We start from the raw sequence: 144179 nt of genomic DNA, 5'->3' as shown, positions 1-144179 counted from the left end.
TTTCAAAAATGTATACTCATGGTCTCTTTTAAAACACTTTTCAAATGTAATTGTATATTTTAGACTCAATTCCTGTCTCAGACTTTTCTGTGTGATGTTACAGCTTTAAGTACCTTGTAGCTATCCCTTCAGGGCCATGTGCATGGCTGACTTGCAGCAGTCTGATATCTTTAAGAGACTGCAGGCATGCTCTTTCTACTGTACAACTCTGCACTGAACTCCTGTGACCTGGTACAGAAGATACACTCTCTTGGTGATCTACTGCTGAAGCTGCAGGTAGGCCTTTTCTGGAAAAACAAGGGATTATTTCCACAACTTCAACTGCCATTTGCCCTAAGGAATGGGCAAACTAAAAGGATGAGACAGGTTTTTTTCTTCCTTTTTTTTTTTCCCCCAACAGCAGGTCTGATTCATCTCTTCTCCAAAGCACATTAAACACAATCTAATTTATAAAGGGTGGGCCAAATGTATTCAGGGCATAATACTTCTGAATGTTACACTAGGAGTTAATCTGACCCATAATTTTCCAGCTTGGTAAATTTTCCCATCTTGCAACAGTGATGCCAGTTAAATGACTCACTGTGATGAGATAATGTAGTGACTTAATTACCATTGTGAACAATGAAGTTACCGTGCCATTTGTGCACCTTAAAATGGCTCTCAAGCCAGTAAAGGTAATTCCTGGCTTTACTATGTACCCAGCAGCTTATTAGAGGGAATAATAGACTGATACCTCTCTTTCTTTGTGAGTAGGGTTCAGAGCTTCTGCAATATTTTTTCATGGCACCATATATTTTCAAACCTTGCCTCTGAACTCATTAGCTTTTTCCCATGCAAGCAGCTCCCTGTGAAAAGGGAGCTAAGGTATGTTTGCAAACTCCAGGCAGCAACACAGATCTGTAATGCAGTCTGCACAATCATTGTGGCATGCAAAGAAAATCATTCGTGCAAAGGAAGCTTTGACGTCTCTGAGATGTGTTTTGTCTCGTAGACAACATTAGCTTGAGTAGAAATCACTCTGTTTCTATGTGCTGACAGTGCAGTTGACATATACAGGTGATCCCAGTATAGGTTTTGTCTATCTATTCCAAGTATAAACAGCAACGAGTATTCAGCACCCCAGGCTTTTAGCCCAGGCAAGGTAAAGCCTCTCCTCAAGTTGCCCTGCTCAAGATGATACCCAAAGTCAGACTACCTCTAAGCACAGAAGAGACAAAGCAAGCTCTTCTAATCCTTGTAGAAAGATACAATGTGCTGTTGTTGTCCCTTCCTCACAGAAAATTACCATCAGTTGGGCAACAATCATTCCTGGCCGCATGTGACTATTGATAAAAAATTGAGCTCTTGGTCACATCACTGTATTTACCCTATTTGCCATTTGTTTTTGTTGGCGTTGTCACTTTCATGGAGCACAGTCAGTAACCTTCCAGCTCTTCACCTTCACCATGGCCTCACCAAGTCTAGAGGCCAACACCTGACCTCAGTACAAAGCACAACTGGTGCCTCTCACAGGACTGAAAGCGCTTCCTCTGCAGACTCCAGCCAGCCTGGGATCAGAAGGATGACTTAAATACATAACTTCAAATATAGTCAAAGTTTCAGTAGGCTACTTGGTTGGTTTCCACACCCCACATGCCAAATACATCCTCTAAATTACTTCCTTATTTGTCATTTATGTACTTTTGAATTTTAATGAATAGTTCTCTCGTTCTTTGCCAAACTCCTATATTCATAGAAAGCTGGCATTTCACAAATATCAAAGAGTGCTGCTAAGTGAACCAACCTCAGAGAAACTCAGGAATCATAATTCAAATTCTTGTTAAAACAAGAAAACAGCTAAATGACATTTATCTGTTAAAATACAAATAATATTTCTGCTTATTCCTTCAGTGTTCCTGCACATCCTGAAGTGTCTGGGCTGGAATTTTGTTATGATGCTTTGAGCTCAGGCTTCAAAATCTGCAGCAGTATGAATCAGATTGGGGTTTCAGTTTTCTGCTGTTCTTTTTAATAGGAAGGCTCATAAAGAAATTGACCCCTCTCTTTTTTGGCAGGCATTTGACAGTAGATCATCCTTCTTTTAGTAACCCACATCACTGTCTCCACAGTAATACTGCAGTATTTCCACAGTAACACTGCAGAGTAAGGACATTAGTATATTGATAACTACAACAATGTGAAATATTTGTTTCATATTCATCTAGTTTTATTCTATTTATTTATTTATTTAGAAGGAAGGGGGTTTTTTTTCTGATAAGCAATCTCCGACTTAAGGAACAACTATACTTTTGTTTAGGGAAGATGAAAGACCTCCTCAGAGATCAAGGAAAAGAAAGAGGGAAAGAAACAAAGCTGAAATCAACGCAGGTGATTTTTTTCACAGAGCCTTCCAAAGAAAAGAAAAGATAGGTATGAGACACAGATCACTATATTCTCCTGCAGTACAGAGAAAAATATTTTAGAATCAAAGAGCATTCGTCTATCTTCTGTGATAAGAGATGTCTGCTTTGTTTAGATGGTCTCCACTAAAACAGAGAGCGCGACAACTTCTCAGGTACAAAATTGTCTTATTATGTGGGCTTTAAAATAATATGAATGAAGAAGCTTTTACTTAATGCAAAGAATCAAGTGTGTGCTTTTAACACACAAAGACAGAAGTAGAGGATCTAAAATCGAAGATGAATAGTAAGAGTACTAAAGTCATAAAGTGGCTTTATGTGAATGGAAATTCTGTATGGGAAACAAGCAAGAAGAACTAGAAGTATCACTAAATAATGGAAAATATGAGTGCAAGTGAAACCTTGTAAAATGATTCTCATAACCAGAATATCAGTACGGACAGGTTCAATTTATATAGAAGAGAGGCAACGGGAAGAGACAGATGAGGGGTGGTTTTGTATGTGAAAAACATCTCCAATGCCAGCAGATGACAATATGAAAATGGAGAATAGGGTAGTGAAGTTCTTGGACAAAGACAAAAGGAATGAAAATCAAAGGGGAATCTACAGGAGGTAAACGCTATAGATCACCGAGACTGGAGAAAAGGAAGAATAATAATTCTTGGACCAACTCTCAAGATACTTGTAACCACAGGATACCCTCCCCACTGGAGAGTATAATTTCCCAGATATTTACTGTGCAGCTAGAGCGAGATACAGGTTACATCAAAGAGATTTTTAAATTGTGTGGGAGACAGCTTCATAACCCTGACAGGAGAGATTCCAACCGGTGGAAAAGTCAACCTGGAAGTAATTCTTCCTCAGAGGCTTGAAATTATCATGTAGAAGCGACCAGTAAAGAAAGTTAGAATGAGTTAACTACCATTTTCTTGCCCTGAGAGGAAGAGATTCATTGCAAAGTATATATTTTAAGAAGCCATATTCTGGGCAGAAATGTTAGTTTAAATCCAATTCTCCTGCCTTCAAATCAGTGACAAAGCAGCCATTGATTTTGTTCTTTGATGCTGGCTTCATCTTCATCTTGACTTCATCTTGAAGTCAATTCACATTGAGATGAGAATTTGCAGCACACCAGCAATTCTGCACAAAGGGGAAGGATTATGAGAAGTTACAGAGACACTGTCTGAGACACCAAACCCGGGTGCTGAATGCTACTGACTAGTCAAGAGAGAGACATCTCCCGGGGTGTTCCAACCCACCTAAGATCTGATTGCCCTCTGGATACAAGTAGGCTTCTATGTGAAACCCCTTAGGCACCTAGAGTTAGGAAGAATTAATCCCCTGTTCAATCCTCATACGGATGCTGTTATGCTCCCACTAAGAATATTTTTATGTGAAGCAGCTTACTCTGACGGTATCCATATGGAGAGTGGATAGGAAATAGTTTCAGTGTTGCATACTGTACCCTACTTTTCCTATCTAAAGAAGACTGACGGATATATTAAAATTCATCTGTGAGAAAGAAAGCTGTGAAATCTCAAAGTACATAGGAAGCAATTGTTTTTAGGGTCTACATGTAATTCTGAACCATTCTCATAGAATGGTGGTCTGGGGTATGTTTTTTCCACTTTTGCTTATGAAGCTAGAAATAAAGCTCTCAGGTAGGAGGGCTGAGGCAGGACATTAGCTTCTCTCATTGAGATCTTTCCATCTCTTTTTCTGAGACAGATTGCTTCCCTGTCTTCTTACCAGTAGATTCAGGTATATATTTTTCCCCCATTTGAATTAATCTTGACTCAATAAGCTTGAACAATTGCACTGTACCTCCTATTCCAGAGATTATTTTGATACCATATGTAGTATTATTCATATTTTGCTGTTTCTACTAGGTATATCTTACCTGGGATTCCATTTGCCTTTTTTACAGCCACATCATTGCCAATGGCTCAGGCACATCTCTATGTATTAGTTTGCAATGGCTGAGATGCAGGCATTTATCTTCTGTCTGAACATGTTGCCTTTCCTCTAGCAGAAGTTCTTGTTAGTGTTTCCTAAGGACAGTACTTTGCACTTTGTACTACTAAATTTAAACCAATTTCCAGTACTAATATTCTCCAGATCATTTGTATTTCTCCTTCTCCCAGCTTTTGGAAGCATAGAGCTAGTTACACAGTGATGATGGAAACTCTCATGGTTTCTTGTAGCATGAAATCTGGGGCTAGCAGCAAAGCCCAGAACACAGAGAAAAATCTTCAGACTGTGTAAATCAGCAAAGCTCCTTTGATTCAGTTTTCACAAGGATGTGGCTCTAAATCTCTAGCATGTGTTCAAAAAATGTAGTCCAGTTAATGTGGAAGAAAATCCAAGTGCTATTGTTCTTTTGAAGATTGAAGATTATTATTCATGAAATGCACTGGGACAAGAGAAATCTCATAAAGAAAAAGCAAACTGAGAAAAAACAAATATGTTACATTTAAAATTAACTTGAAGATTTTTATCTCAGTATGGAAAATAATTTTTCTACCATAGATTTGAGATGTTAATAAGTTTTGCCATATGCAGACTAACTTGAAAAGAATACAAATGTCATAATCTGGATTAAAATCATTCCTAGTCTATTTGAGATATACATCTCGTAATCAAGAATATCCAGGTCCCCCTTTCACAGGTACTGCTATATTCCCCAGGGGTTTTCCATGCTGAAGTTAACTTATGCAGGTAGAAAATTTAGACGGAGTGAGACTTGGAGCACTAACATGCAGTGCGGGAATTTATATACCTGAAAAAAATAGATGAACTCATTTTAAAACTGATTTTGCTAGATGCACGCTGTCTCTTAAGGGCTGTCTGTTGCCTCTCCTGGGTTCTCAGAGCTCCCTGTGAGTTCAGAGTTGCAGCTCTTTACTGGATAATCACCAAGGCAGCTTGTGATAAGTATCACGCACAGTGATGGAAGCAGTTCAGAGTTTGTGAAGGTAAGGTAAATAGGCTTCCATTAATTGGAAAGAGCACTCTTTAATTACTTTTCTAGCCTGGACTAGCCTATTCTAATATATATCATAATTCAAAATACAGTATACTAACTAATGTCTACAGAATTTTCATTACAAAGGGTGAAGAGAGAACTTTTTTGAAACCAAAGGCAGTTATGCCATTGATTTTAACAAGGTCAAGAACTCAGCAGATAGATAATGTTCCTGACTAGCACTCTGTGCTTGTGTGAGCAAGAGCAAGTCAATTCTTCAGACTCCTGTGGTCAGGTAGCAATCTGCTCAGCCTGTGTCCCATGATGGATGTTTGAGGAAGTAGCAGAAGTAGAGCTCCAGGCTGGGCCTAGTCTCCAGTTTACCTGCCAAGCTTCCCTTAATCAGTTCTAAAGATCCATGAAGCAGAGTTTATTTCTGAAACATATGATTTAACAACAACCACTGGACTTCAATGAATATGTCTAATTCTTTTTGTAAGTCAATTTGCTTTTCATTTCCACTATGTCCTGTTCTCCATTTTGATTATGTGCTGCACAAGAAGAAGGAAGACTTTGTTGTTTTAAACCCAATAATTTCACTGAATTGTGAAAAACAGATATAAATCTTTCCCTAATGACATTCTCTGTCATATTAATTATATACCCTCAGAAGTTCCTTTCCAAGCCAAAAGTCCAACTCTTTCCAGTCCACAGTGCATGGAAGGCATTCCTGCATCTGGTAAAACACATCACATTTCTCCATAATGCTTTCAGGTTACCTTTGCCTCTTTTGAGATAGGATAACCATAATTGCATTCAGTATTTAAGATACAGATATGTCATGAACATGCATAAGAACATAATGATGCTTTTTATTTTTCCCATTGTTCTTTACTTCATCATACCTAATCTTCCTTTTGCCTTTCTTGAGATGAACCTTCTGAACAACTCTGAAATGATTTAAACTTCTCTGGGCTGCTTTACCATCCTGTCCATAGATATATGCAGACATGCACAGACAAGGATTTTAGGGAGGATTCCTCCCTCTGTATAACTATTTTGAAGTTACTGTCACTGAATTTCATTTGCCATTTAAAAACACAACCCTTCTGGATCATGAGCTACTTCAATCAAAACTAAATGAATTCTAGTCAAAAGTCAGTTTTGGTAGATAACACTCTTAATAATTTTTTTAATAATTGATCCTATTGTATCCAACTCAAAGCCAAATTATTCAGGAGTCTGACTAGTCTGGGCAGTCTCACTGGAGTTGCCATTGTAAATGGGAAGCAATATTGATGGCACAATAGATCACACTAATGCAATCTTATAGGAGCAGACAGCATACAAGAAGACACAGTTGATGCTCCATGTGGCAATTACAGAATTTAGCTGTAGCACTTCGGTTGAATACTTGTAGCATCTCCTAATTAAATGATTCCACTTCACAGGACTGCCATATAGTCCTCTGATTGAGTAAATAAAGGACTATACAAACTTCCATTATCTTAGCAAAGTTTTTTTCCTTTTCTTCTTTTCCTTTTGGTCTTAGATGATCCCTTTGCTTCCATACCTATCATAAGGTAAGGTATATAAGAATGGAAAACAATTCCAAAGAATAAATAAAATGTTATGGAACTCAGCATCCCTGGGGCACAAATGTTTTCAAAAAAACAACCCCAGAGATCCTTAGTTTATTATATGCTAAATTTCTCCTTATTTTCCTTAAAGAAAGCTTCTGTTCTTTCCCAAAAATTAAGTTATTCTATATAAATAATATCTAGGATAACTGCAGAGAGTATTCTCCCATTGCTGAGCCAAGGAGGGAATCATTTAGTAAGTAACGGCAGGAGCCTGATGCCATCCCTCTACTGCACAGGCTATCAGCCAAAGAGCACCACACAGCTGCAGTTTTACAGAAGGAATTTTGGAGTTCTGTAACATTACTAAAAAAACCCCTTGTTTTCCACTTGTATTCTCATGACAGTAAAAGCTTTTCAGACCATTTATTATATTTATAAATAAATATTCTAAATTAACTTTTTTTTTTACAAATACAGATATAATCATATACATATGAATTATATGCTTGTGCTTTTGTAGATAAGAATAAGGATATAGGTATTCTATAGGACCTATATAAACTGTAGGGAAATTATCTATTGTAATGTCAGAGATTAAAGGAGTTGTGCCTGTGATCTCCTGTTACTTAATATTTCATATGAAACACACCAGATATACAGCTAGTGAAAAAGTACGAAGGGATCATAGTTCTTAACTTGTTTGGAAACTATCAACATATTTGACATCCCATCACTCTTAGGTTGTTACTTTATCCTGAAAAAAGGGTGAGCCAAATTCACCTCTTCTAGAACATCCCTGGATTGGATGATGAGTTAATTGACATAGCTTTTCGTATTCTTACACATCACACAAGGCTCATAGCTTACTGGCAATTTTATTTTAAAACAAGCCTCAAGTTGAATTTAGGATGCATCAATAATTGCAACTTTTAGTACATAGCCTGGAACTGGCTTTTACAAATTTTCAAATTTACCTCGTAAATCTGGAGAAGCCCACAATTAGGTTCTCATCCTCTGTTTAGAGATGAGAAATGACACGTAGTTTACAAAATGTTTCCCCAGAAGGAGAGCACTAAACATCTGAGTAATGCATGAGATTTACAAACTAAAGCCTACCAAAGTTGTTTTCCAGGAGTAGCAATGATTAACACAACCCATCAGAGCTTTATTTATTAGCTGGGCTCTCTGTGCCAACTCCAATCACAGGGCTGGAGGCATGAGCATGTGTGCACTCACACACACATGTGCACATGCACACGCAGTGCACTTGTTGTTGCAACATGCTATTAAGGTATTTCCTTCCTTTCATTTAGAAAGCATTACAGAGGATTAAGCAGCTCTCCCTTTCTTCCCAGCACACTGTGATTCTCCAAACTCGGAATTCACATAATTCTGAAATTCAAACTGGAGGAGGTTTTCCTCATTCTCCGCAGATCAAAGGCAAACAGGAAAAAAACAAAATTATGCCTCATATACAATGCAAGGGCCTCTTCATTTCTAAGTTATGCAGATGACCCCTCCGCAAAAATAACAATCTCTAGGAACTTGGAAGAAGAAGCTGTAGTCCCAGTTGCTTTGACCTAAATAAAGTGTCTGTGTAATTATCTTCAACAGGGCTTGCCAAAACATCATTTTATACTGTTCAAATGCATATTCTAAGAGGGGATGGAAATTTGAGGGACAGGATGGCAAGCAAAGTACATTTTATTTCTCTGAACAATTAGAAAGATTATAATAATACAGCAAATACTGTGCATCCTGCCACTATGTGCCATCTTCCATCCCAAAGGATCTCAAAGGGACTTGTCACTAATTCCATTTTTCTCGTTCCAAAAAATAACATGTCAACCTTTAACTATTTTGTTCCATGCAGTACAATACATACTTAAATTTCCTACTACCTTTTTCATTCTCGTGAGACCGCCAATGTGCACTTGTTCTGGGTTTTTTTCCAATGTCTTAGGATTCCATACAGTCTTGATAAACAGGCACCTTTGCTCAAATACAAGCCAAATTTTGCTCATAAATCATACCCTACTTCTGCATTGCAGGCATTTTGCAAACCTTTTACTCAAATATTGGGAATGATTGGGCAATCCTAGTTATGCAATAAGAAAACTGATAAAATCTTATTTTGAAAGGATTTGCATGGAAACAAAATCTCGGTTCAGTCAGTGAAAACAGAAGAAATGAGAAGTGAGAATTTTCTTTGTTTGATGAATAATTCTAAAAAAAATGAACTTTTGAATGAAATGTCCTTAAACAAACAATCCAGCAAAACTACTTAAAATTGATAATTCATTACACTGGAAAACATTATTTACAGGATGATGTAAGAGTTCAATAGCATAACATCTTTTTCATGATAGAAGTACAGATTGATTTGTGAGATACACACCCCAACAGCTGCCTGAAACAGAGGATATGTCAAAAAATAGGAGAAATTTATTCACCATTTGAAAATGTTCTGCAGATTTTTAATAAAAACTGAAGTTCAATTTCCTCAAAATTTAGAAAAATGGGGAAAAGGAATAAACAACTGAGGCTTTTTCCTCATTATTTTAAGCTGACATTTCCTTAACCTGACAAGTCAAATTCAAGAGTCTTAAAGACTTGACTGTTTGTAACTTTGAGGGATTTTTATAGACAGAAAATTATTCCCTGAGTTGGAGTCTGGCCAGGGCACTGCAGAGAGCAGCATCTTGAGAAAAAGTGATCTGGTCAAAACAAGGGATATGCTCATGCTAAACTGTTTATATAAAACCCTCCTCCTGGCACCAAGACAAACTGTCAGACACTACCACAGTGACCATCCCAAACAAAGCAATAAAGCATTTCATCACGAATGTTATCCCACACTGTGCAATTTCAGACAATAGACACTAGTTTGTTAGCAATGAGTTTGAGCAATTTACCAGGAAATGTGAAAGCTGGTCAAGTAGAGAAAGGAAAATTTTCCAGCCTATTACAGAAAAGTTCAACAAGAAACAAAACAGAGGATCTCTCATACACATAATCTTGCTAGGTTGATATCTAGATGTTTGCCAACAGTCCTTGTGTTGTTAGAGCTTTATTAGAGCCAACAGTGAAAGGATAGGTAAGAAAAAAAATTGAGACTTCCAGAGTCCAAAACATACAACAGGTGATGAACTAGCAACATTTTAAAACTACCATCAGGAGACCCTGTTGGGATCAAATGCAACCTCATGAGATACAATATATTTGTGAGGAAGATATGTGTGTTGAACAGATAAAGCTTCAATCACATAACACAGCAGTGGCTGGATATATTATTCACAAATATCACAGATACACACTTATTACAAACTCAGGACATTAACTTGAAGGTGGCACTGAGACTCAATCAGCAGGATGTGGAAAGGAACATTGCAGAAAAACACCCAGTAAACATCAGAACAGACTTTCAAAACACCCTGCTAACAGAAGAACCAAGTACAAGCCAGTCTCTTATCATCACAAGAATAGATTGTGTTGGCACCAACATCAAGATGCCTGCAAGGTAAATACAAGTCTTTGTACAATACTGGCATGAAAAAGTAACTCTCTTAAACCCAGAAGAAAACACGTTAATTCTCCAACCAAATTGGAAGCTCACAAAAACTATCAAACAGAGAACTTGGTGTGAAACGGTATTAAGTTATATAATTGAGAAGAATTATAAGTTCTACTAACCACATTTAATGTTGTTATTTTAAGCACAGCAAAAATCACATTAGGAAAGGTAGCTTCCCAAGAAGGGATACTGTGTTTTGATAGGCTGCTTATGTGATACATTTATGTCAAATATCTTTAAAAACTCTTCTTTCAAGAAGTGCCTTATGGGAGAGGACACTATATGTATAGGAAGGACTAAAACCTGAACTATGAACCACTTCGCCTCTCTCTCTTTTAGTGCTTGAACATCCAACACCAAGGACATCACTTCATGTAGTTCACCTTTTTAGCTTACTGGATAACCCTTAACACATCCTTTCAGGGAAGTATAGCTTCTCAGTGCTGTCTCTTCTCCTTTCTTCCCATGAGTGCAGTAAAGATGAAGCTACTAATGTCCTTCAAATGAAGTGACAACAACTGTAAAGAGAAGACATTGTCTAGGGTTCTGAAGAGACATGTTACTTGTCACCTTCTCTGTTACCTGTTAGTGCTGTGCTGACTTACTGCTTTTTTTCTCTTTAAAGTGGATTTCACATTTGTCTCTAGCAGCTCCTTTGGCTTCTGTGGGCCTTTGTTTTGTTGTTTATTGGGTTTTTATTTGCAGGAACAATGCATGTTGGTTTTCCCCGTGTTTTGTATACTGCGACCCAAAATTTAACACTTCATTTCTTATTTTCTACAACAGAAATTTCCAATATTTTGAATAACTTTTCCATTGAGACCAACCTCTGCTGAGCATAGGAACAGTCACATAGCAGTCTATATGCTATAGTGTGCGTAGAAATGAATGATCTACCAGTGTCCTAAGCCAACCACACTCCACTAAACCACATTTAACAAAGTATTAAATGTGACATAATAAGTCCAGCTGATAATGAACTCAAATATGCTGATGTCAAGAAGGCAGATGACTATCCCACTGTTTATGATGTTCCATTTTTTGCAGCTCAGCAGGGTTATGTCCTCCTACTTGTCAAATGAGTGTTCAGCTTACACTCTGTTTCAAGGCACCCACCTACGAGAGGAAGCCAAGCCAATGGATCCATTTTGTATATCTAAAGTCACTAAATATTTGCAGTAAGTGAAAACACACATTCAGATTACAGTTTTCCCCTGCTAAGACTCATGTTTAAATAATTTTCATCCTCCTTTTTAACTATGTGCCTTAGAGCCTGCTTTCCAGATTGAATCTGTACTCTAGACAGACTGGATCCGTGCTAGAAGACCACGTCCTGTTTCAGCAAGTATCTGGTAAGAGATGTCACCCAGAAAGCTGACTGTCTTCTGCAGGGCAGGATGAAATACAAGAGAACAAATGTGAGGGGCTGAGGACTCCAGTACAAGCAAACACAGTGAGTAGATTTGGATATGCATGGCATGCCTGCAGAGCAGCAGGTTGCCACAGGTGAGAAGAGCCTCTGATTCTCAGGCCCAGTCATCAAGGACAGCTTGAAATGGGAGGGCAACTAGAGACAGTTCAGCCTTTTGAGGCCAGAATTTGCCCCATCTCAGCTCAAATCCAGAAAGACAAGTATGGAAGTTGCTGCAAATGTCCTGAATTGTTGGCCTGTCTTTTTAGGAAAATATAAGTCATGTGAGAGGAATCCAGCTGAGGAAGTGAAGGAGGCAGACTGACAGACAGACCCTGTGCTAGCCAGTAACCTCATCAGGCCTTCCCATTACACATCTCCCCACTGAGACAACATTCAGAGGGACAAAGAAATCCATTAATTGTTTTCCCGACTAAGTCACACACATCTCTTTCAGGGTGTACATCTCCTGTACACCCTGAAAAATCACTTTTTATGATTCTATGATCAGAACTTGTAAAAAGCATCACATTCAACAATCTCTACAATACAACAATAACTGAAGACTGAATACAATATATCTGATGGTTATGGGCAGCAAATTCCAAAACCCCTTTATCATTTCAGTTCTCCCTGTGTGATTTGCATGAGACTATTATTAAAAGGTGACTGTTAGTTGTCCAAGGGTTAGTTTCCAGAAGGATTGTCTTCAAGGCTCCACTTACAAAAAGCAAGATTTTTTTTTCCCACTGTAAACTCCTCCTGATTTTTGGAGGTATTGGAATTGTTTATTATTAAACCTTCTGTGTGAAAATTATCTCCCACAGGCAAGCAGTCACAGTGGGTACCAACAATATGCACCCACAGACTTCCAGTTACTCAATGTGGGAGCAGAACTGAAGAATTTCTTCCTGCGGTCACAATTATTTTTCTCCTCTGCCTATCTATAGCTTTCTCTGTAAGAAAAGTGTTATTTGCTGTCATAGCTTCAGTCTCACTATGTAAGTTAAAAACATGTCCTGTCTCCATTACATGATTACAGGCAGACTTTCAACTCTGATAGTCTATGAGCTAAAGTTGAGGAACGTGAGCCAGCCTGTTACAAAACAGTTTTCCTGGAAAATAGCCACCGGACCAGCAGTCAAACTAGGACATTCTACATACAAGGAAGAATAAAATATTAAAAAAAAAAAAAAAGCACAGCAGTGGAACACATGATTTTAATAAAGTCAGGAATGCCATGAAATGTCCAGAAGAAAACATGTCTCTGCTAACTACTAAATTTGATGATCCATGAACATTCACTGCAAGAGTAACATGGCACCGAAACACTCACCCCAGCATCTACACTTTCCATTAAAATCTTCTGCAGAAATTCAGGTGTCTTTCTGTCCTATTGAAACTTGGATACTTTCTCATCTGAGTATGTGAAGACATCACAATATGTGATGTGTCTCACATCCATCACATGTTCTTTGTTCTCTCATCATCTCCCCATGGAGGAAGAGTGTGTGGTGCCAGGCCTCTTGTTTTCCTAGGGTTTGTTGGGTTTTTTTCTGTTTTTGTCTGCACATGTTTTTGCAAACTGGATAAAGCAAGGTCACAAAGCATGTCTCACACTTGGAGTGGAAGACTGTAAGGCTTGTGATACTCCTTAGCTTCTTAGACTTTTGTTTCAATTAATGGAGAGTTTCCCTAGGGTTGTGTTTCCCTCACAGATAAGATTTATCCAAATGGAAGAGTGTTCTCTTGAGCCAGAAAAGCAAAATTATCGGTGTCCACCACCAGAATGCCATTTATGTAGCTTTCTAGAAACTTCAGTGAATAAGTCCCATGTGTCCCCTAGAGAATTCAAGTGAGGGGTTGTGGCTTGGGCCCACTTCTGATCAGAAATGGTTAAGCCTAATGATTCTCACACTACGAACCCCAACAATAAGAGAAAATATAGGTATTGAAACAACCTCTGCAACAACCTTTCACTCTATTTAAGTTCAGGAGAGAGCTTTGGTGATGAAAACTGAACTCCTTTGTGTTCGTAGGCTGGAGATTCAGAGCTAGGAGCCTGCTCGTCTCCCAGATGTCCAGGCTCTTGTGCCAGTTTCCTCATGCCAACATAAGCACAAATCACACCAACACTAATCACAGACTCACATACAAATAAGAATGAACTTAAAGACTTACAAACCATAATGTTATGCAAAATTCAGGAGAAGCACTCGCAAGATGTGACAACACCACATAGCCATGATTGCTGGCATATATCATGAGAGGAAGGAGGATGTTTAGTCAGTTTGTCTAGGATGTAGTGAGAGCTGTTGGCAGCCAGAAAGGACAGTTTTGGGCAGTCAGGGAAACCACAGGTGGATTAAACATTCTGGAGAGTCTGGGTATCTCAGTTGCAGGAGATTGAGCAGCTGAGAGGATAAGGGGTCTGTGAGCACTCTCATCATGGTTGGGAAGTGCTTCTCTGAGACTGTCTCCAGGTGACCCTGTGAATTTTGATGGCAAAGCAAAGCCAAGCCATTCTGACATGCAGAACTGACAGTGCAGAAACCAAGGCACACAGGAGGGCATTGCTGCCTGTTTGGGTTTGGCATTTTAGTGATTCTGTTGCAAATTGCCCAGAGGAACTGCTGTATCCAGTGGCTGAAGTTCACAGTGTGCAACTGAAAACCCAAGTCAAAGAAAAGAGAGAGTGTATGTGTGTGTAATTACATGTGTTAGCTATCCTGAAGATTCAAAACAAAATTAATTTTTCTAGAAGCAAGAAAGGTTACATTTAAGACAATAAATACAATGTCATGCCACCAAGAAAAAAAACAGAGAATTGCAGGTTTAGCATATGCATAACAAGGTTTTTATTGTTGTCAAAGGGGAAGTTCTTTCAAGAAATGTAAAGTATCCTGATTTAGCTTGAGTATAAGCATCCCCTTAGAAAAAAGGAAAAAAATCTACAGAAGAATATTTTGTACAGATCTTTTGTTCTAGATATGAGCAAAACAGGAATAATTTCACTAAGATATGACTACTATGTTCCCCAAATAGGGCTCAGTGTAGCATCAGCTCTAAGTCGACCTTCATCCATGAAAGCATTCCTTTCATAATTTTGTTTCGTTAATACAGGAGTGAGCATTTTACTGTGCATTGAAAGAATCACTTCAAGGCAGAATATTCCTGTTGTGCTTCTAAACATCCACAGATGTGTTTGGACAGGGCAATAAGGGTTAATTGTAACTTTACCAGTTATATATTGCAAACAAAGCACTGACAATAAAACATGAGACAAAAAATCAATATGGTTACAGACAAATTAATTATCAATGGTATATGGAGTTAAAAATAATGGAATGAGATCATCCACTTAGTTATTTTCAATGGTCTGCCTCTCTGTAATCCTCTTTTGAGTTTAGAAAATTCACCATAGGTCTGCAAAACCAGAATAATTGCCTATTCAATCAAGCTTTCTTCTCCTGCTTCTGGAGTGTAAACTCAAACACACTTCCCCAGCCCACTTGCAGCCCTTTGCCTCAGATCATACCAGTTCCTGCCTGGCTTGGACCTCTTGGTGTTCTCATGCCTTATTATCCCAAATGAAATGAGTACTTCCGATTTCCAAATCTTTCCCCCTTTTCCCACTTTCTGCTCAGGTGCCCAGTACTGAAACCTCCCTAATCTTCTGCTGACTCTCACCTCCCACAAGGCTCTGCTCTTTCTCACTGTCTTCCTATTTCTTCCCTGGCTTGGATTTCACTTCCAGGCATTCCTTGTTCTCTCCTCACTTCTTTTGGTCCATCTCCAGTTTTGCATCACCCAGTCTTCCTGAACCCTTTCTCCAAACCTGTTTGAAGGGCTTCCATAACTCTATCCCACCTACAGCTCCCATAATCTCTTCTGCTTCATGCCTTTAGGTCAGGTTTCCAACTTGAATGATACAGTTACAGACTATCCCTTTCCCAAGACGAAAGCAAATGTCTTTGGGCCAAATCCGGATCTGATATGCATCAGCTTGGCTCCCCTGATTGCAGGGGAAGGCTACAGGCTCCGAGCAGCTGAGCAGCTCACAGGCAGCTTTGCCCAAGGGGATGACTACAGCACATCACACTGAGAGCTGAGTTCTCATTACCCCAGTAATGGCTACAGCTAGTTCTGCCTAAAGGCCAAAGACAGGAGCTAGTATATTGTGTTTTTACAGTTGTGGGTCGTTCACAGTTCTGTCAGATACATAATAATCACAACAGACTTTGTTTGGCTGTTTTCAAAAACTTAGAATTGCTTGAGGGAAAGGGGTGAAAAGCAACAAAAGGACTTAATTAAAGTGTATTCACTGAGGTCACCAAGTTATGACACATATATTTGGTTAAAAAATTACATTTTTGTTCATTGTCACAAAAACTGGCAATTCCGATTTACAAGGCCAGTCTCCATCTGCTGACTCCACTGTTCAGTCTGGAGTCTCCCTTAGTGCCAGTATGTGACAGCAGTGGCCTCCCATAACCAACATTTTACGTAGGACAAAATGTGATTTTCCAGGTCCTCCTCCCTCCTGGATTACCAAACTTTAATTAACAGGACTCAGAGGTCAGTAACTCAGACTTTCCGCAGTAAAAGATCCTTTCATCAACAAATTATGGCTCTGATCGCGCCTCAGGCACAGCCTTGGGACAGCAGTGGGTGATGATGGCGAGTCAGCCCAGGAGCAGCCCTGGGAGGCTGAGCTGCTCAGAGACGGCCCAGCAGCATATAGTCCCCGCTCCTGCCCCTTCCTCAGGGCAGAAAGCTCTCTCTGCCACGAGCACCTTCCAGCAGCTGCCTCCAGCCCTCCCCGTGACAGCCCAGCCGTCCCTCCGAGCGACCGGCCCAGCAGCCGTGGGAGCGGGAGCAGCTGAGGAGCTCCACCCGCACACCTGGGCACAACATCCGCACTCCTCTGCACGGACACACAGATCTGCCCCAACAGGTTTCTCTCCCCACCTGCAAAATGACTGAAATGTTCTACAGATGATAGGTCTCTGAGCAAGATGAATTAATCAAGAGCCAGGGCCAAACCCTCAGCTGTGGAGATTTAGAGCCACGTTGATTTTATGCAATATGGAGATTTGCTCCTTTCCCCCTTGTGCTACCCCCTTATATTTCCCTGCAAACAAAAGCTGTTGTCTAGAAGAAGTAAATTTTGACTAGAGATTATTCTATTGCTTTGGCCACCCTTCTTTCTTACTCTCCTTTTTACACATTTTAACCTGATAGCTTTTAAATAAAAAAATCAGTGCTTACATAACTTCCAATGTGCCATCCTGACTAATGAAAGCCAGCAAATCTCAAAGTAAAATCCGCCTGAACAATGGTGCTACAAATAAAGAAAGAAGATACTTAGCAGAAAGTTGCCAAGAGAGGCTGTGAGATGCCAGATAAAAGCCAGGGTTGTATCTGAGGAAACAAGGCAACTGCAAGAGATAAGAAGGTAGATATAGAGATTTAAGCTCAAGAAATAAAGGAGTTTTTTGTAAATCAGAACAATGATATAAAGACAAAGATGAGAGAGAAAACCAGGAAGAACAATATGGAATTTATCAAGACAACACTGAACAAACAAAACAAAACTTGAAAGTATGGTAGTAGAAAGAAAGCACAAGAGAGGGAAGTAACATTTTATTGCAGTGCTGGGAAAAAAGACAGAACTCTGTTAAGTGACAGGGCACAAATCATTAAAAGAACTGAAGTATTCTACAGAGACTTGGAGTCTGCGTTTAGAGCAACTAGTCAAGAAAAGAGTTTTTGCCTTCAAAAAGCACCTCTGAATTCACAAATGAATGAAATGCGTGGCCTGACCAAAGCATACAGTAGGTCAAGGCACTGGCAGACAGTTGCCTTTGATAATCCATGCAACAGCCTGTCAGACAGCAGTGTGCCCTTTCTGATGTCTTTTTGGTGTCCTGTATAAGAAAGAGCTGCTGGTTCCCCTTGCTGGAGATATTTGTCTCTCTCACAAAGAATACCAGGGCAGTTGGCACAACTGATCATCTGAGCAGAGCTGCTGAGATCTGACTGGACATAGAGAATTTTTTTTAAGTAATAATATGGGCCACAGACATAGAGATATTCTGAATGAACAAATACAGCATCATGGCTACAAACATACAGCATGGCCCTGACTAGGAAGGCCATTGAAGATTGTTTCAGAAAATTTTAGCAAGCTGCCATGAAGTGCATACACCAGCCTATAACACCAGCCTTACAGATCTGACTATCAGCCCCCAAGTATAGCCTTGGCAGCAGTGTGTGGGATCAGAACAAAGGTCTGCAATTTTCTCCAGCAATGCCCAAATACAGGAGCATATGAAGCATCTAAGATCAAGGTGATGCATAAAACATTTCTCTAAATAATCTTCCAGTCTCCAGCCTTTTGTGACTCAGCAACTTCCTAGGCCAAAGATGGTTTCTGTGTATTCAGGAATCCTCAGAAGGTTTCCTTTCTGCAAGCTTGCAAAACCTTCCTTTTATGGCATGTAAACCTTCATAAAGATGTATCAAGGAGTGCTCCAGCTTACCTGTATACAGAGTGAAAAATTTCTTCTGACCCTCCCCAGCCAGTAGCATCCCTATCAAACAACATGATTTTACAAACCTCAGATATCTCTTTCATGGTCTCAAGCAATCTTTTCCTAATTGTTCTTTTTCCACATCTTGGATCTTCCCTGTGGACCTTCTCTGAACAAGAACCATGTTGAACCTCTTGAAAAAGTAAGCACCCTCAATGGTCTTTGTACCTGCTCTATGGATCCCTGGAAGGCAGTTTCCTATCAGCATTAGTGTGTGTGTGGAGGGGGGGAGGGTGTTAATGAAGAGGGAAGCAGAATAGAAAACATAATTTCTTTCAGAAAAAGAAGACAGGAAATTTGAGAGTACATTGAAATTAACTTACTTGGGCCTGACATATATGTAGGCATGCACTGCAGGTGCAACAGAGCATTTCTGTAATAGAAGTGTCCTGTACAAACAGAAGAGCTCTCCTTAACTCTTTTGAAGCTAGGTGACCCTGAAGCGACCCAGCAGAAGGTGCCAGATCTTCGACCAACCCATCTTGCCTACTGTCTTATCACACTGGTTCAGGTTGCCACTGCACCAAAAGTCAAAACCCCTTAGCAGATAGCAGGAAGATATGCCTTCCTCTGTGCTACCCGGGCAGCTTCATTCCCCCTTACTCTATCTTGGAGAAGGTGATTTCTCACTGCCCTTATCTCAACCTCCATTAAACAATCTTTAACTCCACAGTGCCCCTTAATTTTAGTAAGATCAATCACAGATTAAGACACTCTTCAGTGCAGGAGTGACCCTACCCTCCAATTTTGCCTTTAAGAATCAAAGCTTGGGAAGTATTTCACAGCTGATACCTGTTACCTTCCCCTCCCAGATATTTAAGGGGCCAATCTATTTGTTTATAGTATTCATTTATCTTAGCTTAAGCAGTCAAGTGCTGTCCTGCCTAGGGAGAACCCCAACAGGGGCAAAGCGCTAAAGGACAAACCCTTACCAAGAAAAACAAGAGAAAACCAAGACAAAACACTTGCAAATCCTTAAATCTTCTTCCTACAACCCTCTGCCACCAACTCCACAGTAATGGATAACGTTGGGGCTCCAATTAGGCAATCTGCAGAGGGTAAACTCCTGAGTTAGATCTTGGAGCTTCTGCAATTTTTTTACCACCTACAGATCTGGCCTGGGATCTGCTGTTTTCCTGCGACAAAGGCGAGAAAGAGTATGTCTTATGCATCCTGTTAGCATTCGAGCAGACATCGTGTTTAATATTAGAAGCCGGTATGCATGTGGTTGCTTAGGAATGAGAAACATCCCTTTGCTATGCCCTCCGATATGCACAGGGTTGCTGTGGGATGTTTTTGTGCATTCTACTTGAGCAGTTACCAGGGTCTAGAGTCCACGGGAACATGACATTGTAATCTTGGTCATGTTTTATTTATGGGGAGTAGCGCAGCAGATAGGGTGTGTTAACAAACAAAGATGATTGCTTCAGGGGCACTCTCTCGTCCTGAGGTAATTAAGACAAAGTAGTTTCACTGGTTGGGGGATTCATGCTGCAGACAACCTTTCCCTTGCTAAAATGATCTGCAGCAACCAGGCCAAAAAGGCTAAATCAGAAGCAACGTGGGTAGTGTTTTATCTTTGGTTAAAGGTGCATCATTAAACAGCACTGACATAAATTATACTTCTTAAAAATCCATATAACATTAAAAGCTACTGAGAAGAAAATGTCAGACTCGGAGATGTGCAGATTTTCAGCTAGAGAAATATCCAAAGAATTACTGCTGCAGCCCAGCGTCTCTTTCACATCTTGAACTGAAAACAGTGACTGTCACCAAGGCCACCCTAACCACAAACCCTGAGAGATGCTGGACTGACAAAACATGTAAACTCAGAGTCAGGCTCAGCTGTCAAAGAATCTCAGCATCACAAGGGAAATCTATTCCACCATCAAAGGTCACAACTCAGAGACTTATGGCTGCTCACATTTGTTGGCTATTTGCAAACTGTACGGCTGTGATCACAGCCCTGCAGTACTTGCTTCACAGGAACTGACAGAAACACACACATAGCACAGCACAGGTTTCATCAGGAATGTACAAAAAGATCCTCCTCTTTGTCCATCACTTCTTCTCCCTTACTTTGTCTCTAGTTGCGTCCTTTCCACTGCAACATGTCCAGTAAGAAGACTCTTCCCATCTCCTTCTCACTCTCCATAGCAGGTCAGTTTCTCCAGATCATGGGCGGGTGTGTTGTCTGATTGAGGTCAGGCTGATCCCATGAGGTCTAATGCAGTCATGCTGTGCTCATACTAAAGGTGGAGGATAGCCCTGCCCCTTGAAGCTTTTAGCTGGCCTTTTCAAACTAATGGGATATTTTTCACTGATTTAAACAAGCTGTGGGTGAAGCTTCTATGGGAAAACCTGATTTCTTACACCTTCAGATGTCACTTGCCATAACAACATTTCTACCAAATGGCGCATGTTCATTTAGGACTAAGGAATAAGATCAAAACACACCAGAGCTGGACTCGGGAGATCTCCACAAAACTTCTGGTTATTTCACAGCATTTTTTGTATGACTTTCAACAAATAAGTTAATCTTTCCGTACTTCAGATCCCAATTCATAAAGCTATTATAATAACATTTTTTTCTTTTACTCTTTGTAGGTGCTGCTCAAAGATACTGAGTCTTTCACAAAGGCAGGGGTATCAAGCCCCAGTGCTGCTTTTCTGAGACAGTTATAAGCATATGGGACATTTCAGAGGTATCAACAATAAAGTATTTCATTTTCAGGATTCCCCATCTTTCACTAATAGGCTACATTTCCTGTGTAGAATGCTTAGAGCAGTGCTGCTGTCTTCTGTCACCATTAACCCAGAAGAGTGGCCTGCTCAAAGCAGAGACAATTTGAAAGAAAAGAATAAATACCCTTAATGAAACCTGACAGGTACCTTTCACACCTTCCCAGGGAAAGACATTAATTGCCCCCTTTGCTTTTAACTGTCCTACGTTGATATTCTAAAATAGATCAATATAGTACAAAACCAGTATCTTGATTGCTTGAACTGTATGTTTAATTAGGCTAATTTGCATTTTTCTCTGAGTTAAATTAAGGGCTAAATTCTGGTCTGGTGGAAGAAGGAGGAACTCTTTCAAAGGTTATGTTGTACTAGCTTACACCAGATCTGAATCTGGTCCACAGGTCTCTACTGCAACTTGATGAAGACTAGGTGAAGGCAAGGTTGCCATTGAACTGTCTTGTTTAGTAACATTAAAAAAAGAAAAGCTATCTTTCCTCTTTTAAAGTGACATTCGAGGGAGCCATGACCACTGATTTGTAAGGAAAGGAAAGGTTTGCCAATTAAAGGATCTGAGAGTTGCATAAGGTGAAATTCCTTGTGAAGGTGCTGTGTATTTGTTTCTTCTTCCAGATACCATCATATGAATCATGTGAATCATATGAAACCACAGAGTGGGAGAGCATCTTTATGACATTAATTTCCCTACTTGAGAAGAGTTATCTTCCTCCTTCTCTTTGGTTCCTTCTTCTCATATTTGGATAAACAATCCAAATAAGTTCACTATTTTCCCAACAAACCTACACAATAGTCTTCTGATCATTTCCTTTGCTCCCTTTAGGACAACCCTCCAACTGGCCTAAATTCTTCTTGATTTGTAAGAACTCAACCCACAGATGAATGTCCAAAGTCCTCACCAGTGCTAGCCAGAGTGGACAGAGTACATCACGCCATTTACAGGATATTCTCATTGATATATCCTATGGCAGTATCTACCTTTTTTTGCAACACCATATTGCTGTCTCACTGTCACTTATGATCCTTCATACTCCTTTTTTTCCTGGCCAGCAGCTGTTTAGTAAATTGGTCAGATATTAAGATCAATTTGAAAACCACCATCAACCTTCAACACAGTGTTGGTCTTTCACAGCCTGGTTTGGTGTGCGAATATAATAAACATTGTCTTTAGTCCATCACCTTAGATTTTAATGAAGCACTGAACAGAACTTCTCCCAGTACTGACCCCTCAAAACCCGCTTTGTTTTGAGTGACTCATCCAAGATGGCTTTCTTCCCCTCAAGCTGTATATCTGTTTCTCTTCCTGAGCAGAAAAGGTTCCTTGAAGGGAAAATTGGGAGCATCTAGTAATACAAGTAAACCGAGATATGTTGTTTGGCTGGTAGAAACAGAGGCAAACCAAACAACACTTTACTTGTAGGCATGCAGGTTGTTCCTTGTCCTTTGTGCTCAGAGGATTTAATTCATTTTTGTTTAAACTGCTATTTCACTTAAGCAGCTATCATGTGGGAGAAATGCAGAAGGAGATCACCAGACCTCTGGGCCAGGGGTGCTCCACAGAAACCAAGAAACTTCCCTTGAGGCACAATTACCTGTACAAATTACTTCACATTAATAGTTTAGGGAGAAGTCGATGTCCAGTCTTACTGGGACAGAGGAAGAATGACTGAAACCTCATCTGTGAGAAAACAGGATGGTGAAGATAAATGTACTGGTTTTACATTGAGGAATCATTCATCACCAGGGTTAAAGTGGTAATATGAAATCACTTTTGAATAACAGCTAACAAAGAAGCAGTCTCCGAGTATGGAAAATCATGTGAACTCTGTGGCCAGAGTTTTTGCATATCAAGACAAGTTCATACTTCTGGGAAAAACTGCTTGAAAAATTACATCAGATTGCAATGACAAAGAAGTTACTTAATTCCGCTGGTTAGTCATTCACATACATCACAGAAGTTCCTACCGACACAGTATACTTACTTTACCAAGAGTCACTGTTTTCTGCTACTCTTTGTAAGGATTGACTTATTGGGAAGTCACACTCAGTATCACAAAGCAATCAAGTAATTTGGTACAAAACATCTCTTGCTTTAAAAAGTCTGAGGAACATCCTAGTCTTCATGAAAAATATATCAGATATTAAAACCATTTACCTAGCTGGGGTGGATAGCACAAATTGGAAAATAACTCTCAGTTGATGTTACTTTCACACAATGGAACAACGCTGATTTACATCAGGATATATCCCACTTTAGTTTGCTCCTCACAACATAGAATTAGATAATTCATTTCTCTAACTAGCTACTTAAAAAAAAAAAAAAAGAAAAGAAAAAAAATCTGCTTTCAGATCCACATCTGGGAAGATTGTTGAAGTCCTTTCTTTTTCTTCAATTAGCTTGATCTGTCAGCAAAGAACTGGTTAATCTACCTAACTTTACACTAAAGCGGACAAGGAGCACCCATGAGAGCTACCCTGCAACTCTTTTACAGAAAGGATAAACTATAGCAGAGCAGTAAACTGCAAATACTTCACTTATCAAACTTCAAAATTAGCACATACATATTAACACTTTCTTCAGTGAACATTTTTCATGCAGAGACATGATTTTTTGACTAAAAATACGTTTTCCTCAACAACAAAGTTCACGTTGTTGGTTGTTTGCAGTTTAGGCATTTTAAATAGCCATGATTTCATACTACTACTTCAAGAGTCTTTGCAATAAGCCAAATTGCAGATGTAAATTTGAACCTTCTGCAAGTAGAGAGTTATCCAGCAGGTTGTCATTCCAAGAGTTTCATAGGACTCCTGGAACCCTAATGAGCCATATTGATCTGAAGATGTTTCTGGAGCCTTTCATATCTAGTGAAATGGCTAAAACACTGCCCTGGCCATGTGTTGCTGACCCTGAAATTATGTTATCTGTTAGGTACAATGATGGGTTTCTTCACCTGACATATGGGGAGTTAGAAGTTATGTTTCCCTTTAGTAAACATGAGATTAAGTCACAAACTGAAACAGAATGAGTCTGGCATTACAAGTTCTCTATGTTCAAAAATGTTCAGACATTAAAAGCAATAATTTAAGCCATTGGAATATGGAACAAGAATTTTTCTTCTAAAATAACTTTGGACCACTGACTTATTTTCAGTAGTCATTTGGAAAGGCAAAGCTTGTTAAAAATCAGTGGCTCTTAGAACTCAAGTTATCTCTAAAATGCGATTTAAAGTCTGATTTCACTTAGGTATTTTGAAATGTCTAACAGTCTTGATGCATCAGTGATCCTCCAACACATTCCTTCCATTTGAACATTATTACCATGTGAAACATGATTTTCTCCCTTGTTTTTGTCTCTTAACATCTCCTTACCTCTCCTCTTCTAATTCTGTAATTGTGTCATTTTATTCTGTCAGTCATTTGTGGGTATTTTGCTGGAATAGAGTTTTGCTCAGTGAAGCTGCATTATGTTACATCATTGCTAAGAATTCAAAGTATTCTGTGATAAGTGCCTGGTTTCTGACTAGATTGCTGCAGCCCACATCCTGCATAGAAACTACTATTGCTATCAATCTCTATTTTCTTTGGGTTTGCTGCTGATTCACACTGGAAATATATCATATGAAGACTCTACTCTTTTGGCCTTCTTCCTCATTCCAGAAATTCTTCTCATCATCACATCCTAGAGAGTTAAAGGAGGAGTGCTTGTCCTGTGTTCATTGTTCTGTGTTTCCATGTCTACTTGGCTTTTCTAAGTTATCTTAGTGTCACTTCTGTCTACATCTCACACCAGTGGGAAGACCCATGCACCATGATGAGTGAAGCCCCCACACAGGTAGTGATATCCATGTCTACATACAAACTAATAAATATAATGAGGAAAAGAATTATCAACATACCTGCTAGTAGTACTTTGGTACTGTGGAAATTTCACATGTAACAGATTAGCTTGGCTAGTCACTGAACTTTGCTTTATGATCTATTGGTTTCTACTGAAAAACAGCGTTTTAGAGATTTTAGTAGTGTCTAGTAGAATGTTATATAGACATTGCCCACATGCAATGGGTACTTCAATTGTTATTTTTAGAGGTGAAGTAAGGAGTCTTCATTTATCATGGTAATACCCATTTTAAATCAGCTTTGCTAAAGTAACTGGCAGTCTTAAGGATATAGTGCTGTGGACTAAAATGAGCTCAATTACACTTGTCTGTTAATTAGGAGAAATTCAAATTTCTAGCTTTGTACAGGTACACTTATATCCAAGTTACACACACAGAGATGTATACACAGTTTTTGCACACACACACACATATCTAACTTGTTAGTCATTGGGCATCTATTATTTATGCTTCAAACATTATTGAAAAGTGATGTGTATTTTTTTGCATTACTGTAACTCCTAGTCAGTTTATAGGAATCATTGAAACATCATTGTTTTCTTTCACATTCTTGTTAGCGTTTATGTTCTCTGATGATACCTGTGACTTCCACCATAATCAGCGCTGCCACTTGCCAACTCTATACAAAAACATGTAAGCATACTTCCATTGCACAGGAACTTTATTACAGCTATCCTGACAGAATAAGAAATAATTAAAAAGATACACATAAAAGGAAACCTGCAACTATTTTTGTGTGCAGAAAAAGTTATCTGTAAATCAATACCTTGTCTGCATAATGCAATGGTCTCCTAATTAGTACCAGAAATAGATGAATCTGAACAACTTTTGGAACTAGCCTCACCCTCAAACTGTGGTCCAACTAAGCCCTAAGTGTATGCTCGCTCTCAATAAATTTAGTACAATATTGTCATATCCTGTGATTGAAGCCATGGGAAAACAGACAGTGACAAACCTGGGTGAAGAATCTCTCCTTACCAGCCAATTTTTTTTTTCAATGGGTAGATGTAAAATTATATTTGATCCTGTTCTATATAATATCCTGTTTAGGAAGCGTACTGAAAGAAATAGTCTTGCACTGGTGGTGTATTGGAGTGAATAGGTCTTTTCCGTCTCTAACACGTGATCCCAGAGAATGGTCTGTCATTTGTCAGACAGTGAAATCCGTGTTGTCATTGAGTAGCTAAAGGTCAGTGTTTAGCTGAGCTAGGAGAATAATTCAGAGCAAATCAACTATTAGGCAAATGTTGCTTCTTTTTTGCTTACAAGTTGTCTGCAAATAGATCACAATTTTCTCAAATATATTCATTATTCAGAATTATTTCCTGAATGATTTTGGTGTATAATTATTGGTCTGTTCACAAGCCTTTCATTTTGAGTGCTCAGTTTTCAAGCCGTTTTAATTGGATGTATAGATCACATGGTATCTTTCTGTCCTTTGGTAGGGTAAATGTAACTCTTGATCTCCACATTTTGGTGGAAAAATCTCAATAGTGTTTTTTCAGTTCAATAGCCAATCCTATTCTGTTATACATTATTATAATTTATGTAAGTTTTATGTATGTAAAGCCACTAAGTCAGATTCAAGTCCATGGAATGCTTATGTAAATCAGTAGTAAATGTATTGAATCCAAAGAAGCAATGTAGTGTACAATCAGTGTGAAGAATAAGGACCTTGAGAAATCAAATCACCTTTAAAATAGTTTTTCATTATAACAATTATAACGCTGAGTTAAAGTGTCTCTCCTTTCATACTAAAGTTTGATTTTCACTGTTTTCACTTGGATTTCACAAAGTTTTTTCTAAGGCCTTTTGCTTTACTAATTATAATGGAGTTCTTGGATTACATAAGCATGTGTGAAACAGGAGTATCCAACCCAAGGATGCTGCAAAGAGACTCATTTGGATTTAGTTGTTTGCAGCTTTATTTGTGTGATTTCTCACATTTTCTCTGAAAAAAGGGCCTAATTCTACTTTTTCAGTCATGCCAACATGTGTGAGTAATCAGAGCTCTGACAGACAAGCTCTAACAGATCCAATAGTGATGAGTGAAGGCATTACAACTTCCAGGAGGTCCACGCTTCTCCTTGCCGGGCAGATATCACCTCCCCTAGCAGAGGCAATAGGCAGAGAGTCTGCCTCTTGTATCTCCAAGCCCTTCCGGCCACAAGCCACAATGCACAGTAGAGGCTGCTGCTGCTAAACCTTCAAACACCACATCAACATCTGCAAGGCCTGCAGCGCCTTTACAGCTGACAAAATGACACGGTGGTATAAGCTCAGCTAGAGTGAAGTCATGTTTATGGGGTGTCAAAAACACCCCATTCAAATGCGAACTGTACAAAATTTAGAAGTAAAATGTAACAGCCTTTACAGCTCACTGCAGAAGGCATCCAAAACGAACATGGCATTTGGGAAATTATAGCGTGAACTATTGCCCAATATAATTGTCAGCGTCGGGTTCTGATTTCATTTTCACTGGTTTTTCATGAGTGCAACTTTTCAAAGCCTGTAACTTTTATATCACTCTGAAGCCTTGATCCAGCAAAGCACTTACACACATACCTAAATTTAGATTGTAGATTCAGGGAGCCTGAGATCAGGAAGAGACCATCTGTAGGAGCTCTTCTGTAGCACAAAACACTTAGCTTCCCCTCCTGACTTCTGAGTTGAGCCAAATACTTTAAAGTCCAGGAGCAGTTCCTTTGAAATGAATTTCAATTACCCGCCTGCTTTGAATCACAAGCCTGTTACATGGCTTGTTGGACCAGGGCCTCCAGGAAATCAGAATCTGGTCTCTGACACTACAAATCTTTCCTATGCTGTCCAATAATAGTTTGAATAACAATTCTCTTATTTAAAATTTCCATGCATTAGCTAACAGGTTGGCTTGATAAAGAACATCAGGATAGTGAACTGTCTGTAGCTGTCAGCTGTTATCCTCAAACTGTGCAAAATTATCCTCAAATTGTGCAAAATTCTGCCTTTCACTGTGCATGCCTTTGTGCCTAGCTGAGGAGGACGAGGAGCACGTTTAGCTGTAGTCAAATTTTGGTGCTTCCTGCATAATACAGTTTGTGGCCCAAATTGAGGTCCTGATTGAATTGGTAAGTGTTCTCCCTCTTTGCATAGGCATCCAAGAAGCAGAACACATTAACAAACTTAAGTGCATAGACCATAGAGTTAAGTTTGTGTGGAGGGATAGAAAAGAAACACAAGAGCAAAGCAGGTCTCACCGCTTTTAGAAAACTGAGCTAATGGCCCCAAACATAACACAATTTCATATGAGAAATGTGACTCCTTCAAGCATTATTCTACCATTTTGTCTCAAGACCCCTATTCAGGAAATACCTTATATCATATTTAAGTCAAAGGGATGTAATCAGGACCTGAGCATCTACTTAGCATCATGCAGGTTCTCACATGTCCTCCCCAAACAAGAATTCTCTCCTGGTTGACTCCCATGAGAACTGACAGAAAATACAGCATAAGCTCTATAATCTGTACTGAAGCTTCAACTCCTCACTCCTTTCTTTTTTCCCCTTCCCATCCCTCAATTTCAAAGAACCAGGAAAGACAAGATTTGGAGATCAAGTCAAATGTCCAATTTATTTTTATAACTTGAAACTGGAACAAACGTTGTTTTGAACGAGCGTACAAATGAAATGGTAGACACATGCTGAACTCAACATTGTGACAATAAGGGGAAAAAAAAGAGGCCAAAAATCTTGTACAGAGAATAAAAGGAACAATAAATATTTCACTAAGCCATATTGAAATGACCTCCAGCCATCTCAACATTTTATCCATAATAAAAAAAAAAGTGCTCTCGTTTTTTAAACAGAGCACAAATACCAAGCAATAATAAATAGTTCCAAACTTGTAGTAAAAGACAAAACCTCCAAGTAAACAACAAAAGCTCATACAATAAGTAATAGAAAAAGGTAATAAAAATATTTTGCCTTGCCGGTACAAATGCAAACAACTTAAATCAACGTTACTTTGCTTTGCAGTTCTAAAATACAAAGAGCACCATAAAAATGAGTTTGCTTGTGATAAACAAAACCTTGGACTGTCTCTTACATAGGACTGGGATGAAATGCTGATTTTTTGACCCTTTCCTTAAAAATTGGTATTTTTCTTTCTAAAACCAGGTTCCCGGACCTGCCCTGCTGCCAAGGGAGTTGACCCGAATTTTGCTCTGGACTACAAAGGCAGCAGGACTAGAAACAATGAAAGTAATAAATTCAACCTCAAAAAAGTAATGAAAAACTACCTTAAGTGTGAAAAGAACTGTGGCAGCATTCTAGCTATGTCCATGTTATATTGTGCTTATGGCCTAGTAAACTACAGCTCTTCTAAACTAGAAGATAAGGAGGGCCATTTCAGTATCACTACAGTCTGCAGAAACACAACCCTTGTGCTTTTGGGTGACTTACTGTTAGTTTCAGTGATCTAAGTCACAAAATTAGACAACTGCTGGTGTTTGCTATTCTGGATCATTAAAAACAACAGGGAGACTGGAGCTCCTAAGCAACTTACACTAAAACGAAAGTTGAAATTATTTCTTAAATTAATGAACTGTGGATTGAAAATGTGCAGGTAACTTCTGATCTTCATTGCATTGGTACAAGTCCAAGAGATTCTTCTGAGTTCGGTGATATGACTCTGGATTTATGTGAAACTCCAGAGATCTGAATTTTCACCAAAAAGTGAAAATGTGCCTTTAAGGGACCACATTCCAACGTCCATTATGCTGGAGTAATTCAGGACTAAGAGTTATGAATAATTCCTGATTTATATCAGTTTAATTGAGATCCAGAATTTCTCCAGAAGTCTTAAGGGTACATCATTCAAGTCTGGAAGGCATACATCTATCTGTTAGGTAGCTGGACCAAATTTTCCCTGTCACACCCATGCCTCTCCAATTGCTCCAGTGTTTCTGCACTAATGAAAGCAGCAGAAGAATTTGGCATGGCAATATTTTTTTTTTCTTTTTGTTTTAAGTTTTACCACTGTTTCCTGTGAGAGCACTGAGCATTTTCCCCTTCTCCCCTTCGCTGAAGCATTAGTGCCTCTTCTTCCACCTCTCTTTCCCCTCGACCCGAAAGGGAAAGAGTGTGAGAGACAGAGAGAAAAAGGACTGCAAAGAAGAGAGAAATCAAAAGGTACAGGATTTCATCCCAATCCCTCAAACATTCAGAAATTTATGGAATGTACAATTAGAAGTGAACAGCAGCAAAGCAGCTAATAACATGGACTGGCAAGACCTGTACACGGAGTCGGTCCTGTTCTGACAGGGAAGAGGAGGGCTGTACCTGGACTAATTTTTCTTCAACCCGATTACAGCTGTACCAACAGCAGACCATTTTATGTCAAAGTGGATGCAACAGCTCTCACTTTTTGCTATAAAAAGACTTTCTTCCAGAGGGTGGTGGCAGGGTGTGAGGAGCAGTGAGTGGGGGTTGGCCAGGAGAGGGAAGATGGATTGGACATCTTCTTGTTTGGAAGGAGGGGAAGAAATCTCCTCTCTCTCTCTCTCTCTCTCTCAAATCTGCAGGGAAGCTGTGGGATGTCACCCCAGACACCTTTCCGGGAACGGAATTTCATTTCACACAAACAGGAAATAACCATCCAGCCTGGTTCAACCATACCTGGTAAAACCTTGATGCAAGGGGTCCAGGCAGCTTTGAAGTTATTTAGAGCCCTGTAGGAACAGCACTTTTTGTAGGCCATTTCTGACAAAAAAAATATATATACAACTAAAATTATTTGTGAACAACAACAACAAAAAAATTTAAAATAAAAAAGCACTTAATTATTTTGTTTTGTTTCTTTTACTGAAAGGTCGTCTAACAACCCCCTTTTTTCCTGTACAATAAGGACTTCACATACAAATTTTTTTTTATTTTTGCAATATTTTATCCTGCCAAATTAAAAAAATATATTATGGCAGCCTGTTTGTTTGTTTTTATTTTTATTTCCAAATTCACTAACAAAAAGGTACATTAAATCCCTTTAAAAGGACAAGCGTACAGTTAAAAAATTACAAGCTTCAGTAAAAATACAGCAAGTGCCTACATCATATGAATCAACCAATATCAATATCCATTCCAGAAGGGGAAGGAAAGGGGGCAAAGGGGAGAAAAAAAGAGAAAAATAGGTACAGGTCAGAAACGTGATTTTTTTTTTTTTCTGCAAAGCAATAACAATATTAAGCACTTTTTTCTACATACTTTTTCTACGTGGTGTAGCAATCACCTTTTAATCCCCGAATACAAGATTCTATACATTTTTTGAAATAAAAATTCAACACCCAAGGCAGAAAAAAATTTACTAAAACTCAAGACTTTACAGTTACAGTGACAAGAACAAATTTATAGACCCACCATTTAAATTTTACTGCAACATTTTCAAGGAAAAAAGAAAATTTTTTTTTTCTTTCTCGTTTTGTAAAATGCCCAGGCATTCTCCATTATTACAAATACTGGTCCACTTTTACAGTAATCAAGAAATTTTAATATATATAATATATACTAAAACCCCGTCACCAAAAGAAAACAATATACACATGGCCATTATGGCATTTTTTTTTAATAACCTATTAAGCAAACTTTGAAAAAAAAAAAGATTGCTCAAACACACATACACACAATTTCTTTTTTACCCTTGTATGTATTCAATACTGTAAACGTATTTTAAGACAGAGTGCACTAAATTTAACTTTTAAAAAAAAATTAGCCGTTGTTCCTGAATTGTTTTTTTTCATTCAATGATAGCAACTTGAAATTTGTGTCATTTGAGTTTTAATTCAGCAGTAAATCATTTCCATTCCATTTCCTAAGCAGCGTTGTCCTGAAAAAAAAAAAAAGCTGAGAATAATTCAGCTAATGTATGTCCGAAGTTGTGCTGGGTATACATCTTCATTTGATTGGGTCTTATGGCATTTTCATGTCCACTATCTTCAACCAGTAATTTTTTTAAGTAAATGTGGCTCTTTTTTTTTTTTTCTAAAGAATGTACTTTTCTTGTTTTACTTTTTTTTTTTAAAAGTCTTTCCATTTCACAAAAACATTTTGCATTTGTCTCAAGAGACTCAAATAGGAAGATCAGTTTTCAAGGCACTCACGTCAAATTGAATGGCAGTAGAAAAACTGTCCAATAAATTATTTTATTTATTTTTCTTTATAGTGCCAGTATTGTGAATGCCATGCTTAGCAACACTGACACTTAATCTCAGCTGTTCCCTTACAGTTTAACCCACCTTTGGGCCAAGTAGAATATGATGTAATTTCTTGTTGAGAAGCCATTTTTCTCTTAACCACAAACAAAAGCTTTAAAGTGCGGGTCAACATAATTAAAATCTCTAACCATAATTGTCTACTGTTTGCTAATATTAGTTCTAAAAGGCTTTAAAATATTTGGAATTTAAAAGTAGAACAGGTGCATTTTCCTTTGCTTTACTTTTTGTCTGCTGTAATGCTTTTTTCTGAATACAATTCCATTCTGTTCCTAATTAAGTCAAGGGAAAAAACTCTTACCGACTTCAGTAGGAGCAGAATCTTGCCGAGACAGGTAAATCAACCAGGATTTATTTTTCTCTTCCTTATAATAACATCACTGTACATCATATAATATTCCTACTCATAAACGAAATGCCTATGAGTTGAGGCTTTTCATTGAGAAAATCACACTTTCCCATCTTCTAACATTAAACCACAGCAAATACAGACTGAAGTAGATGTCCTGAATTCAAATTTTATGATTTTGTGGTTTAAAAAGGGAAAAAAAAATGAAGAAAAAAGATGGCATTTGGCTCCTCTGAGATTTGAAAATAATATTACAATGCTCAAGATGTTCATTTATTGTCTCTAGGAAGAGTCACAGGAGGGGAAGAGGGAGGGAAAAACACCGCAAAAAGTGACAAACTGGCACCCTTATGTTGCCATAGCTTTTAACAACAAGAAGAAACTATCAGATAGTAATGTACAATTAAGAATGTTTCTGGGTTTTGAATATAGCTGCCTTCTGCACCTTTGTCTTTTTTGCTGTCATAGCTTTAGTGCTGCAATCCATCTAGAAAAGGCCTCTATCATCAGCGACATTGTCAGTGCTATGTATTTGATCCAATTTTGAAAGAAAGTGCTAATTTTAAAGATTGTTATCCGCTGTACAGTTTTGTTTTCCCTAATCTTCAAGGTTATTTAAGAAGAGGAAAGAAAAATTTAAAAAAAGAAAGAAAGAAAAAAGAAAGAAAAAAAGATTTCAGTTCTCATGCTGGCTTCTTCACAAGAAATTACACACACTTAGCTTAAATTTCAACAAAGCAGCGGCCCAAAAATTATAATTTTAAAAGATATGTTTCTCCCCTACAATGCAAGTAATCTCAGGCTACGACTGGGTAAAATTAAAAAGGGATACCCAACAAAATTTTAAAAGAAATTTAAACAGAAAGAATAAAAAAAAGTACCTGCACATGCCAAAAAATTACAAAAACCCAATAAATACAGAAATTATTGCACAGTTAAAAGGCTCCACAATTTTTACTGCCTTAATCAACCCTCAGGTTTAATAGAACTTTGTAGACACAGGTTATATTTAAGTGCCAAAGTCTGGCACCTACCATAGTTATGCTAAGTTATGTTTACGGAGGCAAGTTAGGTCATCTTTTCTCAGTTGGCAATAGTTAAACTGTACAAATAAAATGTTACCTAGACCCCTGAAATTTAACCTAGTGGAGGTGGGGGTGGGGAGGGGCAGGAGGGAGGGGGGGGCCTTAGCTTCTTTCTGCCTGCTCAATTTTGACGTCATTTGTCAGCAAATGTTCTCCATGCCACTTTTTCATGTGTTTCTCCAGGGTGCTGTAAACACTGAAGGGCATCTGGCAAATGTCGCAGCGGTAGACCTCCTTCCCTATCTGGCCATGCGTTTTCATATGGCGCGTCAGCTTACTGCTCTGGGCACATGCATAGTTGCAGAGCTCGCATTTGTAAGGCCGCTCTCCAGTGTGGCTCCGACGGTGTACCGTCAAATTGCTGCAGTTCTTAAAGACCTTGCCACAGTACTCACATGTATCACTCCTGCGCCCTTCCTTCGAACTGGGTCGCCCGGGGCCGGGTCCGCTGATGTGGGGGGTGCTGCCTCCGCTCGCCGTGCCGCTGCGCCCTGAGAGCCCCCCGTCCAGCATGTCCCCCGGCGGAGTGGAGAAACGCAGGCTCCCATTCTCCGACGAGTGCTCGGAAGAGGTCGCGAAGGGGGATTGTCGGGAGTCTGTGAATCCGAGGAACGGATCCTTCATGAAGTGCCGCGATGCTGCATACCCTACCAGCCACTGGGAGTAAACGTTTTCGGAAGGTATTATCGTTGCTGGTGGCAAGTCCAAATCTTTCTCTACCTTTATTCTTTTAGAAGAATTGTTTAAACTAGGGCTCGTGATAGGTGTTGGCTTACGGGGGAACAAGTTTGGGAAGGGTTCACCCGGGCCAAAGTTTCTTCCATTGACCGCACCTTCCTCAGTGCGGTCCAGCTCTCCTACCACTGAGTCTTCATCGCCTGGATCTCTCTGACAGAGATCTCGAGGACACAGGTCTCGCTGATCAGAGGACCTTTTCATGAAGCTACTCCTCTTCTGTTTTTCAGCTAACATGTCGTTATATTGCTGAATGGCACCTAGACTTACATTCTCGATGACTTTTCCCAGGACGAGGGATTTCTCGTCCGGCAGCGATTTGGAGCCGTTTTCTCGGTTACGACTCAGCTCTGAGTCCATACTGAAGCTTGACTCTGGCCGGCTCTCATTTTCAAGTTCCTCTTCCTCCTCCTCCTCCTCTTCCTCTTCTTCATTGTCATGGCCCAGAGAAGGATCACTCTCGTTCCTGAAATCTGCCTCACTGGATTTCAGTCCCTCTCCAGTGAGCTCACTTGTGCCTGGCTCAGGGGAACTAGTGGTGGACAGTCCATCATCTGACCTGCCTGTCATGGAGCCAGCTTTATGCATATGTGTTTTCATGTGGCGTTTTAGCTTGCTGGCCTGGGAGCAAGCATGGTCACAGAGCTGACACTTGTAGGGCTTTTCTCCTGTGTGACTGCGCCGGTGCACAATAAGGTTACTCTGGAACTTGAATGTTTTCCCACAAAATTCACAGGACTTGCTCTTGGCCTGAGGTTGGGGAGGCGTAGTGCTGCTGGGGGGCATGGGGGGCAGTGGCGGGGTGCTCAAAAAAGGTGATTTAGGACTTGGCTGGAAAGGATTCAGCAGGCGATGCATAGGGTTGGTGCGACTGGGTGAGACTGGCGGAGGGGTGGAACTGTTTCCTGCCAGCTCTCGAAGCCTTCTGGAGAAATCCATCGCTGGGGACTCAATTGCCATGGGGTTTAAACGCATAACTCTGTCAAAGGCACTGGGATGCTGGGCAACTAACCCCATTTCTTCGGCACTAAGGCGATGTGGATCCAGATGATGACGAGGCGGTGGGCTGAACAGCGGAGGTGTGTTTGGGAGCCGACCCTCACCAAAGCCAGGGTGTTCACGCAAGATGGGTCCTGTCATCCGCAAAAGATTAAAAGGGTTGTTGTCTCCAAGAAAATTCATCAGCGGGGACTGTGCAACAGTCTCCGGTCCCAGAGGAGGAGGGATGGTGATGCGTGGAGTAAGGGAACTGTTTGAAGGGCTTGTTTCCAGGTAGATGCGGAATCCATGTGTGTTCTGGGCATGCTGAAGCAAGAACCAAGCGCTATTAAAAGGCTGCTTGCATGTTGTGCAAATATAGCTTGAAGGCTCATCTTTACCTATAAAAGAAAAGGCAGAAAGAACACTTAAAAAATAATACAGAGGAGAACATTTAAATACAGTTGGCATGCACTTTATTTTGGTAACACATTTCCTTCTTGGCATTTCTGAAAGAAGGATTTAATTGCAACGTATTGACTGATATAAATTGTTGAACAGCACATTTACTCACCACACTTATTCACTTAACATGTATGACAAATATCACACGTACTCATTTCTGCTATATACATTTACATCCTCTAACTTGCAAATAAAACCTCCCTTCATGACGTGTAAGGATCCAAATCCTTTCATGTGTTTATTCCACAAAAAGGAATTTGTTTCAAGGGATTTATGACTACGTACGAAAACCAAGGAAAATGTAGCGTGGTAGGTTTTACAAGGCACCTGCAAGGAGCTTCAGTGTCATTTTCATTCTTTCATTTTATATACTTCATGCAGCAGTCCCCTGAGATCTTGCTGAATTTAATTTATACATGCTTCAGTCATGCCAGCACTTCCATTTTTAAAATACTATGTAGGTATTTAGCCACACAAGTCCTATTCAAGTCAACAGGAGCTTGGAAAACATACCCTTGTATAAACCACTTTGACATTCTTTTTGCCAAAACACCAAGAAGCCACTCAAATGAAACATCCGGTAATCAAAGCTGACAGCACAGTTGCAATTAACAGTAACAAATGTCGGGCCGTGCTTGAACTGGGTCCCAAAAATTTCTGAGCCTGAGCCTGCCCTCCAATGTAGAAATGCTCACCAGAGCCAAAAACATTGTTCTGTTTGCTTTTCTAGCCTCTTTGAACGGCTGCATAAAGGTGGAAAGCATTCCTTTAACCTTGATTCAGCTTTACATAAAGGACAGGTGTGGACAAGTCTGTACCACAGTCATAATTTTGCTAGCTAGAAAATTCCAGTCCTGGGCACAATATAAACTGTGTCCTATCTTCAAAAAGCACTTTTCTCCCACTCCCCTCCCTTCTTCAATGTCTCTGCAAGACTCTGATAAATTCATAAATATGTGTCAGCTTGAAATTCACGGTCCAGGATTTGTTTTGTTGTTTGTTATTAAATGAGGGGAAGGTTTCCTGAAAAAACAACTGCACATTTTGGAAAACCTAAAATTAATTTCTTGCTTGTTTGTTTGTTTGTTTATGAAAGCACATATTTTGGCTAGTGATGGCCCCACTGCACCTAAAGGCACTAAACTTCCTGAGAGTTCAGTACCTGAACCAAGCTTCCTGCCTGATCCATGATAGTGCAAGGACCCAAGCAATGCCTGATCCAGCCGCTCCACAGGAGCTCAGATCCAAAGCTGAACTATACAGACCCTTTTCTAGACAGGGAGGTTGCCATTCACAAAAGCCTGTTGCATGAGCTTTAAAATGAAAGAGTTTATAAGGTGAGCAGAACTGCATTATCGAAACTACCTTGTAAAGGGGAATGACTCATAGCAGACAAAGAAAAAAAATTAAACTCGGGCACATCAGGAGAAGTGGGATTGCTGCTGACTGAATTCCCCTCTTCTGGCTGTTGCAGGAACGGCTGCTGCTAACAAAACCTACAAAACCTTAGACAAGGAGGCTAGAAGATTATCTGCCTACCTATCAGTCTGTCAGTTTATCTAATCTTATCACCCAATATACATCCATAACAGCATAAAGGAAAAAGTATGTATCAGATTGAGACTTATTTACAAAGGTAGGTGATAAATGTGATACAACTCCTCACGCTTCTGTTGATTCAGTAGGGCTACTGCTGTGGACAGCAGCTTCAAATCTCGATTTCAGGGAAGCCACCTCTTCACAGCCAAGAAAAAATGTATATAATACGGCGGGCATTTGTGCCTGGCTGACATGGCCCCTGTGCCCCAGCCCCGCATGCTGTGTCTGTACGAGACAGATGCAGTTGCTTTGATTAATCTCTAACAATCGCTGTTCGAAAAAAACACAAGTTTGAGAACTGCACTCAGCTTGGAAAAAGTGCCCATAACTGCTATTGACATTAATGAAAGCCACATACAAACATGGAAAGGAACTGATACATTATCCCTTAAAAATCTACTCAGCACTGAGGCAGTTAGGAAGTTTTATGTCAGCTTTGCAGCCAAAGGAACAGTAAATGCTCCCATTATTACTTCAAATATTTAAATTTCTGTTTCTTACAGAAATATGATGAAAATGTCTAGACCTTTAACTTTTCTTGCACAGCAACATGTGTAGTATAAAAAGTGACAGAAATCACTGAAGCAGACTAAAGTATATAACATACTCTGTCAAAAGCTTTCTTAAACAATATGTTTTACCTCAGCTCACCCTGGAATAGATTTTAATAAAGCCCCTTCCAAAGTGTGATCTAATAGCAAATGAAGTGCAGCATCTTACAAGGTCATATATCTTCAAATTAAAGAGTGCTCTGCACCCTTCACCTTCACTTTATCCACTCTAATTAATCGATTTATTACCCACAGCTGTTTGATTATTTCATTTTTAAAGTCACAGCATGCATTCTTTTTTGTTGTAGGGCTTTTTTTCTTTAAAAAAATAAAGTGTGTGAGTGTCTGTGTGTGTGCATGCATTCTCTTTGCTTAGCTCAAGAACTGACAGGAGGAAGAAAGCAGCTGTGTATTAGACGACAACAACAACAGCAACACATTTACTTGAGCAAAGGCACATACGTAAGAAGAAAAATTCCTGAGCAGGCTGAGGATCAAGGCCAATCTAAAACTGAAATGGCTGATTAAAAAAATTACCCTCAAAATGGCAGCTGGCTGGATGCTTGCTATTACATGTTACATGGAATTAAGATGTTTTAGTTTGTTTTGTTCTCCAAAATTTCACCTCCATGAAATTCAAGAGAGGAAAGTAAATCCCCTCCTTTTTAGTTTTCTTTCAAACAGCAAATTAGTGCTATTAGTGATCTAAGATTTACAAGCTAGCAATCATAAGTCTTCTCTTCCTTTCTGTTGTTTAGCTTTTATGCTTCTTAAGACTCCTCTTCAGGAGACCCCAACACAACAACAAAATTGACTGCAGGCTATCTGGCTACCAATCTCTGACTGCTTCATGAGTGTTTGTGTGTACATGCCTGCCTATATAGATACATTTTATTTTTTTAAAACTTTCACAACCCTCAAAGACTGTCCCCAGACTCCCTGTTTAAAAATAAATAAATAAATAAATGAAATGTTAATTTCCTTACTATCACTTCATGGTTTTCTTGCCTAAAAGTTGCCCTGAGCAGCATAGATGCTCACTTTTAAGAACAGAACAATGTCAAAAATCTTTGAAGATCCACTCCAAACATTTTTATATTCAAAAACTTGTTAAATATTTTAAACATACCCAGAAAGAGACACATATTGCTCAAGAATGATCCTTATATTTAATAATGCAGTGCACCTATACTATAAAACTCTTTGTTATAAGGCTACTTTTGATATATGATTATCTTAATCCCTTGCCACCTGCACTGAAGTCTATCTAAATACCTTCTTTATGACAACTAGCTATATAGTCTTTGCCATATGCAGTCTTTATCACTTTAGCATGTGCTTGACTTTGAGCATGTGAGTAATCAACATCAGTGAAACTTAAGCATAGGTTGAAGTGCTCTGTTGGATAGTGATGAAATTATTCATGTGCTTAGAGTTAAACACAAGCCAAGACTTCATTATTACTGTTCGATGAATTGCACGTGGTTTCAATGCTACAGTCTGTAACTAGGCACGAATTTCAGGGCTGATAGTTCAAGTATAATATAATTCTTTATCTTTACAGTAGTTGGTAGATATGGTGTATCTACCACACAGACATGAGACATCCAGGTCACAACTCCTGAACAATTGATTGTAGTTTCACAGTTGCAGTAAAGCCAAACAAACACTGCCACATTCAGACAATGACAGAGAGGTTTGTAGGTCTGAATCCTACTGAGACACAGGTGTATAGATTAAGAAATACTGTTTCGAAGGTTAGGAAGGATTGTGAAATTGAAGAATGAGAGGACTAGGATAAATCTTAATGTTTGGCTTGTCCAGTTCCTGACCCAAGGGATCATAGAATCATAGAATGGTATGACTTGGAAGAAACCTTAAAGATCATCTTGTTCCAACTCCCCTGCCATGGGCAGGGACACCTTCTACTAGACCAGGTTGCTCAAAGCCCCATCCAGCCTTATCTAGAACACTTCCAGAGATAGGGCATTCACAACTCCTCTGGGTAAGTTGTTTCAGTGCCTCATTACCCTCACAGTAAAGAATTTTTTCCTAATATCTAACCTATACTTACCCTCTTTCAGTTTGAACCCATTCCCTCCTAACCTGTCACTACAGCTCCATTTCTATGCATCTGTTCATATCTATGGAAGATGCTCCACTATCCCACTTCAAAGGTCATCAAATGGAGATTCTACAGCCTTTCCAAAGTCTACCTCATTCCTTCTCTCCTTTACAATCATGAAGGTTCCCCAAGTGCCTAATCTTTCTTCCTGCAATTTAAGATCATAATATATTGTCCTACCTAGATGCACACGCAAAACATAGGAAACAATTTAGTCGGCTCCTCACATACAGACATCATCCAACCCAGGGATTTGCAGTAGAACTACTTCATGTCTTTTAGCATCTCCTTCTCCCATTTTGATTTGGAAATGTTGAGTGAGAGAGAATTCACTTTGTTTTGGAGTAGTCGGTGGCCATGGTTGGCTATTTTCAGTATTAAAAAACCCCTTCTCTTCTTTCCAATTGAAATTGCCGAGTTCAACTCTCAACCATTAGATCACATTATATTTTTATCTGGGAGATTAAAAATCTCTCTAGTGTCTTCTCCCAAAGCAGGTAATTATAAACTATGAACTTATTGAACACTCTTGCCTTTTCTGCATATTATGACAAAAGATGGTCTTTTCCAGAAATATTAAAATGTGTTCCCCTCCATTACTGCATGACAGATTATGTTCCATTCAAAATGTCAAAGCAATAATGAGCTTTTTTTCTCTTTCATGAATAGCACAAAACAAAGCTAAATTCAGACACTGCCTCCCAGATTCTGCCCTTAGAGTGGGCAGTGAGAAAAGACAGGTCAGTTTGCCCCCCCAGAACAAGAGTAGCCTGTGTCTGCGGGCATCCACCCTACTGCACCAGGCAGCCTGAATCCCTGACTTATCTGTCCTCTGCAGTTTGACTTGTATCATTTAGTGATACGCAGATCTTCCTCACCCAGTTGGTACATGACTTTCTATATACCGTGAATGCTGAGCGTCTTTGCCCTGGAGATAAAAATTTCCCTCAAAATATCCTCAGTTATTCTGGATACCATCAAACAATAATCAGTGTGAGATAAGAACTGTTGAGAATTCATTATTTTCTGCTGAGCTACAGTGACATCCAGTGCCTTATGAATCCTCCCCTCAGCATGACTGAATAATTCCATTAGCTGTAACAGAGAATGAACTCCCCCTCTTTTTAATCACCCACCCATAACCCCTGCCAGGACTGTGGTGAGGACCTGCAGTCAGGTCCATATAACCACAGCTGTTCTTTACCTCTAGCAACACTTTCCAGATAATATTTCTGGTTCCCTTTTACAAAGTTACAACAGTAGCAATAAAAACGTTAAGGAATTTTAATGTTGGTTTACTGCGCCTTTAGAAGTTCAGAAAAAGTAGAAACTTGCAAGCTTTAAAGAAAGGACACCTTTTATTGTAGCACTCAGGAACAGACATGTATCAGGTTCCTACAATCTTTCAGCCAATGTTATTCTCTTCTCCACCACTTGATTTTTAATGAATATTTAAATAATTGCTCCTTGTTATTATGATGGTTACTCTAATAATACCAATAAAGGTAGCATGGATGCTCCATAAAAAACACACCTTTAATTGAATTATTATTAAATTAAAATGCCATAATTGAGAACACGAGTTTACAAGTCTTCTTATAAGACCAGCTGACATTAAAGAGAAGGGCATTAAATACTGGAAAGATTTAGTGTTGCATAGTGAAAAAAATATATTGTTATATGTAGTTTGACAGATCACCCAGACAAGGCCCAAATGTTTCACAGGTGTCTGCAGTGTGGATCTGCTGTGTGAACTATATCAGTTCATACTCGATGCAAAAATATCTCAAATACAGGTATTTCTGCTGAAGAGGTTTTATAAGCCATATTATCACTTTAAATTATCCAAGTTAGCAAGAACATTTACTTGCATATGCTTATAATAGAATAAACATGTGCTGGACACACGCAATATCGAGAGTTTTACCCTTCCTGAACTCCCTGGCCTGTTTGGAAGTGCTGCTACCTCCATTTCAGAAGGACTGACAGTATAAATAAAAAAGACAGAAGTGTGAAGTAGGGTCCAAGTCTGGATGTGGATCACCACTGCCAGTCCAATAACAGTCACTAGTTTTAAACATCAAACCCAAAGGAACCATATCTCTTTACACCTCTCTTCACCTTAATTTTGTTTTGATGGCAACAAGCACTGAAGATGAAAAATAAGCACAGCTCCTCTATCCATCCCCAGAGCTAATGCAGTGCATCCATCCCCACACTGCCTCATATAAAGAAAGGGCTCAAGAGAGTCTTGCAGCACATCCTGCTAAGGGTGATGGGGACTATCACCAACAGTTCATAAAGTTAGTATCAACTAGTAGCTAAAGTTGGTGTTTTATGACTTAACAAGTTGCCTGCAGTCTCACAACCTATGCATCTCCAATTCTACACTCAGATAAACAGCTGTTGTCTCTTGTAAAGCTCAGCCAACCTGAAGTGCATCTCAGTCAAGAAGAGATGGAGATTTAGATGAAAGAATCCAACATGAGGGGTCACACAGTCTGTCATCATCTGGAAATGGGGAATCTCAGGATGAGGTCAGTGAATGAAAGAATGTGACAAGGAAACAAAAATTAAATATTTTTAAGAGGTGGATGGAAAAATAAGGGTGTCTGAAGGAAGAACTAACTGAGAGACGTTACTTCTCAGTAACAGAATCCTGTTTCCTCCCATACAAGATCCTGTTCTCTTTTTCTACCTTGCCTCTTGATAGCCTATCTCCTCTAGTGTCATCATCAAATCACGACTTCATGCAATATTCTTCTCCCACACACTGCCTGTATGTTTTACAGCTTTTCCCATCCTTTTTCTACCTTGACTAGTGAGACTGCAAGCTCTCTACAGAGATTATACAAGAAGCTTTATGCCAAGAGAACCTACACACCAAAGACCCTCTCATTCCCAACACCGATTTTGATTAGCAATGCAAACGTTCTTGAGAGCATTTTCTACCTGTTGGAAAATATCTACAGTAACACTCATTGGCACCAATATTAAAATATATTAGTATTACACTACTATTAGCAATATACTACTAATTCTTTCTGTGCTAAAGCCAACTGTCAAACTCCAGTTTTGGTGGATTAAGTGCTGCCCCATTTTTTGGGAGACTATTTTATTTTCTGAAACCATTTCAGCAGTGTTCCTTTTCTACTAGGCAGAACTGCAAATCATCTGTTTATCATTCTTGTAATAATAAATATCTGTTTTGTTGAATGAACTATTTTATTAAATGAGTGGAAAACCAAACATTAATTACCGATCACATAGCTGAGAAGTTAGACTGCCATGTTGTCTGTCAATAGCCAATCCTTCCAGAATTCCAAGAATAAAGAGCATAAATCCTTGAAAGTCTTAGAGATATTAACCTGATAAACCTCGCCAAACTCTGATTTGAATTACTCTGCTATGAATTCAAAGTAGCTGTGACAGTCACAAACGCAGAATTTTTCCAGATAAACCATACCAGGTTGTCACTAACAAGGACCTTAACTAGACTTACATGAATATAGCAAGTTGTGACTTGTTCTTTTTTCATTAAACTTTCCCCAGAAGCATATTATATGTCCTCTCTGGCATTTACAGTTACAAAAAAGAAGGAGGCTGCAGGCAGACTACAGCCATGCATAACACAAACAGATGCTTCCTGCTTCTTAATGGACACAGGCGACCTTTGGCTGAAGATGCAGTTCGTGTTCAATGGTCCCATTTTCTGTGAGACTTAATCATACCTCAGATCTGTACTGCCAGATTCACATAAATGAGCCAAATGCACAGCTCAGTTTAATTTCTAGTGCATTACAAAATGGCAATATTATATTTTTAGGTATAAAATGTCAATAGGCATTTTTGGCAACTTCGTTCTGGATGTCCAATTTCTTGTTCCTTAAAAGAGCTTCTGGCTTCCTGGAAGTTCAGACTACAGAAGTATAAGAAATGCTTTTACTTAGTGCAAAAAAGGAAAGGAAAATACATAGCAAAAGTTGGAACTCACGACACAGGGATTTTGACCTAGAAGCACTATTTCAATGGAAGATAAAAACCATGTTTGTCATCTCTGAACACCTTCTCCTAATTGGTGTTAAATCTAAAATACAAAGGCAATTTATAAAGCAGAGAAAGGGAGAAGTGTGAAAAGTGAGGAGCAAACAGGAAAATCAATATTAAAAGATCAATAGTGAATGAGTTAACTTTTAAATCAGCCCTTTGTGATACAACAGTTTCAACTGACTCCACCTTTAGCATCTAAACAGCTTTGTGTCTTTTAGACAGTTTCTCTGAACCTAAGGCATCAGCTAGCAGACAGAAATTATGCTTTACAAACCTGGTGTATAAAATAGTGAAAACTATCAAAGAAAATGGGAAATGCAATACAGGGGGGGCCACATACCCACTCGTGAGATTAAAAGACCATAGGACTACCCACGGTTGGTGGTTTAATATATAGGATCACATTTACAGCACTCATGAAAAACTGTTGTACTGCTAAAGGACACTTCTAGGCCTTTTCTTAGCATTAGGGATTCAAATGTATTTGAAATAATGTCAGTCTTTTCTACAACATATGAAATATGCCAGCAGCTTTCCTTTAAATCGGTTTCCTGTAACCAGCTTTGTTTGAAAACTGGCAAGTGCTGGGATATTTTTTTTCCCACAGACTTTTCTAAGGTGCCATTTTCTCATCTTACAATCAAGAATTCTCAGCAATCTGAATAGGAACTAAAAGAAGGATACATAAAGGAAATTGTCCATGTCATATAATGGAAAAATAAAGAGTAAATTAGGAAACAATAAAAGAAGCCAAAGGGTGAAAACAAATTTTCCTGTCTTTTTTTCCTCAGGAGTACTTCAGTTTGTTTTACTGCAACTATTTCTTAGGGTATTAGGTGCCTATTCATATTTAGTAAATGAAATAGCATTTTTGTTTTAATTCATTGCTTCTTTAACAAATGCTAACTCCCATCTCTGCTTCTTTAAATCCACAAAATCTCCATGTTCAACCCTAAGAAGTATTGTAAAGGCTGTAAATCTTGTTTTAATGGAATGTACATTTAGCTATGAGGAGATAATTGACGTTATGGAGGGCCTAGATGCTGAATTATATAGGTTATCTAATACAAAGGGGACTCATTACCGAAGCACTACAAACAAGTAGTAATATATGTATATTGTTCTGAGTGGCGTTATAGCAAAAGTGTTCAGGTCTGCGGGGATTTATAAAACACAAGAAAACAGCAGACATGCACTTGTAAATTTGTCTCATTTGTCTCTGAAGTTAAAGGTTATTCCCTTGATCTGAATTTGTAATAAAAACATGCTAGACTAAGGTTTGTAGAGAATGTTTGAATATGTAAATTGTGTATAATGATAGGCAATTATAGGGTAAAAACTGGACCTTATGAATGTTACAGAATTGCATGGAGCATCAAAGTATTTTCCTTCAGATGAAATATTTATCTTTTATGCATGTTATAAGCACTTTTTCAAAGGTATTCAGCAACCTATTTGAGAGGAGAGTTGACAAAAATCAAACCATTACAACTGACTAAGACCATGGGCTTATGCACAGGAGAAGCCACAGCTTTTTACAGAATATACATAATAAATCTCTTGAACTAATGGTTCCGGAGATGGATCCTCAAGGACAAGTTCCACTGATTTTCACTCCCTTAGATGAAAGCTGGTCAGATGTTTCTGGATTTTTTTTAAGACGATATGGGGGTGGAAGTGTGGGGAGGGAGACTGGGGAGAATAAGTAGGTAAGAATGTGAATTTTCTTGGACTGATTAAATGAAGCCCCATTTTCCCTCCAGTCCATTGGCTGCTGTTTTCAGGGAATAATAAAAAACAACTAAAAAAAAAATGCTGCATCGAGATAGAAAGTAGCAAAGCCGGGAGATGATACTATAGTTTATGCTACTGAAGATAAGGTTTTCTCCTTCTCTGAGCACGACAGTCTGTTCAGGTTAACCAACTGCAGTGTTAGAATAACTCCAGCCGACTTGTCACAGAGTACAAAAGTCATCAGCAACTGAATGTTCTTTTCTGCACCGCAATTAAGACGAATCAATACGACGTGCCACAAATGGTATTTTACTCTCAATAAGAACTCGGGCTGAGTTTATTCAGAATATTTTAGCGCTTCCCCAGGGGATTTTGGTCCGACGCAGATGGCAAATAAAGTACTCAGCCTAGGGCTAGAGCACATTATGCTAATTCTAATGTCAGATGTACTTTAATATACAGCTCTATTTAATCACCCCATTATTTCACATTTCCATATGAAAAACCTGCGGCACTTCTGCAGAGCTTTCACTCTGCGACAATGCCAGCTTCCTTCAACTAGCTCACTGCGAAAGAGAAAAGAAGACTGGTCATTCTCGCCAGTCAAAATGTTACAGTTTCAAAGTTTCAGTATTCCTGAATTTAAAGTGGGTCTTCCAGTGCAATTAGCAAATCGCTCGGCTAGAATGCTGATATGTACAAAATGCTAAGGAGGTGTGATTGAAAAAAATAAAAATAACAGCCCTCCCTCTCCGGCTCATCCATTCACGCATGCAGACATAGGCAGGCACGTATCTCAAATCCGCTTGCAGAAGAGTAATAATAAAAATAATGAAAATATTTTCATAGTGCAATTCAACCAATATTCTCAACACTTGTCACCAAAACGTTGCTATTCCCGGCTGTGTGGCTTCCGTTACTTAGAGGAACAGACATGGCTGGCACAGCTGCCAACCTACAGATGTCTCTGAATAAAACCTTCCTTGTGTATCAATAATTTTTGCCTGCAACAAACTACACCTCTTATTAGGTTTATAAGCCACACACCTTCAGTATGGCCCACTACCCAAATTATCTGCAATTTATCTTGTTGACCACAGAATTTGAACCTACGGACTTGAAGGTAAAATGATTCAAAACTGGATTTACATTGAAAGGAATGAAGGAAAAGACTTTGCTTTGGAGTTGTTTTTCAAGCCATGTAGGCTCTTGAAGTGCAGACGTGGAAAGCAGAAGCAGTCCTTGGAGGACCTCTTCAGCATCCAAGCTTTCGCTTCAGAGTAATTCTGTGAAGGATCTTTAATTCACCATTTATGTACAATCACCAGTGAAATGAGTTTCATGGTCTCAACAAAATCTTCCCCAGTTTGGCATAACTGGGGCTCCATGACAACTAAAATTGCTCAAAAGGGGGAGGCAGGTCAGGTCTAGATTATACAGAGCTGTTATTAGAGGAATATATGAAGCTTAAGTCAATAATTTTTCTAATCATTTAATTAAACCTAAAATATATTTCACCAAGAAAAAAAAAAAAGGATCATCTTAGAAAAAAGACATCCTTTTTCCTCCTCCAACCACCCAATCTGCATCCTTTAAAAATTGTTCAACAATGCATGCAACAGCCAGCACCTGAGGCCAGATCTCACCTGGTTTCACTGTTATGCATCAACATTTAAAGATACAGAACTGCACTGCTGTGCCCTGACACAACATATGCAACAATTTCCATGTCCTAATTTGAACACAGAGGATGACATCCCTTACAGTCAAGGCAGAAATTTTCAAGCTTTCTTTTATTTTTATATATATACATATATACAAATGTACATGTGCATATACACCTACACACATATATATAATTAGTATATATGCATGTTTATATATGTATAAATACATGTTTTGGTCTCTGTTAGAATGGCTATGAATACAGTTTTGCCTGAATGGCAAATACAGTACAAGTCAATTTAGTAAATTAGAGCAACTTTAGGATTTGTTCTCACTCTGAAAATGAGTGGTTAAATTTAAAAAATAAATAAATAAAAAAGAAGATGAAATGAGTGTTTAATATCCCAATGCAAAGCCCACCAAAGTCAATATGAATCTTTCCACTGGCTTCAATGGGCTCTGGATGCGGGTCTTCTTCCACATTGGGATTTGTTAGTCTCAAGACACTATCTTCAATCTAGGGATAAATCTGGTTTGTGGTGGTGTAGTTAAAAGAAGATAACTGAGTTCACAGCAGCTAGAAGCCTAAAGAACTCAGCTGTAAATATTTTAGAGGAATAAATGGAGACATAGCTAGTAAAGTATCTTTTGTATCTTTAGTTAAAAACAGTTGAAATAGAAGAAATACACACACTGAAATCAATCTTTGACAATTCTGTTGCTTTTTCTTCTGCTGATATTATGTTGGTTTTTGGAAATTAAAAAAAAGCATAATAGCAATTCTCCCTAGATCTATCCAGTTTCTTTAGCTCATTTTAGATAAGCTCACTGCATTCTTAAACTCCATTACTAAGAATTCTTTGGAAAAAAAATCGAAGCTGAGACTAGCAAAACAATTTTTAATAACATATTTATTCTTCGCAATATGCAAATTTGTGGAATCCCATTCAATTTCCATCATTATGGAAATTTTTTGAATGCCAGAATGTCGGCAGATACATCTATACTAAAAGGATTCCTACAGGACTCAAAAGTCCTCTAAAAGAAAATCCAAGACTGGGTGAACAAAGAAGCAAAATGAGCAGAAGCTTTAAAAGCCTAAATAGGAAGCGGGGGGTGTGGGGGGTGAGGGGACTGCAAGGTGGAGACAAGGGAAGGAGGAAAGTATAAAATACCTCAGGTGAAAAATAAAAGCGATCAGTTACAGAGGTAGGGGTCTTGGGGGTTGCTCTAGATTAAGCAGTTAAATTTCAATCTGTGCCTATGAAGTTGCAAAAGACGACTCTCTAATCATACTTCCTGAAGTGCAAAGATAAAAACACTGGTTTTGTGCCTTAAGTAGGTGGTGTTTTATGCCACTATAACACTGCAGAAAAATAATGCCGATGTTAGCTAAAAAAAAGATCCTAAAAACTTCCTATTTTATTTCTATACAATCTAGATTGATCACCTCCGAGAAGCATAATTAAACAATGCTAAGCATCCCAACCCCTTGGAGAATGTGCTGCCGAAAAATATTTTTAGAACAATCACTGTAGTAATTCTTTTTAGTTGTAGAAACACTCCAAATCAGAAAGTCAATTTTTCCTCTATTTGCAGAAGTGTGCTGGTTTTCACTGGAAAGGCGCCTGTGTTTTGTTTGGCTGCTGTTCATATACTGCCTTGGCAGGATTTCCTTGGATTGCTTACAGTGAACATTGCTCTTGCATACAGTAGCACTCCCATTTTAACCGTCCCAGCCACACGTTTTCTAATAACACACGGAGAGCTGCAAAATCCCTATAAGCACAGCTCTTTAAAGCAGCAACAGAAGGAGGTGGGGGCGGAGGACCGGAGAGGGGGAGGCTCTGCCCGTTCAAAATCCAGCACTGCAAACAGAGGATAGTCCTTTTAAAAACAACCAATGTGAATTGTGTTTAAGGAGTAGCTTTCCAGGGAAAGAAAAAACATCTCCGAGAAGGGGGCCTGATTTAGCTGATTCACCGAATCTGATCTACACAGGCTGGGCTCTGAGCTGGGTCCTAAGTACTGCTTTCATGCTTTCTTTTTTTTTTTTTTTTTTTTTTTAATTTTTCCTGCCCTTCTGAGAGGTTTGCAGATAACTTAGTTATCTGGTATTACCTTGCATGTTTGAGACCCTGCACCTGAGCCTGTGTTCCTTGTGTATCCCAATTTTTTGCCCTGTCACGGGGAGGCTGGGGTGCATGGGGAACACAGGGCTCCACTGTGAAAATCAAATGGGCAAGAGAGATAAAAAAGGAGGACATCCATCTCGCTGAAATAGTAGCAGGAAACAAATGCAGCATTTCTACCTACGGCTGAGAAAGAGAGAAAGCCAATAACAAAACCGTTATTCAGCTCCGTGCCCTTTACAAATAGGACTGACTTGTTAGTGGACAGCTGCGGCTCAGCCCCCCTCCATGCCATTCCAACTTGCTGCCTTTGCCACCCTGCTTTTGGAGATCAACAGCAATTTGCATCTCCATGCATCTCATTTCTCGTTAAGTAAGTTGATTAATTTGGGCGAGGGAAGTTGTCATTCAAAAAAACCAGAAATTTCCACTTGCATAATTTCTGCCTTTCAAAACTGGTCGACCTCCCCCCCACCGATCCAGCCCCCACTTCACACATCTCTTTCTCCCTGTCCCTTTCTCCCCAATTCCTGCTCCCTCCCTCCCTCTTTCCCCCTTTTCTCCCTGTTGTTTACAAAGGTTTCATTATGTTTTCAACTAATCAGAAAGGCCCACTAATACACAATTAACATGTGACTATAAAAAAATAGCTTCCAGAAGAAGGAAAAGTAATTAAGTAGAGAATGCTTTTCAGTAAGTGCTCGCTTTAACCCATCGTCAGAGAACAGAGTCTAGGTTAGTCCACAATGGATGGAACAGATGCCAAGGGCGAAATGTTAAAAGCAAATAAAAAAGGACATTATTTTCTTTGGGAATAATAACTATCAACGCCACAAAAACGTACATCACATTGCAGTTGTTTATATCTGACCTCATCCTCTTTCCTCCACTTTTCTGAAGTGCCTTTTCTGTCTGTTTCATTAAAATATATACAAAAATAAAGGTATCATTTATTGCGTCTTTGCTTCCAAAGTGACAGGAAACCAAGTTTCCCGATTTCAGCTTGGATGGAGTTAATTTTCTTCCTAGTGGCTGGTACAGAGCTGTATTTTGGATTTAGAATGAGAATAATGTGGATAACATCCTGATGTTTTAGTTGCTGCTGAGTAGTGCTTACCTGAAGTTGAGGACTTCTCATCCTCTCTTGCTACTCCACCAGCCAGTGGGCTGGCTGTGCACAAAAAGCTGGGAAAGGAAACAGCCAGGACAGCTGACCCCAACTGACCAAAGGGATATTCCATACCATATGGCCTCATGCTCATTTTATAAACTATGGGGAAAGCTGGCTGGGGGGCTGCTGCTCAGAGAACAGTCTGGGCATCATTCAGCTTATGGTAAACAATGGTTTTTCATTTGCATCACTTGTTTTCCTTCAGTTTTACTTCTGATTTTGTTATTTTCCTTTTCATTACAATTTTTCATTATTATTTTCTTTAATTTAAATTATTAGACTGTTCTTATCTCAACCCACAAGTTTTCTTACTTTTACCCTTCTGGTTCTCTCTCCCCTCCCATTGGAGAAGAACGAGCAAGCATCTGTGTGGTGTTTAGCTGCCAACTGGGATTAAACTGCAATACCCAGTGATCAGCATCACCATCAAAACAGCACAACTCTGTAGTTTATTAAAAAGATTTTACTCCAAAATATTGTAGGCCAGAATGTACACATAAACTAAGCACCCAGAAAAAACTGTAGGAATTCTGACCAAGCAATGACAAGGGGTGTTGGACCCTTCACAAGATGTGCTGTGTTATCACAACGAATAGGAACTACAGGAAACAGTTTTAGAGGTTTTAGTGTTTGCAACACTTCAGTTATTAACTTTAGATCTATCTGTTGACACTGTCCTCAGGCTGAGAGCTGTCACACAGGTTGGAAGACAGAGGACACTAGCATATATATATATATATACATATATATATATGTGTGTGTGTGTGTGTGTGTGTGTGTGTGTATTGGGGAGGGGGATTAAATGGAAGTGTTATCTAGGTTTAGCCTTTTTTTTTTAATCCAGGAATTTTCAAAATATACCCAAATGTTCCCTGTGTCCTTGATGCATTCAGCTAAGCTCCACAGCAAAAAATGTCTCCCTTCAGAAAAATATATATCCCTCTCGATGTCCATCCTTGAAGTGGAGAGTTTGGGGTATATTTTGTTCACTTCCCTTATATGAGTTCTAAACCAAACACTTAGCTGTGTAATTTCAAAATGAAAATCCGCAAGGAGCTCAGTGTTTTCAGCAAGATGCTGAACACCACTTTGGTCCCACTGAAATCAAGTGGGAGCTGAGAGGTGTCAGGAGGAACAGGTCCTCCAAAGTCACAAAGGACCACATTCAATAACAGCTCCTTTTCCTTACATTCCTCCCCCTCCCAAGAATTTATATTCCAAACTATGTATCACATACAGAGTATTTTTTACTATCCAAAATCCCATTAGTTTCATTGGCACTTTAGGTAATAAGATTTGCATGGTAAAAATTCCATTTCTATTAGATTGGGTCCATAGGACTCACCAGCCTGATATGATTGTCAGAGGAAAGGGAGGATGTGTGGGTTTGTTACAATATGAGGATTTGTCCACACAGAATTTGGCACCAGTTTAATCAAAAGGACTCAGTTTAACCAGTGCAAACCCCAGTGTAGCCTCTGTTTCTGCCATCTTAAAACTGGCTGTATCAGGAAATTTCTCACTGCAGATTTATATAGGTATGCTAAAACAGGTCAGATAAACTGGGATGGCAATCAGTTTAAACTATCTACATCTTGAAGTATTCTGGATTATTCTGTCTGGAAGACCCCTTTAGTTAAACTAGTGGAAAGGGAGTGTTCAGGTAAGACCCAAATGCTGCACTGGCTTTACACAGGAGACAGAAATTGTGGCACCCTGGGCTGAACCTCGAAGTCTCTTTCTGGACAGAGTGAAATCAGTGAGATTCCATCAGCCAGACACTGCTGCTCTTGTTCATATAAGAAGCATAAGCCCTGTGGGTCATGCCCACAGGCAGGATCCCTTTTTCAATCATGGCCACCATCTGAAGCTTTGGGAAAGAGCTTGTGAATCAAGGTAGAAAAAAACTCACAGTTAGACCCTATCGAGGCCTCCCAGTTCCTAACAACCAATGAGTCTTCCAGTTCCAGGGCTTGATCCAAACCAGATTAGCCTTTTTATTAACCACCCACCAAATCTTCCGAGTCCTTTTCTGGATCTGTTTGTTACTTTTAGCCCCTGAGACATCCTGCAGCAATGAGTTCTGCACCTCCACTCAGTATGAGCAAAATGCATCGTCTTTAGGTCTGCTGCTTAGGTCTGCTGCCTGACTCACGGGTTATTTAACAGGGAACTTGCACTGTCAAGTGCAACCTGAGTGGGTCACGGAAGCAGATCATTACACAGTACTCCCTAGAGATATGGACAGCAAAATCACAAACTCTGCTTTTACACAATTCTTACTATAACCAAATCCTTACTGATTCCACAGGAGACTGAATTTTAACTAATAGGATACAGAAAACTTCAGGGTTGGGCACAGGGCAGCTCCTTTCCAAACCATCCTTCCCTTAGTTTGCTCTTGATTCCTGATCAACTGAATAGTTTCTTATTCTGTTCCTAGCCTAGATTTAACACCTAATCCAGGCTCAAATGCCTCAAACAAAGGAGACATATTCACCAAACGCTGGGGGATGGGTTTATAAGTATTCTGCTGAAACTTGGCAGTTTTCCACCTCTTAAGAACACTCTACAACCTGAAAATCAGTCAAGGTCTGGAAGTTTTTCCTAATGCTCACTTCACACGTAGTTCAGTTTACATATTATTAATGGCTGTAGCTCTCATTCTGAAAATGCACCTGATGTGTAGCATCAAGACAATACTGAAGTCCCTTTGGCTTCACAGGTTTCAAAACCTCATTCCAAACCTTCTGAAAATGGGGCCTGGAGAGAGCGTCACACTACTGAAATCACCCCCAATGTTCCTTGACACTTGAATCATATTTCCTCTACCTGTTCCTTATTTAACTTGCTCATATATTTTCAGTTCTTTTCATCTTTCCATGTGAAACAATCCAGTCAACATTTTAATCACTTCTGTTGTTCTCTGAATTACCTCCAATTTGACAAGATCCTCCAATTAGCAACGTGCACAAAATCATAGTGTCTTAGGTCTTTGTTATGTAGAAAAATAGTTTCCCATTTAGTCTTGCTGTGGATCACATTCTGACTTCAAGAACACCCTCGGTTGGTGAAAATAAGGACTGAATTTGGCCCATGTGCATAACTGTGGATGGAGTAAGAGTCTTTTCCACAGTTCGGTGTCAATGTCCCTGGATCAAGCAGTGATCAAGAGCTTCCCTCCTCAACAACCTCTGAGACCAGAAGGCAGAGCTGGGTGACAGAGGGGTAGATTGACAACCTTCAGTCTGGACTGCTTTGCCTTTATCAATCTCTGGCAGATGCTTAACTCCACAGAGAAGTTATTTTCTAACCAAAACATCACAGCAGGCCAGATTTACAAAAAAAAATGCAGCTGAGGGATATGGGAGGCAAAGCAGGAAGGGCCTTGGACGCTCACAAAGCAGACAGCCATCAGGTTGCCTTATAGCTGGAGTTTGATGGGAGACTCCAGATAACCATCCAGGAGTGTCTTACAGGGGACAGATAGCGAGGATGCCAAGCAATTGTTTCAGGGATCCCACTGGGGTACAAGATATAGTAATGTGATTTAACTGGGCTAGTAACAGTGTAGGCTGATTATCAGGAAAACATTTCCTAACTCTGAGGCCAACAAATCCTTAAAAGAAACTCCAAGATGGAAACATCGCAGATGAGCAAGAGCACTTCAGAGTACATAACAATAATGTCCCATTGCCAGAGTCAGGCAGCATTATAAAAAAGCCATTTTCTGCCTTCTAAATTTACAGCCGTGATTCACAAAAAGGAATCGGGTTGATCCAAGTACCCCATTTAGAAACACTGGACTCAGCATGAGCTGTACACACACTCTCCAACCTCAACAGAGGCTGTGCTGTATGGGAGCCTCCGTGCACTCTAGAAATGAGTGTTATCAATATCAGTCACCAAGAGATCAGGTCAAAACTGTTAATATCTCATCAGTCACGCGAACTGCATCTCCTTTCCAACGCACACCTACAGATTTATTATTAGGGTACTTCAACTCTTTTGTATTTTTAAATCAAGCTGATTCACATACTGTAACATTCATTATGCAATAAAAAATATATGATGGTAAAAGGTTTTTTCCTAACTCATTAGGAAACACATATGATATATATTTATAAATTACATATTATCATCTTCTTAGACCTAATGATGTGTGCTGTCTCAGGCAAGATGACCTGTTACTCAGACTAATTGATGCCATTTCATATCTACAAGCACAAAGTATTTTTATCTAAGCTTGGTCAATTGGCTCTATCCATAAAACATGTACTTTGGGTTTTGCTGGGAGGGGGAATGGAAGGGAAACAAGACTGAACACTTGAGTCAATATTTATCCCTTTGTCAAGATGGATGAGGAATAGATAAATCTGGTGTATATGCTTTGTCTACTGAACTTGGCAACATGGACTCTGATCAGCAGACCTATCAAAGTCAACAAATGCTCTCCCAATTAACTACAGGGAATTCTAGGTATCAGGCAAACAGAGAAGTCTTGACTGCTTTAGTGAATAACATGAACTTTCATGAAGACAAAATCCACTCCCCTAAAAGGTGGGATAAACACTCAAGGTAATTTAAGTGTTGGGAGAAATGATAAAATAATTTTTGGGTTGTAAATTCAAAAATGCCTGTTTCTGAAGCCACTTTTTCCACCTAAGAAGTTCCCCTAATTTAGTAGCCTTTAATTCTTCCAAGCCCCAATGCACACACAGTTATTCTAAACTGCAAATTGTGTTTGAAAAACCGAAACTGGAGTAATGCATAACCCTTTCTTTCCTGAAGACTAAAATGGGACAGAGGCATGAAAGCACCCCTAAATCTCTAGCCCACAAAGCATGAAAAGGGACTTGCATCTTTTTATTCTTCAAATCAAAGAGGACCTAAATCAAAGTGGTCACTCCTGCTTCAGCCTATAGGTCTGACCTTCCTCAGAGATAAGGAGCGATTTGCCACATCTCCTGCACAGTGTGGGGTGCTCTGAGAACACAAAGCATGGACCTGTTAAGGCTGGAGCCGTATTCCACACAGCTTTATGCTGCCAGTTCTCCCTCCCTTGAGTACACCAGGGTGTTTGTGCTAGGTTTTGGAGCTGGAGGCTGACCAAAGAGACCAAGCTTCTTTGCACACCCTGGCTGTAGGCTGCCCGCTGCACAGACATCACCAGCTCTGCAAGAAGAAAAGGCTGTGGCCATGGCCACGCAGTTCCAGCAGGACAGGGTAGGGCTGGATAGCAGCATGAGAACCACAAAAGGTAACTGGCACAGAGGTAATGCCTGTGGCAAAGTCGCCAGGCTCTGATGAGAGAAGGCAAGTGGCAGTGAGGGTGACATCTGAAAGCTGCCCACAGAAAAACACTGTGAAGCTCCAGTGAAGATATAGGGAATATTTTACCTCCTATCATCAAGCTCTCTTCTGGGAGCTTCTGTTAATTTTTCCTCTGCTGGGTACCAGTCAGAAACTAAGCAGACAAAATTTCTGCCCAATTGTAAATCTACCAGAGACTTTTACCAGAGATAAATGTAGCTCTGCAGACACAATAAGATGAAACGGCGTGGCATATGGAGAGATCTGATTTTCATTACTATAAGGATACAGACAGTGCAGTTATGTGGTGATTATTATATAACCCACACCTCTATAATGGACAAACAGGAGTCAAACTTGTGTATTTCAGTAATAAAGGGTTTACAAATGGGCCTCCTATTAATGTAAATAGTCTTCCCAATTCTATTAAGATCCATCTACTGTACGGTGCACTGAGCTAACAAGCAATCTTCAGTTGCCACCTCGCGTGTCTGCATTGCATAGTACAATTCCTCCTAGATAAATATCTCGGGAGAAGCAGGGAAACAATTAAAACTAGAAGGTAATAAATGATGAAGAAGCCTATGAACAGCATGCTGGCCCTCTTCCCAGTCTTCATTCATGCATCAAAAAATCCCATAGCTCTGAGTCTTTGAGAGGGCAGCTGGGCAGTAGGGATGTCCACAGTAATATAAATGGGAATTAGATATGATCGAATGTGCTCATTGCATTTTCAGCAGCACATGTAATCTTCTCCCCCCTTTCCTCCAGTTCCCCCACCTCTCACCCTGCTACCAGAATAGATGACTAATGATCCTGTAACCAAGCAACGGGGCAATTGAAGAGTTTCAAAGTTCCAGTACATGATAATTTAGCTATGATCGTTTGGGTGATTGGGCTCTGACTGGAGACACCATCCCTGAGCTCTCTCCAAATAGTTTTACTCTGGCAAGGGTTTGCAAGGATTGGCAGAGGTAGAATTTTGTCCTCAGAGCTTGGCAGCTCTGCCATTACTTTTGCTTCTCCCTGACACACGCAAGAGGATGACGACCACAGAGGAAATGAAGATGCATCTACTTGACAGTCTGCAGGTGACTACCTGCAATAGAGGCAATAGAGGCAGCCCAGTTAATACAGCCTTGGTAGTACTCCATCAGTGATACCTCAAGGAGATTCCATCCCCAGCTACTGAGTGCTCGTATGGAGTCCATCAGTAGGTACACTAAGCACAGTTTAATCTACCACTGTTGTTCTATTTTTTGCATAATGCAATAACATTATTTATAAGAATTAAGTAACTGAAAACATTTTAAAATATCTAAATCTTTTTCATGGGTCTATTCTAACTGCAGTAGCCCTTTCCACTGGGGAATGTATTGTGAGATAATTGATTTTGATGCCACTACGTGTGCCCTTGCTTTAGACTCAGGACACATAACTCACGTGGGTCAATTATCTCATAGTACAGTCCCCAGTGGCAAAGTCTATGGCTTAAAAAGATCCTATGCTAGAGAAAGTATACTATTATTACTGGCTGGCATTTTTTTCCAAAGCAAAATGCAGTGGTAAAATTGCTTATTTCCAACCCCCACACACATGCAGATACATGTGTGTGTATAAAATATAAATTGAATATAAAACAAATATGTTGAATGTATATCTATTGGTATAGGTATGTCTGTAACTCTCACCACTACAGCACCTTAGATGTAGAAAAATGCACAGTAAGGATTTTTAACTCTTGCCTTCCAAAGAAACATCTCTAGTAAGGACATTCAGTTCTTCCCATTTGAATAAACAAGGCAAATCTTTAAAAGAAATGCAGCCCAGAATCTGCTAATTGTTTTTAAACTCTGGGCTATATTAAGCCTTCTCAAATCCTAGGCTATCCTGACAATACTGAGTCAGCATTCACATATCATCTGTAATAGCTAACTAGCTACCACAGACAAAAACTATTAGTAATAAAACTTAATTCTGTTAGATTGACCCAAGATTAAGTTTTCTGGCTGATCACTGAATGGGGGTGGTCAGACATGCTTCTGTACATCTCCATTTAGCCACAGGGGCCCAAAAGAATGTGGCAGTTTTCTAAAGAAAACTAGTCATAGGTAACTAAACCCCCCACAAAAGACTTGGCAAGCCACCCTAAGATCACACTGCCAAATTCCAAAGGGGTGAGTGCTTTCAAATCCTCAGCAAGTATTCAGGTTAGACACTTCAGTGAGGTAGAGTTTAAATTAGTATCAGGTAGAGAAAATTGGTGCAAACAGTGGCATATTTATCAGTTTGGGATTCTAGGCTGAGCAGTAGGATGTAGCTCACAGGTAAGGGGATATGATAGGAAAATCAGTCAACTGGAAATCATAACATTCCCTTTTTTCTGCCCAGCTCCTTGGTACCTCTCCATAAGCACACTCAGGTTTCAATCTCAGGTTTTAAGTTACATTCAATTTCTGATGCCAGGTGAATGTTGAAAGTATTCACACCTTACCACTTCCAACTCCATTTATTTTTTCTCATCTTAAAACCGCACAATATAGCCTCAGCCATTTGAATACCAAGCCTCAAGTTGATGTCAGTCCCAGTGAGAGATTTGCCAGAGGGACTGAGATTTGCCTTAAAGTGAAGATAGTAAAAGAAATTAGGAAAACTATCTTGAGAATGTCCATCACTGGGACACTTTAAAGCTAAAGAAGATCTATATTCCTTTTCAAAGTCAGGCTGAAAATCAAAGAGTTTCAAGTAAGGAAACACACACTTTGGGAAATTAAGAGGTTATTGTGGCTGGAGTTTTTCATTACTGCTGCTTAGTATAAGTTTATTGGCCACTTTTACGTCAGGAGAAGAATGCTTAGCAGAGATCATCTCCAAGATGCTTGGAGCATCAAAACTGGAACTATTAGAAACCTCTTCAGGGTGAAAAATTGCAATCAATAAATTCACCCTCTTTGTATGTGTTAGAATTACTGTGGCTATGAATAGTGCACAGATCTGGGGAGTAACCCTCCTCACTACACTGCTCTCTCTGAACCTACATCTCATTGTATTGGGCAGTAATTTACAAAACTAAAGAGTATAAAAAATTATTTAAAAAACAAACACACAAACGAACAAACAAAACCCAAACAAACCAACCAACCAACCAAAAAAAAAAAAAGCCACCTTCAGATGTTGTGAACAACAGGAGTGCAGGAGGCAAGCCACCTGTAGAGTCTGACTGGTTTAATAACACTAGTAAGAAAACAAGAGTGGTGAAAAGAACGATCAGAGTGTTCAAGAGCAGAGAACAGAATATCAATCACAGCACAACTGCCAAAACGCTGCCCGTTCTCCTCCTTGCTGAGACACTAACTCCGAACAATTTGCTGCAGCAAAGGAGGAGACTCAGTGAAACAACACAGCCGGAACGGTTGTGGTGGCAGGAGCCTGGCAGGTCGTGTGACACGGCATGCAGGTACTGGTGTGGGGCAGTGTGTGGGCTCCCTCCCACAGGGACTTCCTCACAGGGCACTGATCCGCTCTCCTGCTCCCCAGCGAGATCGCAGTCCTAGAGCAGCCATAGCAGAACCACAGATCCACCCACTCCTTCTCTCCCTCCACCCTTTCTCCTCTGAGGCAAACCCTGGGGAGGCAGCTTGGGTGCTCCAATGCTAGGCTGGCATTGGAAATGCTGGTGTGAGCTGAAGCAGGAGAGGAAAGGAGGATGCTCTACTGCTCACACTGTGGTGTTGGCCTCACCCCTGCCTCACAAAAACCTTTCAGAAGCCTCCACAGATGCTGACTGTGCTCCCCAAAACAACTTGCTGATGCTCAGAAAGACCTATCCCCAGATGAACCGGCCCTTATCAGGAGCCAGGGTGAAAGAACTCAGGCCCGGAGAGCTCAGCACAAGTCACTGGGAAGTTTTAATACCTCAGCTTTTGACCCAAAATGTGCCCCCCTAACTGTTAACATGGGTGACCAGTATGTTCTATGTTTATAATATGATTCCTGCTTGATTTACAAACTGCTCAGTCTCCACTCATGCTGCATGTGGAACACCACGGGCCCATCAATTCAGCATGACATGAATTCTCACACTAGAGTGATGCTTTGCACTGGGCTATTGTCCACAAACCGTTATTTGTCGGAAAACAAACAAAAGGAGAACATTGGAGATACTTTTACATGATACTTTTCTGATTCCTGAAAATGTGAGATAATGAATAAAAATGTTCATTACAGAATTATTCACTTTTCTCCGTGATTCACGTCCCAGTAATTACCGTGACCAGCCTAATAAAAACTGCTACAAAACGAAGGTCAACTAGCAGTTAGAAGTGTTCATTTTCATTTCAATGTATTCATCTCTGGCTCCTAATGGCCTCATTTTCTCCTATGCTCTTTAATAAATACCACTGAATTACAGGTTAAATAGCTAAATTAAATTATTGCAATTACAGCGTGCGGAGCACTGAAACTGGTTTACCTTTCCCAGTTCAATTAGAGGGGAAGTTTCAACAGCCTGAGACTCCTGATTGCTGTCAATATTCTGAATCACTAGGAATCCTCACTAAAGGCCAGGTTATTTGGTTACAGACTGGGTAATTTCTACACCCCTCTTCCCTCCTGTATAAAGAGGAATGGCTTGAGTGCTCTCAGCTAAAACAAAATGAGGTAATCAAAGTATTTTGGGGGAAAGCAACTGCAACACATAATTGATTCTTTTTGACTGAAGAGAAGGAAGTCTTGAAGTGGCTCAGGCTGAAGGAGAGTATATGAAAAGACAACCTTCTTCCTCTAAAGCAGAGGCAAGTACATTTTAATAAATATGAATGCCTAACCTGCCATCGGCTCACAATTATTTTACATGTACAAATTAAAGATGTTCTTCATTATTTAAATATATTCCAGCATTTGTTGATGTTGCCCCTTCCACAGGCTTAATTATTTAACATCTCTTTATAAGAATGAATATCTTAATAATAAGGACTGTTGGAAGACAAATTTAAAAAAATAAAAAAAGGGTTTTTTTCAAAAGATCCTAGAGCATGCAGTGATATTTGTTGTGGAAGAGCTCCCCCTTACTTCTTCACTCTCATCTTTGCAACCAGCACCAAAAAAAGCTATCAAGGATGGGGGATTCTTTCCTGCAATGATAACAGAACATGAAACACAGGCACACTCAAATACAGTTAGAACGAGAGACTGAAATATTTTGACTGTTCAGTGCTATTGCTATTTCTAGTATCAAGGGGAGAGGGAATCTGTTTGTCTTTCACCAAAATCCACATGTTCAAAGCCACATGTTCTGTACTGCACTTAAATGGAGAAATGACACTGTCACTGTGAGAAAAGTGAGGTGGACCATGCAGGTAAAACACCCTACAGGCTTGGATTATTCTTTCTTAGGATACCTACAGGAAGTAGTAAGAAAGGGCGTTACTTTGTGCCAAGTTGAGGAGCCACATTAAAACAACTCTACAGCCAAAGTAAAAATATATAAACTCATTAAGGTAATTGGACGTATACACAAAATCCTGTTATTTTATTATCTCATCTTTCATATGTTTTGCCACTACAAGAGTTTAATTCCTGGTAACCAACTGGATGTAACCAAGAACAGAATATGGCTAACACACTGCAATGGAGTTGGGAATTAATATGAAAAGAAAGGGGCACTGATAGGGACACAACTGTGAACTAAAAATGCTACGTGAAGGCTATGGAACATTAATATGGTTTTGCCTACTGGATTTTGGGGGTTGTTTTTTTGGGGTTGGGGGTTTTTTTGCATGTGAATCCTACAGCAAATAACTTTAACAAGCCACAGTATTACACTGGTGTGTGTTCTCAATAGCTTGAGCAGAACTGTATCTCTATTGTATTTTCTACAAAATATAAACCACACTTTCATAAATTTGGGTAGAGAGACAAATTCCACATGTGAATTACCAAGAGAAGATCAAATCACCAGTGAGCCAACCTCCAGCATGGGGCAGATCCTGAATGCATTTTATAACAATGCAAGAGCTGATTAGTGGCAGCACCCAGGGCCCCTGAGGAGAGGAAAGCACTATACAGTGCTTTGGGTGACTCAGGAAAGAAAGCCAGAAATGCAAGTAGAGGGAAAGAATTACCAGGATCACTACAAAGTCCTAAAAAAAGAGTACAAAAGGGCTCAGTGCACGTGTGAGTAGAGGAAGACGATGAGGAGTTCTGAAGGTGTGAATTTCTCAGATTCATCCCTCTAAGCAAACTTGAAAGGTTTGATTCTCCACCCACCCTTCCTCAACCTGAGAGCAGGGTTCAGCTAACATACAACCTTGTGAACTGAACCCTGCAGGGTTTGAACAGTTCTAGACAAAACTGTAGCAATGGAAATGAAATGAGTGTTTTGTGATAGTTGAACAAATTAGGTTACATCTCTCCAACTGTGAAGTGCATCCACTCTACAAGGTATGTTTCCACCACTTTCCTCACAGATCTAAGAGGGCATCCGTAACACCCCAGGGCTGAGTGACCCATGTCTGGACTTTCATATTCCATTTGTAATCTAGCTGGGAAACTCAGGACATGGAAGAGACAATGGAAAGGCTTTTCTTATGTCTATCACATTAAAAAAGCTCTTTGAGGATAACTGTACCTGCCAAGCAACGTAGTCAACACGTAAAGCCCAATTCTTTTCACAGACTAATGCAGACCCTTTCTTACAGACCTGACGTGGTTGAAGTTAAAACAAGTTTGAAGATCATGAACTAGAGCGGCTCAGACACTTTTACCAAATATTTTTGATGGCTAATAGGACCTGTGTTAAGAGCTGAGTTTCAATGAAGTTTCATAGAAAGACTGTGCAAGTGAGAAGAAAGAGAGTTGCCAAGCGATCAGGAACCTTCCTGAGTAGTTCTGAGATCCATGTTCAACTCTTTTTGTCAGACTGCAAATGATCTGGGAGAAAAATGTTGAAGCAGTATTGATACTGACCCAGAAGTCATCAGATATAAAATATCATGGTTTTGTCTAACAAACTGAAAACCAAGTTTAATTTCTCAGAAATTTTAAGTTTCAGTTCCAGTAGGAAAAAAAACACAATTTGAGACTTTAAAAATTGATGCAAAGTGGACATTTGCTATTCTCAATTCTTAGGACGTAAATCCTTATGAGAAACCTGACAGAAGTCAACATGAAGTTTCTGGTGAGTTTAACAGACCACATTTTCACACCTAGACCATGTGGGGTTTTTCAGAACACTAGTGCTAGCACCTGAAAAAAGTGAGAGGAGAATTTTTCTGGGCAATTTCAAGCTTTTATATCACTATGAAGTTCAAGTTTCCTCAGCAAGGAGCCAAACAGGAAGGAATACTAGTGAATTAGTAACAGATAATATAATGTATTTTTACAATTCCTTGAATTACAGAGACCAATTTTGATTGGTCTCAGACAACTCAGAAACATGAGCCAGCACCAACTTCTTTTTACCTTTTTTTTTTTTTACTCGGTAAACCATAGTTTGTACCCTCTGGGGTGAAACATATAATATACTCCATAGGGAAGAAGCACCAGCTTGCTGAAGTTACTTGTTCGCTTCTGGCTAAATCGCCACTCCCCTCTTCAAGGTGAAGAGAAAGAGCAATATCACCATAAAGCACTATCAAGATCTCAGCAACTTCAAGAGACTCCAAACCAGCCTCTCAGGGCTGGTGGCAAACTGCATCGCCTGAGGGAGGGTGGCAATAAAGTCTAGAGACTTCTTCAGGGCTGACAACTGTATCCCTGCAGTCAGATGCAATTACGGAGCTGGAGCAGCTAGCAGGAAAGGGGGTTGACAGTGACCACGAGAGTGGAAAGGCCTGGGAGAAAGCAGACCAAACATTAGTAATGCAAAGTCAATGCCTAGATTGCTAAATCTATGCATTACACAAAGGACCTCCTTTGGCAACCGCTACTCAAAGGTGACTAACGTTTGCTCATGCTGACTTCAACGAAAATTAAGTGCCTGAGAAACTGCTGCCTAGGGTGAGGAAGGGTATGTCTACATGGTATCTGGCAGGCTGACAAAGGCTCACCCCGCCTGCACTCTAGCCTGGCCAGGCACAAGCCAGCACCAAGGCAGAGGACAGGTAGCTGCGGTTAGTAGAACCCCAAACCCAAGCTAACAAGCCCTGCAGAGGAACGGGGCTGGGGCTCGACATCCTCGCTCGTGCAGCTGTACGGCTTCCGCTGCAGGTTGGCTTGGGTCCAGTTGGCTTGAAGCATGGGCAGAACGAGCTCATGTCTGCTCGCAAAATAGTGCGCACAGCTCTCACTTTTGCCCAAGAGGTTGAAGAAATGAAGAAAACCCACATAAAGCAGCCATTATGGATTCCTGGCTTCTTCAAAACCTGGAGACTCACACTGTGCACCCAACCCTGGTTTGTTTTCCCGGCGTGCTCCAGGTATTAAATACTTAATCTCAACAATACAAAATTAATTACATTTAAATCTTTCAGGTCCCCTCTTTTTTTTAAAAAAAGAATTATTTTGCATGTTCTCAATTACAGTAAAAGTTAAAACCCGTGATTTGATCAGAAATGCTCCAGTATCTCCATACCCAAGTTTTAGCACTCCTAAGCAGGAATTGTAGATTTTGTCATGCATTTCAGTTCTGACTACCTTGGGCCAAAATACTCTTACCTTCTGCAAGATAATTTGATAACTGCTGACCTGGATTATGGGCCTAATCCAAACCCAAAGCAAATCACTTTCAACCATACATTCATTTTATGCCTGCTATTCATGTAGCAACATGACCAGACCAGATTTCTAGAGGCTAGGAACTTATTAACCAAATTTGTGCCCAAGCCCTTTGTTTTTTTTCCTGCCTGTAAAATGGTCATACACACCTGTGAGGGCTGATTAGGAGAAACCACAAAGATGAACTATGCTACACAATCTCAGGCAAGTTGCAGCATTTTTAAGGATTATCACTCCACTTCTAAACCACCACAACTGTGTACTTCAGGGAGTGAAGGAGTCAAGAAGCACTACACTTTCTGACCCATACACAGCCTAAATTCTTAGAAATTTACATTTCAACATGATAGCCACCATAGGTAACAAAACTGGACAATATAGACTGCTGCTTTCCAATCAAACCAGATTGCTACACCCCTTGCCAAAATAATGACTAATGAAATGACTAAGAGGGATGGGTAACTGAAAAGAAGAGGCTGCAGGAATGACACAATACTGTAAAGTATTAATTCTGTCAGACAACCTGGCACTGCTTGAGTATTTTATATCCTTTCCTCTTTGAGAACATAATGCTAACTCAGTCTGGTCATTTTATTACATGGGAGAGGGGAATTCCTCCTTGCAATAGGAACCTCATCACTGCAAAGGAAAAAGTAAAGTAACACAGCGGAGAAACAAAATGTTAAAGTAAGCCAGTGTATTAGAGCTTAAAGTAGGACTCAGAAAGGCAGCAAAAGACAACTGCACTAGAATCTTTTCTTGCTACTTGCAGTACAGAAGATGTAAGAAGTGAGAGAAGTGAGACAGGACCATGGCAGTAGCAAAAATGAGTGGACCGTGCCAAACTTTCTCTTACAGTCCTTGCCAAAATGTCCTCTTGTCTCCTGAAATACAACTTAATGGCAGTCAGGGAGCAAGAAACCTGACCTAACGCTCACTGAATCAATAGCAACTGATTTTCCTCATAACTTCCATGGACTTCGTCTATGTCCTGCCCTGAAAGAGTTCATTTGTTCTCTTGCTGTGTGATCATATATCTTCCTAGAGTGTCTCTCCACAGGTTTGATTTCTCTGAACATACAAGTTTATTCACAATAATCTTGTTTAGGTTCTTGCACTACTTGCTTTATCCACATAACTGCCTGAGATTAAGCCTCACATGTCCCCACTACAGACACACATTGGGGGGAAAGGGAGTTAGCCACCTTCAGAGAGGGACTGTGTGGTGACAGCAGCAGCAAGAAACCCCAATTTCCACTGTCTTCCCAGTTCACCACTTGAACTACAAAACTACCCTTGCTGTAATGACTTGGATTTCATTATTTATTGTTTGCTCACTCTTCAAATTAGAAGTGCTCTGGGCTCCTTAGGATAAAAGGTTCTAGCTAAGTACTTATTGTTGTTTGTTGTTATTATCATTGAGATTATTTACAAATAGAAGTGTCAAGGTAGATTCAGAACAAGTTCTGCTGAGGCTCATATATCTTCCAGGCATCCATCCATGCTGTGATATAGTACTAAGGTGTGAACAGGGAAAACCATGTACCCAGTCAGTGCTGTGTTTAAGTGGCCTGCCAATTCCAGCTAATCACCAAGTTATTTACTTCCAGTTTATTAGGCTGAAACTGCCACTAGCTGTTGGCAGCCGCTGATATTTACACCTTACTTTCCTGGGGTCTCTTCAAGCACTGCTGTAATAAAAAAGCCGTTTCTTCCAGGTTCAGATGCAAGAATTAACACAGAGAGCACCGCACAAGGCCAAGCCAAATTCTGATCTCAGTTACAAATGTGCAACCCCATTGATTTCCAGTGGTTTAATCTGCAATGGTCTTGAGCTGCTGTACCTGAGAGCACAATTTGATCCACTGTTTTCACAGAGAGGAGTAACAGCGCTACCGCTTATACGTTTGTGAGAATTTTAAACACAGTAAGAGTTGGATAAACATCAATCACTATCAGTGGCCCTCAGCCTCATTTACATCACATCCAATAAAGCCCTGGATGAGCAATTCATCAGAAATTATCCTAAATTATTCACAATTATTTTATATACTTCTGTAACTTTTTATTATTTTAGTATTTGAGCACTTCAGAAACTTCCACATCTTTATCCTTATAATGCTCCCATCAGAGAGTGAAGAGTTGGAATTCCTTACTGAGTTTGTGGGAGACTTTTCATGGAAAAAAGTCCGAAATCACAGGGAAAATTCAACAGAGGCTTGAATTTAGATTTCCCAAACTGTAGGGAATAGGACCTGAAATGCAAGGATCTCCCTTTCTTATTAATGCTTTTCACTGGATAATGATAAAAGTATACAGCAAATTCTCAAATCCTCTCATAATATTTTTCAACCTAGATTTTCCTGTTTTAGCCAGATACAGGGGCCTTTCCTTGGTATCTGTGGGAACCTCTAGACAGGAATAATTTGTTTTCTCCTACCTGTAAAGAGAGCCTGCTGTTGGTCTCCTAAAGCTGCTTTTTCCAAGGAACACTCCCTGTGCGGTGTTTTCCTTTGATTTTAGATGCATGATTAAACCTCACAGCCATGCCTGCAGTTGTGTAAGGCTAAAAGAGTATTTGTCCGTGCAGAGCAAACATGAGATTCCTGATGCTGAGCCTCAGATCTGCACCAAGCTATGAGCTCCACATGAAGTTCCCATCCCCTTCACACCTTCCTGCTGCCAACACAAGGGAGTTCCACAATTTGCCCAGGGCCAGGCACACCTTTATTCATAGGAAAACCTAAGAAGCAGCCAGAGCAAACCAATACTTACTCATAGCACATGTGTACTTGCTCAAATGACCACTTCCAGAAACAATAAAATACTGTGGACAAGCCCTGTCCTGCTAAAATTACACACTCACAGCTCATTCCACAGGCTGTGTTCATTGCAATGAGGAAAGTCACCATATTAAAAAAGAAATCTCCCTTTAAACAGTTTGTCAAAGATATTCCCTTCTACCCCACATAAAGAGACTAGATCAAAAGAAATAGCAACATATATTTTCGACTACATGGTCAGTTGTGCCCCATCTCTTGACTTCAGTCCTGGCTTTCTCCACAGAAATGAAGTTTGTCATGCACTACAGCCTGCCCAGTAATGATGTATGTACATGATACATGAGTATCTCACAAGCCTAATTTAGGACAGTCATATTGGCACCAATTCCATTTCTTGCCTATGAGAAAAAAAAACAACTAAGAAGAGGGTGGAGAAAGAAAGAGAAGTAAAGGAAGACAAAAATCAGGTTTTGTTTTTTAATAACTTGAAAGTATCTCCTGATAGGGAGAAAGTTACCATTTACTTTATTTTGGTCCACTTTCTGATTTCCAATCACTTTGTGAGGTCTATCAGCTGGGAACTATTGACATTATAGCACAGCCAGGTAGATATAGATCAGGAAAAATCATCAGAAACAATCTAAAAGACCAGGCTTTATCCAGTAAAGTATAGTTACTTTAACTGAAAAAGTCTCACTGCTCAGTTCAGTACCATCTATGAAACAAAACACATGGATTTTAAGAAATAGTTATATTTGGAATTAATACTGTTATAGTTAAATGCCAAATGGAAAAAAACATCTTGAAAAAGCAGTCTCTCCTCTGTTCTCACATGGCTGCTGTACCTAGAGTCTCCTATTCAGGTTCCAGGGGAACAGTGTGTCACACTGGAAGTACTCTGTTGTAATTTTGACATGATTACAGCATAAGCTGACATAGAGAGAGCTCTGGGATGCCAGTACCTATCCTTCTCCATGACTCCAAGTCCTTTCTCTGTCCCTTTTATCCTCCATCTCCCCTGCTCTCTCTCTTTCCCTTTCCTGCCACACACATATCCCAAGTTAGCCTGATTTACTGACAGCAAGGAAGATTTGTGTTGGTCTTTACATCTCCGTCTGTCCACCTGTGAAATAGTTTTCTAGTTATAGACATTACCTGAATAGTGATTTAACAAACAGTAAAAATGCAAAGGCTATTTCACACACACACACAAAAAATCAAAGTGACTAAATCTGTTAACCTGTTTTTTCTCTTTTGCTCACAGTAATACTGGTGAAGATTTTAAAACTATCAGAAATATTTTTAAAAGATGCTTTAAAAAGCAAGTGGTCTCTGGTTTTTTTTTTTTTTTGAAACTACTGTCATTATCAGAAATGCTCACCCTTGTCCAAAATTTCTCCTCCATGCACTGGCTGCTAACTTGCTGTTACACACTGGCTGGGATGGTGAAGCCCAGTAGCACTGGAGAGTGCTGCTTGTGAAAGGACTGTAAAGCATCATTACTAAATTGGAGAGTCCCTGGGGAAAGATCCCATTTGTACCAACTTTTATCTAAAAAGTTATTGTGCTTATTGTTTGCAGGTGTATGCCAAAGTTGCCTGGATGATACAAAACCTGATCTTGTGGCCCGGCAATTCAGTCTTTTGATTCTTTTGCTCTTTTTACTGTCTGCTCTCCCCAGATCTGCATGAACTCAAGCTAACGAACTCTGAAAAGAATTTGGTCTGGCTTGCCAGAAATGCTTGAGCAACTAGCCAGTCCACAAACGGCAAAGAGAACAGTATCAGCGTTGGTTTGGTTTTGTCAGGGGCTTTTTTATGGGTTGAATTAACTCCAGAATCAGCACTGTGCATGCAATAGCACTGGAAACTGAAATTACCTGTCTTTGGACAAAATACCAACACTACGCCTTGAGTGAAAACTCGAAGTCCTGGTTGTCATCAATTCACAGTGCATTCCCTCGAACTAGAGTTCATCAAGTACTTCTGACAATTTGAGGATAATGTGTCTTGTGTACAGATTTTTCACAAGTAGAGAAAAAAACCTACCTGGGATACATTATTTGTTAACTGTTCACTCCACTCATGATTGGTGTGTGACTCTGAACTGTATTTGGCATCTAATATCTCTCTTTTGATAGATAGCAATATCTCAGCAGCCTGCTCTCTGTGCCAGCGCAGACAAGGAATGGGCAGCACACGTTCATCAAACTAACATCTGCTTTCAGTTCTCATTTATAGATATGGAATCCTTTCAACTGGACATTAATCATTCTCAACAGCAGCAATTAGATACTTGAGACAGATCAGAACAAATCAAATTAGCCTTATTTATTAAACAAAAAATTCCTAAGGAGTAAATAAAAAGGATGGCAGACCATCCTGTGTGCAGCAACATAAAAAGAAAATTAAGATACTGACACACAGGAGTCTAAAAGCTTTCAGGTGCTATTTTCAAAGCCTCAACTGTAACCAAATAGCAGAAGGCTCTACTGCTGAATGCCTCATGGATTATTTTAGCAATAAGGTATAATTGAAAGGATTATCGTGAATGTAATGTTTCCCTTCCAAAAATTCCAGGAATGCAAAAATTACTCTCATCTGCACTACATGACTCATGTTTTTAATGCTGGAGCTTCATTTTCACTCATGAGGAATTCAAGCACAGGGAAATGTTACCACAGAAATCCTCATTCAATCGACAAAGGAAAATCTCTCTTTTGCTGCAGTTAAACAAAGCCTAAGAATTGTATCTTTAGAGAGTCTGGCTTGGTTCAGCTTCAGGCAATGGACATCCTGCACATCAAGAAAAGACACTGCCGTCCCCGAGGGATCAAACAGATCTCCCTGAGTAGCTCAAATTCTCCAGACTGGCTCAAACCGAGCAGATCAGCTTCCTTTTCCTGGATTTCCCCAGCTTAACATGGCAGACAGCTTTCAGCAAGCAAGGTGGGGGACCCTGCAACATTTGCGTGGAAATTAGTAGTAAAACATTTGTAGATCACAAGACAAAGGGACTGATCACGGGGAAGGTGCACAGCTATCCACCAAGCACCTTATACTCTCTCTCTCTCTTTCCTCAATTTTCTTTTTCCAAAAGTCACTTTTACTTTTTAATAAGGAAAAAATTCAACATGTTAGTTACAGAAAACTAGCACTGTGTAAGTGAAGAAGAGTTCTCCCCATTTAGATTACATGTACCAGCAGCATTTCAGGGTTGTTTTTTACAATGGGAGCTAAATGTTAAGCAGATGAGAAGTCTCCTGAATGAATACATCGGAGAACAGGAAACAGAGTTTTGCCATCCAGAAACAAAATGATCCTCATCTGCCTGTGCCATAGATCATAAAGCTGATCATCTGCTCCCATCCAGAAAGCCCCATCCCACGCTGGGGTGTCTTTGCTGCTGGAAAGAACCAGAGTGGGGCAAGCAGGTCTAGAGGAAATGTGATTCTGCTGCATGCTCTGAAAAGCTGTGCTGCTTTATCGCCTTTCTTCTCAGCACCTATTCAAACTGACAGTGGGTGGGGTGGAGGCTTGCATGGGAAGGAGAAAGATACTTTTTCCAGTGAACCCATCACACCTCTCCCCCTTCAATATCCAGAACCTTTCAGGCTCATCTTTTCCTCTCCTTTCCTCAACTCTACATGCACCTGACTAATAACAGTAGAGATAGCATCTGGGGTTAGCTCATTACATGTTTATTACTCCTTTGTTTATTTCTTCATAAATATAAACTCTTGTTGCCTATGCAAGCCTGTGCATCTAGCCCAGGTCTGGTGAGCCCCAAATTGAAAATAGCCTAAAGATGTGAGAAATCATGGCCAGCATTGTAGCGAGTTAGTCAAGGTATGGAGAGAGAACCATTGGAACATGCGATATGTAGGGGTAGGTTTATATTTAAGATTTCCTGGCTTGGAGGTACCGTGTTAGCTAGTTAGATGTGGTTATAAATGGAAGCACCAGCTTCCATACTTTGCTGGTGTGGCTACCAATATGAAATTAAAAAAGGGAGAGGTACCTTGAAAACCTAAGTCCAGTTTATCGCTGGTCAGATCATTTATCAGTCAGAGAAAGTAACTGTTCCTCTGTGTTCTGTGGTCTCGTGCAAAAGGGAATCTGAAGCAGAGATGGAAGAAGGGGCATTGGTTTTTTATTTGATTTGATTTTTCATTTGGTTCAATGGAACTTTAAGAAATATTAATCTGCTCCTTCGTTTAATTTCATCTCTACCACTGGCCAAGAGAAATGCACTAATTTATAAGTTGAAGCAAGCCTTGAGATAATGTCACCCACCATTCATCCAAATTTGTCACTAGCATCCCATTAAAGCCATAATTATTTTTTAATTAAAACTAAGGAAGCTGGCATGCGTGTGCCTACTTTATACATCTGTTATGGGTTAAAATAGCTTTTAAAAAATGTTTTTTTAGACCACAGTCTTTTGTGGCCATGGCCTATGCCAAAGAAAACGCAAACTTGCTTATTTTCTCCATGGGGCGCAACACTGCCTATGTGTGCCTGAACAGATTCGACTGGCCGTGAAAAGAATTCTAAATAAAACACAAACATGGAATTTGGCAACGCCACAGAAGCAAGCTTAAGACTAATTCCAGCATGCGGACGGCTCTCACACAGCAAGTCTGGCTCCACTATAAATGAAACCAGGCCCTGTAAAATCGCCAGTAAAGTTTGAGTTAGGATTTAAAGAGACAGCACTCTTATTCCAAGGCTTAAAGGGGAAAAACACACGCGCACGCACATACACATACCCCAGCTTATTAAGGAAATTTGTGCTGGCCCAATAAGTCTGTACATTGCAAGCTGTGTTTACTTTCAGCAGTCATTTCCATTTAAAAAAATGTTAATTTAAAGAAGGGGAAAAAAAAAAAAAGACCCCCAAAACCACTAAAACCAGCAAATTGACTTTAGAGTTGAGTTTTAGAAAAAAAATGCTGCAATTGTTACTGCAGGGACCACTGGCAGTGACAGCATGAATGAAGGACCTACCCTATAGCAAAGCTGAAATGATATATTAAAAAAAAAAGAAAGATATATGAATGTCTAGGGCAGAGCAGGGGAAAGGAAAGGTACAGATGGGCAGAAGCTCCATGTCCAGGGTGGCCAGGGACAGAGCATCTTGTTCCCATCAGACAGCCCAGCAAGCAGCATGGTGACTCACTGGGACTTGTGGGAGGGAGCTATATGCAATACAGTTCCATGCTGCCATGTACATGGGGAAATCTAATCCCGGGGCAATGAAATCCCCTGGGTAATACCTCCCCAGCAGTGCCAGCTGGCCCCAGAGAGCAAAGACATCTGTGAAGACAGAGTGAGGAGAAAGTGAGAAACAGCATTCACTCATCTTTACCTATTAAGGAGAAAACAAATTTAAGAAACCTCAGTTTATAATCACAAGACACAGCCTGGCAAACTTAGCAGAAAAGGGCAGGGAGCAAATTATTTAAGGGGTGGTGGTACTGTCTCACAATTTTGCTCTCCCTTACAGCTCTGGATGATACCAGGCCACTGAATTAAAATTATATCTCAAGTGGCCACCTCAAGCCCTGACCATTGGGTTTTTTCTGGAAAAGGGAAGAGCAGAAGGGAAGATTTGCTGGCTAGAGAGCTCTAAATATGGGAAGAGTTCAGACGGTTATGAGTGTGCTCAACTGCACTAATGAACGGTGACAGTGGTGATGGAGGCAGGGGCAGCATTGATGCAGATTTCACAACGCTCCATGTGGAAAATGGGCACGGAAGGAACGAAGGAAATTGGGAAGGAGTTTACAGCAATTTCATAGGATCATTTTACAACTATTCTATGTCTCTCTTGATAATGACAGTGAAGTGTTTGGCTTCAATAGACTACAGAGCTTTTAAGATTCTACCTCAAATTTACAATGGAAGTATAGGTCAGTTTGAGGAGAAAGCAGAAAAAATAGAAAAATAATTGCCTTTTTTTTTTTAATAAGGTTTTACAGGAAAGTAAAGTTACTTGCTAATCTTGTTCTCACTGTAGGACCACAATGATCCTGTTTCCAGTTTACTCAACAGTTCACACATTTTTATAGAGGATTTGGATTAATCAATCTGTAAACACTCAGATCTAATTTTTGGACATACTTTGCATTATAAGCCTGTCTGTGCCATAACGAATGAACTTACTCTCTCCCTGTTCAACTAGAAGAGTGGAGAAAATAACCCAAAACTCTGTTAGAAGATGCAAACTGAAAAAACTAGTTCTCCAGCAGGCAAAAGGCACTGGTGCCATGCTGAGGTCTTACAAGGTTCCATGAATTTTTGGGTTTTGCCCTGATCACCGTGGACAGTTTTAAATGCTACATATTTACCAACAATACTCTGATTATTATTTAAATCTCTGTACATCCTGGAATTCCATAGACCATGTTCACAGCTAGAAGAAGAGTATAACACCACTGAAGTCAGAAAACACCTCATAGAAAGATGCTCAGCCAAGCATCCCTAGGCAGCCCCTAACCCATCTCTCACTGGACTGCTGGCATGGCACAGCACACCCTGGAAGCACTACATTTGTCACGCAGCCATGGAAGAGACGTAAAGATCAAGTTTAGATCTGTGTCTCACGTGAAGTAATCTAGGTCAATACAGGACATAAAAGGAGACAGACTGATACACAGAAAGGATGGGATGCTCCCCTCACATTGCCAGGGGATGTACTGAAAATAATACATTTACAGTTGGCTTCAAATAGCCAAGTGATGTTTAAACAAGCATAAAAGCTTCAGGTATGTTGTGCAAACCAGCCCCTCTCTAACCAGAGATTCTTTATGTTAATAGCAAAGACACTAATTTACAAAGCACCGTTTCATGGCACAGTTCCAGCGGCTATGTCTCCCCATCTCCTTGCTTAGTGCCTGCATTAACCTCATTCCAGAAGTCCCAGGACCTCTGACTCATATAGCTGAATTCATAAAAAATGTAAGCCTTTGCTACATGGGATTTTTGCCTGCTTCCTTCCAAGTGCATGTTTTAGTGTCTCATTGAACCTGACTTCCCCTGTGCTATGGCAGGTTACATTAGCTGAAACAGGGACCCATAGAAATGGTTTGATTTAGACAAAAACAGGATGAAAATAAAGATACCAAAGGCATGTACTGCACACTAGCCTACCAGATTTCTGTGCATACTGCAAAAATGCTTGGAAAAAGACTGTCCAAAAGAAAGCAAACAGCATAAAAACATATGTTGCTAACAGTTGCTCAGATGTTTACTGCTCAGCAGATAGAAGGACCAACATGCAGAACACAGAAGCCCAGTGGGGCACATGCGAGGTGCATCAGCATGGTTTCTTTGACTCAAATCCCTTTCTGAACATAAAGCATCCCATCTGAGCATAGAACTGTTCCTTTCATCTATTTTTATGAAGCACTCAGAAAAATAAAAAAGAGCCCAGGTCCTCTGAATTAGACAGCTCTGGAGGGACACGGGGTAATGTTTTTTCAGTTCGCTGGCCTAAACCTAAGTCACTCCAGGAATAAATGATCCAATTCCTCTAAAATAAATAAAATAAAACAAAGCAATTTCACTACGAAACGTACAACGCCCCTCTGTTGCCTCCACTTTTCCCACTCTGGCTTGTGAACTCAAGAGCAGTTCTCATCACAACTACCTACACCATACACCATAGCTTGCCCTACTTCCTTTGACACTGAGCATTATATTTGTGCACGAGAGATTTATCTCTGTTCTCACAAACTGAACAGGCCAATTCACTTCCTGGCTCAGACACACAAACATGTCCGCACAAATCTGACAGAAAGCGAGAAGAAAAGTGATGACAAAAAGCTACTGCTGAAGGGGCAGGAGGAAACTCCATCCTGAATATGCCAGGTGAGGCTGTACAAGTGAACTGTTTAGCATATGTTATGTACAAAGGAACAGCAATTTACTGAGAGAAAGAAAGAATAATTGCAAACATTTATGCCTCATGCATGTGTATAAAAAAAAAAATCAGCTCTTACAAAACTGGTGCATTGCCCGACCAAAAAGCAAGGCACCTGACAAGCACTACCCCTAATTTTGTTGCTTTTTAGGTGATTGCTTCCTTCCTTCTCTTCCTGCAGTTGATTTCTTCTCTATTTAGGAATTATTCACCAAGAGGCATTCAACTCCCTGAAAACGGCTGGGAAAGCAGTGGTAGCAGGGGAGATGCTGGTCCCATACTGTAAACCATCCCCAATGATTACTCTACATCAGAAACATGAAAGCCATTCCTGTCCCTTTGCTGAATACAAACATGCGCCATGCTACAACTTCAAGAGGAGGTCTGCTCCTCCTTCAGACAATCGAGGTGTTTCTGGACATAATGGCACCGAAAGATAGATGCTGCCCAAACCTTGCCTACCGCACCCCATTAAAGTAGTCTTCATTTATGCTGCTGTCTTATGGAAAGTAGTGCACAAACACAAAGAAAAAAAGAAGACTCTAATTTGCTTGGGTCTTCTGTTAGAGCAGCAGGCACCTTACCATCAGTGGTGCCTCTTTGCAACTAAGCTACACTCTCCCTTCCAAACTATCAATACTCCCAAATGTTTAATGAATCAAGGGGGAAAAAAATGGGGGTTATTACTAATGGGAACAAGAAAGCACAAAAAAAGAGCCCTTAAAAAACAAAACTGTTCAATGAGATAGAACAGAAATGGCCTTCCACTGCTTTCTCATAAGCTCCCTTTTTGCCTCATCTCCCACCTGATACCACCAAAGCCTGTTTGTGCTTTAACAAAGATGGATCAGTTGCTGTGTGCTGCCCTGGTGCTTACCTATACTCTGAAGTCACCTACTCCTAATCCAGCCATCGCTCAGCAAACTCTAAAAGGAAATAAAATCATTCATTCCAATAAGTAAATTATAAAATCACCTTCATCCATCTTGTTCCTATATTTTTAAATTTGACTGTGGCCAGGAAACTGCTGGCTGGGAATTACCCTTCCCCCACTCACACATACACCCTTTAAAAATGCAAAATCTAGCCCTCTATTTCAATATTTCTGATGTCAGTGACCGGTGTCGGCTCTCCCCATACAGTAACTGCTTTAAAGCGCTGCATACAGCACTGCATTAAAAATTAATTACACATGCTATTTTATTGATAGTGCATAATGTAATGAGCACCAGCTGTGCTAAACATCCAAACTCCTTTTTAAGACAGCTATAAAAAAAGAAAGAAACTGCACTTCCAAATGCTTCTCCTGTCAGAGGAGAAAAACAGCAACATCTTGGATGGATTTGAAACAGGATTCTTTGATTTAGCTCTCCATTTGGAGCGTTTGAAGAGTTCAGACTCTTGGGCTCAGTGTAGTGGTATGCGATCGAGTTAACTCTCTCAATGTTGGAGCCATTGTCCTTACTGCAGGCAATGTTGCCTTGAACCATTTTGTCCCAAGACTGCCAGACTCAGTTCTACCCATTACTATTGTAATTAAGGGCTTTTCTTTTTTTTTCCTGGGATGTCTGGAAATGGCAAGCATCCACTTTAAAGCACCTTTAAATATCACTGTTGCTCCTTCTGGTTCTTAACTTGACATAATTAGGACTTACAAAGTTATACTGATCAGCCATCTGCCTAGAACAAAGCCACCGTCATACTCACATTGCCAGTGACCCTGCCCCGTGCAGCACCCTCATTTTAGCCACCTCTTTGTGATCTTAAAGTCCCTTCGCTGCCTCTTGACAAACACATCATTCAGTCAAAAAATAAGTCTCTGTTAGACCCACCTATGTTGAGTTTGGATCTGATTTTAATATCTGGTGAGATGGAGAGCTGCATAGACAGCAGGTCACATATGATTTTAATACTTGGGTAAATGGATGAACACATAGATTGACAGACAGGTGTAAAGATGGATGAATACACTCAGATGATGCATTACTGGTTTTAGTATATACATCTCTCACATACCCTTGCACTCTGTAAGTACCATCCACTAAGTCAGTTCTAGCAAAGCATGCATTAAACATTTCACTAAAGTAAATAAATACATGCAACTATGACTAATAGGGGGATCTTTCCCTAGCCAGTACTTTATGCAAATCTCTTCTTTATGCAGCAAAATGAAAAGATACATTTACAAAGGGTCTTGGGGAAACTATAGGTCTTTGTCTGCCTTCAGACACTTACACCCAGTTCCCTTTCTCCTCTCAAAAAGTACTAAGCAGAAATCAAGTTTTAGTGCACTCTTTTTTTATTCTTTTTTTTTCTTTTTTTTTTTGAGATTCCACTGAAGAAAAAAAGGGGGAGTAGAGTATGAGCCATTGTCCTGGGACATGATGAGTTAGGAGGTTTTTGCTGGATGAGTTTGCATTCTCTGCTCTGATTACTGTTTTGTTTTCCATTGATCCTCCTGTGTTAATAAAACCCAGTCTGGAGTGAACAAAAGCTTGCTTCTTGTTCAAGTAAGAAATGTGCCGAGTGCATACCATATCATTAACATAAAAGTTTTTGAAATAATACTGCTTTCTAGACAGACTGTATTAATTGCATCAAGCTTTTTACAGCAGGGTGGTCTAATCCAGCTCCTCTTATTGGCCGACTCCAGTTATAAAACCAACATAAAATTAATACGGTGATATAATAGAAGGAGGGAAAAGTATTCTTTTAAAAACCTATGATTTACTTACAGGGACTGCTTTTATCTTTACTGTCACGCTAACCTTTGCCAAGAAAACACCAGACTGGTTAAATGAAGCAGTAAGTAGAATTTCAGTAGCCACGTAAATTGATATTAACTTTACAAGATGACTGTGATTTTCAGAATGTCCTAACGACTAATACAGCTGATTCCTTGAATTAGCAGGAACTTGTTCCTCTCTTCTGAGCTATGGCCCCATGCCTTCCTCTGTTTTAGACTTTAAACTACACAGCTCTGTCCATTAATCATTGCTGTCCATGCCCACTTGCTGTTTTCACATATGCAACTAAGTATCTAATTGCTTTCCACCTCCTTCCACCAGCCTACATGTGGGAAAGAAGCAGATTCACTGGTTAGATGAATATATGTGTATTAGACAGATTTAATTATCTTTACAGGGGTATATAAAACCCTCACTCATAGCCCAGGTCCGAAGATTTTGGATCAGGTATATATCTGAATGCAGGCACAGGGGACAAATTATTCTCTGTGTGATTACAATCCCGTTTCTGGGGCTTTTGCACCACAGTATCTTCAGGGCAGGGACTTTTTTCTTTGGAGAGCACACTGTAAAGTGCCATGCACTTCTGCACTGAGATTTTCAATGCTCATTTCTCGTTAACTTTAATGGCAAATGGGCATCCAAATCTCTTAGGCAGCTTTGACAATTTAAGCCTTAATGTACAATATTAATAAATCAGTATCATAAAAAGAGTCTTATGAAGATGTATTGTGAAAAAATAGCCCCACAAAAAGCATCACAGTGTATGCGTGCACACATACAGGCATATACTTTTCTTTACATAATTACGTCTCTCAACAATCATTTGCATGTCTCTGTTATGCAAAAAAACCTGTGTGTATTTTACAGTTACTCTGAGCAGTTGCAATTCATTGAAATGAAATAAAAAGCAGGCTCAAAAAAGCACCCTAATCTGGCAAGGGGTAAAGCAGAATGAATGCTTTGCCCATTTATATTTTAGATCCAAGCTACACAACCCTGTGAATTTCATTAGTCTATTCCAACTTCTAATTAAATAGGCACTAAAAACATTTAAACAGGAGAACCCAATTCAACAGACAAAAGCCTCTGAGGCAATAAATAAATAAATAAATAGATTGAGAGAGAGTTTGAACCAGTGGTAGATTTTTTTTTTAATCGCATGGAAAAATATAGACCTTTAATTGCAAATTCCTCATCCTGTGGTGCCCCGAATACAAAGAATTGAACAAATACTGAGGAGACCACTACCAGCACCAGCCGAGAGGCACAGTGGACATCCAAGCAGATGTCCCAGCACCATTTACTGTGATTGAAACCACTATCAGCAGCACATTTTCTAAAGATCACTAACAGCTCTGGATGAGGCAGCATGAGTTCCTCTGTGCATGACTGAATGCTACTCAGCATCCAGGACGATCGCTCTTATCTAGGTCGGAGATTTCCAAATGCAGTTTTTCACACATGTGTACCCCAAATCCCACTGGCTTCCAGAAGTTTAGATTCTCAAGCACAAACTGTTGTGAGGGACTCTTGAGGGCCTTATTTGTGAGTACCCAGCAGAGATTTGGGAGTACCTGCAACTTCAAGCCTTCAGAGTCACAGCCTGTTTGAGAACTGCACAGAAAAACTCCAGGTCCTGAATTAAATGAATGCTGAAAAACAGGAAAGGTAAGAAACAATGAAGGATGAGGAGAGGCGAGAACTGTTCATGGTTTTTGTTCAAAGAAGGAAACAATTCCTCAGAAGGAAGAACAGGGTTGACAGAATAAAAGGCTAATCAAGTCAGAGAGACAAGCTGATCTCTAAAGCTGGAGCAGGAGACTATTGTAAATGTCTATATTAAAAAAGAGGGCACAATACAGGGATTGTCACTAGATTATTAGTCCACACAAAGAACTCATTTTTCTTTCATTTCCACAAAATATTTTGGGGGACAGAAAGATCCCATAACCCTTGCCATGGGGTTTAAACCATGGCCAGGCTCACGTACAGTGAATTCTATGTGAGCTAAGAAAGGGTTAAACAGACATAATCTCCTTTTTCAAGGGAAGAAAATGTTTCTTTCAAGCAGACCTTGACCAACTACTGTCATAAACATGTAGCATGCACTTTGATATAACCTATTCTCTAAGTGCCGCAGACTGCAGCAGTAATTACAGGAAGCCATGATAACAGGTCTCTCTCTCCACAGAGCTGGCATCGCTCTCCCAGCAAACAGGCAATTCTGAAAACTCACAGCACAGAACTCCAAAGTGAGAACTCAAAGTACACAAAGTACAAAAGCCTCACCTTCCCACATTCTTTAATAAGTTATTCCTTCCTTCCTTTTCTATTTTTAGTTGTACTTGCTTCCCTTACCACTAGCTACTGGCATCAGAAGCAATAGGGAACCAGGGCATTCAGTTCACTGTTACAACCACCTGAGTACCAAAAGCACATGTGTGCAGTCTACACCAGCAAAGACAGAGAACAGCAAAACAGGAGATAAATTCCAGTTTGGTTTACTGGTTACTGGGAGGAGGGAAGGCAGGAGATGGGGGAGCTATCTGACTTTCTGATCCAATGCTCACCATTTGCAAGAACCTGTCTCAACATCCATCTCGGGCCAGTTGGTCGATCTGCCAAGGCTGCGAAGCAGTCTGATTAAAACAGCATCCCCCACCACAGTGAACACGGCAGAAAATCTAACCAAACCTGCAGATGCACTGACAGCACCTCACCACATAGCACATTGCTGCAAGCCCAGTGCCTGCACTCCAGTGCAAGCACATGGGTGCAAGCTGAGTATCCTCCAGGCAGCATAGGAGCCTTCTCTGCATGCCCTGAGCTTCACCCAAGGTCAAAACAGCACCCTGAAGAGAGCCTCCTCCTGAGAATATTTTATCTTTCAAAAACAAGAGTTTCCAAGATACAAATTTAAATTTCTTGCAAATCTTTTTGTCTTGTTTTATTACATCAATAAGAGATGTACAGGGATATTCTCATTAGATACAGCATACTGTAGCCAGGTGGTACCACTACTTGTGGAAGGAATAAGCTGAGCACAGCAAAGTTTTGCCAGCTTCAGGGGGGAAATGAGGAGCTATTTCCCAAGGGCTTTACTGCTGACAGTCATTGCTGTCTCTCTAAATCCTCTGGTCCTCACACTTTACTTATCCAGAATGATTTGGGGAACTCCCTATTAAAACTACACGCATGTTATCATGAATGAGAGCTGTGGGGTTTGGCCCACCACAGTGAGACTCCATAAACATTTGTGGATTTTGCCACATCTGTAGTTTTTTTTAAACCCCCACTGCTTTTCACCTTTCCAGCCTGCAGTTCACCATAAACCCAGTCTTGCAGCTGAGCCATACTCAGAAACACCCACTGATTTCAAAGAGATCACTGGGTCTGAAATGATGGGATCTGGCAACAATATGTCCGTGTTCTCTTTGGCTAGCTTGGTGTGCCTTCATTTTCACATTACTTTCCCCTCCTTGTGGTGACAAAAGTCAGGCATCCAAAAGGAATAAAGGAAAAGAAAAGCTGATGGGGTAGAGGCCAGGGATGCATGGTGAGTTACCAAGGAGCATTTTCTCAAAGCAAGGGAGAAAACAGCATGGAGCACATACACCCTGTGTGCACATGGACACGGAGGAGAGCCTTTAATAGGAATGATTGAGGAGGGAGGGCAAAAGAAAAGAGTGAAATAAAAATACCTCAGATGTTAAATGTTATCCAATTAAGCTTAAGATAAGCATCCCAGAGAGATGAAATCTTGATACTGGGGTATCACGTTCTGTGAGGAGTCTCAGACATTTGTTAACAACATGGCACAGACGGCCCGGCAGTGGCTGCGGGTGACAACTGAGGGTGGGCAGGTAGGAAGGGAGGGATGGGCAAATGGAGGGAATCACATGCCCTTTCCCACTCCCCATCCTCTTCCAGAGTAAAGACGGATGGAGGAAAGGGGTTTAAGGCATTTTCTCTACCTTCCCCATGCGACCCAGCAAAGGTAGCTCTCCCACAACAAAGACGACATCACTTGGCAGCACTACTGACCTTCAGATAGCAACAAAAAAAAAAAGTATTTCTATTACCTGACAACTGACAATGACATCCAAATGTGCCTGACGTCTCAGTCTGAATCTCAGTCTGAGTCCCGCCAACTGAGACTGCACGTGCACCACAGCAGGGCAGGCTAAGGCAGGGCGGGAGGGAGGCCAATGCGCGGAGAGGTGACGTGATCACGGATGTGTGAGGGTGGGAGGAGGCAGCTATGGGAGCCCCCGGCAGGTTTGCAGGCCTGGACGGCCCTGGAGAAAAAACAATAGAAAAAACTGTCAGTCGGATCTAAGTTTGAAGGGACAGAGGAGGCATCATCAGGGGAAACAAGTGAGGCGGGGGCTGGCTGCCTAACACACCACACACTTGCTCTGAACCCCTCTCTGTGTCCGGCTGAGGCTGCCAGGCTCACACTGGACAGGGGAAGAATAAGAAGAGACCTGGGGGACCCACAAACACAGGCTGGGGGCCTGTGGTACGCATGGAGTGGGGTGAAGGTGGGGGATGGCTAGCCCTGGCACGGAGCAGAGTCAGAGGCAGCGGACGTTGCCACCAGTCGCCACCAGCACTTGGTCAGGGACCAAATCAAAAGGGAGATTATTGTTTTATGGTTGTGTTAATGCAATGAGCTGACACAAAACTGGGCAGGCTTTCTGCTGAGCCGCTGCTGAAGCGGGCTCCACACACCAGCCCGGACAAAGTGAGGTGACTTAGAGCTCAAATGGCTCCAGCGAGGTGCCAGGAGCTGAGCTCCCAGAAGGAAGCCTTGGCGGCCGTGTTCTGCCTTCCCGCTTGAGCTGCGGCCAGTTGTGCATTTTGCACGCCCCGATTATGCAGGCTGCTTCCCTACTGAGCCTGCGAGGAAGGGAACAACCTTTTTCCTCGCAGCTAAAAGATGATATTGTAACCTCCAACCGTATTATTTATTTTTAACCCCTCTAGGAATAACCTGCCATTTAAAAGCTGTATTTAAAAGTTTTCCCCTGCTCCACTGGAAGCGCTTGTTCCTACTGGCACTAGTCCAAACTGAACTCTGTGGCTTTGAAAAACTAAGATACAAGTCTTAAATATCGACATTCACCTGCACAAATACAGACACACAGACACATACATGCAATCATGTAGAAGTCATGTTTTTGGCTGGCATGAATTAGCAGAATTTAAAAGGAAGCTTAGTGAATGGCACTACTTTCTATCTACTGGGAATCCTAATCCCTCCATTTAAAACTATGCCTACCACTTAGTTATTAACTAAAGGGCAGCTACTAATCAAGGGCAGTCTCTAAATGAAGATATGTGGTAGAGTAGTCGCCATTAAAAAGCTGGCATTTGCCAATAGTTACCGCACAGTGGTAGATCAGAAACCACAGTTTCCCCCTGTATTTATATCAGGAAATATGTGTGCTAATTGTGGGGTACCTTCTGGCAAATGGTCTCTTTCTAAATGGTTGCAACTCTGGCTGTGCATGAGTGTGTGCCTTGCAGATACATGCAAACACCACGGCAGCAAGGAGAAATATTTATCTGTGTTTCCCCCAACCCTAGAAAAAAACCAACATTTTCTATAGGAACCGACACTGTAGCAGCAAGGAGAAATATTTATCCATGCTCCCTCTGACCCTAAACATGCAACAATTTCCAAGGGAGCCTCTCCACCCTGAGAGTCCCTGTTTGGAAACCAGGCCTGTATGTTGATCTGACAGCTACACATGTGAGGCAAACGGGGATACTTCATCCTTGGCACAGCATCCAGCGCTCCAGTCTGCAAGGACTGCATTTGATTTTGGCGTTTATCTAAAATGGCTAAGAGACCACCAGTGCAAAACATTTGTGTGAAGCTTTTGCCAAAACCACAAGTGAAGAGTCTAAATTCCCTGTGTAAATACTTGAGCTTCAAGCATCAAGGATAAAATTTATGCTCTTTTGTGAGGACTGGTTTTAAATAGAAGCCATCTCTGTGGCTTGTGGGACAAGGAAGGATTTTTTTTATTTTGGGGGCTCTGTTGTTTGACTTCTGTAACTCTTTCATCTCTCTGAAAGTACTACACAAACAGGTAATGATAACTGCTATCCAGATCATATCTACATTGTATTTTGGGCAGGATGGTGCACTATGCATGTGGAAACTGATGTCAGACATGGATTTCAATGTGTTTATGATACGTGTAACAAGTTTGGTTTTTTTCATGGAACATGCAAAAAGTAACACAGATTCCCTCCAATGACTTAACTACTGTATCTTATATTCTTAATATAATAAAAATAGCTAGACTGGGTTGAGCTGCCTAGGCACTTGTCCTTGCTGGGAAAGTCATGAGCTTAAAATGGGGATTTAAAATAGAAAGCACAGGGCAGCTGCTTCTCAGGTTACGCAAGATGTGTCTGCAGCTCCACCATGACTAAGGGTCCTGCAATCACGTGGCCCTCTATACATCGTGGTGCCATATTACAGGTTTTGAAGGAGATTATCACACAGAGAAACGATATGAAGCCCACCAAGTACACCATCAGCCTCAACTGCATGGGACTTTAGTGTGGAGGTCCACGGGCCCTAGCACACAGCACTATCCTGAGAGTGACAGCCTCCTCTCTAATCCTTGTGTGTCCCACATTGGCGATGAAATTGATGTGGTCTGCACAGCCCTGAGGTGTACAAGATGCAAAAAACTCTCACCAAGTGGATACAGGGAGGCCCTCCCTGCTCTTACCCAATAATCTCCTCTAGTGTGGAAACAGATTTAAGATTGCAAATATGAGGTTTCTCACCATCTGGTCAAAGGGATCGTGTAAGAGCCTCCCAACAGAGGTACCGGGGGCAAGAGAGCAATACCTTGTTTTAACAAGGTATCTAACCAATTTACAGAAGGACTGTATGAACCAGATACCAGTGAATGGATGGAACTGAACCTGTCACTCAGAAGGTCTTTTTCTTGTCCTAAACCTGGAGAAGAGAGGCTCTGGGGAAACCTTATAGCAGCCTTTCAATACCTGAATGGGGCTAACAAGACAGCCAGTCAGGGACTTTTTCCAAGGACATGTAATGATAGGAAAAGGAACAATGGCTTTAAACTGACCGAAGGCAGGTTTAGATTAGATCTTAGAAAGAAATTCTTCACTGTGAGGGTGGTGAGAAACTGGAACAGGTTGTCCAGAGAAGCTGTAGATGCCCCATCTCTGGAAGTGTTCAAGGCCAGGTTGGATGGGACTTTGACCAACCTGGTCTAGTGGAAGGTGTCCCTGCTCATGGCAGGGGGGGTTGCACCTAGATGGTCTTCAAGGTCCATTCCAACCCAAACCATTCTATGATTTTATGTTTTAGTGTATATATGAGGAAATCTAAAAATTGCTAACCTAATGTCAGAAAAGAAAGAATTGGTACGGGAGAAGAAGAATCGACCAAAAGAGACTCTGGCAGATGATCAGGGATTACCACCACCACTCCCAAGTCCAGCACTAAGAGACAAAGATCATGGGGCTGCCAGACCAGATTTGTCTGTCCCTATAAACAAAGTCAAATCAGGAGATTCTTCCTCCTCTTTGCTATGACTTCAGTGTTTGCTTCTTTATCACAAATCCAGACAGTCCTACAGAATCAGATCAGATGGCAAATCATGAGCATGGAAATCATACCCAGCGGCCTTAGGGAAATGTAGGGAAAGGAGTGTTCCACTGTTAGGTACACGATGCCTTAGGTGCAAGCTATAGAAAGAATAACAGTTGTGCTCAGAAATGCTCAGCTTGTGTTTGCTAGGAACATATTCCTGTTTTATCTCTTTAGCACCTCTCTGCGGGATCCTATGTGGGATTTTTCCCCATAAAGGGTCTATTTAAAGCTGAAAATGAAGATGGAGGCTCTACCATTCTTCAACTTAACTGTTACAGATGACAGACAAACACAAAATGAACAAAGAGATAAAAAGATAAATAGATATGAGTAGATAGATAGTATCTTAAGGTGGTACTGAGAGTTTTCTGCTCAGCCCACGCAGCAACAGGCGAGGGAGCGAAGCTGATCTCTGGAATTCTACATCCAATCAACCACATCACATTGCACAGAGGTTTCAAAAAGAAAACACACCTGCAAGCCCCCTGTGCTACAAAGGGCACAGCCACAATCAGCACTAAGGGAAAGTAAACCACAAGAACTAGAGTCCAATCTTAGAGGCAAATATCCCATTTGGATGGAGAGAGCAGGCACACACATGCAGCATTGTGTCATTCCAACATCAATGACACGATGTGTGAAGCTCAATTTTCCTCTGGGGTCAGCACTGGGAAATGACTCACCTGCACTGCAGATCTCAATTATATATTCTGCATTCATTCTGCATGGTTGCAAAGGGGAGTTTTGCACATAGTATGAGGGTGAAACATGCACAGGGACTGTCACTATGTAAATAAAATATCTGCATTGCTGATGATAGAGGAAGATTTTGTTCTCATGCCTTAAATTGGCTCATCATATCCTTAGAGCCTGTACATGGCAGTAGCTCACAAGTGATGTTGATTCCCATGCACTGTAATTTTTTTTTACTCTCTGCTGTTTTTAAACTTTCAAAGAAGAAAATAAGGTAAATTGGACATGACCCCAGACAATGGAAATGAATATAAGAGCCAAGATAAATCTGACAAAGGCCACAATCAAGGCATAAATTGTATCCTTTTGTTGTCCCTCTCCCTAAGCCTAGGCATGACTGGCCATATAATATGGTATATGTGAAACACCATGCTCCTCAGGTACATCTGCAGCAAAGTCCCTGAGCAAAGCACAAAGACAGAGCCAAAGCAGCATCCACAACATCCCACCTCAGCATGGTTGAGACCAGGGGAACCAATGTTAAATTTTAAGAGATCTGCCTTTATGTCTCATGTCATATATAACTGCAGCCACACGTAGCTGTGTAGCTGGTGTGTCCCAGGGGGTGTTGTGTGTTTGGCTGGGAGGGTGCCTGGGTGTGTATCTGTGTACAGGCAAACAGGCAGGTGCACAGACAGACATGTGAGCCACTTAACGGGGCATGAACCAAGTTTTTCTGTGTGTCTCTCTGTGCCTGTCTGGTGACAGAAAATCCAGTCAATAGCTGGTTAGAGAATAAAGCTCAGCTCCATTATTAAAAAACTCTCAATAAAAAGAAAAACATCTGCTCAAACAGTGTACTGCTACAAATTTGGAGTGCAGGCTGAAGCCTCATCCCTGCCCTGTGCCCATCATGTTCAGGGAGAATACTGCAGATGTTTTGAGATGGGTTTTACATGCACCATTGCAGCAGCTTTGAGCAGACACATCCAAAAATGAAAGACAAATCTATTCGCTAATCTTTCCAACAGATTTTTTTCCAAGCTCTTTCTAAAACAAGTTGTCTCATCTGTATCACACCCTCTCATCTGGACTGTTCCCGCCTAATAGCACTATCTTTCTGCCATGTCTCCTTATACAGCTACCAACAGGGTTGAGGGAGCAAATACACACAAGCACACACGTGCACACACACAGAGCATACAGAGACACACATGCACAGACGTTTCCAACAGCAACTAGCAGAGCAATAAATTCATACCCTGGAAGGGACAGATGCTTACAGCACCCCTCAGGAAAGACTCCATGGTATGGGCAGACACACCACTATACACACACACACAGAGCCCAGCACTCAGACAGACAGACCTGCACACCAGCCTTTACCTCTCCCCCCAGCTCACACACAAACAGTGGTTTTGGAGCAGTTTCCCCGCACCGACTATGATGTTAAGGCTAAAACTTTGCTCAAGCTGAAAATGAAAAGTTGCACTGAGGAGAGAAGAAGGAGGGCAAGGAAGGAATTTGTTATATTTTGCTCAGAGATCTTTTTAATTTTGGCAGGCAAGGATTCCCTTTGAATTGATACATTTCTTTCTCCCAAGAATTTCGAATGATAATGGATAAATGAGTCATAGATCAAGAACAACGACGTGGTGAGCAAGGAGGAGAAAGAGTGTGAGTGAGGGGCACTGGCATAGAAATTTGACAGTACCCCAACTCCCTCCCTTCCTCCCCCCATGCCAAGACATTAATTCTCACAAGTCGGAGAAAATTACTATGCATGAATGCAAAAAGCATGATCAGGAGTAATTAACATGGCTTCATATGCAAATTTTATTAATGCAGAAGTACAAAGTCATTATGCAAATGAAACTTACGTCAACTCTCTTGACAAATATTCATCTCTAAAGCTCAAGTTTCTCCCTTCTAATTTTTTTTTTTTTATTTTTGGTGTAAAACCAAAAAAAAAAAAAAAGTGGTGAGGACTGTTTGACAAGTTTGCAAAGTTGTTTTTCAACCGGAGAAATTTATTCTTGCATTGTTTATATTTTTTTTTTTCTGTTGTTGTTGTTGGCAGGTACACGACAGCTCATGGAGGAGAGCGGGAGGATGGGGGACGCGGGCTACCAGCAGCAGGCAGCCAATCAAAACGCCAGCGGCTGTAATGAGCGCGATTGATGACTGTTTGGCTTTACTGCAGGGTAATGAACTAGAATCCAGTCTGAGGAGGAAAAAAATATGAATATTCATGAAGCTGTGCTCCTGCCTTTGATGATTAAAGAAATTTTTAATATTCAAATAAGCGCTTGCCAAGTGATTAACAAAGAACAAGCACGCAGGAATATGGAAATGGAGCTGTGGAAGATTTGGGAGTCACAGTCTGTGCAAAAAAGACAGCACAAAATTTCATAAACAAGATAGGCAGATAACCTAATTCAAATCTGAGCAAATAAAGGGGGGGGAAAAAGAATCACCTTCTTTTTCATCAGTTTTGATATTGCATTAGTCACTTTGTTTTAGAGTGCAAAGGAGAATAAAATCAACCGATGCAATGAGATGGGGGGAAAAATCCAAACCCTGAGAAACCCAGCCCAGCAATTACAAAGTAAGAATCCTGGGTGAGAAATTGCTAGGAAAATGATGACTAAGTCCACAGTCTGCTGTGGGCTATTGCTTTTCAAAAGCAGAAACCTGCCTGATGCTGAGAGCCTACTGGTTGAGAACGGCCAACTTGTTGTATACAACAGGCAGGAGTCGTAAGTATCCTGAAATAACCAAGACCAGTCCCTGCTGTTAAATCCCATTCCTTGGGTAAAGGGCACACTGCAGGGCTTGACCGCTGTCTGGGAGAGGAGGGAGTGCAACAGAAAGAAGAAATATTATTGCCAGGGAAAAGAAAGCAAGAAAAAAGTGAAAAGGAGGGTGCAAGGAGGTCTCAGCTGCCCGCCCTGGTAATCAGTTGGTAAAAAATGTGTTTTCCATGTCTGAGCCAGAAAGGTCCTCCACTCCCCACAGATTTCTGAGCAAGGATACAAAAATCCAGTCACATTATAAAATGTCTGATAAGTTCAGGCTCTCATAGTTTAATAGCTTCACTAAGGATTCACACTGAAGCACACAGTAACAATATTAGCAGCTAAAATGACTTTGCAGTTAAAATACATCTAATTAGCAGCCAGTGACATCTTTTTTTTTTTTTTTTTTTTTTTTTGAAAGACAGATAACTTCAGGGCTACATTATACCTGAATGAAATGTGGTTGAGCTCTGTCTGTTACTCAAAAGACAGAATAAGGATATCTTCAAACTCTTAGGGCACTGGAAAACCAACTCACCTTTTTGTTATTACATCCTGGGGTTTCACAGGCCTGTTTGCCTTTTCTGCAGACCTTTAAAAACTCTGGTTAATTATTTCTTATTTAAAAATCTAAAGAAAGCATAGGCTAGGTACCATTTATTAATTAGCTGGTGTCTTCAGAATGTAAAATTTCAACTTTACTTAACATAAAAATAATAATAACAGCATGAGGACAATGCTACAAATTGCACAAAGGGCCATGACCAGAACCTTCACAGTTGCCGTGAAAACACATCATGTAGCTAATGGAATCTTTTCCCCTATATCTAATTCATTCCACAGGAGGGGGGGGGGGGGGGGGGGGAAAGAAGGAAAAGAAAGGAGATGGGGAAAAAAAAAAGAGAAATGCCTAAATGTAAGTAAAGATAAGGTTAAACACCATGCCAGGGTATTGCTGGGAGTCTTTCCTCTGAATAATGCCAAGACCTTTTGAAGATGCCTGTTGTCTCTAGGTGCGTGTGGGCGGGTGAAGTGTGATATTACATAACACACACGCGGCAGTGGCTGTGCACAACCGTACTGATTAAAACACTTGACTGTGAAACTCAGATCTCCATTTCCTGGGCTGTTCACAGCTCGTGTCAGACCCTTGAACACTGTAAATGTTATCCTTTGTCCATGAGATTCTTTGGCTTTATTTTAATCGGTGCATTTTCTTTTTTAATGACAGAGAAGCGACTACCGGCTCCTACAGTTGGTTGCTTTGAAGCCCTTCTTAAATGGCAGTTGAGTTCTGCCATATAAATGTGAATACTTAGTATTTATGCCATATTTTCATTCTTTCTTTAAAGCACCCCATTTACATATTTCTGGAGAATAATGATACTTCTGCAGGCCAGGTGAACACACATTTCTGCATATGGAGTCAATAGGGAAAAGCATTAAGAGTCAATATTGTAAAAATCAGCCCCTAAATTTAAATGGCTTGAAATGAGCACGCAGCTGTGGTTGCCTGTCAGTAGTTAGATGCTGTAATAATAATAACAACAACAATAATAACAATAATAATAATAATATTTTCATTTCTCTAGTGCCTTCCACGCAAAGCTCTGGAAGTACTTTACAAAGATAAATAAACTGAGTTTGGAACACCCTGTTTGGTTAATAAATATACTAATATATCTAAAGAGCATGCAATTCCTCTCACTGTGTAAAAAATCCACATTTTAGTCATCCACATATTTGTGCATGGCATTTTGGAGTCTTGGACATTGAGGGCAAGCTGTGGAGAATTTTACTTACCTAAGAGACCATGTGAATTCACAGAAGTAGCCCACGCTATGCCTGCAACAGTTCTTTTGCAGTCCAAAACCCCTCTTTTAGAAAATGGGGGTGTGGGTTGTCACTGGCCCCATTCAGGGACCAGAGTGGGTAGTCTGCAGGGGTATCCAGGTGCCACATGGCAGCATTGGCAGCATGCTTATGTACCAGTTCTCCACGGGGGCTCCTGCAGGACCACCCATCCCTCCTTCCCACCTGATGGTCATCTAAACATGCTCCTGGCCACTTGTCTGTGCTATGAACATAAAACTAAACAAAAAACTGAAACATCTGGGCTCATCCCAATTAAATACACAGGATTCCTGCTTACCCCAAGGCTGCATTCATTGCTTCCCCCCTGCTGTGCCCTCTGCCCACCCCACTGACACAAGGCTTTGCCCCAGGAGGACCGTATCCCTTTGCTATGAGAGCAACTGGGAGCAAGAGCAGCAGAAAACATGACAAGATTTGGCCTAAAAACATCATAAGGGATAAGTAAATGCAGCATATCAACAGATGTGATAAAAATATAGCACAGGAAAACAGGGGCTTTTCTCATCTCAGACGGGTAGTCTTGCAGACAGGGCTCTGGGCTGGGAAGAGGGCTGGGGTGCAAACCCCAGGGCATGAGCCACCCAGTCTATGGCACGTCCTTCTCCTAGAGCTCAGCCTTCCCCTTCCCAGTGACTGCCTGTCTGGTCTGTTCAGCCCCAACACACTTCCAAACAGAGCCCAGATCTCACTCTGGGGATGCAGAGTGTCTAATACAATGGTGCCCTGATCTGAGCTGCAACGTCCAGAAGCTACCACAATAAACTAACAAATAACAATAAGCACTCTGATTTGTGGAGGGTTTTTTTAACAAAAGGCATAAAGGGTTGACAATAAACAGTTCATCAGTTTTCCCAAGTTTGTTCCCCAACTCTTGTAATTAAGTCCTGGGGAGTTTCAATGGTGGTAAAAATCCTTGTGGGGTCTAAAAATTTTAGTCCTGATTATATAATGAATATTTCTATATATCAACAGACATTCCTGATGTAATTGAAACATATAACTCCCCCAACAGACCACTGTAGCAATTTAACAAGCCTTGGAATTAATAAAGGAACTCAGTGGACGGAAAGAGTTTTTTCCAAAGGGCAAAATAATATATACAGGCAGCTAGAGAGAGAAATGCCACTACAAATAATCAGCAGGCTTGACCACAAGAGGATGGTCAAGAGGCTAAAATGAATAGAGCGAAGTGGCCAGGAAAGAGCCACAGATAAGCAGGAGTCATTAACACCAGTGGACTTCTCTGCCTTGGCCATTCAGAGCCAAGCTCCGCTTACACCGTCAGATGCTGCACTGCAAACATATTCTCAGGCTGAATATGGCCTCTGGAAAAGAGAACAGCAGGATTTGCTGCTCGGGTAAGTATCTCTGCCTAGCTCTAAAGTTTGCTTTCTACTTGTAGTTTTGAATTTTATCCATATCTCATGAAAAAAAAAAAAAAATCACTGGTGAAATTAGGCAAGATGAGACTTTAGCAGCTCTTCAGCTGTTTGGTAGCGAAAATAATTCCTGGAACGGTAGGGAACTTGGGAAAAAGAAGCAGACGAAGTCACTCTGCCCCTCTGTGCCTCAGTCTCCCCATCTGTGAAAATCGGCTAATGACATCCACCTGATTTAGTTAAATGTCCTGGAAACTAAAAAGACTCTGTAACAGTAATATATTAAGCAGCAGCACTTTTAACTGCTTCACTGCTGGAAATGCAAAGGAGAACCATCAGGTGATGCCGATGTCCCTGCACAGCACAGATGGACAAACTTAATATACAGACACAATTAGCTTTGGGAGAGAATCGCAGCTTCTGTTTTTTTGGCTCACCCCTTGCCAAAAGCAATGTAAGTGTAGGCACTTTGTAAGTGCTGAATTTCAATGTGAAAAATAGTCTACCTGTCTAGTGTGAATGCATACCTCAGACTTAAAGTAATATAACTTTATTGGGGGGGGAGGAGAGGGGGTATTAATGTGCACATTTATAATTTTAAAATTTTTCCTTGTTCACGGAGCACGTTCACACTCAGCACAGCAATTCACTAACACATGCAAACTTGAAAAAGCAAAGCAGAGCAAATGATTGAGGAGGGAGGGAGGGAGGGAGCAACAGTGATTTTTAAAATAAGGGTTCCCTTTGAATTTTGGATCTCCCAGGGAAAAACCAATCCAGCTGTGTGTGTATGAGCAGACCCAAGTCTGATAACTGAATCTGTCAAATTAAATGAGCAGAGCAATCAACGGGAGATGGTAAAACAATCCACCAAATCTACTGAAGATCTAAAGCTTCGGTCTTCAATTCACTGGACACAAGCACAACTGAGTAAATAATGCTGTCTGAATGGAACAGAGGCTAGGAAATTAACTAGGTTTTAAATAACAAAAGAAAGCAGACAAATAAACCAGCAACCAGGAATGTAGTTCAGATTATAATGTAAGTTTAAAAAATGAAATAATGAACCAGTGTTTCCTTTGCACAAGGAAGAATGCTGCAAACCTGTGCCCAATCCTCCTGCTTAATAGAACAATGAAGTTGTACCCAAACACTTGGATCCAAACAGAATTTGGCCAATCACAAATGGTAATTAGACAGGATAACCAAACTCTGAACCAGGAGAGGTAAAACACATGTACAGTATAAAAACAACCCCTTACTCCTTTCAGTCTTACACAAAACTAAGATCAAAGTCAAATACAAGAAACTAAGAACCATTCTACGTACAGAATTTTTTTTCTGAGGTATATATTTGCTGTACCAGACTTCCCCATAACTCCCAATTTACCCATTTATTTGTACAGAATAGCATCTTTCTCTGTAAGACAAAAGTATAAGACACAAAAAGGCTTTTTATTATCAATTGAAAATGGATGTTGAATACACTTAGCTGGGAAAGTGCATTAAAAAAACCCCAAAGAGATCACAAAACAGAGATACCGCACAAACAAGGTGAGGCAAAATGCTCCTTCAAACATCCATGTTCAGGATGAGGAAGCAATATTAAATTCATACCTATCACCCTAGTAAAATAAAGGTGAGTAGACTTTTGTTTCTGATGAAAATGTCAATATACTCAAACAGCAGCTTATTGCTTTATATCACAGTCTAACCAAATCTTTCTATAACCTCTTGCATTACGAGCAAAATCTCTAAAATGTCGCCAAATAAAAAACTGAACTAGCCTGTAATTAGTTTCAACAAAGTCATCCTTTTAACCCTAATTTTCTAGATGTAGATGGTATTTCCAAAGTAAGCATTACGAATCTTCCTTAAGGACAAGTAGAATCAAATTGTAAAATCATAAGCAGCGATCTAGTAGCTCTTCCTCAAAGCAAGCCCTTTATTTCCCTGTAATAAATTCAAATCTAGTCTTCAGTCTCTTAATAAGTGATCAGAGAAAATATGCATGCACACCTAAACTGCTACAACAAACCTTATTTTTTAAATAACACTTCAGTCACTAATATAATAAAGACCATTGTAACACGTTAGCACTGGTATCATTATTCCTTATGATTCAATATTCTAATGACTGGCTGGAACAGAGGTTTATGTTCTGCAGAGGTTTATACCACTATTTAATGTAATTAAGCAAACTGGCAGCCAGTGCCTCTATGGAAATATCATTTCTATCATAGAGTATTCCCACCAGAAATTGAGAGGGATCATAACATACAAACTTTGATTCTGTTTATTTTTTTCCCCTGTTCTGAAACTGATCTGGCATTTCTTCGACTTAGTACTAAGAGGAAGAAGGAATTAATTTGGCTTCTGTAGACATGTTATTATTGACAATACTAATAATCTATGACAAATGGGCCAGCCCCGCTCCTCTCTTTCAGCAGGCATAGCAGCCTGCAACATCACTTCACAAAACCCCAGAGCTGGACTCTTCTCCTGCCAGGAGCCCTGTGAGTGTACCAGCAATGGGGTTTTAAGTAAGCCATTAAAATGCTAATATTCAGCACAGGGCCGGATCCCTGTAACCACTGAAAGCAGAACTAAAGCTTCTCTGGAGACAGGATAAGGCCCTTCCAATGTGATCAAAGAGTAAATACATGCAAAGCTCTGATGGGAGAAAGAATCTTTTTTCTAATTTTAAAACTAAACAGAGAGAGTCCACCAGGCTCATAATCCATGTTACAGTCACATCTGGGATCACTGACATCTGGGATAACAGCAATGAGGAAGATGGGTTCAGGTTAAAAAGTTGCCACCTGGGGTCAAAGAGAAGCAGTTAATACCCAAGATTGTGTCGAAATGGAGTTACCTTTTGGACTATACTCCCTTCCACTTGACACAGCTCTGCTGATGACAGCAGATGTACCCCTCTCTCTATAGATACACTTCATATACATACATGCACTGTGCATGGCTTTGTCATATCTGCATTTACCCCACCTTGCAGCCCCTCACTCAAGCAGGAGGTTTATGGGGCCACCCAAGAGCACAGGGTCAGGAGCAGAAGTCAGACCCAAAACCAGAGTTCACACTCCGCCTACAACAGCTCACAAGCCAGCTTGGTTAAATAAAGGCTCAGTTACCTCTCTCTCCCAGCTGTAAAGCTCTCTGTAGAGGGAAGGAAAAAAACTGAAACAAAACCCACTCCCATTTCTGGGGGAGAATGGGACAAGAAATGATAACAAGAAAGGGAAAATGTCTGGTTCCTATTATTGCTATCTCCAGTGCCTTTACCTCTACAAACAGCTTAAAGGAGGGCTTCTGGAACAGAAGTTCAACTTTCCTTAATCTAGACTCTTCAACTGCCAGGAATCTGGTTACATTTTCTCCTTCTCCAGATTTTAATATTTTTATTTTATATTCTGATCGGGACTGGGGGTAGGAAGAGTGGGAATCTCAGTGTCATTGTAAGAAAGAAGTCACCGGGTTTTGCGATCCAGCAGCTTCCTTGGCAGAGGGAACTGCTGGTTGGCATAATCCACTCGTTTGACAAAACTACTATTTCTGGGCACAGGCTCAAAAACAGGTAGGAAGCAAATGCTGAGAAATAAGGAAGTAAAAACAGCCAACAGATTTTTCACTACCAAGAACGCCAAGAGTAAACATGATTTATTTAGCTGTGTTTAACGTGTCTCTTCTGCACTAGACTGCAGAAATCTGCTTGCATTTAGAGCAGGAGGAGGAGGAGGAGGCAGGGGGGAGGAGATGAAAAGGGAATCCATTACGGCACTCCACTGGTACTTTCTGAATTGTTCAGTCACACAGTTTTATGGAGTACAAGTATTTTCTAGCCCAAAATATATTCATGTGTCAGAAGAAAGCAGCACTAATCTGCTGTTAATTAACAAGCTGCTGCTAACAAAAGATGAAGGACCCAATTCATACAAACAATATTTACGTGGGTGTCGCATGATTTTGTCACAGATCTTTTCTCTTTTTCCCTTTCCCCCCCCTGCCTCCTCCTCTTCCTCAGCACCCAGTTGTGGAGATGCAACAGCAAGAAGTCACAGCTCCTCTTGGAACCAACACCCACAGCGGTGGAGAGGGCGCTTAGTCTTGTCCCAACCCAGTCAGACAGCATCTCACCTGAGGCACTCAGCTACAGGGCTTGATGCTTCCCATAGGAAGGGAGCCTATCATATGCTCACAAGTGAAATTTCCTTAGATCCTTATTCACTTACAAGGGAGAAGCCATCTTCTGGCACTGTGCCCACAGTGGCAATGCTGCCGAGGCTCCAGGAAGCAGCATGAAGCCTCCCATCCTCCATCCATCCTCACCAGCCGGTGGATGCTGAGAGAGGGGATGGGAGACATCACTGTCTTCCCCAGTGGTTCGTGGTTTTACTTTTGTTTAAACCAACCTTTTTGCCAATGAATTTGAGGGTGGGAGGAACATGCTAACAGCATAGAGACTCAAAGGGACTAGGGCTTGCTCAAAAATATCACTGTACATACAAAAGGGTAGGGCTGTGAGAAGTGAATCAGAGGGCAGCTCTCCTGGCCACAGCCCCACTACCTTCACCTGTTCCTCGCTGGCATTTTGGACAGTAGTGCTTGTGACCTCATCCAGAGGAGTACTGAGCATAGCAGTCTGCCCCAAGCCCCCACCAGATGAAGCCAGGCACTTCGGAAAATAAACCCATTCACATCTTTTCTGCCTCATCTGAGAAATGAGACTGCGTATCTCCTGTGGGCGTCTTAAAGCTGGTGCTGGCAAAGAGATGGGAGAGTTAAAACCAATAGCAACTAGCATTAAAAATTCCTGGACTTGCTCCATTCCTGGGAACACAGGTGGGGCTGCAGGGTGGGAGAAAGAAAGGGCTGATGAACTCTCCTGCTCTACACCCATCAAACCATGCCAACCTGCCCTATAGAAGGGTTACAGGGAACAGGGTTTAGGCTCTGCTCTGCACAGCCATCACACAGCCAGCGCTGGGCAAAGTGTAGGGACAGGAAGGTGGGAAATAGAAGTATTCAAGCGTGACTTTAGAAGTGCCAGGGTTCTCCTGTGGTGGCACGCTGGAGTGGTATTTCTGCTAGCACAGTTCTCTGCACATCCCAGTTACTGTCTCACCCTGAAGGCCACAGCTTTCCTCAGTAAGAAACAAACTCCACTGAAGCATACACACATCTACCCTTCCAGGTTTTCTCTCTGTACCCTTACCCAATTCCCCAAATCATGGATTTTGCACTGCAAAAGTCACAACCACCCTCTCAGCACATCCCCCTGGCATCCTGGTCAGCATCCAGCCCCACCACTGGCTCCCTCCCACAGGACCTGCTCTGGCCTCTGCCCTGGCAGGAGCCTCTGAGAGGAACCAGCCCTGAATGCAGACTAGCACTGACTCTTACCTATGTTGTTCTCTTTGTGCTTGTCCAGTGTCACCTTTGCTACTTCAAGACCAGCATTTTACAAAGTCCTGGCCTGGGCATTTTCAAAGATCTATTTATTAAATAGCAGTGATATTTGAAACACTGATATTTACCATTTGAAAAGCAAACACATTTAAACAAGAATCTTAAAAGAGCTAATGAAAGAGAAGCAGATCCATCTGTACTGTTTTCTCCACTCACTATCGCTCAAAGAAATCAAAGAAACCTTTCCAGAAATCAGGGAAGTCTCCCAACAGTGAAGACAATAGGAGTTCACGAACTTCCTGCGGAGGGAGTGAAGACAACCAGTGAATTGCCCCACCCAAGAAACGCCTGGAAGCAAGCTGCCGTCCTGCAGAAAAAACCCTAGCCCAAGCAGCCTCAAGGCCCCAGCCCACAGACTTCATCAATCCAGCTCATCACTCCTTCCAAAACAAGCAGGTGCATTTGCTAGGGGTCTCTGACAGACACCACTGCATCCATAACATCCCCTTGATGAAATATTTCTAATGAGCGCTAATTGTCAGATAGAGAGCATTAAGGATTGAGGGTGTTTTCCTCACCCACAGGGCAGACATGGTAAGGATGAGGCCACTCCAAGACAATGCACTGTCAAAAGCCCCCTGAAGGGATGGTTACTTCTGGTGGCCAGTAAAGATGTCTTTTGCTCCTGTGTACTAGCCCTGCTAACAGAAACCCACCTTGTGTACCCCTTTGGAGAAACAACTCAAATCAGATATCCTCAATCAGCTTCAAAATTAATGTGCATCATCTCAAATGATTACCTTTGCACAATGAGGACAGCATCCTCCAGGGAAGTCTGAGGGAGCTGGCATGGGGGCTAAGGGGTTTTTTAAGGGGGTTTTGGGGTTCACTGTTTTAACTTCTTTCTTGCAAAAAGGCCCTGTACCATAAACATTAATCAAACATTGTATTCTGCCTTTTAGTCTTGAACAATTATGAGTACAGTTTTGTGATCTTTAGCCATATTTACTGATACTCAAAGGCAGATTCTATCTTGTTAGATTGTTATAAATGGGACCCCAGGGAATCGGCACACAGGCAGAGGCAGATGTGAGAGAGCCTTCTCAGAGCTTGGGTGTGCTTCAGTTTTCTACTGCTGAAATTACAAATGTTTTGGAGATTAAAAAAAAAACAAAACAACCAACTTTAGATTCCTCTGCCAGATCATTACAAAGAGCTGTCTATAGATTCCAAAATAAAAATGCCATTTTGCTGAACTTAATATTTTTTAAGGTTAACTGTTAAATTTCAAAGCGTGGTTTACATGTGCTGGCCACTTGTATGCACATAAGTTTCAGAGACAGACACAGAAAAGGCTTCTGGCTATAAACCATTAAAGAAAGAAACCCACAAATTCTATCTCGTTCTCTCTTACTTAAACATGTTGTTTCTGCTCAAGACCTGTTTCATAATACCATAAAATAGAAGCATGCTTCCGACTAGATTTGAGAAGCTGTCACATTAAAGGTAAACTTTTAATCTGCTAGAGACAAACAGCACACATTTTTATTTCACAAGAAACAGCTCTCAAGAAATGTTTAAACAAGAATTTAAGAGCTGTGTGGTAACGCCACATACAGGGGTCTCAGATAGCTACTGGGTTTAAGCTTCTTTTCCTTGTTGTTGTTTTTTTAATTCTTTAAGTAACCCACTCAAAAGTAGGCTTCTAGGAACAGAGTAACCAAGATGCATGGTAAAGTAAACCTCCAGGCTCGCTTTTATTTCTAGTTAATAGAAAAGAAATGTTTTAACTGAAACACAGGCCTGAATTTCTAGCTATTCATCCACATCTTTTTATTTTCTTGGGACTCACAATCAGATACTTTTAAGAAGTTAATTGTGTCACAATTAGTAACACATTAGTCCTCCGATATTTTTAATAGCAACCCAGGTTTTTCCCCAAGGCGCTTATAAATGGCAAGCTTGGCTATATTCTCCCTTTTTTAAAACTCCCATGCACTTTCTTCTTTAAAAAACTCCCACATGCATTTCACTTGGTCTGAAAATACCAGCACACATCTTAATCCTGCCAACGCTTACAGACATGCTTAACTTTCTGCACATCAGTAATCCCGCTGCCTGCAGAGGACCGTTGGCGTTACCTACAGCTCGGCGCAGGCTAAGGACGAAACCCAGCCTGTGCTGAAGCCAATGGCAAAACCCCCATTGACGTCAATAAGGTTGTGTTTTGACATCTAATTTGTTGCAGGATCGGGACCATCCTCATTTCAAGGTACTTTCCCAAACTCTTTTTTTGTTTTGGTTTGGGTTTTTTTTTTTTCTCCTTTTCTCTTCCTGCTCTTTCTCCCCCTCATCTCCCACATTCACTCTTGTGGGGCCCCATGTTGAGACCACTTGAAAACTTCTGCCTTTCAAATCCCTCCCGAGGAAAACCCCCTCGCTGAGACAGGAAACATCCTTTGCAGGTAAAGCTGAAAGAAACTCTTTTGCTCCAGTGCATGTGTTTGAGTAAACTAATTAAAACCTGGGAACTTGGGTTCCAACTGATGCCAAGAAGCAATCGTTAATATGAGCTGAAGTGAAATGGGAAGCTCCAGACGTTTAAAATTAGCTGTAGGGGGCGGGGGAGGGAGGAGGAAAAAAGGAAAAGGAAAAAAAAAAGGAAAAAAGGAGGAAAAAAAAGTGGAGGGAAAGAGGGAAAGGATGTTTTGTAATTTTCACTGTAAAGTCAACTCAGTGCAGCTTGAACTGCACGCAGTTAAAATGAATTTTTGGGGGAATGCTGTACAAGGAGGGGAGAAAGCACTGCTGAAAAGCAGGGGAGGGGGAAGCAGCGGCAGCCGGCTCGGAAGCGCCGTGGTGCTGTGAAGAGCGGGCAGAAGTGAGCAAACCAGCTGAACCGCTTGCAGAATTAATCAGTAACAAAGAGGCTGGAGCTGTTGGCGGGCTTCAGCCCTTGAACCTGGACTCTGCTCTATAAATTTCAACTTGGAATGGCTCTCTACTTGTTGAAAGACAGGTTGGCTCTGGGCCAAGACACAGGGGAAAGAAAAAAAAAAAAGGAAAAAAATTCCTTCTTGCTCAGGAAACTTCCCTTCAGTTTCTAACTCTTTTTATGAGATAGTAATAGGGCAGTCTAGAAAACAGGAAACAAAAAGTGGGTCTCGAAAGGAAAAAATGAACCAGGAGTTGGTTTAATATAGAAAATAAAACAAGTAGGTGCTAAATTCAAATCTGGATTTTGCCTGCACACAAGTACATCAGCTCTAATAGAAGACTTCAGAGCACCTCGGCAATAATTCAAAGGAGACCTTTACAATTACATTAGCTGACTACAGGTTTGACTCTGAAAATAATAAATGTCTTAAAAGAGGAAGCAGGCTGTTTAATCCCTGTCTGCAGCCTCATCTTGTTCTCTCCTCCCTCACCACTCCACCTTGTTTAAATGACCATTACAAAAGGAGTATAGTATGAAAACATGCAGAACCATCATTTATGCAGCAGCATCTCTTTCCTTTCTTATTTTTTCCCGCTTCAAACAAGGGTGTGCAGGAGAACCGACGCACTCCTCAACCTCTGCTCACTGCCAAGGCAGTTTCAGCCACAAATACTCTGCCGCTGCCGTGCTTTCCCAGAGTGAGCAGACAAGGAGTGGGCTGGAGCAGAGTGAGGGGCTGGAGTGCAGAGGGGGGGAGCTGTCAAAGTGGGAAGAAAGAAGGCAAACATCTATTCAGAGGCCAGATGCGCTGAGCGAGGTCAGCTGCAGAGACACAGCCCTTTGCAGCAGCTATGCAATTACATCCAAAGTCTGCACAGCACCGAGAGTCCCACAACCTGCATGCAAGGACCAGAGGACCTAGGACAGCTGGAAGAAGGTCTATAATAATTTTAATTGCTCTTCCAAGATGCTAAAGGGTAGATGAGATGCTCTTCAGCTAGAACAGAGGGGACAATGCTCTATACCGTTTGCAAGAATACATGCAGATAAAATACCCTAATGAGAGAGCGGAGAGAGAAATATCGTAAGTGCCAGCAGTGATCAAAAGGTGAAATAAAATACCAAAATAAGATACAGCCTAATCAGAGCATGAAGGACAGGGATACAAAATCTCTTCACTAGAAGTGGCTGTTAAGGTAAATTAGATTAATCACTCCCAGCTCCCTTCCTCCCCAAACTCCCTTCATTGTAAACAAGGGGCTTACTCCTGTAAGGCTGAACACCATCCAAGGCTGCTGAACATTTAAAACTATATACGTAAAATGCCTACTACAGACATACATCCTGTACATCCACTTTCCAAGAAAACTGGAATCTGCTACTTGGTAGGTCTTTTCCATCCGCAGCTTTTACGACCTTGCCGAGGGACCAGTGAGCAGTGTCCCCGTTTTCTCACTCAAGAAATACGCTACCAAATGCCAGAAGAAGGAGCAAGTTTTAGAGCTGTTGGGCTTAACAGTGGTTCGTGCTGACCATGCTTGAATCTTTCTGCAAAGGCATACATACAAAGAGAGGAAAAAACAACAACCACTAAGTAACCACTTCACAACTACCATTAACATTATTAAACTTCTTACAAGTGGTATCTACCCCACCTTCCCCGCTACACACAAACATACACACACCCCCAAGCTCTGCAACACGGCAAGCAGGAGCCAAGAGGACTCTCCTCTCCCCACTGCAGCAACCACATTCATTCCAGTTAAGGGGTTAACGATTCGTTTCCACTACTTCTCTCGAGAAAACCTACAATGAAAACATTGGCTCACGAACGCGTTCTCACTGCCAGAATGCCACAGCGCGAGTGAAAAGTCCGTTTTGTTTTCATTACATCTCTGGGATTTCCGGCTTAACTCCTGAGCTTAGACACCAAATCCCTAGATACCCCACCCACCCAGTTTTTCTTCTTTTTTTTTTTAATAACATTTCTACTGCACAGCCCACCAATTACCATTTGGAGGGTGGGAGGGAATGGGGAAAAGGAACCATGCTGAAAAGGATGCTCTGATTGGAGTGAGCACACGCATCTCCCAAGACAAGAGCCACCCAGCTACCCAGTTTCTCCTGGCTTCCAGGGTTTTCTGCTGAGAAACATGGTTTTATTTCTATACCTGGCCTCTCTCTTCTATTTCTTACCCTCCAGGCTCCCATCTTCCCACTCGGCCACCGAAGCCAGTGCTGAAAGTCAGCCCCAAATCTATGCCCTTTGAAGTTATGTGACATGACATAGAAATTCAAGCCTTTCTTGTACAAAAAATATGATTACTTCACAGGTTTGGGTTTTTTTCTCCAGTTATGATAGAAAAATGTTCCAATCTCCAAAAAAACCTAGAAATGTTCAACCTTTATGTCACAGCCGATTTGGTCACTGTGTGTATAGGCAGCACAGTTCAAACACTGGCTGAGAAAGAAAAACAATCTATGGAAAAGACATGAAGGGAGGTAACCTCATGCTATAGCAACACTTCTGTCTTGCTGAAGCAAAGGAAACATTTCTGTGCCTTTCTGTATTTATCCACCTTTGGAGAGGAACAGCAACTTTTGCTATCTCTCTAGGAGCTTTTCTCTTTTATAGTGCTTCCACACACCTGGCTTTCCTTCAGCAAAATGCCAATGCAAAATTCCCCTGCAAATACCTACAGACTTCTTTCTTGCAGTCAATACTCCACTGAGCACAAGCACATTGCTATTAGTGTTGCCTATGAAAATCTACCAATCTTTCCATGACAATAATAACCAGATATACATAGGATTTTTGGTCTTTCACACATGGCCCAAGTAATTTCACAAAAGGAACTGAATAAAGGCAAAAAGTCACTTTGTTGGGTGACATTTTGAGTGGGTTCTAACTCTGAGTAAGTCCAGAGTTCTTCCGTTTAATTAAAAGAGGGTAACAGCAGTGCCAAGCCGGTACAAACAAGCAAGTTTTGCTCTTAAAGAGTGACTCCTTACATGCATTCAGCCCAGAGCAAGAATACTCTGGCCAAGTGTACTGACTGACCTTCTTAAATCCCCTCTCATCAGCCTGCAAAATGGCACTTCTGTCAAAAAGGTTTTACCCAGAATTGTCCCTCATAAAACCAAAGATGACTATAACTAAGAGATTAGAGAGAGAGAAAATAACAGCAGCAAGCCCATTTTTCAGTTCGGCACACCATGCATTCAGGGGCAGGTCCCCACTTGTGTCACCCGATAAATCTGGTGTGGTCCTTCCAGTTTCAGGGGAGTTACCCCAGGAGAAACCAGGGCAGAGTGAGGTGAACTGGACCCCCCAGCACTCCTCCAGCACCTACCGTTTCACCCTCGTGGGAATCCTGCTAACCACATACAGGGTGCGGAAAATAACTTTGAAAAACAGGATGGTGAGAGGAACAAAACAAAAAGCTAAAACCAGCAAGGAGAATCGAGTGCATAATATTCCTTGGCCTTTTTTTTATCTCCTTTTAAAAACTCAGTGTGATTAATCTGACTCTTGACTGGCAGATGCCGGTTAAGCCTTGGTGCCTGGCGGTGCCGGACCCCGGATAGGACACCTGGGGGCGAGCTGAGGTTGCAGCGGCGAGAGGGCGGTCGGTGGCCTCGGGCTGGGGCTGAGCAGAGGGCGCTGGAGTGGGGCCACAGGGTGTGGTGGAGTTCAAGCAAGGGGAAGGAAGGGTTTTGTAACTGGCAGGTTTCTCACCTTTAACTCTTGCCCGGATTAGCAGGATCTGTGCTGCCACCTTGGTGAGAAGCACCGTGACCACAGCCCTGCGGCTGCAGCCCTGCACACAGGCTGATGGGCACCCTCTGTTAGGATCCCCCACAGAGGCAATCACGTTTGTTTGAGACCTCCATGTTGGCTTCCACCGGCAGCCTTTAAACTTTAACCCATCAACATATCAGCAGCCCTTGGTCATGCTTCAAGCCTCAGTAAACCAGGGAAGGGCCACTCCTGTGGGCTGGGGCTTGCCCTGTCCCCAGAGGAGAGCTAAGCTCCCCCAGCATGCCTCCCCACCCCCAACTCTGGGCACAAGCAGGGCTCTGGGTGAGATCACCTAGCTTGTTTTTCTCTCCACACCCAAGCCAGGACCTCAGCAAGGTCCCAGAGGCAGGAGGCTTGCTCGTTAACTCTCTCTCAGGGCACCACTAGTTGACACCTTCCTTGTGTCATGTGTCCTCCCCTTACTGCTCAGCAACACCAATTAGAAAAATGTGTTGCTAAATACCTGGTAAAATGTGTTGCTAAATACAGCAAAGGAGGAGGAGGTGGCCAGGTAACTCCTCTGCGCTCAGGAAAACCCCAGCAGATGCGAGGGAAGAAACAAGTCTGGAAAAGCCTCACAAGAAGGATTGCAACTACAAGCTGAGTTTCTCAGGCACTGTTACCACACACTTCTGGAAGCCTCTTCTTCTTTACATAGTGTTTTTCCTGGCCTGGCTTTGACAAGTCACTCCTGCAAGACCCAGTATCCCAGGGATATGCTGGTAGCAGCACCCAGTGCCATGTCAGCCTTGGGAAAGGGATGGCCCCTAAGCCATATGCCCGACACCACCGTCACAGTGCTCGGATTATTTCAGCTTGCATTTTCCTCCCCTCACACGTGAAGGCATCACGATGTCTGTCTGAGTCCTGCAGTTAATATGGGTGCACGGGTCCATAATGGTACATTGTAAGTGAATGTCTCAGGGTAGACAGCAATAATAATTAGCTGTCATGATTTGAAAAAAAGGATAATCCATGCCATTGAGTTAACAATCACTCACACAACACACATGGATTTAACTAATCTTAATTTGGAGAAAAATAACAATTCTAAATATATCAAATAGCCTATTTCATGGCAACCTACGGCGGTGTTTATCTCTGGCTTCCAGCACATGCGAGTTATTTAGTTTCTCTCTCTGGCAGTTTTACCATTCAAAAGCCTGAAATGAACATTCATGGAGCAGGGGTTGCAGTTAAATCCTGCCTCTGACAGGGAGCCTTTTTTCACGATGCACATCTAGTTCAAGTACAATGTGTGGAGCCCAGCACTGGTGGCCAGGACAGGATGAATGAGGAATTCCAATCAACCCCCTCCCCTTTCCTAGCACTATCCTTGCAGAAATTAACTCGCTGTCTTAATGAACTTCTACTGCTCGTGTCGTTATATGTCTGTGAGGGTACTCTGGCCCAAAGGTGCAGACCCATCAGTGAATCTGGAGAAGGTCTGTCCCAAGTGGTGCCTGCCCCGCAGAGGTTCCTTCCTCTCTGCCAGGATGAAACCATCCAGCATTAAAAGCAAACTGTCTGCCTGGTACTTTTTATTTAACCTGGATCATTTCAGAAAGTCCTGCTAACAAACAGACCGGTAGCCCACGAGCCCAGCAGGGCCATGGAGAGGAGAGAAGATACTATCAGTCAAAGGACAGTGGAAGCATATTTCCCAGGTCATTCTTCAGCCAGGACAGGTGACCTGGTTATGCCCAAGATCTGATAAGTATGAGAGATAAAAAGAGATATAAAATACAACACTGGTCTAATTTTTTTCCAAAATACCTGCCAGCGGTGAAGTAAAAGGAGCAGTGACTGATAACTCCTAGCCAACTCATTGGCCAGGCTATGTTTTGCTGTGCAACAATCTGGTACATCTGTTTGATACTATCACACCCTCTCTGCGAGAGGCAGAACTGATTTTCAAACAGGTCAGCCAATTTAAAAATAACAAAACCAAAACCAAAAACTTTACAGGGCAGACTGCTCCTAAGCAAGTCACATCCTCCTAGTGCCAGCTAACATGCTACCACACATTGCATGGACAGTGGTAACTAAATGAAAACACCTTGAAAAACTTGGATTTGCAAGTTACCAGGCAGGGAAAGATGACAGATTTTATTACCATAAGATCTTTAAAAGCTGATTGCAGAGGCAAAGTTGCCTTTGTCTCTAGTGAAATACAGAAACATCAGCCGGAGATTTGTGTTACAAATTGTGCATACAATTTGTTGCAGGCTCCTGAGCTCTACATGCCTACCTCAAAGCAGCTCAGGGTCTGTTGTGTGGTCAAGAGGCATTCAGTGATGGGTGCAAGAAGAGCTACCAAGAAAGAAAAAAAAAAAGACAAAAAGAAACAGAGGAGGAAAGACCTCAGGAGTACCCTGTGCCAGGATGAATGCTCAGCACTGCATCCCGATATCCTCACACCCAGAGGGAAGAGAGGCACAATGGCAGAGCCAAGCTCAGCTCCCAATGTACCCTTACAGCATCCAGCCATGGGAGGATGTAAGGTTTGGCAGCTTAATCACACCGCAGAAGGCCACACAAATTATTTTGACCAAATAAGAAGGTCTACAAAAATTACACAGGATCAAGGAGAGGAGCTGAAACCTCTTTGAGGACAGCAGCGGTGGCAGCATATTTCAGGGAGCCGAAGTGGCGAGTGGGTGATTTCTGGTTTCCCTCTTCAAATATAAAAACTCAATTATCTTTGAACAGCTTGCTTTACACATGAATTGACACATTTATTTTACAATAAATAACTGAAAGTTATCTATGTTTCCTTTACTGTTAATCTACACAAAGAAATAATAAACAGAGCTTGTCTACAAAAATGCAACTACTGCAGTCCTCAGAATTCAATTAAGCTAAAATAATTAATGCTTCTACCATATTAAATTACTTTATACATTTGAGCCACTGAAGTTTTTTTTTATTATTCTTTAATCTTTTTCGCCTTTTTATTTAATAAAAAAAAAGTTAGTTTCAAAGGGGGGGCTGGCTAGGAGGGGGGAAAAGAGCATGATTTGCTGTTAAAATGTAATGGTCTCCTTTAGCTGACACAGCATGTAGAGTGTTTTGTGCCTTTGATTAAAATAACATTTTAAATGCTTTGAACAAACATATCTCCCCATACTTCTAAGGGATTATTTTACATATTTCTTGGTGGAATAAAGAAATTCATTCTTCCTGTCGCAGTACAGAAAGGCTAAGAATATCTTTCGTCACATATAAAGTAAAAATACTGTAGGCTGTTGCATTATTACAAAAAAAAATAAAAAAATAAAGAGAGGGGGTGGCAGGGTAGGAGAAAGCTGCCTTAGAGATTAAGTTTCCCTTTTATGAAATCGTATTTAGTCTCTTTTTTTAACAAATCTAACAACAATGCTCTACAGCCGCTCACTGGGAAATACCTTTAATGTTAAATGCAGATTCTGATTTTCTTGGCTAATGCAGAAAGCCTTTCTATTGAAATATAAATAAGGGGTTTGGTATATCCCACTAAAGCCTTTCCAGTGAATGACTTCTGTGGGTTTTTCATGGCTACCCTCCATGGCTGTAATGTGAGGCTTTTATCCTACTATTGAAAACTATCCGCTGCTATTAAAAAAAATATGGAAGGACACTGCACCTTTTTATCTCAGAGCTGGGTTCCTAATTGAGAAAGCATTATTACTCCACTATTTAGTGGATGTCCCTATCTCCATGCACTGCTGAGAAAATGCCAATCAAATGATAAACCCTTTTATTTTTCTCAATTCAAAATCTTTTCTACATATTTTCATTTGATATTCAGTTTAGTCTGAAAGAGATTAGGTGTTCCAGATTGGCTTTTAAATTTATTTTTTTTATGCCTTTCTCACATGTGAACATCCCCTTCACCCCCTCCTCCCCTGGCAGCTTTTCTGTGTGGCACAAGTGTTGGTTATGTTGATACTGACCCCTAGAAGCTGCGATGGGACAGCACCCTGTGCACTGGGCCACTGAGGTACTTCACTATGGACTGAACTCGGGCAGAGATTAGTCAGAGATGAGCTCTGGGCTGCAACTGCAGCATAGGTCTCCTGAACCAACCTTACCCTGGGTGTCCCTTACCCTGGGCACCTCTGCAAGGGGCTGAGCACCATCAGTTTACAGGGAGATCAACAGTTACTGAGAGTGCTCAGCATCACTCAGACCTTCAGCAGACTGGAGGAGAATGTGCTGAATACTTCTCTTCTGCTCCTACCAAATGGGAAGGAAATCTAGCCTTCAAATCTGCTACTCCACAACGTAGTCATCTCTACCAAGAAATGCATTCACAATTGAAAAGAATGAGGAAAACTGTAAAAGGACGGGGAAGGCTGAAAAAGGATGAGGAAAAGACAGGGTCAGGTCTTACAGTAGAGTTGCTTACAACCCTACCACACAGGCTGCCACACATAATGCCCCCAAAGCTACCAGCTGTCCCATGCCAAGACGATGGCTGCACCCAGAAAAGATTCTTAGAAGAAAACAATGTAATTAATGGGTGGCATATAACCTCTCCTAAAAGACAGGATGTCTGAAGACTGCAGCATTTCAAAGCCGGCATCCTCACTTATATGATACCCAAGCTCGTCAGAGATACTGGGAGCTGATTCAGAGACCTCCAACATTAAAAGTGGGAATCTCTTCAGCTTCAATTGTAAAGATAGGAGCCTCTCACCAGTCTTCTGGGGATCCCCTCGTGGGAACATATCTACTACAGCCAGGATCCTGGACTGTCAGATCTAATCCCACAGGACAATTCCTAGAGAAATCGGGACAGTGGCAGAAAGACAAATTGCCACTGATCTTCGGTACGGGATGCAGTTGGTTTGAACAAAAAAGGCCCGTTTCACGGGAGATCCTGCTGTGTAACATAAAACTCCCATTCACTAGCAGGGAGGAGAGCCTTCCTTTCACCACTGTGGAGGGGAAAAACGCCCTGCATGATGGAAGCAGCCCCACGCCAGGCACTCTGCAGGAATCACTGCATGTTAGCAATCCCAGGTGGATACCATCACCCTCCTGCCCACCTCTGAGCAAGGGAGGTCCACTGAATGAATGTTAACTGCATTATGTACGAGAGCTTTAGAAAAAGAAATGCCTGCAATTTTCTCACCTAGGCCAGCCTGTGCTCTTGTATTCTCATTCAGAAGACCCATTTGGGGTGTGCATGTGAATGCAGGTCTTGCCTACCCAACCTGAGCCATCTACAGAGACCCAGGACAAACAGCACTGGCAGAAGGGCAGACCAGGAAGCTGATGTCTACCCCAGGAAAAGAAAAAGCAAGGATTTAATGAACCCCTGCTTCAACCCTCACAACAAAATCTGCTTCCCACTAACAGTGGGAAGACGATTTTTCCACTGACTTCACTAGGGTCAGAATTTAATCCTTCCCAGTGAGTCTGCATGTGACAAAAGGTGTTTGGAAGAGGACTGAACTGAGCACCTCACCAAAGTCCCCTATCCCTCCGCCACTTCTACCTGCTTAAGGATGCTCGTGAAATATTTTCTGACTCCAGCTTTCTGCTTTTTCCCACGTGTACAGGGTGCTCCTTGGCTCTCCCAGGGAACTGAGAAGCCCCTTTCTCCAGCAGCTGGCCATGCACAGACAACTACACTGAATTAAACATGGGATGGACAGCCCTGCATAGCCATGACGATCCTCCAGAATGGATGGTTCCTATAAAGACCTGTTACTGAAGTCTGTGTTTCATGGCACTTTCTAGAGGACTCTAGTTAAAAGATTACCTAGGCAGTTGATTGAGTGTAAAACGTGCTGTACCTGCAATGTTCTCCTGCTTGGGGCAAATTCCTTTTGTAGGCGTGAGAAGACGGTCTTCTTCATCGGGTGTGACTTGGATCCCGATTTCCACTGGCTCTGACACTTTCCTGAGCTCGGCGCGAGAGGAGGGGGGAGGGCTGCTCTTATCCATGCTCTTTTCATAGCAGACACCACCAGTGCCATTGCACTGTTTTCTCTTGTGCTCTATAAAAACCAAGATGTCTCCCAGCGGGAAGTTCATCTGACACTGTCCACAGGTTAACAAGTCGGGGTCTGTCCCACCTGCAGCGATGCTGATGCCGCTTGGGTCTGCTATTGCCAGGCTCTCATCCTCGTCGGCCAGTGCCGGTTCCACATGGTCAGCCTCTGCTTTGCATGGACAAGGGGAAAGAGGGAGGAAAGGGATGAGGGGAGAAGAGAAAGAGATTGCTTTGAGTGTTCACAGACTCTGGAGGATGCATCGCCAGAGGCCCAGCCTTCCCCCACCCCCTGAAGAAGTCAAGCCTGATTAGATCTTTCTTTTATTTTTCAACTTTTCCGCTCTCCCAGAATGATTTCAATATATTTTGCAACCAAGCCTGCCTGAAACAAAATAGAAAGGCTGACCTGGCATAGCTTTCCTGACAGTTCCTTCCCACTGCTGCCAGCACTGCAAGGATATCAGCAAAGAGCCATTTTGAAAGCGTTCGAGCCCCGAGTCGTATTCTGAAATAGTCATTCTCTTTTTATCCCACCTTCTCATTCCCACCGCGTCTCCCAGCCATCTGGTCAAGGCCCCATCCAGTAAAGCTTATGCACCCAAACCTCTCTTCCTTTTTCAGAGAGAGGGAGAAAGCTTGTATGCTCCAAACTAGCAGAACTAGGATCCCCATGACATACAAAATTAATACCACCTTTCCCACTACAAAGTTACCGGCAAGATTAAATGACCACCCATTAGCACAAATTACAGCAAACTATTTGTAAGAGTAAGGTAAGCAGGATATGAGCAGTTAAGGTCACATGAGCAGTTAAGGGATTTCAAAAGTCTGTACAGTGGGAAAGGGAATGAGGTGCTTATTTAACATACTGGAATATTGGCTGAGCCTGAAATCTTCCACTTTATTTTTCTGATGTCAAATAACCCTGCCATTGCTATATATGTTAATAAAAGCTTTTCTTGTTTAAATTTTGCCCAGAGACCTGGTGAATTTCATACCTTTACCCCCAAAGACTGGGAAAGAATTTCTGAGTGACCTGCATCAGTTTCTAGGAAATATGCAACTTCTCATTTCACAATTATTAAAAACCGCCATGTTTTTAATGGGTATTTATAAGATAATTCTTACATTATAAAATAATTGTGGATCACAATCCATTTCTGAGGCAAAACGTGGTTTTTTCTCTTGTTCTACTATGTAACTGCCAAATCATACAAACCTTGGACTTCGCTCAGGCAAAATTTCCACTGACTTTTGCCTAAGGCTGGTTTGACTCTGCAAGGACTATAGGATTTGGGCTGAACAAAACAGAGGAACTAACAGTATGTAAATCAGTGACTGAGACCTCTAATCGAATCAGGGTTAAAGGAATAGGAGGAAAAATGTTCTCTATTAGTCCAAGCGGTTTCCTTATGGATTTCCTGGGGAAAGTAAGTCACACAAATATCTCAAAGAAGTAAGACTGTGATAAACAGATGTTATAATCCAGATCTGGACTCTTCTCCAGTCCTAAAACAAAAGGATTTCTGTCTCACTCTTAAGCAATTGCAAAAAAAAAGAAACACATAGGAAAGAGACAAATGGTAGAAGGTGGAATGCATTACCTGGCAACACAAATGGTTGCACCTTGAAAAAAGGTAGTTAGAAAAAGAATTACTCCGTTTTTGCCTTCCAGAATAAATAACTGATCAGCATATCCACCAGTGGTATTACAAGTTGCATCAGAACTCCCTAACAGCAAAGGGGGAGAGCAGCAGCACCAGCGACGGCAGAAAGGGACAGGGACCCAGAGAAGTGCCCATCCTGCTGGAAAAGACGATGGGTACGGGAAGGCTTCTGTTTCCAAACTCATTCATTCTGAAAAGCATTAATTACCTTTTTCCCCTTAATCTAAGTTTAAAAGGAGTTTGAAGACAATCCTACACAATTAATTCACCAATGTATATCATGAAAAGATGCCTCCTTGCCTTAGTGAAAATGTAACCATAACCCTGTGCTGAAAAGGGACCGCTGGGAAGGGAGCGGGTGCCTGCAAACAGCGTGTCACGATGCAAAAGGTAATTATTTAGTGCTGTGGTTCCCTTTAATGATCTAACATTGAGCAATATTGTTTATATTGAAGAGAGCTTGCACCTTTAATTACCAATTACATATACATCATTTTAGACCCAAAAGAAAAGGACTGTGAAAAGGTTCCTTTAGAAACGTGCACGCTATTTGTAGCCAGAATTCCTATTAGGGGGAAGCAGTGTGTCAAAATATTAAAAAAAAAAACCCATACAGAGAAGCACACACAGGCACACAGATACACACAGGGGAGATGGGACAAAGAGCTGAAAAAGACAACACGAAAACAGGAACTGAACCAAGGGTCGTAAGAAAAAAAGGTGGCAGAGGAGAAAAATGTTTATTACTAGTTTCACTAACATTCCTGTAAAGGCTCATATTAAAGTCTGTGTCTTAAATTACAAAAACTGAATTTTGGTATTTATATATTTTATATATGTAACAAAAAAAAAAGAAAAGCACAGACCTCAACTTTATTATCTTTTTGATGTGATGATTTTATTTTTTTTTGCCTGCAATTTAAATTGTGCTCTTCAGAAAACGTAGTAAAATTGCTGCATTTGATAAGGGTCCTGACCAGGCGTCTGTGGAAACATGAAGGAGGTTTGAATAGCTAAACTGTTACAAATTCTTTCTTTTCAGTTATACATTTCATTTGAATATTAGTTAAATCCACATATGCCTATTCACTTACACTCACTCACTCTCTTTCCAAGGACTCTGCAATGGCACTTTTTTAAAATAACATCTGGTATTCCTTCATATTTTGGCAGTCGTCTCATCACCGAAAATCAGCTTTTCGTTTTCTTGGTACGCTGAGCCCTCATGATCACTAGTAATTGGGTTTCAAACTATCAAAAGATTTTTTTTTACTCAACTCTATTTCTGATTTGAGCTTAATAAATCATCAAGCATGAGACCAGCTATTCACCCAACAATGCAGAGGCTATATTACATCCCCTTATTCAGGACATGGAAAACAGACATAAAAGAATGAAAAACAAAATACTGAATAGATCTTCAAATGCATTTTATCCATGTCAATTTGCATTTATTTTTTTTTTACTTGGAATAAAAAAAAAAAAGGCTTCCTATTGACAACTCAATTAAGCCATTAAAAACCTACATTCAAGTAACATTACAGGAGAGATTTAAAACCCACAAAGGAAAAGAGAAAAAAGCCTGCAAGTCCAGCCCATAACGCATCGGGTCATGTCTGGTTAATACAACAGCCAAGATCTTAGGCTGTTTAAGGAGTCCTTTAATACCAAAGGGGCAATTTAGGCCAGTCTCAATCTAAAGTTCTGACTCTACTTGTGTCTGTGGGTTTCAAATGAGTCGCTTCACATTATTTGAATTTAACTCTGTGGTTTTATTGCTGTTGTTGTTGGTAGCTGGGTTTAGAGGGAGGAGGGTGTTTCTTCACAAGTATTTATTTAAAATTAATTTATTTTTTTTTTAAGAAGAAGAAATCAAGCCACACACAAGAAAAAAAAAAAAAGAGAATGAAAAACACCTCATCTCCGTTACGTGGGAAAAGAGAAAAAAAGTGCAAACGAGATATTTCTAGACAGGACTCATGCCCTGGTTCTTCCAGATGTGTTAAGGTGTGCCCAGCATTTTCCCTGAATCCAGAGATTCCTCTGAAGGGGATTGCCTTGGCATTGCCTGCCTAGGGAGCACAGTGAGTCGGCAACGGGCAGTCTATGGGGACATGAGTGACAATGTTGTTATATGATGGTTTTGTGAAATTAATGCAATTGGACAATCTAAATCATTTGCTTTACTTAAAAAATCATTACACTTACTGACTGGAGTCCAAGCTCTCTGGTTGTCTACCACACCAAAATGCAGAGGACAAACCCCTTAATTCCATAAAGGCACTGTCACAAAGCCACCAGCACTCCGACTCCCGTGTGGTGACATCATTAGAGCATATGTGCCCCATGCAAACAATGTTCTCATGCCCAGTATTAAAGTGAATGCACATGCTAACTACTTTCTGCCTGTCAGTTGTCTCAAAATCATACCAATTAATAGTGGAAAAGACTGTGTTCCTAAAAATCATTTCCAAGGCCTCGAAGGACAGAACTGTGAATGCATGTTCACAGGGTTTGGGTCCAGGCAGTAATCATTTATTTTCTTGCCTTTTTATTGCACTGCAGAGCCTGGGTAAGAAGGGCTCTAAAGTTGCCAATCTATTCTCCTTATTTTTCCTGTCCTGCAGTATCAAAAGGAGGCAGAGCAAAGGGGAAGAGGGAACATTCTGGTGTCGGGCCAAAGCGTTGCATGTGAAACCTGCCCTCCGTGGCTGGTTTCTGCACAAATCAATAACGGGGTGGTGAAGGTGAGCACTGCCAGTGCCTTCACCACAGAGGTGCTGCTGTATGCCCTTCCTGCCCTACCACAGCCACTGCCCAACCTTATACCCACCTGGGGGACAAAGCACAGCCTAACCCAAGGGCCACCCTTCTCTGGGACAAGCTGAGGTTGCCCAGGGTCCACCATGGGGACACAGCTCCTTGTACCCAGACACAGGAAGCTGCCCACCAGTGTGCTGCAGTGCATCAAGTGCACTGTTCTCCTCACACAGTCACTGCTGCCTTAAAGGCACAGCCAGGGAGAACTCAGCCTAGCTGGGGAGTGAGCACAAAGAACTGACTTGCTCTTCAGGGTGTTGGCCCAAAGCAGGCCTCAAAACGATGTCCCTTCAATCAACACCCACATGTCACATTTACTGTAGCATCAACATGCTTAACGGAAATAGCTCAAATCACACGCTCTCTGGCTGGGTTATCACCGAGATCGGTGTCAGGATCCTTGCTGCACAAAGACTAACACTGCTCAAAGCAGATGACATGGCTCCTTGCCGTCGAAGTTTATCAATAACCTGCTTCCAGAGCCTTCCAGCGGCTCCTGCAGCTGCAAGGTGCAGAGGCAGAGTTGAGAGTATGCCTACATATTGCCTCAGCATCGAACTCAGCGACACTAGAGACAGCTTATCTGCCACCAATTTTTAATTTTTCAGAGGACTGCAAAATAATTGTTAGTAGCATCTTATTTTATTTTATTTTTTTTTCTAAATAAAAATCTGAGGCTGAGTTGGCCAAAAGAGGCAACTTCATGGAGAAGCCCCAGAAACACAGGGGACCGCACTCTTCCTCACTTTCCCAGCGACTCTCCGGCGTGTGCAAAGTGCACAAAGGCAGAGCTGGAGCAGCGGCGAGCGAGTCTCTGCCACACGGTGCGTGCGTGGCCCCGGTGCAGCCGCTGAGCCGCCACCGTCCAGTCCCCCACGGCCGTCCGGTCATCCTCCGCCACGTGTTGGACGGGCGGCAGCACAGCGCGGCAGGTGCCAGTGGCCCCGCAGCAGGCAGGATGGAGCCTGCCGCCCCCGCTGGGCACCCACAGCAAGGGGACAAGGACACAGCGGTGCAGGGAGGGTGGGGGGGGAATGACAGGTTCACTCCAATGCTTCAACACCTGCACAGCGCGGAGAGCTGGAGGACTATTCCTGAGACACTGGTAGTTCGGACCCCTTTAGCAGAAGTACACTGAATCTTTCAGAAAGCAATTTAACCCTCTGTACACACCTGAGACAGAACAAGTCAAGCACTGCCACAAAGAGCCATCAGGATTTGGGGAAAAGAAGGAGGAAAATGACACAATAACCACGCCGTACTCAAACAGGACAAAAGACAAGAATATCCAAGAATTGCACGAATATCCAACACTTGTCAGATGTTATTTCTTCAGAAACTATGCAGTGTTACAGAAGGGAGTGGTGTGTCTCCTCTTAAGTAAACTATATGTTCATAAAAAAATATTTACGGCTTTTGAGAGCAGAAAATGTATAGACTATAGACTGCAGAAGCTGTAAATCTCTGAAGATAAAATGGGATGTGATGATGTGATATAAAAGCATTCTTTGTTCCCCAGTGAATACATTTGTTTTATTTAAAACTAAACGACAAGCAAGGAGAAAAAGGAGCTCTCGGTGCCACAAAAGGAGAAGGAGCGGCATTTGGGTACAGGCTTTCAACTGGCATAGAAAAAGATATTAGAAACAGAGATTCTTACCCAAGGATTTAAAAGGCATGATCAAAATTAAGTAATTAGTTCTGAACATGTATTAAACATACAAAAGCTCTGTTCTCTTCTTAAATATCAGGCTCAAAAGAAACTGCGTTTTACAATTGTGTATGGCACACTGTTGCTCATACACAATTTTCTTAAGACTTTTTTTTTTTTACTTTCATTGAAGCATATTCATTATAACATTCAGCGAATTTATGGCTTCTTCCAGTGGCTTAGTAAAAGGGGTCATAAAAAAGTTAAGTAAACCAGTGTGTTTTTTTCCTCTCCCTTAACTTTGGATTCCTTTTTTGTACTGTGCTGTCTAGTGCTTAGTCTTTGGAAAGTACCTTGGGCACATCCAGCACACACACAAATTATCAGCAGCTCCAGGAAAAAACAAAACAGAATTTCTTGCACTGAGGCAACTACACAAAAGACTTGCATATGTCAAAAATACAGAACTAAGTCCCTGTGAATGCTGCACCATTAATCAAATCCCCGATCTGGTGTCACTTTTGCCAGTAAAATGATTATATTCTTCTAACCCCCTTCTACTGGCGCGTGCCTACAACGCATGAAGTGTGTCCCTCTACTTTAATTTGTTTTCAAATAGCCTGCTTTAGGCATTTTTTATATATCCCTTGGAAAAAAAAAAAAAGAAAAAAAAAAAGAAAAAAACTGCTACCTAAAGCTCTAGCAAGGGTTTACAGTACCAAGCAAGTAACATCTCTTTGGGAAGGAGGGCAGACAACGAACAAATTTAACTGATGTTCAGGAGCTGAACACACAACTGCTTCTGAGGTTGTAACTGTGGATGCCGAGGAATGGTGTGCAGCCTGCCCATGTACATTTTAAGAAAGTAAATACAGAGGAAGGTGCTGTAGAAAAAGTAGCTGAATGAATCATGCATTTATCAATGCATGTAGTTATTGATACCTTTTCCCTCCCTAATTAAGAGGATACATATATATATAAAGCCATCTACAGCCAATGCTCTTGCTTCATCAAGTGGTTTTTTGTAGTAACACTACCTTTAAAGCTTGTGGGTAATCCTTGGCCCCCCTTTATTTTTCCACATGCTTTCTCTGGATGCTACCGAGGGGAGACCAAATTCAATCTACAACTGCATGTCAACCCTGGAGAAACCAAACGGCAAATGAAGAGTAGGAAATGCTCTAGCAAGGAGGTGGAGAGCCATTTTGGGGTAGCAGGTCTCTGCAGGGAGAATTTTCCACCAGGCTTTGACCTGGGGGAGTGGGAAGGGTGGGAGGCAGAGGAGGGAACAAGAGGAAGGGGAGCGTGTGTGTGTACACTTGGCGGGCAGAGGTGACCTGGAGGAGGAGAGGGGGAATAGCTGTTTCTCTTGATAAAAGTTAACAGTCGTGGAATGAAAGGAAAGCTACAGTGAGTGAAGTCTGAGGTTTTGGGAGGGGAAAAGGGAAGGTTTTCCCCATGGCTGTGCAATGCTAGCATCAGCAGTGGCCCAGGCACTGTACGCTTCAGCTTACCGGTCTGTCAAATGAGCTGGCTGCTGTCTATATGCTTCCAACGAGCTCAATTCAAATATTAAATGAAGTAGAGAAATCATCAGATAAATTGCTGGTCTTCTCTACCCAAGAGTGAAAGGTTCTTGTACAGCTGATGACAGCCCTGATCCTTTGTCTGACCTAATTTACTTCTCTTGAAGGTTAGAATAAAGCACGCTTTCCTGTCACAGGATAACCTAACCTCCATCCGCATATTGCACCCTAAAAATAAGAAGACACTTCTGCTATGTTAACAGTGCCATAACTTGATGGACTTCTCAGGATGGGTGAAACAGACATCCACTGACCAAAGCTTCCCGTGTGTACGCCACTAAATTATATGTTTGGGCAAGAAAGAGTCCCGCTAAAGTCCGTCCACAACGCACAAGCCGACTGCAGCAGAGAACAGCACAAGCCTGTTGGAGAAGCACACAGCACAAGCCCTGTGAGCTGTTCAGCAGCAACTTCTACATAACAGATGTGATTTTGTGTTTATTTCTCTAGAAAAAAGAGAAAGTTTATTTTCATTTGCAGGAACTGGGGATTTTTTGCTCTAAGGACCTGAGGATCAAAGTATGGTTAAACTCTCTCATATCAAATCCTCTCGGCAGGGGTACATGTGGCTTTCTGACATGTAATCAACGCCGATTTCTGTTCGTGTGTGTCTGCTTTATTGCTGCACACACCTTCTTCTAGAGCTCCAGCTTCCTCACTCTGTGTTTTCACATCCACTGGAGCAAACATATGGATCCCTGTGGGTTCTCCCCACCACGCAGAGGCTCACTCGTATACAGGTACCATTACCCCGATCACTATCTGACAACAACAAACGGAGAATTTAAACATTGTCTGTTGACAATAAAAAGCACCGTTAAAAACTAATTTTAATTAAAAACTCCTGTCCACCCGGGTCAATTAATCAGCCGCAATTTAGCTAAAACTAGATTTGTCTCGCTGTCAGCCCTTCTCGGCTAGCTCTGTATAGATCTTCGCATGGAAATCAATATTACAACTTTACGCTGAGCACATTTTGCAGCACAGTGAGCGCCGGGTGCGGCGGTGCGGGCTCCGGCGGCGCATCCCGCGCGTCCCGCGGCGGGGCCGGCGCGGCCATCGCACGGGCTGGGAGCTCCCCCTAGTCGCCAACCCCCGCCACTGGCGGACGGAGCACACGGCAGGCTCCCAACAGCCAGCGAAGTTTATTTTGGAAAGTATTTTGCATCGACAAACAATACAGAGCGCAAAGAGATCCAGGTAGAAATTGTGGAAGAGGAGCTAATATCGTGTGCGAGGCATTTTTGAAGCGGAGAGATCTGCTCGCAGCAAGCTCAGCCCTAGGAAGACCCGCTGAAGTCAACCAGAGTCCTTAACCGATATCAATAATTTGTACTACTTCTACAAGCGCACACTCCACTAAGTCGTAACTACTGACACATATGCCACAAGACAACCCTTTGTTCTGCACAAAAACATACACTTTGCACAAGACAAGGGCTCCCACCATTCCTATTAAAGGCAGCCAGGTAGTAAAATTTTGAAGAGTTTTATTTCTCAGTATTTAAATAAGCCTGACAAAATATGCTCTGCATCTGCCGGCCAGCAAAAAATGCAAAATGGTTTCTCACCCACTGTACGTCTATTTAAGCCACTGAACACATCAACTAAAAAGGACAGAACCACTTAGATCCACAATCTATTTACTCTGCACCAGTTCTAAGAAATATTTTAAAATATGAGAAACTATGAAAATGTACCAGTAGTGTTTTTATTTATCTTGTAAGTCCAATACAAATATATTCAAATGAAAGGCAACCTGGAAGTCGACAGCACACAGCCTTTATTTTTTTTTCCTGTCCTATTTAAAGCAAACACATGTAATGTCTTTTAAAAGCACAATAAGTTTTTCTGTGCACAACTATGCACGTACTATGAAAAAGTCACCCATCCTTAAAATAATAGTAATTTCCTCCTTAATTCTTCAGTCACAGCATACATTCTTTGTATTAGAGTTGATTACATTGGTGTGGGTTTTCTTCTGCAGGGAATGTGCGTTAATTGCACTAAATCTAAATGCATTTTAAGAGAAGCTCCTTGAAGCAATTTGCAAAACTTTGACATGCAAAAAATCGTAGGGGTTTTTGTTATTATTTTTAATGACTACGTACACATACAAAGTGATACAGGAAATTATTGCTCTTCCTAGGAAACCTGTTGACCAGGTACTGAAGAGCTGCCTTGGGAAACCTGGTTCTCTACCTGGAATTGTATGATTTTACTGTATCTTTCCCTCACAATCTTTGCTGCTGTTCTGCAGAAATGTTCTTGCTTTGCCGCCTCCTGCAAAACTGCTACCAGTAAGCTTTTCACATGCTCTCGCCTTTCATATTTCCTTCAAATGAAAAATGCAGGGCTAGTTTGGAAACAGATTTCTTGAGTTTAAAAGGGAAGATCTTAAGTTGGAAAATCACCAGTTTGAATCAAACCAAAATAACGTTTCTTTGCACAGAGCAGCTCAACACCTCAACCTCCTCTTCTCTACATAATCAGTTCTTTTGTATTGTCATTCTTTTGCATTTAAGTGAGCTTGGCTACCAAGTTTGCTCTGTCCACCACCAGTGAAGAAAGGTTCAGAGCTGCACTTTTCTCTCCATGTGTTTCCCCTCCTTTTTCGTCCTGCACATACATCCACTACAACACTGCCTGGGTGAGCCTGGCAAGGACAGGCAGGCCACTCCGTTTTGCAGTCTTAAAGACCACTGTGCTAATGAGATGCTGCAACTCTGGAGCACAACCACACTGCAGTTTCTCTGCTTTTTGAGTTTGTTTGTCTTACACTAAGAATCTAAACGTTTCTTCAAACACAAAGTGCATGAAACCAAATAAACTCCAGTTGAACAGTGTCAGAAAACCCTTCTCTCTCTCTCTCTCTCTCTCTCTCTCTGCTCATCTGCCTCCACATCTCTCTTTCCTTGCCTGGCACAGACCTCCAGTCCATCCTGAAATGCAACTGTCCTGAAAGACGCCAAAAAGGGAGAGAGGGAGAAAAAAGCCCAAGCTAAACACAACAGAAATTAAAGATTTCTGAAGACAGTATCGGTTCATCCCAGCTTTGGGGGCTTGACTTGGCGTTGGCTTTATTTTGGTTTAAGTGTTTCGGTTTCCCATTCTGTTGCCCGCTACTTTCCAAACTCCCCTTTAGAGAGGACACTGCCAGGCTGCTTTTCCCCCATGAATGACACTTTCCGAGGAGTGCAGAGCCTGCAACCCCCTCTCCTTCAAGCCTGCAGCTGAGGTTCAGACCTATGCGCTGAAATGCCTGCGCTCCTGCTCCCCCAGCCCCAACTCCAGCCCGACGCAGCCTCCCTCCACCCCCCGCCTCCCACCACCTCCTCCCCTGGATACCTTCATTTTTTTCTGCCACTGTTCAGTATGCAGCCTGATTTCTCCGCCAGCTTCCTCAGGATGGAGATATAGATAAATACAAGAGGGGAGGGAGGGAAGCTCGTACCGCTCTGCTCTCCATTCCTCCCCCAGCCTTCCCGCTAAACCCATTGTACACGCAGATCCTCGATACCTTCGAATGCTGTCCTGCCTCATTATTTACCTTCAAGTAAAGCGATCAGAAAAGGAGATCAAATTGAAATAACAAACCTACCTGGCTCTCTTCTCCACCCCACCTCCCCCCCCCACACACACACCCAGCAGCAACAGCAGGGAGAAAAGAAATGTTTCACCCCTTGAAACAAATTCAGACGCGTGCAACAAAACAGATTTTCCGCACACCCCCTTTCAACACCCCACATCTCCGCACAAGTGTGCCACAAAACAAGTGGGAGAAATTGCACAGGGCGATCTAGCGGGCTGTTGATGCTATTTCTTTTAAAAAGAAAATCAAAAAACAAAAAGGGAAAAAAATAAGAAGCCACCAACAAAAAGGGTAACATATTTTCCAGACTGGATGGTTAAAATCAAAAATGCAATTAACGAAGGGGAGGGCGTTGAGGAAGGGGGAAATCCACCTTTTATGGTGATGCAAATCTGGCTCCAAAATAACAATGAATAAAGAAAAAGAAAAAAAAAAGAAAAAGCTGAATACCAGATGCATTTTCATCAAGGTTCCACCAGCTGACGGGCTGGGAGGCGGGGGGGAGGATAGTTTTTAAAAAATAAAGAGGCACACACAAAAAAAAAAAAAAAAGAAATTATATATGTATATATATTAAGAAAAAAAAAAAGAAGAAGAAGAAAATACAGAAACAGCGAAAGAAATTAAAATTTCGGAACTCAAACCGTCCCCTAACAACCCTGTGCTACGAAAAAAAAATCCCACAGGAGGTGGAAAAATTATATACACATATATATCTCGATTCCCAAGGAAATCTTACAAACAGAAATTTATCACCGATAACAAAGAAAAAGAGGAGCTTGCAAGCACCAAATGCTCCTGGCAGATGGCTCCTATTCTTGGCTTTCAGGGGAGGGGAGAGAAGCCGGGGGAATATTTTATTTATTTATTTAAATTTTTTAAAATCTCAACATAAATATTCGGATCCGCCGCGGCTCAGGCTCAGCCCCGGGCTGGTTCAGTACGAGCCGCCGCCCCCCGCAGCACAGCAACTTGCGGACTCGTCTTGCGGGGCGCGGGGGGGGGGATTTGGGGGGGTGGTCCGGCCGAGCTTCTCGGTGGAGCGCTGGGCCACGGCGCGCCGGGCATTCATTTTCTTACCACCCCCATCCCAGACCGGTCCTATACTATAGGAGGGAAAAGGGGACCCGCCTGACCTCCCCCTTCCCCGTGGTCCGGTGGCGTCGGAGCAGCAGGGAGCGCTGGGGGCCCCGCGCCCCGGGATGTGCCCCCACATATTCCCTTCCCCCCTTCGTGGCACAAGCCCCGCGGGGACAGGAGTGGCGGAGCGGGGCTCCCGCGCGGGGACCTGCCCCCTACTCTGCCTGCAGGCGCTCGCCCCTCTCCCGGAGCTTTAGAGGTGGGAGCGTGGAGGAGGGGGATGCTGGAGCTACGGGATGTGTGGGGGGGGAGCGCCTCCTTCCCTCCCCCCCGCATTATTTTTTCCTTTCCTATTTTTCTTTGAGGGGGTGTGTGGGGGGGCATATATGTGTATTTTCACTGGAGCTTCAGCAAACTGCAGCCTCCGCTCCTGCCCCGCAGCCCAGCCGGTGCCACTGTACGGCCCGCATTTCGTGCACTCCATCCCCGTCCCCCACCTCGGCTTTCCCCGAGCCCCCCCGTCACCGACAGACACCCCCGCCCGCACGTCGACAGCCCCTGCCCTGCCTCTAGCCCCAGCCGAGCTGGTTCTGCCTTCCCCCGCGCTTCGGAGGAGAGTTCTCTTCCCCCGCCGGCGATGCACCTGGGGCAGGCAGGGCGCAGCTGCCCATCTACCTGCCCTGCGCCCGAGCGCCGGGAGCTCGGCCCCGCCGCCGGCCCACCGCCTCCATGTGCTTCCCTCTAAGTTCCCCCGGCCGCTGCGCTTCTCCCCCGCCACTGCCCACCTTGATCCGCCCCCCCTTCCGCGGCCAGGCTGTCACGCTGAGGCAAGGCGCTCGGCCAACTTTTCCCACCGCTCCGTGCTGCCCCCGGAGCAAGGAACGAGGAACGGGGCCGTGGGCGAGCCGCTGAGCCCCGGCGGGTCGGCCCAGCCCCGGCCCGGAGCAGCGTGCCCCGCTCCGCCGCCCCTCGCACACGCACCCGCTCCCCGGGAGAGCCCCGCGCCCCCCACGCCGCGCTCTCCCCGCCGGCAGCTCCTTCCCCGCTCCACGCCGCCTGCCCTCCCGCCTGCCTGCCCGCCTCACCTCCGCACCGCTGCAAAAACGCACAGCAAACTTCGGGCTTCTCCCCCCCTCCACCCCCAGCCCATCCCCCCCAGCCACACACCCCCCTCCCCTCTTTAATTCCCTTCTCCTCTCCCTCTCTCTGAAGTCATTTACCAGCTTTGGTTGCTCATGGAGTTCCCCCCCCCCCCCCAACCCCTTCCCCCCCTTCCCTAATTTTGCTTCTCGATTTCGGCTCCGTCTGGTTCCAAGTTCAAACTTACGTGTGATAATCTCTCTTTGTGACAAGTGCTGCGGGTTTCCCTGCTTGCGACGGGACATTGCCCTGGCATTTACACTGGCATCGCCTGGAGAGCTTCACTGGTTTGGGGAGATGTGTTGGGGGGCCGATCCTCCTCCTCTTTTTTTTCCTCCTTATGCTTCTTCTTCTTTATCAAGTTCTTCTTAAAAAAAATCAAAAACAAAACAAAAAAGCCTCCTTTTTGTTGCTGCTGTGGTGCACTGGATGGGATTCCCTCTCAATTAAAAAGCATCATCATCATCAGGAAAAGCTCTTTCTCGCTCTTTTTTCTCTCTCTCTTTCACACACTCTGTCCTTTCTCCACTGCTTCTGCCACTTGGACTTCCAGCTCTCTTCTTGAACTTAGGAGGATATGCACCGCCAGTGACACTTTTCTCTTTCCCTCTTTCCAGAGTGCTTGGCAAATTGGCAAGTGCGCTTTTCCACCAGGAGGGTTAAAAAAAAAAATAAAAGAAAAAAAAAGCAGTAATAAAAAAAATTTAAAAAAAAAAAAAAAAAGAAGAAGAAAAAGTACTAGAATTGGGATAACCCACACACAAAAAAAAAAATTGCCAAAAAAAAAATGTTTTTCAGAGATTGACCCTTGCTGGGTAGGTATATAGAGAGAATTTTTTTGAAAAGGGGTAGCCGAAACTGTGTCTCCTCTTTCCCAGTTAAAGTGGCACTGCTTTGCCCTGGTGCTTTTGGATTGCCAGTGCTCCTGCACCACTTTGCACTCTTCCCCCCTCGCCTGGCACTGGGACTGGAAGGAAGGAAGCCCCCAGTGCAGCTGGGCTGGTGCTGGCTATTACTATTATATATTGCAATGTGAAGATGGCGGAGTCCTGGTTCTCTGGGAGCGCTCTGTCTCTCTATGGCTGGGGCTGCCTCTGTACAATGGGATAAAATTCAAGTTCAAGTGCGGACGTGACGTTTAATCTGCACTAGAGACAAAAAGACCCAGAGAGTAGGAGCACTGGGGGCGACTAGCGGTGGCTTTTTAACATTGTACCCTGCAAGAGAACAAGAAACGCCACTCGCACACACCGCACACACCGCACACGCACACACACCGCACACACACCAACTACGGCACACGCAGGGCTCGCCGCCGCTCCGGGCTTTGTGCAGCGCCGCTTTCAGAGCGCGGAGTGCCCGCGGCTAGGAAAAGAGCGCGGGGAAGGAACAAATGTGCATCCTCGCGCACGGCCAAACTTCCCCGAGCCCGGCGCCGGCCGCAGCGGGGGCGGCTCGGGCGGGGGCAGCCGCCGGGGTTCGCGGAGGGCGCGGGCGGGGGGCGGCGGCGCTGCCGCCGGTGCCGGTGCCGCCGCCTCGCCGTTACCCATCGCGGCCGCCGCTCTCCGCCGCCTGGGCTCGGCTCCGGATCGTGCTCCCGCCGTCCCCGTGCCCGGGGAGCGGAGGCTCCCCAGGGGTCGCGGGCTGCTCTTCCTTCCCTCCAGGCGCCGCCGCAGCTCCTCGGCGGCGAGCGCGTTCCCCCTGCATTTCTTTCGAACAGTTTTACAACAACACAAATATCTGTGTGGGTTGGGGAGAGGGATTTTTTCCCCCTCCTCTCTCCCTACCCGAAGTGCGATGGTAGCGGGACACGCGCGCACACCCGATCCGCACACGCACACACGCTCCGACCTTCTTCTCCCACCCCCCTACCCCCCTTCCCTTAAAATCCTGGCAGAGAGTATTTTTTCTCGGAGGAATTAAGTCTCAGCCACGAATGGAGAGACGCCGAGTTCCCAGGAACCGCATCCCAGTGCACTTGTCCTCCTATTTCACACGCAGGTAAATGCCCACAACTGCGTGCGCTTCTAACTTGGAAGATTCTTGTAAACCAACTTTTTCCCCTGTATCTCGGCTCTCTCAGCCCATCTCCTGCGATTGTTTCTCTCTCTCCCCCCTCCTCCTCCTCTCCCGACAAGTAAATAGTTCGGTGCATAACAGCTTTTCAGCACCAGATCTGGCCAGGGCAAGGGGAAGGGGGAGAGGAGAGGCCTGGGGGCTTGGAGGCAGATGGAGCAGAAACCCAAGAAACACCCTGTACCTGGAGCCCGCTTGGAGACCCGCACTGCGCTCGTGTCATTTACTTTCCACGTTAAATGAGTATATATATATATTTTTATTTTTTTTTTAAAATCGCATGAGAACCTTGAGGGGACCAGAATTCATCTCATTGCCCTTAATCAGCTTTGAGAAGAATTTGGCTAAACAGCATCGCTCTCGCCTCCTCCGGCAAATCTGCCTCTCCCTCCCCACGCCCGCCCGCCCGCTCACAGCCCGTGTTCCGGCGCTGCCAGATCCCGGACCCCCGAAGCCCGGCCCGGGAGCCGCCCAGGGCAGCCGGGACCTCCTACCCCGGCCGGGCGGTGGGCGCCGGCCAGCCTGGCACTGCCCTGAGCTGCCCGGGCTCGGCCCTCCGCCTCTGCCAGCGCTCGGCAAACATGTACAGGACCTTTAGCGGCGCTTAATCTGCGGCGATTGTTCGCCGTGTGTGTTTGGTTTGCTCTGCGCGGTCCTGCAAAGGAAAATGACCGTGGTGATGGCAGGGCCCCCCCACGACTGGTGGGGAGGGACGGGGCCCCGAGGGGGAGCCCCCCTGTCCTGCCCTGAGGGCCAGCCTTTTCCGAACCAGGGGAAAGGATGCGGCAGCCTCACGCGGGGATAAGGGAGGGAGGGAAGGCGCTCCCCTGGCCGGCCTCCGCGCCCGCGGTGAAGGGGCCCGGGCGGATCGGCGGGGATGGGGTTGCCCGCGCTGCTGTCCCCGCTTTGATCCCACTCTGCTCCCGGCTGGGGAGGCCGAGAGGCTTTGTGTGGCTGTGCTGCCGTGCTCGGCGCGGCCCGTCCCCAGGCCACGGGCACGGGGGTGTTGTGGGGGGCAAAGTCCGGCCGCCGGCGGCTCCGGCCCTTCTTCGGAGAGCTGCAGGAAGCTGCACCCTTCGGAGCACCGCTTATCGGGAAGTTACTGGGCATCATCTGTTGATTAACTAGTGTCTTCCAGTGGGCATCGAGAGCGGGAGATAAGGGCCGGCAATGATTGACCAGGAGGACGCTCCGGCTGCTCGGGGCGGCGGGGCTGCCACAGCCCTCTCCCGCCCCTCCAGCTGCGGGCAGGGCTTCGGGGGTTGAGCCCCCAGCCAGCCTCCTCCTCCGAAAATACATCCCAACAGAGGAAAAAAAAAATTCCAAAGTGATTTCTCAGTCTTTTCTTTCCTCCCCTGTCTGGCACTTGTGATCATTAGCACTGAAAGCTGTTAATGTCTTGTCTCACAGCTCCCCCTTTAGTCTCTCTGCTCTCCCTGTCTCGCGTTCAAAGCCAGATCAATAGCAGGCTCTTTCTAACCTTGACCTATCCCTCGACCTGCCTCCATCTGCAGCTGGCCCGGCGCTTCTGTCTCTCCCCCACCCGCCGCAGCAGCCCCGCGAGAGGGCCCGGGGTCCCCGGGGGCTGCCCGGGAGGCGGCGGCGGCCCCGGCATCACCTCGCTTTGTCCCGGTCTGCGCGGCCGTGCTGGGCGCCCGCCGCCGGGAAAGGGGCCTGAGCCCCCCCCCCAGTGCCTCACTGCGCTGTCCTAGGGTTGTGGCTCAGCTCCGGCCTCTGCCACCGGCCTGCAAACTTGGGACCGGAGCTCCCCACGACAACAACAAAACACGTAAAAACCCTACAATAATATCACCAAAAGAAAGGAAAAAAAACCCAGGCAAAGCGGAGCATAACCTGCAAGAAAAGAACAAGCTTTTTGCTAGCTTTGGAAGTACTATGGTCCCTTGTTTTCACTTAGGGGGAAGAAAGCACTCTCTTGCACAAAATACCTTGTATTAAGATAATAATCTTTTCTTTCTTCATAGTATACAAGGGATTTGAGGAGTTCTCATGTAGAAATACCATCCTTATTGCAGAGAAAAACAAGCTCATCTGATGTCAAATATTCCATTTTATCCTATACGCAACAAGGCATGCTGAGTCAAGAACTCTCAGCACACACATGCTCAGCTTCTGGGTTGCTCTTTCTTTTCTTCTTTTTTTTTTTCTTTTTTTTTTTAAATCATGCAATGTCTTTAGCTAAAATCTGGCACGGATATAGATACATAAATAACAGTGGTTTCAGTGTAAAGAGGAAGTCCCAATATCCTCATGGAGGATAAGCTTGATGTGTCACTTGGACACATTTTGAATGCATTTCCACTTTCTCCCCATTTGGTCAAATAACTTTTCAGTGGAAGAAAAATTGGAGCTGCAGATTCTGTAATTTTGATTTCTTCCCAGTCTTTAATGAGAAAGCTTATGCTAAGTTAGAAGTAAATTGCTTTTGATACAGGTCTGGGTGTTGGGACGGGGGGGGGGGCAGGGGGAGAGAGAAGAGAGGGAAGGAAGGAAGGAAGGAGGTTGGAGACAATCTTGACATAAATGAGGCTGCTGTCCTCATTCTCTTTAAATCTTTAAATGTTGCTGCTTGGGAGGGAAAAAAAAAAAAGAAAATAAACACAGGGCGTTGATCTGTTCAGCTTAGTTAGCCGCTCCACCTTGTGAAATGGCACAGAAACACAGGATCTAACCAGATCATATTTACATACATATTAATAAAGCTCCCGAGGTGGCAGTTCAGCCGTCACATACAGTGCAAGGATCTCTGCAAGTTCTCATTTTAGACCCATAAAAACAGATAAAAAGAGGTCTTTTGGGCTTCCCTGAATATTTTTCTGCAGTGGTTTTATATCATTTCTGAAAATTACATAGTTAAGTGGCATCAAATTTCTGGGTGATATAATAACTCAAAATGTGTAATTTTTTTGTATCAAATCACTTTGCAGCCATAAACAGAGTTTCAGAAACTCAATTAGAGGAATGATTTGGTGGGGTTTTCATTTATGGCAAACAGTAAAATTGTTCTTGTTATCTATTCAAATATATATAAATTGCAACATTTATTCACTTGATTTTCTTTTCCATGACACTGGTGTATTTGAGAGCACAGCGAAATGAAGGCTTAAGAGGATAATGTATTATCCCCTGCCCCATTCTGAAGAATTTTCGAGTGAGGCAAAAGCGATGAGGATGTTTGTGTGTTTTCAAGACATTTGGTGTCCCCCCTATTTTTGGTGGTTGTCATTTGCTGATGTTTCTAGGAGTGAGTTCAGAAAATGAGATTTTCTCAACATTTACGTTCTAAACCTCCCCTGGAGTCCCTTCCTCAGTCTTCGAGTTCTTTTGGAGGTTGAGCATGGGTTTGGGTTTTTTTGGTATTTCAGTTTTTTATTTATTCAGAGTCTGTAATTTTTCTAACTCTTTCCAAGTGTTAAGTGTACTAAATAACGGTTCAAATGCTGGGTCCGAGTTTTCTCCCACTCCTATTTTCAATAAAAATAAACAAAATCAAAACAATACCATTCCTCCCAACAACAACAAGAACAACAAACAAACAAAAAAAATAAAAGAAGAAGAGGAAAAAAAAAACAAACAGAAGAGAAAAACTCATGGAACTGGCAAGCCAGAACACAAAAAAACCACTGTTTTCATTTTAGGGTTTTTTTAATCAGGTTGAATGCAGGATCAGTCCATCTTTTCCTTCTTCAGTTTAAAAAGTGTAAAACTTTTATTCCTAAAGGATTTGATCTGTTTAAGCTTCAGACTTTTTGACAGTAGAGGTACTGTTGTGACCCCACTGAAATCACTTGCAAGACCTCAGGGAGAGGCACACCTGCCCCTACATTTGTAACTTGAGGGGTTCTCTAAAAGTCAGATAACAATTCTCTCCAGCACCTTTCTAATCCTGCAAAGGACCACCTGCATCTGTGTGTACATGCCAACAGGAAAAGGTAAAGGACAACATGCTTTACAAGCATCCGACATAAATAAGAGTCAAGCATCCCATCTGCTATATGTGCTCCATCCCACTATGAATGCCGTTTGTGCATCCACATAGCACCCGCTTTAGGACTGTTATTTACAAAAAAAAAAAAAAAAAAATTGAAGGAAAATGGGTAAAACCCCCAAAGCTGGGGAGGCTTTTTTTAAAAAAGCTGGCACATCTTTCTTTCCTAACGACTTCAATCCAATGACTGTTTGTGTCTTTGGAAAACAAATGTCATCATTGCTTGCTGCAGTAAGCTGAGTTTTGTGAACAAGTACTAAATTAATCGTAAAAAAATTTTAAGTAATTTAAAAAAATCCCTGAAAACCTCATAGAAATTGAGGGCTATTTTTGTCTGAAGAGGTACTTTAAAAACTTGGTCCATTATGGAAGTGTATACCATAGCCCTGCAGGAGAGAGAGATTCGTGTGCAACTTGGTTTGCATGTGGAGGGGACAGAGAACCCTTCCTCCCTCCAGAGGTGCTCCTCAGAACTTACACAGTCTGAAATTTGGGATCGATACAGCTCTGCTCTGCTTTCAAGTGCAAGTTTCAACCGATTTCTTCTCTTTTCTTTCTCAGATGATTTTAAGAGGATTTGAAATCTTTGGATTGTTTAAAATAACAAAGGCCTCTAAGCTCTGAATGTTGCAATGAAATCTTCAGCTTGAACTCATGACAGAAACATTCCAGTCTGTCTCTTGTGAATCATGAAAATCCGAATCTGAACATCAGAAGAGAGCAGCAACTCATTCATTCTTTTTCTTTATCCCTTTATGTTCTTCCTACTTTATTTTATTTAAATAGAGTATATCCATAGTAACAGATTAGCATCATTGTTATTATTATTATTTTTACTATTTTAAGTTGGGCAACACAACGCAAACAGGGAAATTCATCAGTTTCTAGGTTCAGTATCAGCCTCTGCAGTTTCATTATTCCTGTTGACAATTACGGATAGCAGAAGTGTGGATGCCTGGCCAGGGAGTGCTTGTATATTGCACCCAAATTACACATTTCTGTTCATAAAGAGTGAAGCAAAGTATGAATGTTAGCGTCATTGCTCATGTCTCAGGCAACTACTCACATCTTAATTGAAAATGATCAAATAACAGCATTCCCTCTGACAAACAAACAACAATTGTCTTGCCACGCTCATTGAAGATGGTTGAGCTGGAAAGCCACGGGCAGCAGCTGATGTTGGCCATAACACACCGAGTACACACTTGTGTGCACACACACACACATGCTCCAGCCTTGGATTGTGCTTCCTTCACACTCAGCTCCTTCAAGGATGCTGGTCCTGACTCTGGGATCTTGCTTCCCACTTTCCCAGCTGTGATTTCACCTTCTCCCCATGCACCTCGCTTTTGGCTTCTGCGTGTGAGCTGCAAGTCAGTGACACAATGACAGATCAGTTCTTTCTCTTACCTCCACTGGTGCTTTGAAGTGTGATTTAGGATGATCAGGCCACCTCACTGCTGGGTGGAGCAGAGGTTTGATAGCACCCTAGTCAAAGGACACCAAGAAGCAGAGTATTTACAGAGCAGTAAATGAAGTCTTCTCTGAGCCAACTGTTCCACCTGGACCCCACTACAAATTATTGTTTTCAATTACCACCTGTGTACTCCTTCCCATGCAACTTATTGATGTAAAATTACAACAACACTGGTATAAATAAGTTATGCTGTGGTTGTAAAATGGAAGAAATTTTGTTGTAGCAATTATGTTCAGCAAGATGACAAAATAAATTTCCAGTGCTGTGCTTGCAGTAACCTGGGGAATTTAAACCTCATAATTTCCATTCATTTCAGATAATTTGGAGTAATTTCTATATGTAATAACTTTGTAATGAAAAACACAGCGGTACTGAAGTGATTTCAACTCTTTTTTTTTCCTATGGTATACATGGTGCAAAATAAATAATAAAAATAATATTTCCTTTTTGTATGTGTTCGGTAATTCTTTCAGCAAAATCATAAACTAATACCAGGACTAAATCTCTGTCCATGAAATGAAAAATAAATTGAGTTAAAGAAAGTGAAAAAGTATGAAAGGCCTTGGATGTTTTATTGTGACTTTATTAAATTGTATCATCTCTATGCTCTATGGTATCCCCAGGGGTTACTGTTCTGGGGAAGGGTAGAAAGCTAGATAGATACATGTCCCTAGACCAAAGCAGAGATGGTTGGAGGAAATTCATATGAAAGTGTTTAATTCAACCCCTTAATTTTTAAAATGGAAACTGGAACTAATAATTAAAAAAAATAAAATAAAATAAAATATGAGAAAGGTGTTGGATAGTACAAGACAAAACGCACAAGTCACTTTGGGGCACTGATTTTCGTTAGTGTATTTGATGGTAAGTTACTTAGAGACTGTAAACATGTGTAATCACAGAATACGTTCCAGTACAAGGGAATAGCATTTAATTAAAGATAAGAAAGAGTACTGTACATCACTGAAAAGCTGTATCTGTGTCCTACTTACCATCACAACACAAGGCTATTAATACACAATAAACAAGAAGTCATGTGTTCTGCTATGTGGAAAACAGCGATTTCCTTGGGAAAAATAATAATATGATACCAATAATATTACTTTTGCATTTATGTCTCACATGCATCTCCAAGTGGTTTATAAAGGTGTGTAATGATTGAAATACTTCTCCTAGTAATAAGAGAAAGGAGGCATAAAAGGTGTTCCTATAACCCTTAAAGGTCATGCAGGCAAGCTGTGGGACAGAAGCAAAAATGGAAGATTACCAAGGCTGAAAACCAGTTTTCTTAACTGCTAAAAACCCATCTCCCAATAGCACCTCTACCTCTCCTTTTAAACAACAGCAATATTAAAATGTCATGTGATTACTCAGTATTAGGTTCCTGAGCTGTACAAGAAGAGGGTCAGTTTGAGTATGTTCCCCCAATATCATATATGGTTTGCAACTGTCCCTGCACACCCTTGAATTTGCCTGTGTTTCACTCCCTTGCTTCTTACCCATAGCCTGTGCTATAACCCAGGCTGCCTGAAGATGACATGGAATGCAAAAGGACTGAAGGTTTATGACAGCCCACTGGAAATGTTTTCTGAAGATCATACAACAGCAGTGCAAGGTAACCAAAACCACTGTCTGCTCAGAGAAGAGGAAGGAAAAAGGCAGTCTAGAAAATACTCTGATTTTGGAGGGACAAATCAAGCCACAGAAAAGCAGTGCACAAATTCTCAATTTGGGGGTTACCTGATACTTAAATCAGTGGTTGTTAGGTACTTAAAGAATTCTTGAGGTTCTGTTGCCAATTTGATCAAGTCAGGATTTACCATACAACAGTTTATGTCCCAGGTCACTAGGAGATGTGGGTTCAGAGGCCATACTCCAGCAGATACTTTGGACAATTCAGATCTAGAAACACAAGAGGAAATATAGGGGAAGTAAAAGTCAGCCACAGTACAACAGCACACAGCAGTTGGCACCAAGGTTTTAAAAATACAGATCCCATCCCCAATCTTCACACTAAAGAAATGGAAATGGAAACAAAGTTCTAAAAGCTAGAAGCAGGTAGAGGTCAACAGCAACATGTAATGGCAGGGAGCTGAAAAACTCTGATCCCTTCATCAAAAGCAGCCTCAAAAGCAAGGACCAAAATAGAACCTACTTGTGGTCACAAAGTTGAGGGGCTGCATTTGAATAGTGGCTCCCCTGTCTCTGTGTCTTTGTGTAATGATGTTGCAGCTACTGAGAAGACGAAGCTCTCTGCTGCTGCTCAGAGCCTCCACACCAAAGCCCAGGAATGTTTTTTGAAATCTATTTTTTAAACATATATATGTATATCTATAGATATACATATGCTCATTCTATCTTTTGTGAATTTTCTTATGCCCCTTCAGAGTTACAGATAATTGCACTGCCTTCCACTGCATTGTTCAAGAATTCAATAGATACTTTCCCAAATAGTATTTTTTAAGAGAGCAAGTTAGTGCCTATAAGCAAAGCAAACAATCATCTACCGAAGTACCTACCTCCGTTCTTCTGATTCAGGTTAAGACAAATCTTTCCAAATGGCAATGGCCTTGTGTATCAAGTGCCATTTGAAACATGACCCTTCCTGGACTTTCCCTGGTAGAGAAGGTGTCACATGTTGAATCTTAGCTGGGACAGCGCATAAGTGGATTTTGTTTTACTGAATCTATGTAGATGAGATCAGCCTCTAAACTGAGATTTTTAAAAGAGTCACTCTTTTTTTCTGTATTCAAATTTTAGTTGAGATACTGAGCTCAAACTAGTTATCCAGAAGCAGAAGTATACTGGTAGGGAGAAGGAAAGAGACAAAGACGAAAGCAGGTGTCATTTTAAGCATAATAGTAAGTCCTCTTGCTTTTCAGATTATTCATGTGTTTGCAGAATCAGGGCCTTAGACTAAAGTACACCCAAGGCCATGTTTCCCTGTGTGCACAGCGATGAGCACACTACCAGCGTTTGCCATGCAAAGGAGCACATCGAATAAGAATAAAACTGTGCCAACAAAATCCCCCTCACCCCATGCGCAAATTAAATTCATGATGAGCAGGCCTGAGGGAGGGAAGCAGCAGTGGAGGCCTGGCATGCCATGTTAAACTGAATCTCCCTTCTGCCTACTCCTCCACCTCTCTCTTTTCCTCCTCCTCGCCATGTGGCATCCTACTCTCCTGCTGCTTGCCTGCTACGCCTCTGCATCCCCTCCATGAAGCACTGTATGGTAGCAGTAGCAGCAGCAGGAGCACGCTGCCAGTCCCTGCCTAATCATCCCCCACCGTGCCCTCCAGGAAGACCTGCTCACCCCTTCAACTTCCTGTCCCACTAAACATCACACAGCTAATTGGGGGGGGGAATCAAGCACTACCACCACAGCCAGGACACTTAGGCACCTTCTGGGCCCACTGCAGCTGAGGACACAGGTGTTAGGCAGCTGATGGATGTTCTGTCCACTCAAAGCCCCCACTAAGGTGGTTGTTGCTGCCACACATGCAATTGTTCAGGCAGTCTGGAAAGGAATCTCAAAAAACAGCCTCTATGAGGCATGTGGACCCTGTCCTTTGCAGCAGCTCACTGGGCTATTGAACTGTTCTGTGCTTTTTTTCAGGGTAAAGCCTCACTGAGTGACTTTTCAGGGCGGATTTCACTGTGGTTAACCCTGTGCTGGTCACTCATGGCCATAGGTGTTGCTTTATCATTCTATATTACCGCCGTGTGGCTTGGGCAGTTCCTGGTAGTGGTGGGTGAACTTCGCTGAACTTATTCACATTTCCTTTTGACAACAGGGAAAGTCGGAGGAGGAGGCATAGGACTAGCAGGAGGGGAGGTAAGGTGCTCTGGACTGTAGGTACGGGCCAGCAACACCTGTGATAATACTTTCACCTCTGACAAAGCAAGCCTTATCTCTGAACTGAAGTACAGCATATCTCTTGCTGCAGGATGGACATTGTTCTGAGATGACCAACCCATGCAAATCAATTTACAGTTTCAGCATGATACATTCTGATGATATTATAAGGATATAAAATATGAACACAGTAAAACAACTGGGCCTAAAAACCTCTGTGTACATCAACTTTCCACAGATAAAGCCTGCAGATACTCTCAGATCTGTATACACCTATTTCTGGTGTTTGCAGAAGGACTTTCAAACCCACTGAGGAGGGTTGGGCACGTCTGTGTGCTCTGCACAGGCAGCTTCTGCCTGTTGGCAGCCATGGTGGGCAAGCACTGCTTTTCCCATCACAAGGTTGGACAGTCCTGCTGGAGATGCAGGGCCTGCCAACTCAGCCACACACCCTTCCAAACCCAAACTGCTGAGATGTGTGACCTTACAAACTCAGCGTAGCAGTGGGTTGGGGATCTCTTCATTGTGTGATGCAAACCTGCCCTAGAAGCTGCAGTCACAGCCTTGCTACTGTTTCATTGCTGCCACCTTCAGATTTTATTAAGATTTGGGATTTTTTTGATGTGAAAAAAAGTTCACAGTTAAAAAAAGAGCTTTTCCTAACTGCAGAGGGAAAAAAAAATAAAAAGAAAATTTAAATGTGCCAAAAGCCCAAACTGTGCCAACCAAAAGTCTCAGCATTGCAGAGAGAAAAAAATAAAGGACACTTTACTAAACACAATAAAAGGAACTAAACCAGCAAATGCTTCTTCAGTCACATGCACAGGGCTCAGTCTTACCTCATGAGTCAAGAGTGCCTGTGGTTACCATCTTGCTCTTTTCTATCAACTTGGGCTTCATCTGCTTTTGAGAGCATGAACCTGAAACTGTTCCCAGCTGGCCACATCTACCAAGGCATAAATTTGCAGAGCTGGGGGTCTCTGGCTAACAAAACTCATCATCTGGGACACAGCAATTCAGAGCACAGTAAAAGCCTGTTGGGTTGTGTGAGAGGTAAAACTTCAGCCATGCTCCTCTCATCTATGAGAAGTCAGTGGGTGGGATTTGGTGCAGGAAAGCAGATGGGAGGCCCAGGGCTGGCCCAACATTGACCTTGCTTTGGCTTCTCTAGCCACTTGCATTGCATGGTACTGTGCAAAAGCGTCTGCTGCTCCCTGATACAGTGCACGTGCTTGCACTCTGCTGGTACTGCTTGGATTTAACTGTACATCACCACAGGCATATTCCTGTGTGCTTGAGGTCTTAATTTTTCTGATGAATATGTTGAAATGTTTAGATTCCCCATAGAGGCTCATTTGGTGGCCATTTGGGACATTTGGTATTCAAATTGCATGTCTTTGGGACATGTGCAATTCAAACCTTTCAACTCTGCCCATTGCTCTTTAGTGCTTGGATTAGTTGGTTTGAAGGCTAGAGGCCACTTGCATAATGCAAGCACCAGAACCTCACCCAGGCTTTCCAGCAACTAAACCATTTGTACTGTAGAAAGCCACCCCGTCTTGACTTAAGGACAAATCCAAAATAACCAACCCTAAGTGAATTGCTTCAATGAGATGTTGCTTCCCATATTAAAAAGTTAGTGCACCTTATTGCCAACCTGCATTTGTCCAGTTTCAGCTTCCAACACACTGATCTGTGCTAGGACAGAGAAATGAATCCTTTTCCCAATATTGGTCATTCCCAATTTCTGGTCATGAAATTTCTGAACTTTCTCTTCAATAAATCATTTGTGGTGTCTTCAATAAAAGGTGCAGAATTCAGAATCCAAATCACCTCCTTACCTCTCTTCTAAACCTTTTCCAGATAGCATGAAATTACACAAGGCTTCCTTTACAGTGCTAAAAAGAAACAAAACTGGTATTCTCACCTCATTTACAGAGCCAAAGAAATCAGTCATCAGGAACCAAAATAGATTTATTGTGCATAAGAAACCTAGAAATCTTGTTGTATTTATTTAGATGGACCAATGAAGGAAGGACATCCAAAATCCATTTTAGAACCAGAGCTGTGCTATAACCAGTCTTCATCAAAGGCAGGTTTACTGAGGAGGATAAAAAGGCTCAACCCTCATCCTCCCTAATTAGCTCTAATCAGTGAGAGATATTCCTGCCACGGGCTAAAGGAATTGCCACATCTCTACAGAGCCCTCATATCCTTATCACTGTTGCCTCCCATGCTGTTGGTTTCACTGTATTTAGCCTCATTCTCCCTCTCCTTTGGTTATCATCTTCACTTCAAACCAGAGGATGCCCAGTATTTTTCTGTTCACATTGAAACAGGTATCAACCAAGAACTTATGAGCTTTGAAGGCCCTTCTGAGGTATTAATTACATTTTTAAAAGACACATAGATTCTTTTCAAAGTATTGAAGTATTGCTGGTCAGAGCATGAGGCTGGGACTCATGAGAGGCAGAACTACCACTATCAACATCAACATTTACTTTAACAAACTTATCCTTTTTTCTCTCCCCTAGATTCTAGCCTAAATATTATGTGGAGCAGAATGCAGTAATGTCCTCAGTATACAAGAAACTGATTTGTGCTGTGCAGGCACTTTCTGCATGGGATTGTCTTCTTGGATCTTGCTTGTACTTTGCCTGCATAAAAAATTTGCAGTTCCCCATTGCATAATATTGTGAAGTGTAACTTTTTAAAGAAAATTAAGGCAACTGTATTTTTATCTACAGTTGCTGCACAGATGTCTTGTCTCAAGCTGTACCTCAAAAGTTGCATTTACAAAAAATACGTGTTTAAATATATGTTTTATGCTTTACCTAGTATGTAGTGGAATAAAAAAGTAGATATTCAATGAAACCATCTTTTAAAGCTAGGTCATCAATGCTGTCTAATATCTACTGGAGAGAATGTCCAGCTTAAAATCTCTTCTTATTTCTGTCTTGCTATTTCCCATCAATTCTCACAAACTGTTTAACACAGGTCAGCTGAGTTATTTTGATAGTTAGAGACAAACTTCACATTGGTAAGGTTTTGTTACTCATTTTCATTAAAAGAAGGGCAGAGCTGACTTCTCGGAAAGTTCAGCTGTCAGGAAGTGATGATTATCGTGTAAGTTATCTTTCATTTACTGATATTTTATTGATAATTCTAGCATGTCAGTTACTTTGAAATATATAGATACCTGCATAGGAAGTGACAGATATTTATACATCCTGATGCCAAACAAAGAGGCAGTTGGTCCCACTGTGATTGCGCTTGAGCTCATGTAGATGGAATTACTTCAGCTGTAGGATGGCACCACTGGTTTTAGATTTCAACCCCATAGTCTGCAAGGAGATGTGTGAAAGCATGTGGCCATATGCCAAGTTCTCGGCACAGCAGGCAAACCACAAATTTAGCTATCTCTTAAAAATACAAGCTGAAGAAATAATTTTTGATGATTATATAAATTAGCAGTGCAAGGTCTACTGTAAAATATATAATGCACTTTCTGAAACAGGGACTTAGAAGCTTTGGACCTGATCCATCTCTGTCTGATACCTTTCACAGGCATTCAAGCATGTCCGAAACTGAGGACCCAAAGCTACCAGGTCAGGGTAAAATATTTTATCTCCCCTTTACCCTTTACACACAACGCACAGGAACATGCAGTCAGGAGGTCTCTGATCACAATGCAGACAATGTCTGGGCCAGATTCTCTGGGCAATGTTATCTTTTCTGACATGGTACAGGGAACAGAGCTATGCCCTTTAGTCTTGTTTGAATCCTGGATGTGGCCCACAGAGACTGTCTGTCTCCTCATAAAAGCAGAGGGTATGGAGGGTTTGTACTGTGACCGGCGGAAAGCTGTGCACTGCCCCATGCTCTGCCCTGGGTGGTGATCTTGAATGTCAACTGTTATAAACTCTGAGCAATAACATCTCTTGTTTCACAGATTTATTATCAACAGCCTGCATTGCCCATTGACCTCAAGGTGGTTTTATTGTACATCACCATGATGTGGTCACATATCTCCAGGTTAGAATGAATTGCTTCTTATCACTGCTTTCAACGACATCACAGCTTCATGATCCAGCTGCCTCTGACCTGGCTGTTGATGTAAGGACAGACGTGGGGCCTGAAGGCTGGTGGCCACAGTCTGACAGGTGTGTAGACTCCTTAAGTCCTTCCTGCTGCTGAAGCCATGCTGTTGGGTATCTGGAAGGCATTCCTCTTTTTAATTCCTTAGGGAGCTGCAGGATTGAAGCAAATGTTTTGTTTCTTTACCTCTCTTGCATCTTTGCCCTTGCCAGGCATTTTTCTTTTCAACCTCTCTTGTCGTTTCACGATAGAGCTCCCACACTGGCCCTCGCTGCCTGCATTATTGGTAGGCTGCTCCCTCCTGCTCACTGCCTTTCTTTGCTGTGTTGGTTTGACCTTTCCCTGGGATGGCTAGCTATTCCCTTGATATCTGGAGGTGTTTCTCTAGGGCTAGATCCCCTCTTTTTATACATTTTTGTAAGAGGGACTCATGTCCTACAGATGATCTTGGTTCCATTTAGGGAGTGTATAACATCTCCAGAGCTATAGATTTTCCAGCTCTGCAAGGCAGGTGTCTATCTCAGCTCCTGCTTTTTGAGGTGGGGTAAAAGATACAATATTTCTCCAGAGCCTCATTCTGTCTGCAGGGTCATGATTCTAATCAAACACCTTTATCAGCTATTCCAGTGTTTCAGGCATTATTCCTGGCAATAGCATCTCACTTGCTTCTTGTCCTTTAATTCCCAGTGAGACAGTAAAAATCTTTACCTTCATTTTCTCATCTTTATCTCTCACGGTCAGCTCTGCTTACAGACTTGGTTCTGGCTTTCCTGCTATTATACAGGGGTTTGGGGGGTGTGGGGAGGGTGTCTACCTTCACATTACTAGTTTGCTCTCTTTCTCTCTGTGCTCTGTAAACTTGCTTTTCCTTGCTTGCTCTGGGTTCACTACCTAGGTTCATGTGCCACATGCTGTATGGTCCCATGAGAGGGCTATAGTACTTCTAGGTGTGGCTCTCTATTAAGACAGTTTCTTTGTTTATGCCGATACGCCGCAGACACTGGCTTCCTGGTGCTGATAAACACTTCTGTCCTGCAATTCTTGTTTCCCTGTCATGTTCCCAGGAGTAGGTCAGAAGTGTCCGGCCGGGCATCATCCACCATAGTACCCTGAGCTGCTGCCAGGTGGGATGGGACATGCAGGGACAGTAACTAACTCCTTTGTGCTTTCGCTCTCATCTTGAGCACAGTAAGGGATCAAGACCTTTACCAGCCAGCAGGATAAAACTGGACAGACATCATGGGACTGCCTAGATGCAATTGGCAGGACTTGTGCGCTTGCACACACACATTGGCAGGCTTTGAACTCTGTCATACCTGGAGAGAAAGAGACACAGTGCAATTCATCTTAGCCTAAAATGCATCCAAAGAATTAGTCCACAAAAAAATGCTGGTTTTCGTCCTTTCTTCATCAAAAGAGTAGAGTATCTCCAGCATGGAGATAGCATGAGGTGAGAGTGTTTAGGAAAGAGGGAAGCTCAGAGAAATGACCATGGGAAGAATATTGATTTTGCTTTGTTTTGCTGGGGGAAGGATAATAATAAATTGTTCTTTTATACTTAGAAAAGGGGGAAACTGCTGTTTACTGCAAATATTCAGGGTCCAGATCTTCTCTACTGCAGCCTTTGATGTAGCTGCTACTTACCTTTACTCAGTGCAGCTCTCCCAGTATAAGAGCAGCAAGAGAATAGAGAATCAGGACATGTATTTTAAAAAAAATAAATTAAGAAATAGATGAATGCAAAGCCTTGCACTCCTGGTGTTAATGGAAGGCTTCTTTGTATTTAGTACCTTGTAGAAAATTTGTCCAAGAGCAATTCACCAAATGTAAATATTGCCCCCTACTAGTACTGCCAAGATCAATGAGAAGCTGGATTATCTGCCTCATAAGTGCTGCCATTTACGTTAGATCAATGCTGGGGCTGGTTACGTGTATGCACCTGATTTTCCAGTAGTTTTTTGGGGTTTGTTTGTTGGTTTTTTTAATTTCAATTCAGTGAATGCAATGCCGATGAAAGCTCTCAGGTTGAGGTCTCTGAAACTGAAGTCATCTGGTTATCTGCAGACCAGACTTGGGTGTGGCACCATCCAATTCCTGAGGTGTTTCCAGGAGACACCCCCTAAGTAGCTACAATCTGATACCGTCTGGGCAGTTGGTCAGTCTGAGAAAGATACTTACATGAGTGAAAACTGCAGAATGTGTTTGTACCCCAAAGTTTCCTCACTCATCTTAATAAGCTGCAGAGCTTGTTCCTCACTGTTCATCTAAGCTTAGGTTCTCATTGCTGCATCAGATTTTTTGGTGAACTCTATAAAGAAGTGGAAATTCATTTTCATTGCATACCCACACATTTTTATTCATTTTCCACAAACATTTATAGAGGAAATGTTTTTGTTTCCTCCTTCCAAGAGCGTTCCCAGAAACTCTTACAGTATCTACCAAGAAAGTTGCACCCTGATCCAGCATAGCAATTAAGCATGTGCTTAAAATTATAAACTATCCCACTGACTGAAGCACACTGCCAGAACCAGGACATCTTTCTCCTGTCCTGAGTTTTCATTCTATGATTATAAATTATCAAAGTAAGTGAAGACAAGGCAGTGACATAGTGTAGGCTTACACCACAAGTACACAACCATTATCCTGCACAACCAGGCCCAGAAACAGCTAGTTGGGGCCTGGAAAGCACATTTGTTCTTTACATTACTTCCAGATCCAAATTTTCATGTCCACTTAGCACTGTCCCCCCTGTTCTCCAGCTGGACCCGGTGAACTTTGCTCAAGCACCCCTGGATTGGCACAGCCCCCACGCACATGCCCACAAACTCCCTGCAACCCCAGAACTTTCCTAGGGGAGTTTCCTACATATAGACCAGAGGGAGATCAGCACCTATTCTTTGGGAAAATTGCTGTGAGATGGGATCCCTACAGCTTCAGCACGGCCACAGCAACATTTTTGAGCAGCTCAGGATGGAGACGGTGGTGCCAAAGCTTTACAGGAAATCTGCACTACGTGGAGCAAAACTGGTTCAGGACACCCTGAGGAGCCTTAAAGCAATATGACATTTTGTCAAATTTAATCCAATTCCACATATTTTGCCAGCTCTTCCAAACTTTGTTGTCCTACGATTCTGGCAACTCTTCCTTGTCTACCCTTACAAAACAGGATCAGCTTTCAAAGAGAAATGTGCCCAAGCAAAATCTGCATCTTCCTTGCCAGCAATTATGGGAACATTTTCCATCTCTTTGCCTTTCTGCAAGAGCCTTCTCTCTCCCGTTTAGAATAGACTTTATAGGACATTCAGTCCTTCAACCTGACCTCCTCCAGAAGGACTTACTAGCTAAGGAATTTCCTGAGTTTTCTCTTTGTGAAGCTGAATCTCCTTCTAGAAAATGAGCACGGTTTGTAAAATGAGGTTTTACTTATTGCTGAGACAAAATATCCATCTTCCATAACATGGATGAAGAGGTGGTTGCTCTGACCAGGGTAAAAGACTCAAATAACCCTCATACCTCCTTTGGCTTGGTATATACTGTCCGAGTATTTGTCCTGAGAATCTGAGAACTAAGGCCACTGTTTTCACAATATAGCAGCAACACTGAAGATCCAATGAACCAATGCTCTTGTAATAGTTTGTATTTATAGTGCTTTTCCTTGCAGAGGTTTTTTCCTTCAAATCCCATTGGTGAAGGGATTAGGTGGGGTGAGGGGAGTGATAACTATTCAAGAAAGTAAGAATATACATCTGTGAGTCATCACTTATCTTAAAAGACCAGTCCTGAGAGCAGAGTGCTATAGAAATGTCTATTTTAGTCCAATTAAAAAAAAAAAAAGGTTTGGAGAAGTGAACATTTCTGCACAGATTGTCACTACTTTGTGAATACTCACTGAAAAAGCCACGAATCTGGTACAGCTCTACTGCAGACAACTTTGGAGGAAAGCTTATTCTCCGGCCGTGAATTATGCACAGATAATTATACTGTTCTTTTTTGGCAGCCCACTCTGTGGTTCCCATCTTGGCACATCATCT

The 144179-nt window shown here is 41.9% G+C and overlaps 1 protein-coding gene and 1 long non-coding RNA gene across 3 annotated transcripts in view; both read right to left on the bottom strand.

The window, feature by feature from the left end:
- Positions 1-28763: 28763 nt before the first annotated feature.
- On the bottom strand, positions 28764-125730 carry BCL11B (BCL11B, BAF complex component). Of its 2 annotated transcripts, XM_027638120.1 has the most exons (4): positions 124817-125730; positions 110894-111259; positions 82630-82845; positions 28764-35969 (listed from the first exon to the last, which is right to left on the bottom strand). In XM_027638120.1, the coding sequence occupies exons 1-4, from the start codon at positions 124872-124874 to the stop codon at positions 33958-33960; spliced, it is 2652 nt and encodes an 883-aa protein (XP_027493921.1). In that variant the 5' UTR covers positions 124875-125730; the 3' UTR covers positions 28764-33957. The 2 variants fall into 2 exon arrangements, with proteins under 2 accessions (XP_027493921.1, XP_027493922.1); XM_027638121.1 differs by lacking the exon at positions 82630-82845.
- Positions 125731-132951: 7221 nt separating this feature from the next.
- LOC113944773 overlaps positions 132952-144179 on the bottom strand; it is a 21605-nt gene continuing 10377 nt past the window's right edge. Inside the window, exons 2-3 of the long non-coding RNA XR_003526790.1 lie at positions 133932-134093; positions 132952-133427 (exon numbers count right to left, since the gene is read on the bottom strand). This is a non-coding gene — a long non-coding RNA (uncharacterized LOC113944773). The remainder of the gene's footprint in view (positions 133428-133931; positions 134094-144179) is intronic.

Source organism: Corapipo altera, unplaced genomic scaffold (assembly GCF_003945725.1).
Source record: "Corapipo altera isolate COAL_440 unplaced genomic scaffold, ASM394572v1 23, whole genome shotgun sequence".
Lineage (NCBI taxonomy): Eukaryota > Metazoa > Chordata > Aves > Passeriformes > Pipridae > Corapipo > Corapipo altera.
The sequence above is the reverse complement of the archived record's forward strand: the minus strand, read 5'-3'. Positions and strand labels throughout refer to the sequence as shown.

Coding starts and splice junctions, on each gene's coding strand:
- BCL11B (XM_027638120.1), bottom strand. CDS start 124,874: ATGTCCCGTCGCAAGCAGGGAAACCCGCAGCACTTGTCACAAAGAGAG. Junction 82,846..110,893: donor CAAGCAGGAGAACATTGCAG/GTACAGCACGTT, acceptor TTTTTTCTCCAG/GGCCGTCCAGGCCTGCAAAC. Junction 35,970..82,629: donor ATGTCATTGTCAGTTGTCAG/GTAATAGAAATA, acceptor TTTCTTTTATAG/GTAAAGATGAGCCTTCAAGC.